General features: G+C 40.2%; 1 protein-coding gene across 2 annotated transcripts; it reads left to right on the top strand.

The window, feature by feature from the left end:
- Window positions 1-54,615: 54,615 nt before the first annotated feature.
- BASP1 (brain abundant membrane attached signal protein 1) lies at window positions 54,616-105,641 on the top strand. Of its 2 annotated transcripts, none has more exons than XM_036400506.2 (2): window positions 54,616-54,800; window positions 104,018-105,641. In XM_036400506.2, exon 2 carries the CDS (start codon window positions 104,027-104,029, stop codon window positions 104,756-104,758), a length of 732 nt encoding a protein of 243 aa, XP_036256399.1. In that variant the 5' UTR covers window positions 54,616-54,800; window positions 104,018-104,026; the 3' UTR covers window positions 104,759-105,641. The 2 variants fall into 2 exon arrangements, with proteins under 2 accessions (XP_036256399.1, XP_036256407.1); XM_036400514.2 differs by lacking the exon at window positions 54,616-54,800 and adding an exon at window positions 54,959-55,065.
- The last annotated feature ends 38,538 nt before the right edge of the window (window positions 105,642-144,179 follow it).

Raw genomic sequence — 144,179 nt, 5'->3', positions numbered from 1 at the left:
AATCTCCAGAGTTCAAAATCCTTTGTCTTTTCCTCGTTTGGATACAATTCCATCTATTTGAAAGATGCCTTTTTATTCTAATAATCTGCTTATTGTTTTGATTAGACATGCTTCCTTCCTTTTCACCCTTATTCAAGCCTTCTTAACAGGTGGTGCACTGCTGGCTTTCCAGTATGCAGTTCTACACTAACCTTCTTTTCCTGCAAAGGTTTACTCCCTTTAGCTTCAATTTTCACACAGTTACCCTTTTGGAAGTTGTATACCTCTGGGGTATTGATAGTGGGGGTGAGATTGATGGTGGGGGTTGAAACCATTCTCTGTAGGGACGCTGAATTTGAATTTAGAACTTGCAAGTGCACCCATTAAACATCACACACTGTCCGAGGAGGGATAGGTTAAGAACTACAGGTCAGGACTTAACTGGGTTTAAAAGGAGTAATTTCTCTTGGTGTCTCAAAGCTGCTTAAAAATCAGCAATGTGATTAAGAACCACTCAAAGATTTTGTAGTAATGAAAGTCAGAGGTACAAAAAACTTTGTAGCAGGCTACATTCAACAATGGGCTTTATTAGCAACATTAGCAGCCTTCAAGTTAAAGAATAATTTATATAACTAAGAGCAGAGTCCTTTTGTCATTTATAAATTATAGATCAGCAATTCCCCTTTTATTAACTATAATATGTTACACATGTTATTTGGTGTATGTCAACCGTACACAGCTTTAATACATTGTTTTAATTAGTTAAAAGACAGGGAGCCCCTAAAAATACACATTAATCAGTGAGAAAGCTGAGACATTAGGCATTCTTTAGCTCATTTTTAAGCTGGTACTTTACTAAATCCCTACAAGCTCTCTAGATCTTTAGACATGCCTGCAGAACATGGTAGTTGAAAACATCAAATTAACTTTTGAAAGAGGCATTTCATGAGATACATTTACTTTTTTTATGAATGACTTTCTCTTTTTAAAGCTGAATCCTCTCAGGAAAACACAGCAATTCCAGTTTATTTCAAACAGATAATGTCTTCTTGTGGTTCAATTCAAGATGTCATTCAGTAAAGAAATTTGGCTCAGATTTGTGTTACAGTATAAGAAATCAGTAGTCCTCTAAAAATACTTGCACTGCTTGCAACATGTGTTATTAATGCTTCTCAATATTGAACAAATGCCTGAGTATCATGAAAGGTGACATAATGTAAGCCAAAATCATGAAGACAGTGTGGGGTGGAAAAGTCATAGTATGCTCTATATAGTAAGTATGATAATGCAAGTTACAGACAATCAGCTTAAACAGTACAGGTAACTATTTCTGACATTATTGGGCGAGAGTTTGATTTCAAAGTCTTAATATTTTCACAGGCAGTAATTTTCAGGCTCTGTTCCAGATCTTATAAAAGACAATTCTAGCAATGCCTATCAACAGAGCTGGATTTTTAGCATCATGGCACAGACCTCTATCATTTGAGGCAACACTAATCACAGTAGGCTGCTCCTTTCTGCTCAGGCAGATTACTGGAGGAGACACAGGTGACTTTTCCTGAGCCTTTTCAGATAGTTGAATCAAATCCCTTCTAGTTCCTCACAGTCCCTACTGCTTAATTTCTTTTATCCTTCTTCCTTGGACTTTCCTGCTACTGTCTGTCCACATCCTCACCACTCCTTGTCCTTTTTTTTACTATCCTCTCTCCCCTCTCTGATCCCTGTTGATACCCCATATGGTCCTCTTTATTCTTGTCCCCCTAATCTTCTCTAATTTACTGAATTTCTATCAACAGAACTATGTCTTTTTCTGTGGTATTGGTCATAGAAACACCTTCAATATTGACGCTGATGCTCAACACCCACTTCTCCTTAGGCAAATATCCCAAGGAAGTTCAGTCTTAATTGCATTTGAAAAATAGAAGCATTTGGTAAAAAAAGGAGCTTATATAAAACCCTAGCTACCAAGCTGTCTGTAGCAGTTAACTGTTTCTTTGACAGTGTCAGAAGAGCCTGTAGTAAACAAGGCCCTCTAAATTTAGCTTGGAATCCAATCATTAAAAATGAAATCTAGGAGCTAACCCTCCCCTTCATTTCCATATCTGCAGCCTGGCTCTTCCTTCACCCACTGATGTCTGTGCAATGCATCGGCTTCTGTGGAGAAAGCAGTAACTTCATACTTTTTTCTGAAAAATTCAAAAGGCAAGGACAAACTGAGGCACCCTGCAGGCACACATTCATTGTATATGCTTCTATTTTCATATAAACCCATTCTCAAACCCCAAGCTAATGAATGGTAATTGGATACATGGATAAGAAACACCAGAATTCATGATTATTACTCTTCATTGAGTGCTGCATGATATTGAACATTGGGTAGTCAAAATTATCATGGACACCCTCTACTCTGTGCAGCATGAATGACCTAGACTAATGCTTCCTTGGGAAAAAATACTTAGAGAACAAACATGTGACCAATCACATTATCACCCCTTGTTAATTTCTTTCACAACCTCTGGCAACCTGAACATTTTAAATTCTTTCCTAGTGACATCTGTATTCATGCATCTAACTCCGATTAAAACCCACAGCAACAACACTACCCTTGTGTAGGGAAGCATCACTGTCAGCCCTGTTCCTGCACTCACCAAAATCCTTTGCCCTTTGGAGCCCCGCTATCAGCTCTTTCCTATTGATCCAATTTGCATGACCAGTTAACAAAGGATATCCCACAGCCACCTGTAAACCCTGCAGCTTCTAGTTTCCAGCTGAAAACTGTCCCTCTCACTCATTATTTCCCTACTCTTTACATACAAACTCCTTATGGCTGTCAAACATCCCATTTCTGTCATTTGGGAGTTGGCTTAAAACTGCAGGGCAAAAAACCCCACAAACAGATGGAAGAGGTTTCCTTGGAGTTATGCATACTCTGTCTATACTCTGCTTAGGCTGAACAGCACAGCCTGCTTAAAGCATCTTACACTACATGGCAAGGAAAATTAACATATTACACTGACCAACATGCTTAATTTAAAAGTTTTAATTGGGTCAGGATTTTAAACTGTCAGGGTTTTTTTTAAGTTGAAGCATATTTTTTGGAGTCACTCCAATTAGTATTTAAGTAAAGTGTTTTCTTCAGCACTTAACATGAATATCAACTGTAAACTAAGACAACTTATTGGAAAAAAAATGCAGATGGTGCAAATCCACAAATTTCACCAATATTTGCAAGATCAAAATAACCATACCAAGGACATGGGAACTGTTCAAAGAAAAAGGGATAATTTATACTGGTTTAAATTCACACTTAACTTCAGATATTGAACTTCTCTGGGTAGCCTTTGCATTTTGAAAGTACTGCAGATAAGAACATCAAAGCTAGCAAACCTGAACAGGAAAAGAAGTTTCATAGACTTGTCTGAGGTACTTGAGAGCAAACTTAATTTAGCATAATATTCAACTGTGCCCCAGATAGAAGCACGTGAAGTATGTTACTGCTCCATTCCCCAACTCTTACAGACATGCCTACATGCCTACTTCATCAGCTATACACCAGAAACTATAGCTCTTTTGTCTTCTATAGGGCTGATTTCTGAAGCTGCTGGGGTCCTAAAAGTAACAAGGATAGGCAAACAAAGGGAAAAGATGTTTTTCCTTTAGGAAAAGGCAGATTCAGTGCTCTAGTTCTGAGCTGAGAGTCTGCTGGGAAAAGGGAAAAGACATGTGGGAGCAACACTTATTACAATACAGTAGCTTTGATTAAGAAGATTTAGTGACATTTCCTATTCTCTGTAAAGGCATGGCACATGCAATCCTAAGTAAACACTCCAAATTGTAAGTGCTACGAATTATGGCTTTTTGGTATGAGTTAAAAGCTCTCCATGACAGATCTACAGCCTGACTCATTATATTTGGAATAATGATTATCCTGTATAAAATACAGCAGCTTTCCTCTTGTGGTATACAACGGAAGACTTTCTCCTGTGATTTACTACCACACTTGTCACTTAAGGATTTACAAAACTGGTTAATGCGACTTTTTGAAAGTACCCCAATTCTTAACTATGCCTGGAATAAAAGTTCCCTTCAATATAGACGCAGGATGCTCTTTAAACACTTAAATACCAACATTTAGCAATTTTTCCATTGCTCTGTTCAAGCAAGGAGAGTATTCACGCAACCTGCCAAGCCACACACTGAAAACACAAAGGGTATTCTTCCTCAGTGACTGACTACCTTTTGCTACTAATTCTGATCCCAGTTCCTGTCAGTGTCCATTCATAAAGCCCATTTCCATATAGGTTTATCATTCCTCAGGCCTAGTCACCATTATTCTGTTACGTTTCACTGTCTTCGGGCTATGTTAGCATTGGAAAGGCCAGAGGTTCTTTCATAGTTATGAGGTACAGATGTGCCTCTGCTTTTGAGTCTGTCCTGTGTTCCTTCTCTGTCCTGAGCTAGTAAGACAGAAATTTATGCTCTTTACATGACCCAGTGTGAAATACACTTTAGGACAACAGTCCTAATTCCCTGTCAGATCTGGAATTACAACAGTTTTCTACTGATGGGAAGATCTGAAGAATACAATCATCTTCCAGCAAACTTTAAATAATTTTTTCCTATAAAGATGGCTATATTTCACTTTTTGGATGTAGATTATTTTCATAAATGTCATCATCTAAACAAGATAAACTGTATCTGCAGAAGCAGAACACATACTGCTGAAGTGCTTTATCTCAGTGAAACAGGGGCAGCTTTGTATTCATGAAAGTGACCATCAGAAAGGGTCCCTTATTATTTAGTCTAACAACTGAAGGAAGCGAACAACCAAGCTATTTTGATTTTTATTTTTAAAGCACCTCTTACACAGATTATGACGGGAGCATTTTGTGAAAGACACTCTCACATCTTTGTTGAAATCAGGTCCAGTCAGGGAAGGAAGCTTTTGCTTCCTTTTGCAGCTGATTAAGAGTCTAGGGCTTAAAGGGCAATTCCAGACAAGGAAGGAGATCTTTATCACTGCCCTTGGAACAGTTCCCACTGTTGTGCTCATTTTCCCCCACTCTTTTAATCACAATTTACAGCTGTAAAACATATCTCAGAGAATGGTACCAGCATATCAGCTGTTCCATGAAGATGCTAGATCATTCAGCATTGTTATGTTTTCAATACTTAGAAATGTTTCTAATAATATTACATGATTTCAATCAGTAAACAGTGCTTAAGAACTACCACAGCTGTTTTCTGAGCAGCTAAAGTAGATCAGCTTGTAAGAAAGCAGCACAGGACAGTCCTCCTCTAAAAAAGTACCATGTGGGCAGAAGCCATCTGGTGACTATTACATGTCACCTTCTTCTCTTAGCGTTGTTCACCTAGGATCCAGTCCATCCAGGAGAGATCTTTTACACTGCAAACCAGGAGAAGAGCTTAGGATCAACTGTAAGTGTTCAGACATAAGACATCTCTTAAAACAATCAATAAAGTCGATGCCAATCTGAACATGTGCCAACCATGTGCTCCCATCATGATCAAAGCAAACCACTAAGGGCTACCTTAGAGGAAACACAGCAGATCAAGGGAGTTTATTCTGGGCTGAATCTGTTGCTGGAGGAGCAGGGCGTAGCTGGTCTACTATGTACACTTTTGGGAACCCACATACACTTCAAGAGAGATGTTAAAATTTGGAGAGGGTATATGAAGTGTCTATCAAAGATAGCCAGGGACATAAATCACATGAGCTTCAAGGAAAACCTGAGGGAGTTGTACTTCTTTGTCTGGCAAAGGAAGGGCTAAAGGGGAATTGAGTAGCAGACTACAACTACACAAAGACATCAGGGTATCACAGAATTACAGAATGGATTAGGTTGGAAAAGATCTCTGAGGTCATTGAATACAACCTATGACCTACACCACCTTATTAATGAGACCATAGCATTAGGTGCCACCTCCATCCTTGCCTTAAACACCTCCAGGGACTCCACCACCTTCCTGGGAAGCCCATCTAATCACACTTTCTGTGAAGAATTGCTTCCTGATGTCCAACCTAAACCTACTCTGGTGCAGCTTAAGACTATGTCCTTCATCCTGTCAGTTGTTGCCTGGGAGAAGATGCCCTTACCTTGCTGCAACCTCCATTGAGGGGGTTGTAGAGAGTTATAAGGTCTCCCCTGAGCATCCTCTTCTCCAGGCTAAATAATCCCTGCTCCTCACAGGACATGTGCTCCAGACTCTTCACCAGCTCTATTGCCCTTCTCTGCTTCAGCACTTTGATGTCCTTCCAAACTGAGGGGCCCAAAACTGGACACAGAACCCAAGATGTGACCTCACAATGCCATAAACAGGGGGATGGTCACTGCTCTGGTCCTGCTGGCCAAACTACTGCTGATGTAGGCCAGGATACTTTTGGCCCTTCTTGGCCAGCTGGGCACAGCTGGATCATGTTCAGCAGCTGTAAACCAGCACCCCCAGATCCTTTTCAATTGGGCAGCTTTCCAGCCATTCCTGTCCCCAGCCTGTATCACTGCACGGGGCTGTTGTGGCCAAAATGTAGGACTTGGCACTTTGCCTTGTTCAACTTCATGCTGTTGGCCTTGGCCCATTGATCCAGCCTGTCCAGGCCCTGTGCAGGGCCTTCCCACCCTCCAGCAGATCAACACTGTGACCCAGCTTAGTGTCGTCCACAAATTTGTTATTATAGGGATAACACAGACTTCTCATGGCAGGAGCAGAGAACCTAATGAGGGGCAAGAAACATGTGTTCTGACTTTGAATTTTCAGATAGGACACTAGGATGAATTTCTTGACAAGCAGGGCAGTGAAACACTGAAAGATGCTAGGCAGAGAGAGGGCAGACTTTTCTGCTTTTCAGTATTCAACTAAGCAAACCCATTGCTCTACTGTTGCTTTAAGTCAATAGTAGCTGGTGATAGATATAATGAACTAGGAATGATGATAATTCTTGTTTTAAGAAGAATGGACTTACTGATATCCAGATGTTGACCCTAACCAATGCTTTAATGATTGTCTATTTCTGCAATAGTAACTGGTAAATGGTGCAACTGAGACTCTGTGAGCTTCCACAGCTCAGGTCTACTTTATTATTCTCTTTATTTCCCTGAAAGAGAAAACGAGTGGTTGAACTGTCTTTATTGATGGGCAAGTTCATGTGGGCAAGTTCAGTCAGGGGTTACAATGTTATGACTTACATCCCAGTCTAGTTCCAGCTTGTCCTTACAAAATAGACAGTTTCAAGTCTTCCATACCTTCTTCTAAGTCTCCCCACAGTATAGTAGTGTGGTATAAATGCTAGTTGGTACCTGTTAAATTGTCTGTGCTATACTTTAAAGCTTAGAAGAAAAGATTCCTTTCCACTATTTTTTGACTTGTACAGTTTGAGAGTGACTGCCATGATTGCCATGCCAGAACATAGGAATTTGAGATTCTTATTGAAGCACTCTGTTTGGCAGAGTTCAAATATTTAAATTTGTTTGTCTTACAGTCACTGACAGGGCCTGCAGTATGACACTTGAGGTCTTACTGATTTGCCACAAATGCTACTGAGGGATTTGTAGCAGTGCTGATGATTCTGGCCATAAACATTTTTGTTGGTCTGTGACACAAAAGAGCATAATTTAGATCAAAAAACATTGGACAGGACTTGTTCTTCACTGAAATTTTTTCTAAGTCACAGAAGCATATGAACAAAACATTCCTGGGAGGATGAGTGTATCTCAGTGTACAAGGAAGAAACAACTCAGGAACAACTGAAGCCCATGTTCAGCCTGCTGCCTGTACCAATGAGGTCCAGAGTCATAACTTTTGGTATTGGGCTACTATGTGAAATTATCAAAGCTAATACAGTGTTATTACCAAAGCTGAAAACTTCTTAATCCTTACCTTTTTTAGAATTCACCTTATTCAAACCTACACGGATGTACTTGTCAACAGTTCACAATATTGCCTAACACCTTCTTAATAACTTCACCTGCCACATCAAAACAGAAGAGCCCACTGCATTGTGGTTTGACAGCATGAAACCAGACATAGAGAATTAAGACCTTGCCACATCTTATTATTGACCATTTTCCCAGAAACACACAAAAATGTAGATGTTACAAAACCAAATTCATCTAGAGACTGACACTCTGAGACTGGCTTCTAGTCCACAATATTGAATTTATGTGAACATCCTAGAGTGCAGTATATGCTTGACTTCTGGTGCAAATAAATTTTCATCCAAGGTTAAAATATTTCTAAATCTTTAACATTTAGAAATGTTCTGAATATAATAGAGCACCAGTGAAAATGAAGCCTACCTCATCTTGTGGAACTCAGTAACTTGCAGTTATTTTCCTTTATTTTCCGAAGTTCCCGACAAGTCATGCTTTCAAATGGAGGATTGGAACCTGTGTTAATGTAAGGTTCTTGTTGGTTCTAGTTTTTGGACGACAGTGCTTATCTCTGCTGGCCATCAGCTAAAACTGTGATCATCAGGTTTGCACTACTGCCAGTTGTAGTGTAGTCAAAAAAACTTCTCTTGGATATCCCCAGAACCAGGCACCAACATCCTGATGTTTGTTCTTCCACCAACCCCTAGTGTATATTGGAGAAAGAAAAAGCTTTATATTATAGAAGGCCCAGGAATCACTGACAGCAGGCCTGGCTAGCTGGGAACGATATGACAATCAAAAACACCAAAGCCTGTCCTTAATATTTCAACAGGTAAAACATTAGTTGTTTAATTGAGGACAGGTGACAGACTCTCAAATTTAAACATTCCTTACAGCAACTTGACAACAGGAGTAATGGGAGCTGGGTAGCAGATATCTGTCTCAGCCACTACTTCAGCTTGTGTTCTGGAGGTGATTTATTTCCCCAGTATAACTCCACATTGACTGAGTTTTTTGTTCTCTTTTGTTCTCCCTCCGAGCACTAACACAAAATTTTGTATGAAATATGTTGCTAATAAGTTATCAGAGGTGATCTAAAGAGTGATTAGCATTTCTTGACATAGCCCCATGAGAAGGTATGTATTAAAGGCTCATCCTCTTCTTCCAGATTACAACTCATTCCAGATTTGACATCACCATTTTTACCTCTCATGACTTCTAGCTGATTTTGTGTTAAAACATAATTTGCCTTCAAGGATAGTAACAGCTCCAAAATCTTTGCCCAGATTCATTAATGCAACTATATGAAATAATAGTATTTAGCATTCACTTTTTAGGTATGAACAGTTGGGGTTTTTTTTCTCTTCAGCATAAGACATGATATGCATGAGTGTGTTATGGCTCTTTTTCTCAATGGCATAAATTCAGCACTTCATTTTATTATGTGCTAATTTTATGTGTTTCTAAAGGCTTCGTATAAAAACCATGTAAATTACAGAAAACTTAAATCACAACTTCCAGCTTGAATCATACATAAGTGAAAGGCAATTGATTAGTTCATGACTGCAGAATTTAATTTGATTTAAGAGCTATGAGACTTCAGATTCTCTTACCAGTATTTATTTCCCTTTTGTTAACTGCCATTAGGGCTACAACACTGCAAAAAACATAATGAAAAAGGAAATAGATGGAAAAAAAGAAAACATCACTATTTACAATGTAAGAAATAGAAAGCTTATACAAAGCACTCTAATGATTCTCAAACTTGGTGCCCAGCCAATTTTAACTTTATTCCTGAGAACTGTATTATTGTCTAAGATTTGGTTTCATTCAAAACCAAAGCTTACATATAATTTCCCCCTCAGTTCAAGAATGCTTGGATCGACACTTAGCCTGGGACTTTAATATAGTGAAAGGTAATTTAGGGGAGCTAAAATGAAAAGAAAAATCTAGGATCGCCTAGGTAAAAATTGCGTAGCACTGAAAGAAAGGAGGGGAGTGGAAAGCGTGCTTGCTTAAGTAATGTTTAGACCATTAAACATTAACTTAATTTTGCAATAGGACTAATATAACTAGCCGTGATGAAGGTACAATTGCAAAATTCAAACAAGTAAGTGATAGATTCATAGGTTCTTTTTATCCCTACTGCAACCAAATAGTTATCCAAAGAGGATATCAAGTGGCTGCTGGAAACCTGGAAGGTGTTTTCTAGGGTTGTTTATACTGGACTGCACAGTGATGAAAACTATTTTTGTTTTAGGATTGTAGGGGAAGCTATCCTGCTGAAGCCAAAATTAGAAATCTTGCATACTTTTGAAAAAGAAGAAAAAGGTTAAGGTAGAATCCTCTGCCCTGACAATTCTGCTGCTATGTGAATTAATATATAAAGTAATTTCTCACAAAATGAAAATAGTTTTGGTGAAAAGAAAAACATTTTACAGTCTTGAAGAGTGTACAATTCACGTCTTTGCTCACATTTTTTTGAAGTAAGTAGTAAGTTTCTGAAAATCCAAACCTTTTTACCCATTATGTATATATTTAAAAGGACACAGTATGATGACTGTAGTTCTCTTGGACAGGACAAGAAACTCCCCTCAGCTGTATTGCTTATTCCTTGCTAGCTCTGATCTTATTCAAGAAGTGAATGGGTATTGCTCACTGGCTTCATTGCTTGTTTCTTTGTTTTCTTGCCTTATGGGAGTAATTATATATATATATATATATATATATATATATATATATATTTTCCTACAGGTGAGCTCATAGTCCTCTCAGCTCTGAGCATTTCTTCCGCGTGAGATTCCTGATATCTAGTAAGGAAACAAAAAAAAGAAATTGTAGTAGTTACCCAAGTAACTTTTGAGTCACTCCTTTTTATGAGACTTACAGGAATTATTGTAGATGTTTTCATCTGTGGTAAATTTGATTGGAATATTTAGAAGACTTGGAGGGTGAATAGGGCCACAATAGGCTGAAGACAATGTAATCACCTGTGGCTTAGTCTCTCAGGGAATTAAACAGGACACTTTCAGGAGGTGAGGAAATAAATTATCATTGTTGAGTTCAACATTCATGGTAGGCTTGAGCTGACAGAATGACAGAAAGAACAGGACGATGCTTTGTGACTTGTCATGTTGTCAATCTTTTGGTTTCATCTACCCACCTTTATCTGATTTCCATAACTTCAGAAAGACTCCTGAAGACGACCCAAAAATTCAGATCTCTCCCTCCCCCAAGGACTTTGAAACATAAAATATTTTCATAAAATAAGCCAAAACCTAAAATTATCTGTTATCAGTAGATAACAGAAGGAGTTGAAAACTATTTGGCCTTATAAAAACATGCATACAATCTAACCAGTGCTTTAAACAACTGATCATGGCTGATATTCTGTGATACTGTTCTAAACCAGAAATTTTTTTCCCACTGATTCAGTTTTGATGTAATTAATATTTTATGGGGGTTTTTTTTCTATACTGAATAGCTTGCATGGAAATATTTCTCATCTTGCTGTTAAAAGTACTGCCTTTTCCTTAGTAGATAAGTTTATCCAGAAGAGTGGAGCTTGCTGTGTGTATGGAGATAATCTTAGAGAAGCAAATGGTGGTCCTTAGTTCAACAGCATAGTTCAAAATAAAGTGAATTGATATAGATTGTAATTACAATATTTTCAGTCTAGATATCTTTTCCCAGAAAATTTCAAACTACTCTGAATTCCAGTTGTCCTCATTTGGCCAAAATAATAGATAACACTTTTTACTGACTATCATGCAGATATGTATGACAGAGACAAAAGGTGTTTGTCTGAAAATAACTTTGTTTGCAAGAAAAGTTGCAGCCTCTTTCTAAAGTTCTATGGTTTTACATTCTCAGATCTCTCAGCCAAATGAACTGCTAGCTAAAGGACTGAACCTAGATGCAGCATTATTTCTGTTGGCCTAGTTTAGTAACTTCATCCTGTTGATCAGCAGCAAGCTCTGGGAAGCAGTAGTTTTTTTGCCCATCATATACTATATGAACAGAGCAGACCTCTAATATGCAAGAATAACAGTATAAAAGGTAATCCTTCTGAGGCCTTGTTAGAAGCTCAGGGAAACTTCACTGGGATATGCCACCAACACATCTCCACCCGACAAAGAATTATTGATTCCCTTCAAACACTTTCATTATAAGCCAAGATGGAGATCCTGGATATTTTCTGGCAACGTGGTGCAGCTAAGCCCAAAGAAAGCCTGGTAATGACTTTAAGGGTATGGCTGTTCTCATGAGTAAGTGATCAGCTGCTCAAGACAGCTCTAGAGAAAGTAAGCATGAGGAGGAGATGTAGATGTAAATGTGTTATGGAAGAAGAGCAGGGCCTGAATATATTTTTCCTCAAAATTTTCACTGAAAGTATTCATAATAAAAAGCTGTACTAGAACTAAGCTAATGATACTGATACAATTCAAAGCACAACATAGACAACAGGAGCCGTGGCATCACCTTAACAGGAAAGGAAATGTACTTAGGTAATACAAAAACCAGTTTGAATTCTCCCTGATGCTTACATTTCTTCACTATTTTCTGCCTAAAATGTTTAAGTTTTTAAACTTTTCCAATTCCCTTTTGGCAAACACCTCATCACATTCTGTGTGGTTGGCTCCAACCAAAGTTTAATACTTTAACATCCATGAAAAGACTGTTCTCATGGTATTTCCTCTCAAGCCAAAAATCACATTTTACTGTAAATCTTGTGAGAAACCCAAATCTTTCAAGACTTCTAACCTAATTAGACTTGGATAAAGTCAACAGACCAGCTTCTAATGATCTTGACTCCCACAGTTTGTCAGCATACTACAGCTACCCCAACCCTACATTTGGGATTTACTTTCTTCACTGGTTTTGCTAAGCACAGAATTTATTGGGGTTTTTTAATACCTAGCTGCAACCACGGCTTCAGAGATTTTTGTGTTCTCTGCCACATCATTATCCAAAATTCATGGCTATGAGCTGAGGTTACATGCTTAGATGCGTGCGCTATCATGGTTATACCACATTAAAGATTACTTTATCCTTAGATAACCTTTTTTTAAAACAGTTGAGTACCTTCTCAATTTGCAGTATGGAGAAATGCTCCAGATTTCAAGAAATAATTCAATTTTTGTGTTTTTAAAACTAATCTTCTGTGTCTCCATAGAAGAATAAAGTTTTAGCTTGTTGGTTGTCTGTTAGCTGGCTGCTAGAGGTTGATCAATTTGTAAGACACAAACCAGCAGAACAAACACTGGTTCTTGTTCTCCACACTCCCATCCTACTAGAAAAGCACATCCACACCTCCTTAGGGCTATTTTAAAAATGTATTGGAATACTTTTTCTCGTAGCAAAAGTCTTTGGAAAACACCACTAAAGGTCAGCCTGAGGCTGCTCTTCCCTGTGAGCTATTTCACAGTTTTATACAAAGTTCCCTTGGCCACATGATTAGTAGATACAGCTGAAATAATCATCTGCAGGAGAACCATTCAATTTGACACAAACTTTCTAAACATGCATTGACTGTCAGATTTTTATTGCTCACTTGATCTAAAGTGCAGTCATAACACCCAAATATGAAATATTTCACTGGCAGTAAAAACATGCCTTTGACCTTTTGGAAAATATCACACCACACACCTGGCTTTTGAAACTCTGAAAGCAGCAGAAATGCTCTAATTAATAATGTCTCTCCCTTATCTTTGCCCAAAAAGTCGATAGGAACAATTTATTCTGTTAAGAAGCCACACCTCAGAATTTTAATACTGAGTTTTGAGTGACAGGGAAAAAAGGAAAAATGCATCTTAACTGGACATGGGAAAAAAGGAAAAATGCATCTTAATTGCACACACCAATACCTCAGCTATTTGCTTGGTCCAGTGACAGTAGAAAGTGTCAAGTATGGGTTGAACAGAGACAGCTTAATCCAGCATGATTTTGTTGGGCCAGGGTGATATATACAACCTTTGGATGTTATTGTTGTGTGCTCATAAATGTATTGGGAAAATCCCATAGTCAAGATAAATATCTAAAAATGAAAGACTTACAAAAAAAAATCTTCAAATGAGGACCTTGTTTATGAAAGAACACAACACAGTGCTTTTAAAAAGTAGCAAAAAAGATCTTAGTGCTGTGAGGCTCACTTTTACATCTTACTGTTATTTTACATTGCTGAAGGGCTGTTATATACAAACCCAGTGCTGTTTAATCTCAAAACATGATCCAAAAATGCCAGGAAGCAGTGAAAGTGGGGCTGCTCCACAAGAGAGGAGAAGATGGTGCCTGTCTCACAGGGTCTGAACACATCAGGCTGATGCTGGGGTCCATTGGCAGCCACAAGCAAAGCAACTGATGAGCCAGCTTAGGGTTCCTCCAGGAGGTGCACTCTGGAGCAAAAAGGGACAAAGACTGAATGGGCACGAGGCTGCAGCACAGGTCTTCCATCCATGAATCAGGGCTGGAGACCAGGACTCCTCTGGCACAGCTCGAAGAAGGTCTGTGTGCCTCAGGAAGGGTTAAGATGAGGTCCTGAGCCATGAGTAGTGTGGCTGTAACCACAGGAGAGGCTGGGCAGGGGCATTCAGGACTTGTAGTGCATTTGAGTCCATAACACTGACCTGATTCTGCCTAAGGATATCTTTTATAAGTCTGAGGGTTTGAGATCTAGTAACCAAAAAGTAAAACTTTTTCTTCCCATTCATTAAAGGCTTTGGAACCTGTTTCTATACATTTATCTCCTTGAATTAACATATACTAGAAGACTGGCTTTCCCGTGTAACCTTAAAGCTGTTCAGTTTGGGCTGTACGTCTCCAAACACTTCCCAACATTTCCCATGCAAATTTCAGCTTAACAGTCAGCTCAGGGTCATTGGCTATTACTTGCCCGACCAAGTTACCCAAAGGAACTGGTGGTCAAACACTAGCATTTATTCAGCACAAAATGGCACTGAAAAATTGGTTACTTTCTTCCCCTTGTCCAGAGCTACAGTAGGTACTCAAAACATTCAATTTACGACATGCTTGGCCTCTCCAGTTTCCATGAATGGAATGAGGTTGAATTCTGTCTCAAACCCAATTTACTGCTACGATGACTAGAGAAATAATGCTTGTCTACCCTTCTCCCATGACTTTCTTCCCACATGATTAAGAAATAGTCCTTGGCTTGTTTGGCTCTGTTCATACCTGTGAAACTTGTATTATTCTCTTGCAGGAATGGTATGGCTGGAGCACACATTCCCAACATGTTAGTAAAGGTATCAGACATTGTGGGATGAACTCACTTCCACTTAGATCAGCAGATGAAAATCAGATGTCTCCCATTCCACTCAACAAGACCAGGTAACAGGGCAAATACAATGTAGAAGTGTCCAGTGAAACTCACTTTTTTTGCTCTTCTTTCTAACAATTGAGTGTGGGCTGGAAAACAGAGCTCATATGCAACTCCCTGATCTTCAAGTCCAATGCATGAGCCATCCTGACCATGAAGGCCAACACAGTATTTCATTTTACTTTTTATTTTTTTCTAATTTGAACTTTATTTCAACATCACCTTTTCACTCCGTGTAAACAGGTCCATCAGCCTTTAGCTCTGTGCAGGTGCTGTGCACAGCATTCCAGTGTGTAACATCTCATCTCCCAGGGATGTACAAAGGGAGGCAGCCCTGCCTTCCCTGAGGCTCAGTAAGGAGTCATCCTGTTAAGCAGAAGTTGCTCTACCTTTGAACTCAAGATGTTTGGCAATTTGTTCCTGACAGTTGCATCCTGAGAGACCTTAGAAGTCTCCAGCTCATGCATTTTCAGACTAAACAGTTTATCATTCTTTAATCTCCATTATTGCAATTATGGTTAGTAGCTATTTTCACAGTCTGTATTAAGATAAATTAAGTCCTACCTACTCTGATGTCATTGAATCACAGAATATTTTGAGTTGGAAGGGACCCATAAGGATTATCCAGTCAAACCCTTAAGTGAATAGGGATTCAACCCAGAACCTTTGCATTATTAGCACAATGCTATAACCAGCTGAGCTTACCTGAGGTTCTTCTGTAAAACCTGCTCACCTGTTTTAGTGCTAGTCTTGCTTGCCAAGAAAAATGTGATATATACCTTGTGCTGTGGATGATGGATAAATGGTAAAAATGAACTAAAATTGCTGTGTTTGGTGAGGTAAGGGCTGCTTGAAGAACTTATGCCATAGGAATTGTTGTTGGCCTCCTTCTCTCCTGTGCCCTCTCTTTCTCTGGAGCAACACATGAAAGACAGGCTGCAGGACAACACAACAGGCTTCCCTGTAGCAGCTAAATTAGCAGGAAAAAAGTGAAGAATCTCTCTTGAGTTGGAAGCGGCAAAGCAGATGGGGAGAAGAAATTCACTCCTCCTCTTCACAACAGGAGAAGAAATTCATTTGTCCATCTCACTTTATCCATTTTGGTGCACCCAAAATCAGTTTTCTTATACATACAATGTCATGCAGAGTCTTTACACCTGGAACAACAGGATCCTTCATAATGATCCCGTTATTTATTATGCAACAAGTGATGCTGTGCCCCGAGGATTTGCTCTGCTTTATTACTTTATTTCATAGGAAAATATTCATCTCCTCTCTGTGGATAAGCAGTGATGGAAATAGGTGTTTAGTATTCCACTTAGCTTCTATTACAGTGGCTAAGAACTCATTTCATGTGAATGCTGGTGCAGTCAGACCAAAAGATAGGTACATAGAAGCAAAGTAAGAAAATGCAAACCAGAACCATCTATAGATATTTTAGCATTTGTTCTCATTTGCATGCTGACTGTTCAGGTATACTGTGAAATTCACAGTCAGTTTAATCACTTCCCTCATTATTTCAGAGGAATTCCTAATTTGTGATATTAATAGTTTATGGGGTATGAGAGAGACAAGACACTTATATTTATCATCACAGTAGTTCAGTGTATCTTCCATTTCAGCTACCTAATCTTGCTTTGAGCAGTGGATTTTTTATTGTGGTGCTCAGGGGCATCATTTTTGATAGATCTGGAAGCTGCAAGAATTCCTCCAAAAGAGTGATTTCAGATTGAAGAAAACATTTTCTTCAACTTGAAAAGGGAATATTTTAATTTTAAGAATTCCCATGTCACTTTTGTTAGATATTTACATCTCTTGGGGCTGTTTTCCCTCAATTATCTGTGTGCTGTAGCTTCAGGAAAGTGGATTAGTGATGACTAATACTGCAGAAGCCACTGTAGGGAGAAAATTTCCTTCTACAACAGGGTAACCCACCTAGCTGACCAAGGGAAACCAGTAGATGCAATCTTTTGGATTTCAGCAAAGTTTTTGATACTCTCTCAGTATCCTTCTGGACCAAATGTCCATAACACAGCTGGATAAATGCCACATCCTGTGATGGGTGGCATCAGCTGGCCTCAGGTCTTCAGTGAGGTTTCACAGGGCTCCAATTTGGGCTCAGTTCTCTTCAATATTTTCAACAACTTAGAAACAAGACTTGAAGGAACACTAAGTAAGTGTGCAATTGACACTTAATTAGGAGGAAATATCAACTCTCTCAGGGGCAGAAAGGCCCTGCAGAGAGACCTTGACAAATTAGAGAGCTGGCAACCACCAGCCATATGAAATTAAAGAGGGGAAAATGATGGATTCTGAAACTGGGATGGGGCAAGCCTTGCTGTGTGTATAGACTGGGAATGAATTGCTAGACAGCAGCACTATGGAAAGGGCCTTGGGTGTCCTGGTCAGTGGCAAGTTGAACATGAGCCTGCAGTGCCCTGGCAGCCAGAAGGGCCAACCCTGTCCTGGGGTGCATCAGGCACAGCATCACAGCTAGGCAAGGGAGGGGATTGTCCTGCTCTGCTCTGAGCTGGGGCAGCCTCACCTCGAGTGCTGGGGGCAGTTTTGGGTGCCACAATATTAAAAAAAAAGACATTAAGCTTTTAGAGAGCATCCAAAGGAGGGCAATAAGAATGGTGAAGGGTCTGGAGGGCAAGCCATATGAGAAGTGGCTGAGGTCATTTGGTCTGTTCTGCCCAGGGAAGAGGAGTCAGAGGGGACACCTCACTGCAGTCTGCAACTTCATCATGAGCGGATGCAGAGGGGCAGGCACTGATCTCTTCTCTATAGTGACCAGTGACAGGAGTCAGGGAAGAAGCATGAAGCTGAGTCAGGGGAGGCTTAGGCTGGATATCAGGAAAAGACATTTCACCCAGAGGATGTTTGGGCACTGGAACAGGCGTGCTGGGGAAGTGTTTACAGCATCAAGCCTGTTTGAGTCCAGGATATGTTTGGACAGCACTTTCAGGCACAACTGTGATTCTTGGGTTGCCAATTCTTGACTCTTGCACAGGGTCAAGAGTTGGACTCAGTGATCCTGAGGGTCCCTTCCAACTCAGCATATTCTGTGATTCCGTGGTTCTATGCAGCACTATAAACTAAAAAGCAATCAAACAAAATTAACCTAGCTGTTCTTTGCTTACACCCCCGAGTAAAAAAGGACATTCCTTGGTGCTGCTTAGGAGTAAGAGAAACCAGACTTGTTTTCCTGAGGTTCCTGTTGAGCCCTCAGTTGCCAGCTCTCAGCCAGCCAGCCCCTTGGGAAGGTAACATCAGACCTGGACATGAACACAGCCCTACTGAGCAAAGAGCAACAGTGAAAACCAGCAACATCCAAATACACATTTCAAAAAAACTGCTGCCTCTGGGCACCCCAGTAAAGCCAAAGTCTTCTCTTAAGCTTTTGTGTGACTATCCCTCTTGCTAAGCTGTATATTATATCCTGTCCTTCAACCATGCTCAACAGTAATTCTTAAACAATTCTCTTCCTACAGGAGGAGGTTTTTGGTGGTGCTACACTTGACCTCTGGGATTTAAGAATGGAAGAGGAAAATCCTCTGCAAATGTGCCATATGAGCTGTGACAGAATTGTTAGTGCTCAGCTGTGCCAAGTAGTGGAGGGAATGGGAATTATAGCTTTGACTCTTCTTCTGTACTTTTATAAACTGATCTAGACTCACACACCCTGCAGGTTTTAACCCTTTTTGGGCACAGGAAACATGTAGTTCATCCCGTTTCAAACATGAATAGCAGAGTGCCCAGTTTTAAGGCTTTGCAGTTGTAGCACAAACATTTCTGCAAACCAGGTCTGGCTGACCAAGCCAAAGCCACGTGTACATCACCAGGGACTTGTGCCCATCCCAAGTTCTTCTTTAGTCACTGCTTGTTCTAAGAGTGTCCACTGAGGTTTCAGCCACAGGCATGACATTAAACTCCTTCAAATACACAGTGAATACAGCTACAGTAGACAATTGGATGTAATTTTAATTAGTTTCTAGTAACTCTCACACACTGACTCTCTCAATGGACTTGTCAACTTTAAAAAATGACGAATTGAATGCTAATTATTACATCCTCAGTAACAAGGAGCTATAAAATAGGTAGTGTTACATGGTACAATATACTGGAGCAGAATCAAATAAAAAAATTAAATATTTCTACATTTTGATCTTTATATAATTAATAATTTATTTTGGCCCTAACCTTTGGGGAATATAATTACAGTCCTATTGGGAATATTTGCCAAGAAATGGTTCCCTATACATATATTCTAAAAAAATGTTACATAATGTGTCTTTTCTTTTTCACATATGTGAAAGTTTGGAGTAGGAATCTATCATGGCTGCAGTACAGGAACATTTGTGATGGGGCCTCCAAGAGCCAGGAACAGAATGTGCACCATGCTGGAAAGAACAAACCAGCGTCTTCAATGTTAATTTCCACTTTTTGCCATTCATAAACTGGGCATGGTACATGGCTAGTTTAGAGAAAAAGGCTGAGAGTTGCAAATACAAACTTCCTTAACCATATTTTTGTAATCTCACACAGATAGTGTGATGTTAAGTCCACTGGCTATGTCAAATTTAAGAGTTAAGTGGCCATCAGATGTTATATTTATTATTAAAGAAAGGCAATTAGGAGCTGGTTGCAGCAGTTTACAGAGAGGTAGCAATCATGGCTGCTTCAGAAAAATAAAGGAAGCCACCCTCAGGGAAGGTAATGATGCAGTATCCTGTTGTCTCTAAACTAATACACAAAGAAATATAGATTCAAATCAAAGAGGAAAGGATGGGGAGCCTGGCACCACTATAAAACTTCTGGACAAAGGTTTGTCTTGTTGTTCAAATTATGTACTTTGTAAACATATCAGAAGTGTATGAAGAAGAAGACGTTATAAGGGGCAAGGACAGGTCTTCTGTAAACCAAGTTTGTTTTCACTGCACTGTATCATCAGTTAATATTCCCAACTAGGGACAATTATAGAAAGAAAAGAAAATAATGTAAACATTAATGCCTCTTACATCTTTGAACTTCAGTTACTTGTTAAGGCTTTCATCAAAGGGAAGAAGTTTATGTAATTTCTTCAGTATCTTTTTGTTCTGAAAACTTGCTATCAGCTGTCCTTTGTTCACTCAGTTTTGATGAAGTAATCCACAAGAAGAACTGAAATATCTATCTGCAATACACAAGACATTCACTAAAAAGGAATAAAACTTGTGTATAAAAGATTCTCTAATTCTTCTCAAGGCTTACACACTTTGAATTTGCCTGATTAAGACAGTCCGTGCAAACTCTGTGCAACAGAAATTTTCTATCAATTTCTCATTTAAAGACAAATACGAGGTACTTCTTAGAGGATCCAAATCTGGGTAGAATCATCATGCAGCCATGTGGAAGTCAGTGGTGAAATGTAACTGCATTTGGAGCTGAGAAGCGGGAAAATAAACTAGGGATTTGGGTTAGGGCATCCGAGCTGCTCTCATACTAATGTGTACCCTGCCTTTAATTTCTGTAGTGAAAAATGACTGACAGTCTCTCCATCTTTAGAAAGTCAGTCTCCAAAGCCTCTGGCAAAGGATTGCCATAAAAGTTTCGTTAGCCTAACAACTCCCAAGCTTCTGCCTTAAAATATGGGTCCATGATTTCAGACTGTGCAGTCTTGTCCTACCCACATGTGGCAGCTCATATCAAACATTTTGCAAAGTTTTTGCACTTAGGGATGATTGGTAACAGTCCCTGCTCCCAGACAGGATCATGTACTTTGGTAATATGTTTCCTTTTAACAGAAGCTGCTACTTACTAACACACAAGTACATCCTTGGGAAGAGAAATGCCCCCTGCTCGTTGGTGTGGGACATCTCCTCATCTTTCAACACATGCAGTTGGCAATGCTTGCTCCTGTAAGCACAGGCAGCTCTTGCCATCCAGTGTGGAAACTCGGCCCGAGAATCAATTTTTTATTTTTTTCTGCACTAAGTTGTAGTGCAAAGTGCAAAGTTTACAGTTCGCTATAACCCCCGTAAAAGCAGATTGAATTGTTTGCAAAATCAATTAAGTGCTGTGTTTGCACAGAGAAAAGAAGGAGCAGTGTTTGAAAAGGGCTTCTCTCTCTTGGCAACGGCAGCATGTGTCAGACACTGGCCAGAAAGAGAGATTTTAATTCCCTGTCTAAGCAAAGAGAAATGGAGGTGAGCCTAGGAGAAAAAAGATAGATGTGAAGGCAGGGCAGAGTGTCTGGCACAGCAGAGCAGCAGGATGGCAGAGCCTGGAGGAGGAAGTCTGCCTGGCTGGAGATGTTGGGCTCTTTTCCAGTTTTTTTTTTCCCCTACTGATTAGGTCCCCACAGAGCAGACAGGTACATTTGGGCTCCTTTCCATGGTCTTCTGCTTTGAAAGAAAATTCTCACTAGTCTTCCTGGTCTGCAACAGTGGGTGGTTGTGGGATGCAAACCAGGGTGCAGGCTGGTTGGAGCCACACAGCATATTTGGCCCTGGCTTCTCCTCCTGCCAAGTTTCTGCAGTCCCACTATACCATGGGAACGGCCTGCATGTAGTCTTTGATTCTGCAGTCCAAACAAAGCACTCTTTATTCATGAGAGAAGGAAAGTGAGCTCATATGAGCCACTGGCTGAGAATGATCATATGGTCTAATGCCTGTAGAGCTCCCATCTCACACAGCTGCTCCTCTGCACCCTGGATATAGGGACCACAGGGGCCAGGCTTCCAAGTGAGAGACACACCACAGCTGTGGTAGCATGTACACCAGGATTCAGTTTTGAAGGCAGAGGGAATGAGCACTAGGTCTTGATTTGGCAAAAGGAGAAATGTGAGAGTTGATCTCCAGGTTGATGTGTTTCTCCAATGGATTTATCCCAGCTCATACATTCAAGGTCAAATGCAGCAGATGATGCTGAATTTGGATTCTGAACTCCCAACACTTGCAATGTTTGCAGCTATTCAGACTTGGTTTTAATTGTAATTCCTCTCCATTTTATGTCATTTTCTGAAAACAACACCTTTGGTAATGTTGGAGAGGCAATAATATTTTAGCTTTTTTTTCCAGTCTATTAGAAAAGTTATGCTAAATTAAAATGTATTGGCCTAAATTAAGACTGATCTTCAGCCACAAATCAACTGAAAGCCTTTCTCACCGATATGCTGAAGGAGCAATTTATTCTATCATGTGCATTCAAGGACACAGCTAAATATCATCCATATATGGCACAGTTCTCAAGATGCAACTTTTAATTGTTTCTTATAATGTTGCCATATAAATGCAGACACATATTTACCAAAAATGGGAAAAATGTTGTCAGAACAAAGGAGACTAAACAGACAAAACTTAAACAAATGCAGTCTTATTTCTAAAAATAGTGTGGTAGTATTGCCACTTTTAAATAAGAAATAGAAAACTCTCTAGTATAGTAAAAAATATTTAGATCATATGGTGTTTTAGTCACGTTCAATAACAAAGAATTAGAATAAAATAGTACCTACCATTTCAATTTTTTTGGTCAAGATATCCAGATGTGCTCTAAAAATAGTAATGAAACAACTGTCACCGTTCCTGAAAGACACAGGACTACCATTGCAGGAAGAATTTTAATTTAAATGTTTTTAACTGGGTGCCCAGCCACAGAAACTTTCAGTTAGCTTCACAGCTGGCACAAATATCCCATCCAAATATCACATCTTACACACTAGCTATATACCCACCCTCTGCATTTCTTAATGTACCGTAACCAAATTTTCTGAACAGCTTCCTTTTCTTTTCTGTGACTGGAAACTTCAGTATATAGTACAGAACATCACATTTTTCAAGGTTATAACCCAAAGCTTTCTCATTATTTCATTTGTGATTTGGGGTGTTAGAATATGACCTAAGTTTGATGTATGTTTTCCTACAGATCAGAGGAGTTGAAAACTTAGCTGTAGAGTGATGGGCTTGGCTGTGCTTCCAACTCATGGGAAAGGGGAGTACATTGAGTGTATCAAATCCCCAGTCTGTAGCCTTTCTTTTGAATCCAAGCCCTGTTGCTGAGGTTCTGGCTTCACTTGCCCACTCAGTTTTGGTACCTGACATCTTTACTCATGCTCTCCTTGTCCAAATTGAACTGACCCCCACTACAGTAAAAAAAAACCCAGCATGATAAGGGGACACTTCAGCAACTGCAGATCCTGTTCCTGCTCTCTTTTTCTGTTGTGTTTCCAAGCAGAGTACCCTGGCAGAATCCACTGCTTCCTCACACATTCTGTAGAGCAATGGGCACTGTTGGAGATCCCAGCTAAGCACCTCCTCTGGCTACTTTGCATTTTTGGTTCTTTAATCCTTCACTCCATCCTTTTAACACAACTTGCATGGGTTCACTTGTGCTTTTTCCTGAGCTTGTTGCCTCTACCTCTCCCTTTTGATGTTTCTCTACCCTCCCCTGTCTTCTGGGGACACTTGTCAGTGCTCATGGGAAAAACAGTAACTCATAGCAGATGTAGGGGAAATACAAGAGCATAGCCATTGTGTAATGACACATCTTCTAAATGCTCTTCCAGCCTCTACCATTTTCTGGCTGAGACTCACTGACAAGAAGACATATTTTTATTTAATATAATTTGATGGAGTTTTTTCCCATTTGCTTGTCCAAAAAGGTGCCTTATCAGAATTAGTTGAATTGTGGCCACACATGAAGTAAAAGAAGCTTTTGCATACATGCAGTGTAAACCCTGTGTGTGCATCATCCAGTTGTGTTTGGCAGTCACCCTATAGATGCTTTCAGATTTTTCAGGAAGATTTTGGACCTGTTTTAGAAAATCACCGCTGTTAATTTCTTCTTGTTTCTGACATTTTCATTGAAAATCACCACTATTAAAGAATTTTTTTTTTCTTGTTTCTGACATTTTCCCTGAAATTTTTAAGATGAATATTCACAGCTTTGTTTCAGTCAGGACCTTAAGAAGCCAGTGGGTAACAATAACAGTGAGGTGATACATTTAGATTGCCTGGAAATTTTTTTATGTTTGGCAGTTTGACCCTAACCATATTAATTCCCAGAACAACCATGGCAGATATTCATTGTTCCAATGCATCAAAGGAGTACAGCAAAGACCTTACCAGTATTAAAGCTTCCATTGCCCACAGTAGGATTCAGTAATCCCGATTGAAAGGTGAAAGTTAGTTATGCATTGGTTACACACCACAGTTAACGTGGTTATGTCCCATTGTTAGGAGTATAAACGAGGCCAAACTTTCTCTGGAGAATAAAGTTCTCATTTATTAAAATAGCTGCAAGGAATGGAGTTCCCAGGATAAGCCCAGGCACCCACACAGCGAGCCAAAAAACAGAACAGTGCGCTACCCCCAGGTGCACTCAGCTCTCCTGAGAAAACAAGTATCCAAAAAGAACAACCCCGACCCAACCGAACTCCCCCCATTTATAGCCCCCTTTGAGTCCAGCATTGGTCCATTTTGGACCCGCATGGTAATTGGTCCATTTCCAGGCTTCTCATTGGCCTTTAACACCGTTCATTCTGGACCAATCGTTTCTGCAGGGCTTTGAATGATTGGTCAGGTCTGTCATCCAATCCCTCTTTGACCTCGCCTTGCCCCACCAGACCACCCTTCCACCAAACCCTGGACCCTTCTCCTAGCACATTGTAATAAGCCGCGCCCCGTAACATAATACAATTAATGTAACATAATTAATACAATATAATTGAACTATATCCTAATTTAACATAACTTGACTTTTACCTATAAGACTATTGATCCACTACCCCTGCAGCACTGAAATCCCCTGGCATGCATTTTTTGCAGCAGTATTCTGACTAATGTGAATTTCAAAATGCATGGCTCTCTTTTCAAACTGTAATCCCACTTATGGGTTTGCACTGAGTCTGAGATAGCATAAAGTGTCATTTTATGTTGCAATATTTCCAGTCAGTAACAATAGTTAATGCTCTAATTGAAATATTTAAGTAATAAGGAGAATTTCCCAAATCAGTGTGCTTTAAGAAAAGCGTAGACACACGATAATTCTGTTTTCAAAACAGGATGCCCAGAAAAGACCTTATAGTCTTTGGTTAGAATATTTGCAAATGTTCACAAAGCCCAATTCACTGGATACTGAAGCATCTGAAATACCACCTGATCAGAAGTGGTGGGATCTTGTGACCTCTGAAAACACATCCTCAATACTTTGTTTTCTAATATTAAACTTGTAATATGAGATTAAATACATCTGCTTTATCCCTCAGTTACTACTTTCTGGTGCCTTGCATCCCCTCTTGGAGCATCACAGGACACCCATGTGGCTCAAGCATAAATGATTTTTATTCTCACTGGGAGAAAGTGACATAACGTAGGAACTATAATCTCCAATTCATATACTCTTTTAGAAAATATTGATTCTGGAGGAATATATATCTACATTACATATGTGTCTGTAATAAGTGTTACAGATAAATACAGGCTCCATTGAATCTCAGACTGGGGTCTGAGGGTCTTTTATTGCCTTTCTATCAGCTTTGTCTTAAGTCTTCCCTCCTGCTTATACTACTGCTCTGAGTTAAAGAAGCACAATGCAGAAGACTTTGCATGCTAGTGTATGATTTTCCTGATACAATCTGTAGAGGATTCCAGCAAGAAACCTATAAATATCTTCATGTTTAGGCTGGCATGCAGGTTCTTCCTAACAGGTTAAAGTCATCTGGATAAACTTCCTTGATGCTTTCACGAAAAGAAATTCCAGGGGAGGTTCAGGAAATTCTTCAGCTGTTGCTGCAGAGCTACTTTATATAACCAACATGTGGCTAAATGACACACTTCAGAGGATCAAGGTTTTTGTAAAGGAAGTTACATCTCAGAAATCTCCTGTAACTTTTGAAGGTGCAGTCTGATTTAGTCTTCCTGGATTTCCAGAGAGCTCTTAAGGAAAGGAGGTGGCCTCTGCATACAAGAGAAGATAACTCCATAGATAATTAAATAGTTAACATACAAGGGCAGGAGAAAAAGGATGGTTTTAGTTACGGAGAGAAACATCAGCAGCACATTATGGTGAAATGTGCTAAGGTTGATGTGATGAGATAGGCTGTTCAGCACAGCCATAAAGAAATCGGAAGGGCACAAGCAGCAAGGTGAGAAAATCCTCCAATTATTTCAGTTTTTAGAGGATAAGGAGAATGAATTGCATGTGGCCCTTATTGGACTGAGTGACTGGAATTTCAAATGAGGGTTGAACTTCAATTTAGTGTAGTGGTAAGCGGTGTTCATGAAAATTCACAGTCACAATTAAAATGTTCTCAACAAACTATTATAACTCACAAGTAAGAATTTACTTATCAGTGTGTGAATACATCAGTAGCATTCAGAAAGCAAGAGTGGTGATGAAAGTTACTAGCAAAGATGTAGAATACAGATTATATCAGTGTGCCTCTGAATACTTCCATGGTAAACTCCCATTATAGATGTAGTGTGCAGTTCTGCACCTTCAATTCAATAAGGATGAAAGAAAATTAGAAGAGGCGTAGTGGAAGCTATCAAAATGTGAAAGATCTTTCCCATTAAGACCATTTTCCATCTTTGGTTTGGAAAAGGGATAACTGGAGTGAGACTCAGTCCTAAAAATCCAGTGCCCTGGAGATGGTGAGGTTATATTGGCTGTTTGACTGTTCTCCCTAGAGAAGAATTGGTCAGCATGCCAGATTAGAAGTAAGGAGACTTCAAATAAAAGGAAAAGGAAGTGTCTCCTCTTCCAATGTAAAGCTAAATGGTTGCAAGAAATCCCTTGCTAAGGGGTGCTGTGGACACTACTGGTGTACATGCATTCAAAAAGCAGCCAAGCATTCCCAGAAGAGTATCCATTGGAGGTCAGCACATCCAATGCAGTATCTGCGGGTGGAAGCCAGCAAACTGCAAATTGCTAAAGGATGAAAAAGTATTCTGGGAATGTGTCAGAACATGAATGCACTGCCACCCTCTTTTCCAGGTGTTTGCTGTTAGTCTGGCCATACCTTTGGTATAACCTTGCAGAGCTGTTACATCATTCTCTGCCCTGGCAGAAACCCAGCTCCTTACAAGTATTTCTCTCAGGATATAACAGAGGTTTATCCCTCTAATTTCTTTGTTTCAGTTTTGTGTCCCAATGCAAAGCAGAACACAAATCACAAAGAAAGCTACTGTTTTGGCTCTTAGTATAAAATAAATAATTTCAAAACTGTTAGCCTTCACTTTTGTGAGTATATGTGAAATGCCAAAAGCTTTGCTGCTTTGCAGTGGCAGTCTCTCATTAGCCACACATTGAGTTTCTCCAGTGTGCAATTCTGCACTGTTTGTATATGCAGTACACAAACTATGCACAGCAGGTATCATGTTCAGCTCTTTCCTAATATGTTTGGATGTGATGCTTCCAATTAGTTACCCTTGCAAACAGAGTAAGGAAATGTGGTAAATATGGCCATGTGGGCTGACTACCTCATAGCTCAAATAAGTCATTGTTCTGTGGGGTCTGGCTGGAAGTTGCTGCCTTGTGAGAAATAGAAATAGTTTATGTATGCTTTTCTAAGGGCAGTCCATTGTGGCTTTTGCAAAGAAATATAATGATAGTTCAAGCGTATTTGTGCGGACTGCTGTGTATTTTGCATATACAGGTTATCTTTAATGGTTGCATAAAATATTCGGTATCACTAATTAATGTCGAATCTGCAGCTGGATTTATTCAAGAATGGTCTAGAGATCATACTAAGAGATTAAGTTCTGAGCTTTTGAGTATCAACAACCTCACCTAAAGGGTTCAGCCAAAACAATCTGTATCAGTCAGAGAGGTCAGCAATGAAAAAAATGAATACTGACAAGGTTGCCCATCATGAAATGTTGTCATCTACCTAAAGAATGTTCTCCTTATCTGGATTCTTGTAACACAATTCTCATACAAACCAGACTGTTTCTCTAGAGGCCTGATGGGCAAGCCCCTGCTCATGAGTAAGCTGTCTCAGCACTGAGATGTTAGAAAAGAGGCACAACAGGCTCTTTCATTTAAACCAGATGGTAGCTCATTTGAAGGTTTCAGTCATAATTTAGACAAATGCAGGTGAACAGAGAACAAATATCTGAGCTTGATCTGATGCAAGCCTCCATGTGACATGTCAGGTACTGGAAACACGTGATCTGCTCTAGTGTGAGTCCTGCAGAGGCTGAGCTGCAGCTCCAGTTGAACTTGCACCTGCTTGGAACTGTGCTAAGCTCTGCTGGTGTCCCAGAGAGCTGCCCTTTGGAACCCTGGGGGGTTGTGCTGGTGCAGTTGTGCTAGATGGTGGCTATGTATAGCATGGAGAAAGTTGACATGGAATCTGGCTTGAGCTACTAAAACCCTAAATATGCCTCACTTTAAAATAAACATCTGATATGAATAACATCTAAATTGAGGGTCTTATCCAAACAGAGTATCAAATGGTGGTCTAATCCTATGGCTATTCTCAATTACTGAAAAGTCAGGATACATCCTTTTCTGGGATGCTATATTGGAAAGTCAAGGATTCCTTTTGTAACCCTTGAGACTAGATAGCTCCAGGCAAAGGAGCTTTAAAATAGCAACTCCAAAACTGCCAAAAGCATACTATTGCTAGCTAGCTTTACTTGACTCTATATAAGCAGTGACGACCTAGCTTGTGGCTTGGCATAATTTTAGAGAACATGGCAGACAATAGAGGAAACTCTGCCAACACTAATATCACATCTCTAAGAACTGTCTAAGCATTATTAGTTCAAATTAATTGTATGGGGTAAATGAAATTTTACCTAATAAGTACCATTTTAATAAAAGAAACACTAAATTAAAAATGACTAGTAGAAGTCATGTTGAATTTTAAGAAGTTCTTGCTGTTAAATTCTCCCTGTCTCTTCAACTGGACTTGATGGGCTCTCCCCAGAGCAAAGCAAAATAGATGTGACTTTGTGGAGAAGGTATGACTCTCACTCATGTTTGCAGAATTTTCACTCCAGACTAAACAGGTGCAGGAGTTCCAATCTCCTTCAGTCAGGCTGTACTAGGTGCCACTCAGATGTGCCAATGCGAAGAAATGTATTTGTTAACCAAGATCTGCTGTTGAGCCGCTTCTGCACGTGTCTCCTTAAGTGGACTTACTTGGGCTGCACTGCATTTTGAAAGGCTTAGCTTGATTTCCCTTTGAATTCTAAGCTCTTTGTGGAAAAGTATCTTGGTGTGGCATATTTGACTTCAGAGGCTTAGTCGCACTCTGTGGTACAATGGCTAAAGGTTTTAAGATTGTATCTTAACAATCAGACAAAATTGAAGCCTTTATGCTCACGAACCTAAAGAAAAAATTTGTGCTACTAACTGGGAGAATGACAAGATTAACAGAATTTAATGAAAAACCAAAACAAAATGAAAACCCAGTGCAAATGCCATTTGAAAGTAGGGATTTAAGTTCATGTTTGTTGTCAAAAGCATGAAACCAGACAGTTCATGCAGTGTGAGCTCTTTTCCTCTACGTTATGAATTCTCTTGCACAAGCAGCTATTTAAAATGCCCAAGGCAGAGAAATAGTCTGATGAAAATGTGAAACTCTGAGGAATTGAATTGATCTCTAAAGATTCTTCTTTGCAGGGATTTAGTATAATGCATGGACTTTTCATTATAAATCTGAGAAGACAAATTTTGCTTCCTTGTCTGTAGCTAATGGCTTCCTGCCAGCACTCATGGTATTTCTGACATATTTAAAATACCAATTATTTGAAGTAATGGTGACCCTCTGCCCTTCTAAAACTTTTAGCTTTGCATGTAGGGAGTGAAGTTGAAAAGCAGATGGTGAAACTAGGAAACTGAATGCTGCTACTTGCCTGAGTATAGTGTCCTCTAACTTTGGAATTATGAATTTTGTGTAGATTCATTTATTTTGTGGATTTTTTTCTTTTCCTTCTATGGAATTTTTTGTCTGTATTTTTGTTTAAAGGAGAAACCTGGAGAGCTGTAAATCAACATAGTCTGTGTTTTCTTGAAACATAAACAACATACAGCATGCTCCGGTTCCTGCTAGAAGTCTCTTAAACTAAGAAGTCATTTGAGTCAATCATTGTAATAGCTTGAGGGAAGTGCATGGCCTGCACAGTCCTTCCGCTTTCCTGCAGAGTCATTTGTCTTTTAAAATTGAGTTTTTGGCACCCAAAACACTTCCAGACAAGTAAACATATTTTCTAGGAAAACACTTATTCAATGTAAATTATCTTTTCATTTGACGGCCTTCAAAATTATATACCTACTTGGTGTCAAGCTTACATTATTTTTATCTTTACTTAAAGACACTGCTCATGTAAATCAACAAGTGAATAAGGACATAGATATGGATTCCATCACATCTAAAAAGGCTTTAGCATTAAGACCTCTCCACAGTTACCTGGCTGAACATCCCTGTGTTTCTGTCTCTGCATCTGGAAACAAATCAGTGCAAGAGGATGTGAGGAGCACAGGGATAAGATCAGCTCAATCCCTTTCTAATGCAGTTGGTTCACTGTGGGTCTCACTGGCAGATCACTTAACTGAAGAACCTGTGGGCAACTGAAAGCCAAAATCCTGGTCTGCAGCCACTTTCTGCACAGACTGTACTCCCTGCCACCCATCTCAGTCAGAGCTGTGAGCTACTCTTCCTTTCTGCTGAACAAGGCAGTTCAACCTTCTGTATTAGGGACAAAACCAACTTTGCCATGTAGAAAAAAGCAGGGAGAGCAAATGGACATAAGCAATTTAAGGAGGAGTACCTCAGCTTTTGGGGAATGCTGCATCCATCCGGACGACATGAACTGTCATCCTCCCTCTCACAGAATTTGTACAAGGAATTCTGTTCATCAGCCTTAACTTTTTATGCACTGGGTCTATCAATACCTACTCTATTAGCCTTAACTAGATAGATTTTCTTGCCTTCTAGTAATGTCCACAAGGTCTTTTTTTATCTTTTTTTTTTTTTAAATGCTTGCCAGTTTCCTTTCAAAAGTCTTAGCTCTAGTTTTTCTTGCCAGTAATACACCTTAAGGCTTTATGCCCAGGAGGAAACATTTTTCTTTTAATATCACATTTACGTGAGTGATAAGTAAATTCGTTAAATGAAGCTAAGTAGTAAAGGACAGGAGCTCTGCAGGATTCATTCCCTTCTTGTTCCCTCTTGGGGTTGCTGAAGCCATATGTATTGACAAGTTGAGTGACTTTTATTGATGGTTTCGGGTGAAACTGATTTTCTGTTGAGCTGTTTCTATCTCAGCCTCATTCCAGTGCAGAATAAATCTGAAGAAAACATAACAAAACCAGGGTCAGGAACAACATCAGAAAATGATCAGTATGTATTCTGACACTTAGCAAAATATATCCAGTTACTCTTTTCACAATTTTGTTTACAAGTCCTGTTACACTGGAGTTCATTTATACATCACATGACAGTGAATAAGTTCTGTAGACTTAAATTCACTAAACAGACTGAATCTACTCTTCTCATTCCTGCCATGGTTTTCAGACTTCAAGTCATGCATGTAGGTCCCACTTTCCAAGTCAAAATTCCATTTGAAGAAGTATTTCAACAGGTCTGGCAAGAACACACTCCAAAGCAATATAGTCTTGTTAGGGTTTTGTTCTATTAGTTTTAGTATTTTGTAGTATCATTGTATTCACTGTTAATACACTCTGGCTCTACTGATAATGAGGAGGACCTATAGGACAAAGCAAGTTCATTTAAAAGTAAACCTCTTTTAAATAGTCAGATGCAAATATAAAGCATATATTTCACTTGCTGGTGCATTCAGATAATTTATTTTTTTCACTTTTCTTGTTTTTATTGAAAAAAGTCTTATGCTTAAATACAAAATAACTCAAAAAGAACTAAGAGAGAACAAATTGCTATCACAGTTACAGAGATTTCATCACTCTATTAATTGTGCTGTGATGTTCTTAGGTTATGGAAAAGTAGGTAAGACTAATACCTATAATCATTATATCACATATCACCACTGTGAGTCAATAATGTTTTGGACTGTATGAGACTAGCAAAACTTACTGCATGCTGTATATGGCTTTCTGCTAAGTGTGTTTTGTTACTTATACATGCAAATTTACCTCTTGCTAAAATAATTTTTTGCAGACCTCATTTTGAAGATGAGACCATTGATCCAACACTATTCCTAAATTCTTAAGTGCTTAGTCTTCCTGGTTAGCCACCTAAATCCTTTTTTAGCTTCCAGTGTAGGACTCAAGTTTTTGGAAGAGACCTTGTCCTGCTACGTTTTGACCACTGCTTTTCCTTACATTGTTGTTTCCAGATATTCATCCACATTAGGATCCAACTGTCTCTGATATGACATTCACTCCCTCATCCAGCAACTTTGGTTTCCTTTGACTCTTTCACAGCCTTTAATTATTGCAGTCTTTAATTATCCATTTCCACTTTATATGCCTGGGAATTAACCTTCTTTACAGCCCTGTCCACTGCTTCTCTAATACAAACTGATCTATTGTCATGACTGAAATATGACTCAGACCTACCAGCCTTACTTCCACTACTGCTCATTAAGTCTGATTCAGTGCCAGATGGCAGTGGATGGGAAAACAAAATTAACTTAGCTTCTGAATGAGTCTGGAAAATAATCATTTGCTCACATATTAAAAATTTTATATTCAAATAAGAATAATAGTGGCCCTCATGTTTTATGATAATGTTTCATATCCTAGAAGTCCCATTTTGATTCTTAGACTAATATGGTTACCTGCTGACTTTAGGGAAAAAAAGGAGAACTGTATTACTGAATTTGACTGAATCTGCTTTGGGCCTTCTGATCTTGAGGGGAAGATGATTTAGAAATAATAGTAGTCTGGCTTAAATTAGTCTTCTTGAAACAAAAACCAATATGTATACCTCAAGTTCCAACTAGCTGAACCGTATGCTTACACATGGAATTAACAGAGCTTGTTGGCAGATTACAAAATAATTTTCTGTAATGATTTTCAGGCATAAAATTGAAAAATGCTCCAAATCCTGCATGTGGGATTGTAGGAGGGACTTAAGGCAAAGGCAGGTGCTGAGCATATATCACTCTGCAGACAGTGTGGTCTCATGGTTTCCTTCTCTGGCTCCTAATACAATATTGGCCACAGTACTGGTACCCTCAGGCTGCAGAACAGATTTGTATCATCAGACCACAAATGACATTTACTCTTTAATATAATCCAGGATCATAGGATAATTCAGGCTGTGAGGATCTCAGGAGATCTGTATTTCCATCTTCTGTTACAAGCAGGGTCATCTATGAGATCACACCAAATTGTATAAGAATTTATTCAGTGTGGTCCTGAAATTCTCCAGGGATGGAGAGAGACATTATATCCTCTGCAGGCAACCAGTTTCAGTGCTTGACTGTCTTCAGAGTAAAAAAAAAAAAAAAAAAAAAAAAAAAAAAAAAAAAAAAATTGGTCATTTTTCCAGTCCTTTTTCAATTTTCCATCCTGAACATTTCTTGTTTCATATTATGCTCATTGCACATGTCCTCTCACACTCTGCTTTGAAGAGACTGGATCCATTTACTTGATTCCCTCATTGCAGGTACAGGTGGGCTACTGCTAGGTCCCCTCAAAGCCATCTCTTCTTCAGGCTGAACAAGCCCTGGACCCTCAGTTTCCCCCACAAGGCAAGACCCTGGGCAGCTTGGTGTCCTCCACTGAACTTACTCCAGTTTGTTAATGTTGTTCTTGTACTGGGAAGCCAAAAGTGGGTGCACTATTTGAGATGTGCTTTAAGGCATGCTGAGAAGAGAAGGATAAACCCTCCCCTCAATGTCCTGGTCATTGACACAGTGCAGGGTGCAGCTGGCTGTCCACTCAGTTTGTGCCAGCAAGGCCCCAGGTCCCTTCTTGCAGAGCTGCTCCCAGTCAGGCAGGCATCACCCTGTCCTTGCACCAGGTTATCTTTCCTGTCCAGGGGCAGCACATGGTAGTAGTCCTTGACAAATTCAGCTGGTTCTTCCTTCCGTTCCTCCAACCTGTCTAGGTCCCTATGGATTACACCCCTAAATTCTACACCCTGAATGTATCAAAGATCGCCCCTAAATTCGGTGTGATTTCCCAGCTGGATGAAAGTGCAGTCAGCCATTGATAAAGCTGTGAAGCAGGACAGGTTGTAGGGAAAGATCCAGAGTACTCCATTTGTTACTGGCTTCCAGATAAAGTATGACCCACTAACCCCTACCCTTATGAGCCTCATGAATAAGTTTTTAGATGGATAGTTGCCCATTCATCCAAACCATAACATTTTAACTTGGATACAAGAATATTATGCAAGACTGTGTTGAAAACCTTGGTGAAGTCAAGATAAATGACATGCATGCCTTTGTCCAGAAATGGAGATCCTGATCACAGCAGGCAATCAGGTGGGTCAGGCCTAATTCACACTTAGAAAATCCATGCTTAATTATCCCTCAGAAACCATTAAAGTGGGACAGATTAGCCTGTAGTTCTTTGGGCTGACCTCTTGTCATTTCCTGTTTTTAAGATACATATGGTTTTTGCCTGTCTTTAGCCATCAAGCATCTCTTCCTGATCTCCAGAGGTACAGCTCTAGATAGTCCTTGAGAGAGAGCTTTGCCAGGTAGTGTCCTTGCCCTGTCTTCCCTTCAGACACTTTGTTTGGATGAACAAAGTTCAGTTGGAACAGAAAGCAGTGTGTTGCTTTGGGTTTCCCTTTTTAGCACAATGGTAAACTTCTATCAAGCAGAGAGGAAACCTAAATTATGCTGCCATTAGCACAGACAGCACAGATGGAATGAAGCCCTTTACTTGTGTGCCTGTATGCACTTATGGGTAAAATGCCAGTGGGTGGCTGTAGAACTGGGGAAAAGTAGGAGATATGAGGCTGAGTTACAAAGCTGCTGCGTACACAAGGTGACAAAATTTCCCATTCTAAACTTACCCTTCTGAAAAGACTTGAGAAATTTTCTTTAGTGACCTCAACAAATTATTAAAAAAACAAAAAGTAAATTTTCCCTCTGTCTATATATGGTCAGAGCATTTGGCAGAGGTTTTTCACACTTGAATCATTCAAAAATAGCTCAACAGATTTTACTCAAATATCCAATGGGCTGAGGTTGAGTGTGGAAAATTGAAGCCAAAAGGAATTTGAATTATGACCAATGGGAGAAGGGTTAGGGAGGCAGGAGAGCAGCTGGATTTCTAACTACATCACAAAGAGCCTCACAGTTACAACTGCTTTCCTATTCTACTTCCACGTGAATGGACACCATATATTTGTATGGGTAACATAGGAAGGAATTTTCAAAGTTGCAAGTGAAAACAGTCTGCAAACATCAAATCATCAGACAGTGTTTGCTTGTGTGTAACCAATCATTTAAGAGTAGAGAAAGGGAAAAAGAAATCGTTTGATGTGGTTGACTTAACAAGTGCATGCAGAATGTTTATATGCAGAAAGTTTATTCATGAGCTGGAGCAAGTGGCATCCTCTAGATAACTGGATTTACCAAGGTCAGCTGAAAAATGGGAGTTGAGGATGTGGCACGGCATGGGTTAGCTGATGCCATACTGAAGTGAAAATTTACCCCACAAAATGCCAGATTGTTTTTTTGAGAAGGAATAACTAAATGGGAGGGACAGCTGACTTGTCTCTGAGTATTTCAGCATAGTCTGAAGCATGCCACTTCAAAATATTCTAGATTCCCTGTGTGAAGAAGGATGGCATGAACTCAGGTAGCCATGCCCAGTGACAGTAAAGCCAGGACCAATGTCCCTGTAAAAGCTGCTGCTCCCTGTTCCTGTGGGGGTTTGTCTCTCTACACCTAGCGGGCAAAACCTGGTCACATTCAAATGATCTCTGATGAGTAAAACCAGCTGCCTTCCCCTTCTGTCTCAGCAAATCTCAGACTTGCCATTGCTTTAAAAAGCTTCTTGGCAGCTGTTTGGGAGAATTTGAAGGACAGCTTGGAAAGCTGAATTTGAGCATTTTCTGGAACAGCAGTGACAGGCAGCCTCAGACAGTGCCTCAGCTAAGAGTGATATGCTCAGGTTTGGGTTTGTGTCCCACAGGCCAGACTGGATTTTCCCATTGAACAAAGTGGGAGTTTTACCACTTCCATGGGAGCCTTTGGGAAGTTCATCTTTTCTGCTAGTACAGACAAAAACCCTCAACACTTTTTATGTAGTGACACAAATGAAAATCATGGAATCACAGAATCACAGAATCACAGAATGATGAGGTTGGAAGAGACCTCTAAGATCATCGAGTCCGACCTATGCCCTAACACCTCAATTAGAGTATAGCACCAAGTGCCATGTCCAGTCTTTTTTTAAACACATCCAGAGATAGTGATTCCACCACCTCCCTGGGAAGAGCATTCCAGTACTTTATTATTCTTTTGGTGAAAAACATCTTCCTAATATCTAACCTATACCTTCCCTGACGTAGCTTGACACTGCATCCTCTGGTTCTGTCCGTTGCTGCCCAGTGGAAGAGACTGATCCCCCCCTGTCTACAACCTCCCTTCAGGAAGTTGTAGAGAGCAATAAAGTCACCTCTAAGCCTCCTCTTCTCCAGGCTAAACAGCCCCAATGATATTACATGATATTATAAACAAAAGCACAAGAACCTACATTCTTAATCCAGTGAGAATACTGTGAGAAGGTGCCATGTGCCAGCATCCAGCTAAACCCAGAGGGCTGCTTTCAGCAATGGGAAGGCAGGAACATCAGTTTACCCAAGTAGTGACTCTGAAGAAAGCAGTGAAAGCAACACAAAAGCCCAGGTCAGAAAAAAAGGCATGAAGTAAAAGGTGTAAATTCTGTCTAAGCTCAGTGAGGTACGATCTAATGCAGTGGTTCAATCTTTAAGTGTGCTTATTCAAAAATATAGATGGCTAATTTTAAATGTGATCCAGGTGAAATTCAAGCTTCCTGTAGACTAGACATTTAAATATATTTATAAAGCAATGCAGTGAATTTTAATTAGTGAAGTTTTATACAAGCTTTTCTATACAAATACACAATAATGAAATGCACATGCACGTAACACAACAAAATTCAAATAACATCCTCTCTTCCAATAAAATTCAAACTTTCAAGCTCAAACAAAACTGAAACATCTATTTCTGTTTTGAAATGAACATTTTATATTTTAAAAAAGGGAAAAAAGCAACAGAGAAGAAAATAAAACTATTCAACTTTCTCCAGAGAAAATATATTTTCAAATGTGCAGACAGGAATCAATGTATATGAATGCCACAACTCATTTCTACTTCTGTGCACTTTGGGCATCATTAAGAAAACAATGTGCTACATACAGAGGACAAAAAAGGTATAATTTCCCATGTTGAAGCCAAGGTGTTCCTGAAAATTTTTTTATTCCCTTTTCACGGTGTCATTTCCAAAAGGAGTTACACCTGCACCTTCTGAGGCTGCATTACTGATGAGAGATCAGAGAAAATGGTTGGACCTACTGGATCCATTCTGGTCCAAGCCGGCTGAATACTTGAGTGCCTGTCAATTGGGAATGGCCATGGCCCAGAAGCAGCTTGAATGCAACATGGTCAGAGCAGCTGAGTGGGCCTCTGTTCCCTCATTCCATAGGCCTTGAGAAAATTCTCAGTTTATTAATGCTAGTATTAATGATAGCATTTTTGAAAGCAATTAATGCTGCATAATGTACATATTTTTTATTGTCTAGGCTGTCAGATCCCATTGTCAGATTTACCAAACTTTAGCAGAACATGAATTTTATAATTTCTCTTCTTATATGTTGACAAGAACTGAAGAGCAATTTGACTGAAGGCCTACCATGTATTTTGTCATTGGGTTTGTGAAAGGTTTGAAGCTATTATGTCAATCTCCCTGCAATGAGCATGGCTTATTACCTTTTGGATTAAGATTTCATGAATGCCAAGCTCCTTACAGCATGTTTTTTCCATTGGAAGGAATTCAGGGCTCTAAAATGTCACTAGCCATCTACAAATAGATCATGCAGGACCTGCATTAACTTGTTGCATTTCATCTTTATTTCACAATTTCATATGAAATGATACTGTCTAAAATTAAGTTTATCACTTCTTTGCTGTCAAGGACAGTACTTGGACATGTTTTACATATAAAATCCAACACCACTTTTCCAAGAGCAAATATTTCCAAAGAAACAGAATTTTCCCAGAGTTAACAGTGACTCATGAGGTCTGAAGCTTTGACTGATGTAAATAAGCAGAGAAGTAATAAATGAGGTTATGTCATCTACATCAGCTGAAGCTGTCCTACTACACAGCCCTGAGAAATTTGCTGAAAGCATACCCATTTTAAGAACTCACTGATGGATCATGGAGTCTACTACTGATATGCTTTTTTATTCTTTCCTTTTTGGATTCACTTGAAAGCTGTAGCATCTGTGGGCCCCAAACAAAAGCCCAAAAGACTGGAGCAGTTATCTGTTAGCTCCTTGTGAATGATCATAAGCCAGACCAGAACACTTTTGAAGAAAACTGCTTTAAAATCATGAGGGTTTCCAAAGCGAAAACAATGACATGTTCTGGACTAAGACTCTTTCCAGAAACTAAACAGTAAGTTACAAAATAGGCCAGTTCTCAAGCATTTTGGAATGACAACAGTTCAAGATTTTTGTGGTGAAAGCATAACCTTTGAAACTGTTATTTCACAAACAAATGGCAAGCTCTGTCCTTCTTCACACAAACACAAGATTTGATTGCCTCTGTAAAAACTGTCCCCAAAGCATTTCCTTTGGCTGGTGTGGAATGCTGACTATTCATTAAATCAGGCACAGAAAGAAAATTTTTTGGCCCTTATGAACTTTTGAAGCTTTGGGGGCTAGCAGCTGCTTATCTTGTGAACAGAATTTCCTGTTAGTATCCTTCTAGCCTATTTGTTCACTGGAAGCCCAACAAATGTCAACAAAAATAACACTCTATGTTCCAATTTTTAAACTCAATTGAGAAATCCCAGATATATATTACACTTCTCAAATAGACCTGTGTACTATTAATGAAAGTACTATTATGACCTTGCTCAGACATTGTTTAGTTCTGGTGGTTGTTAGCTGACTTGAAATTATAAAGATGTTGAGGGGCTGACTATAAACACCATGTTCCTGTAGCATAAAATGTACTTCCAATAGCAATGCCAGCAATCATTTTAGGAAAGACTAAATAATTTTAATTGTTAAAAAATGGCCCTTTTCATGCTGTGAGAGTCTGATTCTTGTTAAATCTGCTATTTCTGTAGAACTAAAGGATAAATGAAATATTCTATTCCTTCAAAAGTTCATTCAAATTGTAAATAGTTGAAATAAGTCTTTCCCCTCTGATCAAAACCAGCCCTAAAGGAATCCTGCTTGATTTTAGGATTGGCAAATGTGCAGAAACATGAAGCTTTCTGATAATGCCATTTCTGGCAATGTCTGCTGCACAGAACGGTGCTGATCTACTGTCTCCAAGGGTATTTGTCACCAGCATTAAATCAGCTGGGTAGATACCCAGTTTCTAATGGAGCAGGACACACAAGTGTAGCAAACAGTGCTGCTAGGCTTATTCCCAGGGTGGCAGTCTGAAAGCTATGCCTGATTTTTCAAAGCAGGGACCAGACCCATGAGAAATAATTTATTTTATTTAAGACACTACTGGAGACATTACTGCAGAAAGCCAAGAGTCTAGGAAGACCACCCACCATCCTGGACTTAAAACTACATTGCCTTGAACTCCTTTGACAGCGGTGGGTGACATTTGCAGCACACAAGTTTGTGGTGCTCTGGGATCCCTTCTAAAAGGCAGGAGCCGATTGGGAAGCCATGAGAATTATGCACTACCGAGTTTCACAGCGTTTGAAGGAAGTGATCCTCCTGCTGGCCTTGCAAGATTTAAAGTATCAAGAGAAACAGCTTTGTGCAAGGAGACAAGGAACTCTGTGAGCAATTGAAGTTACTGTAACAAGTGGAAGTTTGTTTTCCAGATCCCTGTGGCTGATGTCCAGTGTCTACCCCACACACACATGTTGTGCTGCATGTGCACCCAGCAACTGCAAAGCACGTGTGCAGTAAAATCAGAGCATCCAACATCTGCACAGCACATCTGGTCTCGTTTATGACGATGAGATGCTGACTTGCTATGTACATGTGCTTTAAGAGAAACGTTTTTAATGTGCCTTTAATAACTTTTTTGCCTTCTGACTCAATTGTCTGTCTAAAGATGTGCCCAAACATTTTCCTAAACCCAAGGCATTCAGGATGCTCATATCAATACTTTCTGATGTTCTTGGGGTGAAAGTTGACATTAAAAATTTTCCCTAAAGTGGAGCAAAACTGGAGTCCCTCCAGAAATGAACACATGCTAGCTTTTCATGTGAGATTTCTATTGTCACTGTTGGATAAAACTGCCCAATAGGTTCAAAGTCGTGAAGGGATGGGGGAAATAAGTTTAGATTTTGCATTTCTGATTGCAAACATTTTATTTTCTACACCTTCCTTCATATAGAACATCAACAGTGGCACTGTCAACACTGTCCTGTAACCTGGAGTCCAGGAAACTCTTTGTATTGTCAGCAAATAGCAAATGCAGAAAACATGAATTCTCCTAAGATTGAGACAACAAATCCAAAGTAATCTAAAATGCCTTTTTATTGACATTAGTGATTCTTGATACTTCAGGGGGTATCTGCTTATTCACACATATATTTCCATTATATATTTTCTGTTCCTAAGTCCATTGGTAAGGAAATTTTTTTGGCATCAGAAATTCAAGAGGCATACACAAGCCACATACAGTCTTTCTTACAGCTTATTACATGGACTGTGAGTATAATTTTCCTTATTTGTAGCTGAAACACATTTTAAAATAGCTGCTTTATAAATAATCAGGCATATAATGAAATCCACATGAGTACTTCAAGGTGGCTCTGAATTCTCACACAGAAGGTCTACAGACTAAACCTGTACAGTGTTTCCCATGTGAAGGGGGACAGACAGCCTTTCCTAAGGATGCTTTCCTTTTATTGAGTGCATGGTAGTGTTTTGGGTTATGAAGAATTGCTTCATTGTGTTCATTAGCATTTCAAAAGCATTTAGCTTGGCTGGAGCACTATAAAAGATTGCTGTGAACTGTATCGCTATACGTATATAGGCACTACTGAATACAATAGGAAATAGGATATATTTACATTTTTATAGAGTTTCCTGTGTTAAAGGAATGTGCTGACTACTTTGAAGTTGAGAGCAAATTCTCTTTCTTCTCTTCCTCAGCCAGAATGTTCTTATGTGCAGCACAACTGTATTATCACAGTGTAGGCAAAGTCATTGTTATTTTAACCATTCTTGCATTTTCAAGGGTGCAAATGAAGGTGTGGGTAGAAAACTGAATCTGAGTGCTGGGGTTTGTCTGGTGACTAATTTCACACCTTGTCTGTGCTTGTGAGACATGTCACAGGGAAGAACTGTGTTGTCCCCTTTCAGATAACAACTATATCTACCCCTGAGTGCAGAAGGGTAAGAGGGACATGTCCTAGAATTCTATTCACCCCCAAATATGAAGCATTTAACACAGCAGGTTTCACATGACTTGTGAAAGCGAACAGGTAGCTAGCTAGAAACAGGCTTCAAGGTAGCAGGTACTGTATTCCTTCCTTGTACAGCATAAATCCCTGCTGAACAGTAACTGAAAGGCCATGATCAGACAGGAGTAAAGGCATGTCTTGTAGGAAGGATGAGCAGGGGAAAAGAGACACAAGTGAGGGAGAAGAGAGGCTTATTAAGAGTCAGGCTGTCCAGTGTTTCAGCATAAAGCAGGAGGACACACTCACTGAGCCTGTCCCTGTGTCAAGAGCCCAGGAGGAGGGTGCACTGAGTCTGTAAGAACCACCTGACCAAGAACACATAGAAGATGAGGCTTTCTAAGACAATTAGTAAAGGTTTCTTGGTTATACACTCTCATCCTTGTGCTTTTCAAGCCTCTAGATATCAACAACATGGCAACATTCCAGGAAACCCCTAAACGGGGTTGGTGATAATTTCACAATAAAAACATTAGAGGCTCAACCACAGGTTGAGCTATACCAGAACTACTGCTCACAAACTGTGAAGAGCTGGTGGAAAATGCAGTCATGGTTAGCAGCTTGGGCTGCAGTAGCCACAGGATGATTGAGCTCAGGATCTGAAGGAGGGCTGGGAAGGAAAGCAGCAGGGTTAGGATTTTGTATTTCAGGAGAGCAGACTTTGGCTTATTTTTAGGGAATTGCTAGGCAGAGTGCCCTGGGAAGCAGCCATGAAGGGGAAAAATGCCCAGGAAAGCTGGCTAATTTTTAAAGAAAACTTCTTGAGAGCTCAGGAACAAACCATCCTGTTGGACAGGAAGACTGGGAATTCTGGCAGAAGGCCTGTTTGTCTAAGTCAGGAGTTTCTCAATGAAGTAAAACACACACACAAAAAAAGGAGTGCACAAGAAGTGGGAACAAAGAAAGATAATGAAATAAGCGTGCAACAATATTGCTGAGCAATGCATTAGGACAAATGTTATAGAGAAAAAAACAGGATGGCCAAAACAGAAGGTGGGTCTGGAGCTAAAACTGGCCACAGTCAGAAAGGGCAATGTGAGATGTTGCAGGAACATCAGCTGGAAAAGGAAGCTCAGAGAAAAGGTAGGCCAGTAGATGAATGAGGATATGGTCTAGTGATAAATATGGAAATGACTAAAATACTGCAGTAATAAATCTTTTTGTTTCATGGACAAAACCTGTTCCCAGAGCCCTCTGTGTACTAGCATATATTTGGAAAGAGGTGGTGAGTAGGGGGCACAACACATTAGAGGGAACATTCAGTTCATGGGAAGAGGTGGATGCTGATGGAGATGTCTGATGTGATTGTGGTGCCACTGTCCATAGAAAATAATAACAATCAGGAGAGGTAGCTGAGGACTGTGTCCTCTGGACATTTCCAAACTCATGGACAAGCAGGCAATGAAGACTAGTCAACAGTTCCAAAGGGTTAATCCTACTTTACTAGCCAATTACCTTCTCCAACAAAATGACTGACTATGAAGGCAAGGGCAGATTGATGGGGATAATATATCTGACTTTAGGAAAGAATTTAACATCAGCTCCTACTGTAACCCAAATCTCACCTAGCAGCTCAGGAAGTTTGGACTTGACTAGAAGAGAAATTTGGGCTCAAAGACTAGAAATCAATGGCTTGAGGTCTGACTGCTCACTAATCCAGTCCTTCAGAGGGTAACACTACAATCCATATTATCCAGGGTTTCATCCACAGTCTTGATGATGCACACACCTTCCACAAATTAGTGGATGATGCGAAATTAGGGGGTGGCTACTGACACCTCAAGTGGCACAACTTCACAGTTCTTCACAGGTTCACAGTGACCTGAGAAAATAGGACTCAGTAAGAGCAAGTACACCTGGGGCAGAATAACCCAGTGTATCAGTACTAGCAGGGAACTGCCTGGAAGAACAGCAGCCTCAGTGATAAAGATCTGGGATTACAGGCATGTGACAGTGGATGCCAGGCTGAACATGGGACAACTGTGTGCTCCCATCATGAATAAAGGAAGGGGTTAAGGGTTTTCTTAGGGGTGCACAGCTGGCAGATCAAGGGAGGTTACTCCTTCCTTTAATCTGCTGCTTGGGAGACCACAGCTGGACTAACATGTCTGGCTCTGGAACGCACTTCATGAGGGAGGTGGTCTTGCAGAAGGTTACCAAGGTGGCAAGGGATGCAGAACACGTAAGCTGTGAAATAAAATTTAGGGAGCTGGGCTTGTTTAGTTTTTTAAGGAAGAGACAACAGGGTCATTGAACAGCCTATAACTACACAAAGCAAAGGTATGAATATGACTAAGACAGATTTCTTTTTACAGTAGCAAGCACAAAGCAGACAAGAGTAAGGGACACATTGTGTCGCTTGGGAGGTTTAAATAAGACACTAGGAAAACATTATTCACCAAGATGGTAATGCAGCACTGGAAGATGCTATGAAACATGCTGTAGAGTCTCAAACTTAAGAGATTTTCAGGACTTCTCCAGATAAAGCCATGACAGGCCTAATATAGCATTAATGGTTGCCCTGATTTAAGCAGAAAACAGAACTATATAACTCTTCAAAACAGCTCTTGCAACATGCTGTGATGTGCCTCTAGTCTTGAAATCTGGCATTTCGAGGAGTTTATTTTACTACTGGGCTGTGTATCAAGGAAGGATATAAAATTCAGATTATCTGGGAATACTTCTTGGTAAGGAAGTAATTTCAGTTTATGGCCTTTTTCTCCCCCTTTATCTCAAAGCAGATATTTTTTAGAGTTGCTTGTTTGGTGAGAGAAGAGGAAATAGTATATTCAAGCACTTTTTGAAAGGTCTCTGTAATCAATAAAATTGGATTGCACATAAATCCAGAAAGTGATAATTAAGCAATCAAATGGAAAGCAACCTGTAGTCAAACTGCTGACATGTAATTTTTGTTTACAGTATCAACTTTAGTCTACCGCGATAAAATGGTCTGCTTCAGCCTTTGTACCATAACAGTGCAGGAGCTTGTAGTATATTCTTCCCATGATTCCTTACAGGCCAATGACCTTGTAGTGAACTCAACATTCCTGCTATTTACTGAGGTAAATCTTGTTTTATCTTCAGCAGAAGGCTGGAAGTAAAGGCAAACCTTCAGCATCTGTCACTCATCACATGGTATTGGGAATGAGCTGTACCAGCTTCAAGTGCCTTTGCATTTTGTGCTGAAAGCAGCTTTAGAAATGTCAGTGGGTACAGGGAACAGGAGGAGAAGTCAGCCTTCCTTCAAGCTTCCAATTTCTTTGTCTGGTTGGGGTGTCTTGTGCTTTTTGTGACAAAATTGCTCATGGCTGTAAAATAAATTGCTGGCTACAGGCTTGTTCCTCCATGAGAAAGGCTTACTCTGTGACTGGTAATTTTTGCAAATGATTTCAAAATTTCCAAAATGCTTTAGAAAAGGCAAGCAAGTATTTGCTTCTATATACAGAAGAAAGCAGTTGAGAAAGCGACATGGGAAAGCTTATATTTTGTCCCTCTCTATTGAATTTCATCTGTGCTCAGAGGAATTATTAGTTAGGCCATGATATACTTTTTCATAAAAACAGGCTTTTAAAAAATAATATGCAAAGAAAGAAGGCAAGAGGATTTACTTGGTTATGTGACCAACTTTGGCACACAAGGTAAACAGACATTGAGTAGAAGTGGCAGAACAAGAAAACCAGATGTAGATTGTAGACTGAACAAGATTGGAGCTTCAGAATATGCATGTGTCTATGCATTCATTACCCATCACTGCAAATTCACCAAAAATGAAATCCTCAAAAGTAAGCCTGTTACATCTGTCCTGGAAAACCAATATTCTCTCAGAATATGACTGGTCCAAAATGCCATGGGTCAGCTTTTCTTTCTGTGTGCAACCGTAAGGATTTTTATTCTTAGTATTGGCAGCTTCCCTGCCAAAAATTGTGTGTAGGTTAGCATCTTTAACCGATCTGATAACCCCTCCAATACCCTTCTTGTCTTCTGTGAGGCAAAAATCATCTGCCCTAGGTGCAGTTCTGGCAGCAGTACTTCCTCCCTGGTGCATAGTTTCAGAGGTGACTGAGCCAACATCAGAGCCATTAGCTACCAATACACTTGAGGGATGCCGCCCCCACTAAATCCAGCCTTGCTGCCTCTGAGGCTCTTTCACTCCCACTACAGGGGTATCACCCATGCTTATGCTGTTTGTGATCCTCACACCAAGAGCAGCCTAGCAAGCAGCACAGCCTTGCTGCTCTGCTCGCCCTGGTTAGGACCTACAGCACATGGGTGTGCATGAGCGGGAAAAGTGGCCCCACACCACAGTAGGACAGACTGCACGGGTGGAAGACTGAACAGCAAGATGGCTGTGACTTGATTCTCAGTCATTTTGGACTCAATTTTACTTACATTATGAATTCCTGTAGATCCCTTACATTTCCTTTGTATTGGTCAAAAATGGTATAAACCCCTACCTCTGCCAAGGAGCCAAAGTGCTGGTTTGTAAGGGTGGGAAGGGGAGAAAGTGGAGAGGAAGAGTGTAAAGAAGAGCTAAAACATCTCTTAAACTGTAATAATTCATTGTTCACTGGCCACTGTTTTATGCTGTCATTTCCCAGTTCACTTTCTCAATTCAAACAAAGTGAGGGAAGCTGAGCCTGGAAGCCCTCCTGCTAATGCAGTGGCTACCATATGTGGAGCAAAAACTCTTTAATGATTTGAGTAGTAACCTCTGCTTGTTAACAGCTCAGCCTCAAGATTATGGAGCTCACGGAACCCAAAACACATTTACTCAACTGGCATTTACCTCCAGGTGTGGTATTAGCCCTGTTATTCTGACTGATGAATTAAAACACACAAGTTTGCTTAAGACCAAAGAGCAGATGGGCTCAACACAAGCAGAAATCTGTGGACTTGACTAACCAGAAGTAAAACCATACTCCTCTTCACAAAAATCCCATGTTGAGGAGTCTAGACTGTAAGGTCACGCCATGCACCACTCTGCTGGTCACGGCTCTTCTGGAAGGTGTTTGGGAGTTTTGCCATCTCGGAAATGATGGTGCTCCAGGAAGAACATTTGGAAAATACTTGCAGAAAGTTAAAACTTCCCATTCCAACAGGTGGCTTGTCTTCTGAGTTTTGTGTCAGACCTACCAGCAGTGAGGCCTCTTCTAGTGAATTTGATGAGAAAAGATGACGCCTTCCTTGTCCCATTGGAAAGTTATCAGCTTTCTAACTCACTAAATAGTAGCTGGAGGTGCTGTTTGCATGGCCTGAGTGGTTGTTACTGAAATGAACTGATCTTCAGTGAAGGACAGAGTGGCAGTGTGGGGGCAACAGCAGCCGTGCATGTCACCAAGGATGCCACCTAAACAAACAGGAGCTGCTGGGCAAGCAAACAAACAACCCCTAAACAAATAGGAGCTGCTGGGCAAGCAAAAGCAGCATTTGCTTCTGCTACATGAAGTTTTCCAGTTACACTGGTCTACGAACTGCAGCTGATAAAGAAGGCAATGTCTGATACTTCTGTCCTGGGGTACAGTCAGTTATCAGCTTTTGCATCTCCACAGATCCCACTGGTCTTCATCTTTTTCCTTCAGAAGTTTTTCAGTAAAACTTGAACTATTTTGTGTGTGTAAGTAAGTGTTGGATTTATGTACTGTGACAACCTTGATCCTGCCGTATGTCAGGAATCCCCATATGCTCTTTCATTTGTAGCATCCACAAGGTTCACTCAATAAAGGCAAAAGGTACAGCCTGGCTACAGACCCTCTGTCATTCAGCTACAAACAGCTGGTAGTGCACATTACAAGGCTTATTTAAAGCTCAAGTACTTTCACCCATCCTCTCTTATAGCTAAACTTGGCACGTAAAAATGTGAAAATAAAAATATCAGTGTAGTGTAACATTTCAAAGAAGCATTCAGGAAGCAGACAGCCTGTCTTGCTCCAACATGGAGAATCCTGTGGCTGAATGTACAGCCCATGCTCTGAGAATGTACTTGTCTGTGGTATAAAAAACCCAGTCCTCTAGGTGTGGGGTGCATAACTTACCACGTACCTGCTCACACTTGCTTTTGGTAGTCTGGAGCACTGAATCCTTTGTGTGACCATCTACTGCTAACATTTTGACTTCAGATAAATCCCCACAGCTGGCTCTTGACTGGAAGAAGAGGAGTGGTTTTGCACACAGGAGTATTCTCAACAACTCTATGGACATGTTGTTAGTCGAGGAATAAGGGGTTAGAGGCACAAGTACAATCTGACTCTTTTTCTGGAGGAGCCACTTCAATCTCAGCATTTACAAATATTTTTAGCTTTAGCCTCCTCAACTGTCGTTGTTTGACTCTTCACAAGCCATTTGCAGCTTGCTCTTGGCACAAATAGCACAATAAAGAAACAGCTTTAAATCTAGTGCCTCCAGATTGAAGGAATGAAGGGGACTGAGAAAGGTGGCTGTATTCGGTATATGACTAGAGCTGCTGTCATTTATGAAGGTTTAAACTCTTTTCCATGCCCACTTCAGGCAGCTTAGATTCCCAGAACACCTCATTTCCGTCAGTTCCTGATCTAGAGATACCCTTCATTGTGAGAGGGTGGGAAAGGACAGGCAAGGTACACAAAATAAATTTATAAGCAGTAGGAAGACAGTTGAAAGAAAACCAAAAGATCCTATAAATTCATCTCCTACAATGAGTACCCAGGGCTTCCATAGTCAGCTTGCAGGATGGGAGTGGTATCAACAGATGTCAACAGGGGCCACAACAGCTGGCTCCCAGGAACATTTGCCCCATCAGAAAAATTTTTCCGTGTCTGAAAAATTTTTCCATCTTTTCCTTTCTTTCTCTGCTTTGACTCTGGGGTAACACTGGCACTGTTAGGAGAGTTTTAATTATAAGACTGTATTTGCAAAAGTACAGATGTAGGTGATCCTCATGTGACTCAGCTTGAATCCAAAAGCTGAGCTGTGGTACCATTGTCACAAGTGCCTTCACCAAGGAGCAGCATGCCAGGTAAACCAAATGGCTTAAGCTGGAGTTACCTCAAGGAACTGCATGCTGTGCTGTCTTTACACAGCTAATTGAGGTGCCAGCAGGCACCTGTTACAAACTGGATATTGCAGAGCAGCAAGCACAGGGCTAATCCACAAGGGAGGAAGAGCCAGGAGCTGAGAGAGGGGCAAGTTAAGGAGATAAACAAGACCCAGGGTCCATCCAGAAATTTCAGTCAGAAGAAGTAGAAGGTTGGGTCAGAGACAGGGATGGGATCAAGGACAAGAGTGGTGTAGCTGGGACTGGGACTGATGGCTTGGGCTGAGCTGGAATGGGGTACTGAGTCATGGGCAGGGGTGGAGGAAGTCCCAGGGGAGGCTTGGCAGGGGCAGTCAGGGCTAACAGTGACTTTGGGGCCATGGTGCTAGGGTTCACAACCAGAAGTTCTCTCTCAAGGTAGGAATCCAAAAATTTGTGTTTCAGACAGAATAATGTTTTAGTTCAATAAGTAAGGTACGTAAGCACCCTTCATTGTAGAGATCAGAACACCAAGTACTGGAGCAAAGAATTGTTTTTCTTCTCTGAGGGAAGACACTCCGAGGGACACTCTTTTCTGTGCACTCACTTCTCCTGCCTTTTAGGAGGTACATTATAGGTAGCTGTCACATCAGTTTGATCATCCAGTCAGGTGTGCATTTGCTCCTGCATTACTGGCATTCTTGTAGCTGAAAGAAAACAGAATAAAATACTACAAGAGAAGCCAATTCTGATCACTATCAAGATATTGATATGGTCACTCCAGCTGTTAACTGAAAGACATTTTTGTGGCGATTGAAGCCAAACAGTGAATACCTTATTCAGCTATTTCTTCGTTGAAACTTGCCAGTGAAAATGGAGAAAAGAGTCTGAGATCTAACCTATAGATGGTCATGGAGAAGCCTGGCATGAATAAATCATAAGGGAAGCTCATGGTAGTTGAACACATTTGCTTCTTTTGCACATAAGTAACTCTAACTCTTTAGGGTAAGTGGGGTAAGAGAAATAACCCAGATAATTGTACTGTCAGAACAGCAAATATATCCATCTTTGGAAAAACTTGCACGCAGACTTCAGTGGAGCAGAGAAGCCTTTTAAAATCGATGGCTAGTGCAGGACCTCCTGGGAGGCACATATGCTTTATGTTATAGACTGAGCTGAAGCCAGAAATGCTGGGGTAAAGCAGGGTTCACAACCCACATATCCCTACCTGGCTCTAGGCACAAAATGCCACTTATGGTATAAACAGAACCAGTCTAGTAAAACTAGACTCAGATGCACCTACGACCATAGGATTTTGGGTTGTCCAGATTAAAATTGTTATCAGAAGTTTGCATCTGTCTTTATGTCAGGACTTAAATTTGAATTGAGGTGTTCCAGTAGTGATTTATCAAAGCTGTTATTTTGGGGTTTGATCAAAGCTCTTTATTTTATGTGCTTTGCCTGCAAATTTCTGAAATAATACCTTGTGTCTGACTATGCCATTGCAGTCAATTTTTGAAATTTATGTAGCTAGTAGTTATATAGCAGAGGAGATGATATCCACTGCAAATAGAAAATGTTAGATATGTCTTACACCAGCATCTTGCATTTGCCCCAGAATAAATGACTCCATAACCAAGAGAATCAACAGGGAATTAAACTGTAATTACAGTTTAGATATTAATAATAAAATTTACTTTACATGAATAATAATCTTAAGAAACACTTAAAATTTGCATAGCATGGTGAAAGAAAAAAACCCCATTATTACGAAAATGCTTATGGGGTAAACGGGCTTGGGAGAATCACTACATACGGGAAACTGCGGTTTTTCTCTTTGCCTGGATACCGGGAAAAACCAGGATCTGCCAATAAACTGAACAAAATGCTCCCTCTTGTGGTGTAAACTCGGGAATAGGAGAGCGCAGGGCAGCAGCTGGAGGCTGGGGCGGTGGGGCGGCTGTTCCTTCAGCTGCAGCCGGAGCTGGCAGGTTTGGGAAGCCCTCTGAGCTGCGAGAAGCCTGGATTTGCTCCTGTTTTGTTGTGATTGTAAGTGCGAGGAAGGCAGTGTTTCATTTGCAAGCCTGAAAGAGGGGCATAGGTGAGGGTTTTTACTTGTTTTTGGTTTGGTTTTTTTCCCTTGTTTGCTGGTCATCTCTCCCTTCCTATGGAATAAAATGGAAAGCTCCCCTGCTACGCTAGCATAGGTACTCCTTACTGATCCTAGTGTCTTCTGAGGAAAAAGCCCAGAGTGCTCAGACAAAAATGGAATTGCGGGTGACAAGGATACAGGCAAAGAGGTGGAAGGAGATGGGAGGTGGGCTTGTGAGCATTTTGGACCTGTGTTGTGGACATGCTGGGCTAAGAGGCGTGGCTTGTGGCTCTTGTCAGACCTAATATAATCACAGAACAAAGACTTGATTATTAATCAGAAGAACAAACAATAAAAATTAAGGATGAGGAAAGAGTATTTAGGATTGAATTTGTTTCCTTCTGGAAAAGATGGAAATATGACAGCAGGTGACACCCATAAGAGAGACAAGGCTGGGCCTGAAATGTTGAAGCTGGAGGGAAGAGCACTGAGGTACAGTAGTGGCAAGAAGTGACAGGAAGAGCTGGCTAAGAAAAGAGAGGTAGCTTGGGTATTTGTCAAAGCAGAGTAACAGTGTGGATTTCAAAAAAGCACCTGTTAATTACACAAAAGGGCCTAGACTTGCCTTTCCACAACAGATCTGGTTATTCATCTTTTTTGCAGGTGTCTCTGTTCTGCGCTTTTTCTTCCTCCAGATACGGTTTTCATTTCAGAAGAAAAAAGAGAGGATATCTTACACACCCTTAGTTAAGACAAAAGCTGTTTAGAATACCCATTTGCCTAAAAGTATCACTTTTATTAAACAAGACCTTCAGATATGTATCTTACCTGGATGCAGCTGAGTAACTGAAATGAGCTTTTGACAAATTTTGAATTTGGCTGCCCTGAGATACACAATTTAGCATGTAGGTGTATTTAAAAGAATACTAGCTGGTAAACTATGGTTACCAATCTCAGCCCTCCAGTTGCTGAAAACAACAAAATGATCATAACCTCTCACAAACTGATAGTAGCAATGACTATTTCTGTGCCATTTTCAGTTGTACAGGCTTTTCCAAGCAAATGACTCAGAACACACTTTTATTTCTGAGATATATTGCGAACCCTGTGTAACTTGTAATTCAGCTACAGTCTAATAGTGCTCGATTTCATGCAGGTGAGCATTCCTTGCCTAAGCCCATGTTTAAACACAAGCTAAAATAACAGCCTCTTTCTTTCCCTCTAATATTGCTTCACACTAATTGCGTGGTGCTTGGGCAATTTTACAAGACAATCTAGACGGTCGGAATGTCATGGCCTAAAGGGCACGGTTAGGCTTGATCGTCCTGCCCAGCATAACCTGGGGCTCCCTCTGTGCCCTACCCACGGTCCAGGACTGATTTCAGCCCAGCCCAGGCCCCCAGCGCCTCACTGAGCCGCTCTACAGTCGTGCTGCTGCGTTCTGCACGCCTCTGCTTTACTCCATGGCTCGATTTTGGACCCATCTTGCCTCTCACTTCTCGCCAACGCTGCCTCACAAATACTCCTGGCTCAGAAATAAAACCGAGGAGAGGGATTTTCTCCCTTGACCTTGCAGCACGCCACCGCCGGGCAGGCGCCTGCCTCTACAGGGATGCTCCCGGGAAGGAAAGCGGGCGGGCGGACCCCGGCCCCCGCGGGATACGCAGCGGCAGCGCGGGGGCGGGACGCGCCTCTCCTCCCTGGGGAGCAGCTACCTCCTTCTCCGACGTGTCAGGGCGTGTCCCCCACCCTTTCTTCTCTTTCCTCGATTACCCAATTTAACGCTGGCTGCTGCATGCCTCACCCGTGCGGCGCAGCGGCCCCCCCGAGCCCCTTATCGTGAGTGCAGAGATATCGCGACCGGGGGGAAGGGTCCCGCCTGCCCTCCCTCCCTCCCTCCCCCAGCTGCGGCAGGGCGCAACCAGTCCGCACCGCGCCTCGGGAAGGTGGGATGCTGCATCGGGGCAGGTGTGGCGTGGAGAGCTCTGCGCGCCGGCGGCTGCAGAGCGAGGGTTAAACCACCAGGAAAACGCGGAGAAACGTAGCAAAACTAGGAAAATAAAAACCCTAATAAAATAAAAGTGTAAGGAAAAGACTGGCTTGCGAACGCTTTCACTTAAATATAAGGAATTGTCCCTGCCGGTGAACCCGCCGTGTCCATGCTTCTCCTTTCCTCCTGTCCTCCCTTCACGCCCAGGGCTTTTGTGTGACCGCGGGGGGACAACGGGGGCTCCCGCCGCGCTGCCAGGTCATCCCTGAGCCTCTCCTCTGGCGTTTCGGACCGGCTCCCCGCCTCGGCAGCAACTGGGTGGATGCTCGGCACAGCTACAGGTTGCAGGGTGCGGTGTGTGAAACACAAACTCAGATGCATTTTTATTGTCCGATAGTTTTCCCTCGTGGGAATGTCCGGGAAGCGTGACACCGCACATCACACCGCACACCACACGCCCTCAGAAGAACACTCTGGCGGCCGCGCCCTCCCTCTCCATATGCCTGCTCCCCTCTCGATCCATATCCATCGAAAATGCAAACCGGACTTAACCTTATCACGAGCCTACTACGCGTCTCTCACTCGGTCCTTGTCCCCAGATAAATGGGAAACAGCTTCCATTGTTCTCGCTGAAAGATGGTGCTGCCGGCTTTGAAGCCCCGGCGCAGCCGGACCGCGCCCCTTGAGCCAGAGGTTTCCCAAGACGTGCCGCCTCCGCGGTCCGTTCCCACCGGCTCCGCTCCTTCCCGGGCTGCGGGTCCCGGGGCCGGTCACCCGGCGGAGCCAGCGCCCGGCCCGGCCCGGCCCAGCCCAGCCCAGCCCAGCCCAGCCCAGCCCAGCGCAGCCCGGCCCGGCCGCCGCTCGGGGAGCAGAGGGCGCCCCAGCCCCGCGCATCGCTGCCGCCGCCGCCGCCGGGCTCCCGCAGCGCGGAGCGGGCGCGGAGCAACGAGCGGGGCGCACCCGGCCCCCGCCACAGCCAGGCTGTAAAAAGAGGGCGGTGGGAAAGTGCGGGCAGCACCCTCGGTTGTGCTGTGGCGGCCTCAGGGATGCTTTGGAACAGGGGGAGATCTGGAGGGATACCAGTCCTGAAGCCCCAGCGACGTTCAGGCCAGCTCTTCAGCTGCAGGCGCGCCCGGGAGAGATCCATTCTCCTGAGAAAAGTGTTGCTTTCCTCTATTTTGCTGCCTTTTGTGTTTAACCGGCAGACTCTCTCCTTAAGCGTGTCAAGACCATCCAGGCCCGGGAATTTTTAGTCTCCTCCGCCCGTGCCGCCCCTCTCCGCCGTGCAAGCGGCTTTCCCGCTCCCCGAGAGGGCTGCAGGTGTAGGCAGGCGGCCCGGCTCGCCTGCTCCCTCCGCCGCGCAGCATCCCCAGCTCCGCCGGGCACGGCCCGTCCGCCCCACGGTGCGGTTCGGGTGCGGAGGGTCGCGGAGCGCCCCGCACCTCGCCGCGCCGCGCCCGCTCTCCTCGGGGAAGGGAGGTTGGCCGCTCCCTTCCCTTTTTTTTTTTTGAGGGGTGTGGGGGTGTAATGCTGCAAGGTGCGTTCGCGGAGCCGCGGTCCAGCCCCCCCCCCGCAGCCCGCACGGGTGATATTTAAACCTGGGGTCCGTGCGCCCCCTAAGCGCCAGCGCCGCGCAGCGCATCCCCCGCCCGCCAGCGCGGGAAATAAATAAATAAAGCGTGTGGCTTTTGAACTGCCCACAGACTGTCACAGGGAAGGGGGGAGGGAGGGAAAGAGGGAGGGGGAGAGAGTGAGAAATGCAGAGGCAGCAGCCGCGGTAGCGGCGGCAGTGCTCCAGCAGGCACTAGGCACTCCAGTCCCAGCGAGCGAGCGGGCGAGAGCCACAGCGCTCCGAGCGAGGCGAGGGGGCTCTGGGCTGCCCGGGACTCTCTTTGTGACACCCCAGCACACAAACACACCGACAGGGACAGAGGAAAAACACAAAAAGGTAAGACGCGGTTGTCTCACTTATGCCATTTACACAGCAGCCCGCGAGAGCTTTGCCATTTTTATCATTTTCCCCCCTTCCGTTGTGTCTCGATTTGTGGGGAGGGGAGATGTGCGTGTGAATCGGTAAGAGCAGAGAGAGCGGAGCAGCCCGGGAGGCGCCTACCCGGGCACATTTTAGGAATACCGCTGCGAGGAGCTCGATTCCTCGAGAGGGGACCACCTGGGAGCGGGATCGAGGCACACAACGGACCGAAGGCGATTCCGTGAGATTTAAATGCCCGGGAAGGCTCTCCTGGGGAAGGGTGGGGGTAGCGGTGGGTGTGGTGGGAATAATAGTGGTTTATGCCCAATTTCTTTTGGGTGCTTTTAGCCTGTTTCCAAAGGGAGTCTCCTTAATTCATAACAATAATTTAAAATAAAAAGAAAAAAAAAAGAAAAAAAAAAAGGAAAGAAGGAAGATGCCCCAAGCTCTCCATGAAAGGAAGCGCTGGGAGAAGAGCACGCACGGCGCCAGGAAGATGGCAGGGCGGCTGGGCGGGGGGCGGCGGTGCTGCAGGGGGATTGCGGGCTCCGGGAGGCTGGTGGGGCGCTCCGCGGGGTGCGGGGGGCATCGGGGCGGGCGGGGAGCGGGGAGCGGCGCTTGCCCATTGTGGCCGGCGACAAGGCGATTGTCGCTTGCCCATTGTGGCGCGGAAGCGGCGCTGCCTCCGCGGTCACGCGTGCGCGTGGGCGCGCCGGCGGGTTTGAAGCGCTGCTCCCGGCTGGGCGGCACACGCCGGGGCTCGGCTGCCCGAGCAGGGGCCAAGGACCCGCCGTCAAACGCGACAGGGACCGCCGCTGCTGCTGCCCCCCGCGCTACGCCCCGATGCGCCTGGTCTATGAATATTCACCGACTGCCGCCCCCCGCTCCCCACAGGTCCCCATCAACCCTCTGGCGTTCCCCCCACCAAAGAAAGCTGCAACTCCCCTCGACCTTTTTTTTTTCCCTTCCCCTCCCGACCCGCCGTGTCGCCTCTTCCCCACGCACACGCGTGTCTTTGGAACGCGGCTCCCGCAGGGCGCTCTCCCCGCGCCTCAGCTGGGCGTGGCGGCACACGCGGGGAAAGGGAGGCGGACACACGCACACCCCCGGGACACCCCCGGGACACCCCCGCCCTCCTGCCACGCCGGGTGGGCGCCGCGCGGGGGGATGCGGGGGGGATGCGGGGCTACGGGGAGGTGCGGAGTGGAGCGGGGATGCAGGGAGGAGTGGAGGGGGGATGCGGGGCGGCGGGGGGATGCGGATGGAGGAGGGATGCGGATGGAGGAGGGATGCGGATGGAGGAGGGATGCGGGAAGCCCCCGCCGCCCTGCCCGCGCCTTTGTCTGCGCCCGGCGCATGCGCGGAGGCGGCGGCGCGGCCGGGGCCGGCGGCGGAACAAAGGCGGCTCCGCGCCGCTCCCCGACCCCCGGGCGCTGCCCCGGCCGCCCTTGCCAGCCCCGGGGCTCATCGGGGTGACCCAGCGGTACCCCGCACCCTTCCTTCCCCGCGCTGCGCCGGGCTGAGCCGGGCTGAGCTTGGCGTCTGTTGCTGTGCGCGGTGGCGGAGCAGAGCCGTGTCCCCCCTCACCTCACCCACACAAAATTCGGCATTTAGGAAGGGGAAAAGGCCGGCCCGCTGCCCCCCCCCCCCCTCGGGTTCGGTGGGCGGCAGGCGAGCGCCCGCGGGTGCGAGCACCCCCAGAGCTTCCCCGGGGCGGGCTCCAACACCGCCCCCGCTGCTCTCAGCGGCCTTGGGGGGCAGGAGACGGGGCAGGGGTCCCTCTGCAGCGGCCTGGGGTCGCTCGGGGGTCGCTTTGAGCAGAGCGGGCGAGGCGGGCGGCGCGTACGTGCCGCAGAGGCGGCAGCCGCGCGGAGCAGCCCCGCCGCAGGGACGCGCTCCCTGCCCGGCTCCGTCCGTCTGGGAGACACACGCGTGCTCTGCGTGCCCGGGCGGGCGCTCTCCTGGAGCATCTCATCTCCCTCTGCCGAGGGGAAGCAATCTATCAAGAGGAAGATTGTGTGCGTGCGTGTTAGTGCGACATCTTGAGATCTCTTTTGTTCGAATTGTTGCGTCTCGTCATCGGTGCCTGCTCCTTCTTCACCACTCTTCTTTCCCAGCTCTTGTCTAAAATTCGGATATATATCTCTTTCTAGAGTGAGCATGCTTAAACCTGTTTGAAATGTATGATTTTGTAAGCTAATGGCAGTTTCTGAGCAGAAGACAACTGGTGTGTTAGGCTGGAGTTAAAGCTGACAAAAGAATATTGCCAGTGGGCTGCTAAACAGGCGATGGCAGTGGATTTTATTGCTTCCCCTCGAGGGTGATGAACATTCACTAGAAAACATACACCCCAAGGCCCCTTGCATAGCAATTACTTGATATTTCCAGTGTTTCCAATTAAGATCTCTTCTGAAGAAGCCATCAGAGCCCTAAAAAATGTCTAAATGTCTCCTCTCTGCTTGCCAGATGCTTGCCAGGCACCACCTAAACTGGTGGCCAGGCTTCAAACACTGAGGTTTTTTTCCTGTGTAGATGTTCCCCATTAAGCCAGGGAGAGTCTGGAGTGGCAGTGCCATACTGAAGGAAGATGCAGCATCTGCTGCTACTGCTCTCTCCAGGGGAGATACCTTGTCTCACACAATCCTTTTGTATTCAGGGTGTTTCTGAGAATTCTGGGCAACATTTAGGGGTGAAGAAAGAGAAGAAGCAAGAACATGGCCGAAGGTTTTTGCACTTGCTGTCTACTCATTTTCTCCCACAACTTCATTTGGGGGAGAAGCTTTGTTTTGTGATCTCTCTTGCTAGTGGACTGTATGCAGTGGAGATTTTCTTTTTGTCCAGCTGTTTCAGTTTAGCCAGGGAGCACCAACTCTGATCTGTGGACAGAATAAACACAAAATGTTGGGAAATTCGTGGTGGCTCTGTCTATTCTTGTATGCTTCATGTATGGAATAGCTGATTGTGAAATACAGGGAAATTGTACATAGCTGCCAAAATGCAATCATGCAGCAGTTTTTTTCTGTTCATTTCAACCTCTGAATGTATCATATCCAGTTAAAATCAACATTAAAAGGGTGAAAATGGTAAAATCACTGTTCAAGTTATTGCCTGAAGCAATGATAATGGTGAATTTTTTTTCTTAACCCCCCGCCCTCTTCCATACATCATTGCATTTGAGATGCAGCACTCTCTAAAGCAACGTGGTGATATAAGGTTGATTTATTTCAGCAGGAATATTTCACCTTTGGTGCATATCCTTACTCTAAGACTATAGAGTGTGCAACCTCCATAATTTCTGAGCCATATCTAGAGCTGTCTCCGGTCCTCAAGTACTTGTGTTTTGATCTTTCAAAATCAAGTCTGTGGAATAAATTGTATTTTCCAAGTGAAGCTGCTTCTGTTTGTGCTGTGTTCCACTGGTAGCTTGGCCCATGCATTGAACCATGAAGTCCTTCAGCAGAACCTCCTGCGTACCCGACAGCTTCCGTCTGAACAATGGTGAATTCTTCCCTTGTGCCAGCACCCACCCACGGCCCAATGGCACACACTGAGCAGGGTAGGGAAAAAAAAGCTGGTTGCAGGGTAGAAACAGGCCTTCCCATGAAATCTTGGGTGAGTTCTGTGTGGTTACATTTTTAGACACTCAGCTACCATTGAGTTAGTAATTATTTGGAAATCTGCCATAGAAAGCTGATCTTGCACTAATTTACTAATTTTGAAATTTTGAAAGCAAAAATTTTGGAGGGCTTTTGTTTGTTTTTTTTTTTCTTTTTTTTTGGTCCCATCTCTATGAAGAGTATTCTTCAGTTTTTTGTACACGTTTGTGCACAAATCCCAGGTCTTGATTTAGGTGCGTAGGTGCAAGCGTAGTGTCCATGGGTGCAATGTAAATTTAATGGGTAAAATCTAGCTCTTCAAATAAGAAAACTGGATGATCTTCAAATACATAATGAAGAGTACAATAACCAATATTCAAGGCCTTTCCTTTACTCATACAAGGGTTGTAAGGCAAGCCATTTTGAGGTATGCTACAGAAGTATGGAGACTGATTTATAACTAAAGAAAGATACTTAGGAATGACTTGGGTTGCTGCTTCTGTGTCAATCAGGAATGAAAAGAATGAGGTAACAACCAGAAAAATCAAAGAAATTCCTGAAAGCATTATAGACTTGATAATAGAAACCATATGCAGCATAATGGGGGTTTCATGCATTAGTAGGAAATGCTTTCAAGATTAAAAAAATATGCAGGGGGAAGAAGGGGGGAAACCTTATGCAGAATGGAAAGGACTTTAAAGTCTTCCTTGCAATATCTTGTATCTCACAGTTCTCTTCCCTAAAAGTGATGCCACCTAAGCTTTTTACTTCAAGATGGAGAAATGTGATTAATATAAAAATGTATCTACTGGTTTTTTGGTATGAAACTTCATAAGTTTAAAATACAAATAAATTGATAGCAATGTGATTCCTCAAACATGAAAGATTCCTGACTTGCCAGAATCTGAAAAGAAATCTTTGGCTTTCGTCTGCACACCAATAAATGTAAAGAGACACTGATTTGTAACACATGTGGAATGGTCAGGTTTTGCCTGGGAGAAAGATGTGTAGTAATTCTGTCTTAAGTACAGTTAATGGAATTTAACTCTGAGGAAACAGTTTTATTAATAAAAACCTTGTGTCTTAGGATATAAATAATAGTCTGATCTCTTTTGATGTGTTTGGTATTGTCTTCTGCAGCATAGGAACGAAGCAGTCTGTATAGTTGCCTGACTTGTTGTGTGTATACTGCCAAGTACCCCACCAGTGCAATAGTGTTGGGAAAGCCACATGCTTTTTAGTCACATGTTGCATAGTTTAGATTTTAGCCTGGTAAGTGGTGCCACATATGATTATGATCTGCTGATCCAGGGATTTTTTTTTTTACCTTTTAGGATTTTGAATGTCTTTTCAAAAGATTTTATTTTGTGTACACTGGCTTAGCAGTTGTTCAGAGCAGCATGACCTGGCACTTCATGTAAACTATAGGACTGATGGCAGGATCTTCATTTTGAATAGAGACTTACTGTCCTTACAGAGGATACAACACTGAATGTATGATAACACTGGGCCTTAGCTACCAACCTTGATGGATGATGTCACGATGGTGATTGTAATACTACTGATGCCTTGGCATGAAGAGAATATGAATGCACTGTTGAAGCATAATCTTTTCCTTCAGGCAAAAGCCTAGTAGCTATAATGACAGTTTCCCAAGAATTAATTTTAATTATAGAAATCTATGCCATCATGATGTTGTGTGACAAATGGAAGCTAGTTCTGTAAGTGTAGTAAAATCAGGGGGCTGCTGGCTATCTCCTGTTTCAGTAGTCTTTAAATACTCAATGGGATACAGAACATAACCCCTGCAGAGGGACAGAGCCTGGTTATAGTTTTTGAACTTATTTTCTGCTATTACTGTTTCCCTTGTGTGATTGGTTGGTGATGGAGTGGCTCATATTCAAAATTACATCTTGATGTGATTAACTGTTTTAGGATGAAGTAGATGGTCACATAGTGGGATCCTGTAGATGTGCATCTTCTACACAAATTTAAGATGATTGCTGAACTATGGAGAAGAAATGAAGCAAAGACAAAACAAAGAATGGATCAACAATGGTAGAATTGATGCAAGTTTCTCTCATCTTCCTACCTTAGAAAAACACATGCCAAACATGCACAAATCAAGATTTATAAAACAGTGAAAACCCAATTACAAACATAGTCAACATGGAAGAGTTACACCATGAGAAATGCTTTGGTATGTGCTTGTCTGAGATAGTCTGGAGCCAGAGAATTGCTACATCAGCTTCCTGTAATCATCCTTCCTCAAGGCAGTGAAGCGCGTCATTAGCGGAGAACGAAAACAAAAACAAAAACAGGGTAGAGGTGGTATAAAATTAAGAGTCTGGAAAGGACAGGGTGAAACCTGTCACCACTGGATGAGGTGTTCAGATTATTTCTACATTTTCCTTTCATATACAAAATTTCCAGTAACGCAAAGTTGCTGTATTTTGGCCAGTGCTGGTAAGTGCATGATTGACTTTTGCTGCTAACTGTGCAGATCTGGTGGGAGGAGGCAAATTCAGTGAGATCTGAGGTGGTGAAAACAGTCCTTATGGGTTTCTTGCTGTCATCAGAAAAACTTCAGCAAACGGGGAAGATGTGCTAGCTGCTCTAACCAACGTTTCTAACTAGATGTGCTGAGAGAGTGGGGCTCATTTTCCTCCAGCAGCATCACTCAGCTCACCCTGCACCAGTGAATGTATATTCTGCCCTGCAAATAGCTGGTGTCACTGAAGAGAGGGTGAGAGAAGATGTGTGTTGGACCTTGCTTTTCTTTTCAGATCTACAGGCCTTGCAAAGCAAGGGAGACAGATGTTCTCCAGAGGATAAAATTGAAAATCAGGCCAGATTTTCCAGGCTCTTCCATTCCACACTTTGCTTGAGATGTAGGAGAGTACTGTTGGTTTGCAACTTTATTTCACTTGGAGCTTTCACTAGGAGCTTGTGAGGCTTCTGTAGGGGATCTGAGTGCTCAGGATAGCCCCCGAGCCTGTAATTCAAATGCTTAAATTAGCAGAACAAAGCAAATGTGGAGAATGCAGAAACCCTTTCCTTGTTTGCAGTCCACACATACTCTATGTAACTCCAGCAATCATAGCTGAGAGCTTTCTGATAGCCCTAGAATGCTGCATGTAGGATGTGAGAGTTCAAGGAGAGTGACAAGTTGTCCTTGAAGATATCCTTTCTCTGAAGGATCTGGTATTACTCACAGGAGAGAATTTTAGTAAGAGGAATTTATCCATTCTCTGCTTCTGTATGCTGTTCCCTTTTCTCATTTCCTACCCTTGGAGATCTTCATCTGGAAAAAAAAGATCCTCTGGTGAAGAGGTACCAGCAGGAACCTTTTTAGCTGCTTGTAGCTATCTGATGTTCCACCAGTATTGTGCATTTTAATGATTTATTCAGTGCTAGTTTCCTTAGTGATATCTAGGGGAACATTCAGCTTTCTGCATAGTGGCCCATCCTTTCCATCCAGTTGCCTTGAACGGATGACATTGCCTTAATGAATAACAGTTTTAGAGCCAAGCTAAGTAAGAGCTGCCATGTGCACTGAAATATGATAGCTCACTGGGGTGCACTCTTTTCCTCTTCATGTAATAGTGAGTAGAAGCCTCAACAGAGCTCAAGAAAACTAATATTACAGTATATTTTTGTAAGCACTAGAATGATTATTAGGTCACTGGAAGTTCAGCTGTCATCCTCTTCTGTGGATGAGTCAGTGACTGACAGATTCATGAAGAAATTATTGGTGCTGCTAGCAATAGGAATGTGGCACTCCTTATGGTGTCTCATTCCCGACTGAACAGCACACTGTACTGACAATCCACTGGGGCCACAGTGCATGAAAGTGGCCTTCAGTGCCGAGGTACCTTCTGTTACCAAGGGTTCAAACTGGACTGCAAATCACCTACAGGTGTCTTTGCAAACACCTCTTGGAACGTCACTGTTACCAAGACATTATGGAGAAGAGCAAACATATCAGCTAACAGATGACAAATGCTGGAAGCAGGATAAATATTGTGTCTTTAAATACTCGCCATGTGTGTTCTGGGTTGGAGTTGATATATGGAGTATGGCGTTGAGGGAAATGAGCTGGCATTGCATGCTCTCCCACAGCCATTGACCCTGTGAGGAACATCCGAGTGCCTCACCATCTGAAACACAGAGGTGATAGAGAATGAAGGAAAAATTTTCACTGACAGATTTGTGGTTCAGAAAAAAAATATCTCTCCACGAGTTTTCTGTGGAAGAATGACAGTAAATTTACAGATTGAGGATAGAAATATTTATCTCAGCAGCTTTTATTTCGTTTCTACTTAAAAAAACAAGTCATTTGGGACATTTTCTCCTGACTGAAGAAGCTATTTTAAATGTTTCCTGTTAGAAATTGCATTCTAACCTGTTGGGATATACCATATTTTCTCTGTCCATATTTGTAAGCGTATCCCATTAAAAGAAATTTTGTTGTCTTCATACTAATTTTTCATGTAGCTTCTGCTCTGTGCCCTTCCTTGCCATGTTACTATAGCTCATTTATCTGTATTTAAAGGTATTATCATTGTGGCTATGTAGCCATTTCCCTTGTTTATCCTTTCTAGAAGTCCATATTTTCAGCCATGAACTAACTTAGCCTATTTCAGGGAACACCTTGATAATCACACAGTGAGAGGCAGTGTGTGCATAAGCAGACAGGCAGAACACAGGAAGATCTGTGTCATCAGCTTAATTTTGTGCTGGCATTCATATGTAATGAGAGTCCAGAACCACTTCTTGTAAAACTTTAATTTTAATCTCTGTAACTCATGCAACTAGACCCCAATGGTTTGCATGCATATGGCTCCCAAATCTAGATGTTCACTAAAGTGAGATCATATCAACATGAGAACTTGGTCTTAAACAGTTTCATGCAAATCCTGTAACAATGTGGAAAACTTGGAGCTCTGCCAGCTGAAAGCATTCAAAGTTTTAAACTTCTTACCAGCTGAAGAAAGATTAATGTGATTTCCTCTGCTGAGTGAAAAGGGAGAGAATTTTTCCTTTTTACACATTGTTTTAGTTTTAAACAAAAGTGGCTCTTGACTAAATGAAAAAAAAATTCCACCAGCAAACCCAACCCTTCTGTGATAGCTTGAATTGTGTCTTATTTTCAAGAAGAACTAGATTTGTTTGATCCTGTAGACAATTAAATTGCTGCAAGCTCATAATTAGACTGCATTAGTGAGTTGAAAAACTGTCCAGAACACAGTTTTAGGGGAAAGATTTGCCATTATAAAAGACAAAGCTTGTCTGTCAAGCTGTGGCTGTGCTGGGTTGCATATTGCATAAAGGCCAGTAGCTGTCACAGTCATACTGGCCCGGGCTTGTTTTATAGAGAACCATTATTTGGATCCACTTCTAATTGCTCTAGATTTTAATTGTGTCTAAATAAAACACAACATCTATAAATGATGGAGATGACAACGTGATTGCTGTGGACATTGAGTATGATTCCATCAAGGTGAGGACCATGTTTAGGCCAAGTGAATTCATGATGACAGATATATATGTCTTTTATTCTGAAGGACAAGTTTGTAGCTACAGGGTGAAGACACAAAATAGCCTTTGGTCTCTCTGGAGGGTCCCCAAGTAGGGGGCCAGGGAATTGAAGGGTATTGATTTAGATCATCTGCTATAGACTGTGCTCCCAAAAAACCCTCTCAGAGGACATTCTTTGCATTAGAATTACAGCTAGTCATCTCAGTTAATTGACTCCATACACAGAGAAAAAACTTACAGTGTTGATAGAGCTGAAATAATAGATAAATATAAGGCTTATCAACAGCCTGATCTCGGCCCACAAGCCCTTTCAAGTCTTGAATACTAGTACTTGTTTCAAGTATGCAGAAGTTTTGTGCATTGGAACAAAAATCTGGAGTCCTCCCTAGTCCCAAACTTCCTTTTTAACACCCTTGGAATTGACTGGGCTTCCACTACCTGGTCCTCAGCATTTTAAGGTTTTTTTTTTTCTGAGCCTCAAGTTCCTGGCTTGAATCTCTGTCTCTGGAAACCTCACCTTTGAGCAGCCTTAGGGATTCCTCCTGGGAAGGAGGTCCTCTGGTCTTCTTCAAGCAAACAAATAAAATCAGACTGTCCAAGGGAGCCCTCTGGGCTGTCTTGCAAAGAGTGGCTTTGGTGGGACTGCATCCGTGGTTGGAAGTGCCAGTCATCGGCTGCTCACTAGTGATGTTCGTTGACTCCCTGCTCTGGAAAGAAGACCAAAGAGGTGACTTAATTATTACAAATGCCTGTTTTATCCTTATCTTTTATCTAGCCATATGATTCTGGTCCCCTGATCTAGTTAGTTAGGGAGATAGTTAAATATAACTTCATGTATCTAGGCGCATTTAGCTATTTGTGGTTAAATCTGCTCACGGTTCCTAAGAGACTGTATTTCAAAGTTTCAGAGTCACAGCCAGGAATACCTTCATATGAAATAAAAAATACAGAGAGTCTGTCTTAACTAACACAGTAGAATATTTTTTTTATCTTAGCAATGCACCTCACAGCTTACAATCACATTAAAGCCTTTCATGGAAACAAGGAGTCATCTTTCTGTCTTCTGTCACTAAGGACTAGCAGGTAACTGAGTTGAACACAAGAAATGAGATTTCCACTGTTCATGTAGATAACTTTGGACTGCATGAAGAAAATAGTTGCTCTTTGCTCTTTAACAAATGACAGATGATCGGTAAGCTGAGTTAAAATTATTTAAATAAGTTTTAATGGATAAAACCTTGTCTGTGGAATAACTTCTAATAAAGACAGTATGTGGTAGTTGTTGAGAATATATGGTCAGAATTGCCATAAAGAAGATTTTGTTGATGAGAAAGGGAAAACAAGGATAACAGAGGTCCATTCCTTAGTTGTGTTAAGTGTTTAGAACCAGAATAGAATAAATTGCCTTTTAACTATCCTAACATGGACATCGAAGAATTTCCCTTTTTATATAGTGCTTTGAACATTTAAAGATATTACTTGCATGGGTCATATGCCTCATAAAAGAGAGCTACTGTTCAAGTGGATGCACATGTAAACAGTGTGATCAAACAGGACCTATAAAGGGGAGAAATGAACACTTTGGTTTTGTGCAGTGTAAAGAAGCAAATGATTATTTTAAGACTAGGTAAGAAATAACCATTGCGAGATTACTTAAATATGACTCATTCTGCCTTGGGGCAAGGAGAGGAAATATCTTGACTTCTCTTGAGGTATCTTTGTGTCTTGTGGTTTGTGTGATCAGGGACATGAGGAGTCTTTGGAATGAGCTAGTTCTTGAGTGCAGAGAAATTAGTTCAGTTGAAACAAAATCCTTCTCAAGTGTACTGATTTATGGGCAGTGTGTCTGAGCTCTGTTAATATTGAGATCCAAAGATGAACCCTCTGCTGGGACGCTTTACGGACATGGTATATGCTGAAATAAATACACAAATAAGGCTTTTCTAGAGCTGGCAAGAGGCTATTTAGTTTATTGATGATGAAAAGCATAGGTTGTTAAATGGAGATTTCTCATAGTGCTCTTGACAGAATTCTTTAAATGGACTGTAATTTTGAGGCTATTCTTCAAAATGAGGCTGATGTGCAAGAAGGGGAGTAAAGCTTACAAAAATGATTGAGGCTTTTCAGGTCATAAGTTTTACTTAAAGACAGTGATAAGTAATCATATGTCTGTGTTTGAAAATTTTACTCTTCAAGCCCAGAATGAAATTTTGTGACTGCATCTGAGGACAGTTGTGTACTTCTGATTGATATGATACTAGGATATCTTTTGTTGCTTAGTCTATAGGCTGCAGAAACCTTTGCTGGGTTGTTCCACAGATGAGTAGAGAAGGCTATTCACATGTTTTCAACACATGGTGACTGAAACTTAATGGTATAATAACTGTAGCTTGGAAAGTGATATAATTTCTAAAGAAATCCTTGGTGTATTCATAAATGCTTTTGAATAAACATAATATTTAGCTGAAAAAATATCTTTGTGCAGCTCATCTTTTGCATGCAGGTGGGCACCTGCTGTTGAAGTTCCTGGCTCAATACCAGGGGCTATATCCATGCTACTTTGGACTATGTGTTTGAAATCAATCAATCAATCAATCAATCAATCAATCAATCAATCTTTTCCTACCTGAAGGCAGCCTAAGATGTGCTTACTGGAAATAGTGTGCTCTCAAGAAGCACTTGCAGATTTTACCTGTGTTTTTCTGTTTAATGTACCAGATTCTTGGCTAGCTGCCCATGTCTTGGTATTATTAGAGATAAGGGAATGCTCACCTTCGTTTAGCTGCCAATTGTTAGATTATTCAGCAATGTATGGATGTCAAGTTGTGCACAGCAGTGTGTTGGCACTTTTTAAAGTGAACCTCTCCAAGAGGGAGGCATGTTTATGAGCAGAACTAGAGTGGTGGGCTTGATTCTGGTTTTATTCATGTTGATCAGTGAGTATCAGATTTGAATCTAATTGAGTTGCACTAATAAAGTCAGAGCTGTGAGCCATTAGAATTTCACTGTAATTTGGATGGTTGAGTGGGCAGCACTGATTGGGATAGATGTTTATATATATAAAATATAAAATACTTGTGTTTGCAATCATAATACAAAAGCATTTACCAGAATATTAAATCCCAGTGTTCTGTCACCTGTCTGCTTTTCTGCCTGTCTTTCTCCTTCCTTGCTTCCTTTGAGAAACCAGTAGTTGGTTAATTTGAATAGTATCGATGTTGAAGGGGAGTTTTCTACTGCCTGAAGAGGAAGGAGCATTATCTTTTCAATCTGTGCAAGGTAAGTGTATGCAGCAGTGAAGTTTTCATGTTGAGAAGATAGGTCAGAAAACAATATGCCTTAGGTTAGAATTCTTTTTGTTAGAAACAAAATCCCTGGCATTAGGTCTTATTAATATTAATAAGCTCATATAAACTGACACAAAATACTGCAAAATGGAATGGGTTTTTTTCCAGTTCATGGGCCTGTACATGAGAAAGAGCACACCTAGTAATTATGGCAGTGAGGAAAAGGAGTGTGCCCTAGATAAACTGGGTTCTGAAAGTGTGTGCTACAATGCAGTAGCATGTACTACACTAGGTAGGGAGTGTGTAGTAGTGTAGACACAGGCAGTGCCCTCTTCTCTGTGGGAGATGTCTGTGTGGGAGCTATTGAATGAGGGTTGTGGGTTAGGGTGGTTGTGGGGATTTCACTGCTTGTCCTGGGTTTAGTCAGCACCCTGAATCAGAGCTGCCTTCAGCTGTGTTTTGATGGTTAATCTGGTTTTGTTAAAACTGTTCACAAGTAATCCAACCAAGCCTGTTTCATCAGCTGACTTATGGAGCTCTGCCAGGCAAGCATCAGGTAAGCAAGATGAAGGGCTAAAAATGACATGTTGGAGCTTCATAGGCTGATAAATCCTAGAAAGCAGTTTTAGTATTTTAGTATTATGTGCATGCTGATGCTTAAATTCAGAGTTGGTCTGATTTGTCATAGAGAAATATGTCACAGATATCAGTCAAAAATGATTGACACACTTTACAGACACTTTTACAGAAACCTTTTCTACTGAACAGATAGGCCAAGGAAAAAAAACCCATGAATTTTAAAATCAGCACTCAGATTTGTATTTCAGGACTAATGTATGTTTTTGAGACTACTATCTGCAACATCCTCTGCTATGAGGACAAGCTGAGAAAGTTGGGATTGTTCAGGCTGGAGAAGAGGAAGATACAGGGAGAGCTTAGAGCAGCCTTTCTGTACCTGAAGTGGCCTATAAGAAAGCAGGAGAGGGGACTTTTACAAGGAAATGTAGGGATAGGACAAGGGGCAATGGCTTTAAACTAAAAGGGTAGATTTAGATTAGATATTAGGAAGAAATTCTTTGCTGTGAGGGAGGTGAGGCACTGGAACAGGTTGCCCAGAGAAGCTGTGCATGTCCCAGCCCTTGGTCTAGTAGAAGGTGTCCTTGCCCACGGCAGGGGATTTGGAACCAGATCATCTTTAAGGTCTCTTCTGACTCAAACCATTCAGTGATTGTAATGACATTTCTGTTTTCCATTGTATGTAACTAGCCACTTAATAAAGAGTATAGTTCATAAGAGTTTCTAGGTTTAAGACTTAAACCACGCAATATGACACAAAGTCTATGGACTAATTATTGTTAATTAATGTAAGACATATATAACATGGACAGTCAGGATGCAAATCCTTGCTCTTGCTGACTTCTGCTGGGGAATTAGTTTTGTCTCCTATAAAACATATTCAGCAGAATATTATCTTGTTTTGCTTGGGTCAGGCTCAGCCTCTACTGATAGAGCTGTCTGCTCTGTGCTATACAAAGTACCAACTGGCAAGAGAATGTCTCTGGTCTGAGCCCTCACCAAGGTGTTGAAACCTCAGGTTCAAGCCTAAAATTGGCAGGGGAGAATCAAAACATGCTCTTTTATAGAAAAAGTGACCCTCTTTAAGCAAGGGACAGCTAAATTTTTGTCTGTTCGACTGACAGCTTATGTAAAAATGCCGCAAATTCCAGTCTTTTGGGAGACTGTAACAGACTTTTACCATGTAGTTCTAGTATAAAGAAAATGTCTTTGTTTGAATTCATGATTAAATATGTACTCCTTATGCTGTTTTGCAGTATTTTGTTTGTAGGAGTTACTGGGAAGATGTTCAAGTCCCCAACTGCCAATTAAGTGCCTGGTATGAATCTTACCCACAGAGCTGGTGCCATTAGTTTACATTAAAGACACAAACATAATGTGAACATTTAAAATTTACATTACAATGTCTGTGATTTTTTTCTTATTTGAGAACTAGTCCCATCTAGATATTAAATAGGTACTAATGTGTGGTAGATACTTCCACCCCAAGGGTGCAGGTACGACGGCTGCCCTGAACCAGCAGCTCCACGGGGTGGGCTGGCTTCATGCTCTCCCGTGTTTGTTTTGTTTTTCTTCTGGCTGGGCTTCTTTCCTCACAGCTCAGTGAACTGAATCACCTCACACAAGGCTCAGCTAAGAGAGCCAGACCAGCTACAAGGGAACAGGAGCTGGCAGTGGCTGTCCCACTTGACAGCAAACTATTTCATTTGGCTTAGCTGTATCACCTAAATACACCTTCATTCCAATATTGTAAAGATTTTTAATGTTATTAATCTAAGCATGCTTTTCATCTAAACCCACATTTGTAAGATGATTCACCTTATGACTAGAACATGGAAACACCACATTATGAAATTTAAAAAATAATTGTACTTTTAACCCAATTGAGAAGTCTTCCAATAAAATGCCTTTTTTTTTTTTAAATATAGTTATTGAATTACTTCAGTCACAAAGGGCTAAATGTGCCCAAAGACCACTGTATGTCTTGCAAGGGAGTTCCAGTTTGGGAAATCAGAACTGAATTAACTCAGACTGTGACCTTTAATGTCTGTCTGCATCTCTTACATCTATTATTTTGTGACTGACTCAAATATTAAGCTTGCTTTTTTTTTCCTTTCCTTTTTTTTTTTTTTTCTCTTTTTGGTCTTTTAAAGTAATTTCCTGTTAAAGCAAGCAATAACCCTTATGGTTTATCATGCAATCCTTTTGTTTACATCTGAGTGAAGATTGACGTGTAAATCTCAGGTGTGACTAAACTGGTATGGTGAGTAAAGGGATGCCTCTGACCATTCCACACTTTGGTGTCTTGGCCAGCAGCCAGATTGTTCAAGGGATATTGTGATCTTGGCATTGCAATAGAGTTGCTCTAATCGAAGGCTCACTAAATTCTTATTTTATGTTGTCTTTTGATTTGAATAATTAAAATAGCGAGTGGGTTGTTATTATAAAACTCTTATGTTGAACTGGAAACTTGGGTTCAGACTTTCAAGTTGGTAGTGTTTGCTTAATGCTGGTTGGAGGGAGTTTGGGGGGATTTCCATCAGTTTTAATCAAGGAGCCTATATTTTAATTACTAATACATATTTATGATCTCTTCAAAGAAGTTGTGGGGTTTTTGTTTCAGTTTTTTGTTTAATACAAGAGTCACTTATAGTTTGCTTCAAAAGATAGCGGTTATTTTAGCTTGACAGTTTCATCTGTAATTCTTGATTCCCACTACAAAACAGGTCGTTCAGACTACAGGCTGTACTCCTTGATAGAACTAGCTCAGTACAGCAGCCATCAAAACATGTTGCATATAACAAATTGCTACATCAGTGCTGGTTTAAGAAATCCTTTTTATCGTAAACAGGAACTTAGCACTTTTTCTGAAATGTCTTATCCTGTGGAAAGCTGCTCAGCATAATTTATGATTTCTCACTTAGTGTATTTATGAAACAGCTGTAAATCTGCACTTCATTTTGCACAGGGGTTTTGTATTTATGTCTACTGTGTCAGCCATTTGGCTGCAGGAAAACGGTACCACTTGCTCAAGGGAGGGGAAGTTATTCCTGTTAGCAAAAAATGAGACAGTTTGTCAGGACAGCAAGGTAACTGTGCTATTCTTGTGTAAAGCTGTGTTTTATGAGGTGAGCCCAGCAATCATATTGTCTTTTCATGCAGTAACTCATTGGACACTTCCTGCCTACCAAAACTCCGGGAGAAGTCTTTTCTACCATGTCCTGAGGCAAGGCAGTAAAAAGAAAGGGCTATTGATGGGATTTTTGAGAAACAAACTGCAAGTAAATGCATTTTCTGATTTTATCTGGAAGTGGAGAATAGTTGGACCAGCCTCATCCACCAGTTCTACAGCTTTCTGCTTGTTTATATTGCAGCCATAAAAGTGGGAGTCTGTCCATCATGCATTTGGTAGCTTTAGAAATGCAGGAGTTGGCTCTGTTCACAGCAGCACCATAAGCCCACATTCATGAGGAAGCTCTGTGGGAACTAATTTTATCCTTCTGAGAATTTTAACCACCTCCTATAGAATTTCACAGGCATTTTGCCCTACTGCTTCCAGTGACCTGGACACCAGTATGTTATACTTCTCTGTGCCCCATAGTTCTGCCTTCCAGCTGCATGCTTCAGTACCAGTTTCAGTATTGCTTTGTCTGGAGTAAGTGTTCTTGTTCCATTCTTTGAAATTGAACTAAATTGAATTGAATAAAAGCAACATATAAAAAAATCAGTGGTGATCATACCAGCTTTATCTTTCATTATAAAACTTTTTTTTTGCACACACACAGCTTTTCAGAAATGCTTGTAAAATCTAACAGACTCTCTTCAGTCTTAAAAAACGAGTAATCACCAAATGGCAACATGAGGGATGACAGTAATGATGGAGATTCCACTGCCTTACATTCTGCACTTATGCATTGCACACTTCTACATATGTATGGCCCTACAGAGAGTGGATCCATCCTACAAGTGTTAATGGGTCCAGTATCATTCCTTCAGCACAGATAGTCAGTATAAATGCAGATTAAAGCACAGCAGTGTTCCCTCTGTTAAAGGGAGCAGGACACTGACCCCTGTTATCTAGTAGATTCGCTTCTGTAAAGCAAACTCGCACTGAGTGAAAGAATGAACCTTCTATAAACTGTGATGGACACTCAGATAACAACTGTATGGCTAGCATATCATCCCTGATATAAATACTAAAAGCAGTCAAGGGGAAGAGACTGAAAAAAGCAGTTTTTGACTTGAAGTTGTGTTTTCACAAAACTTCCTGACCTGACCACCCCTGGGCAATGCCACGTGGCTTCTTGGTGGGGAAGCTTCCCAGCACTGGGGTGTGAGGAGCAGTGCCTGAGAGCTTACCCAATGGTCCTGCTGGGGAAACTGCACAACTGTGCTGCTGCATCAAAACCTGCTTCCTTCTCCTGCCTGTGAAATTTTTTGCTCATCTACCCTGCTGGTGCTGTTGGGACGGCTCTGTGATGCACCAGTGGTTTTGAGTTCTTTCAAGGTACATGCTAGAGCTTCATGGCAGCACAGAGCTCAGCAATCTGCAGAAACCATGCAAGCAGCCCTGCAAACACACAAAAAGTTAGCCCAGGCTTTGCTTTGGGTTAGCCACATGGCCAGCAGCACCTGGTGTAGCTGGTGTTGAAGCCAGGCAGCGTGCCTCGGCGCTGCAGGCGGTCTTGTGCGAACCTGTGCCTGATGAGGCCTTGGAGCACTCCAGCTCCTCGCCTGCATTAGCATGTCTGATTGAAAAGCTGTTTGCTAAAGAGACTCCAGTAGGTATAAAAGCTGCTGCCTCTGAGAGGAGGAAAGGTGACTTTTTGAGTAGAACTTCTTGAGATAGAAGCTATATGAATTTTGATCTGAAACTCAAGTGCTAGTGCTAATACATAATCACTGCAAAAAATCTAATCGGAATATTACCAGCTCCCTCTGCTCTTTTGTGAGGACAAACCTTTCTTTCTAAATCTCAACAAAGCAAGCTCTTAATGTGGGTCAAATGGAAATCCTGTTTATTAAAAAGTTGCTAAAGACAACTAGATTTTTAATTTCAATGGAAGAGGCTTCTCTGTGACCCTTAAAGGCATGCCAGTGGACTCTTCCAGCACATGCTTCAGTAAACAACAAATGAATCACTGAGGTGCTCTAACAAGGATTGATGTGTCCACCCAATTAGAGGGATATAAAGAGCTCTCCCTTGAAATTCTGGGTTCATTTGGGTCGCTCTGCTATTTCCGCAGTCTAGCGCTGAAGCATTGCTTCAGGGGTATTGTTGGCCTCAACAACTGGCTTGTGTGTGTTGTCCTAGCTAACAAGTACAATTTTTGTACAGATATTTCTCCCATGAAGTACTCTAGCAGAGAAATAAAAAAAAATAATGCTGAAGGTCAGAAACAAATCCCTCACTAGTATCTGTTTAAGCTAAGAGCAAGATCTTCTCCAAATTTAGCCCTGCTATGAGTGTGGTTGATGAGACTGGTTAATCACCTGTTTTCAGGGGCTTGCAATGTCTTAACTTTATATGGGTTTAGTTTTCTTTTTGTCTAAAATATGTGCAGTTTGGGAAGTGAGAGGGTGCAAGTGCATGTTGTATGGTGTGGGTAATGCAACTGGTCAGATGAAGCAATGCATGGAAAATTCATTTAGTATTCCGAGGCCGTTTCCTCTTTCTCTTGGAACAATGTTTCTACTTTCCATTTCAACTGTACATGTAACTTGTACTGCTTCAGAAGTTTCTTACATCATCTTAAAAGAAAGTTAAAAATTAAAACCTTTTTTCACTCTATAAAGAATTCCTATTTCAGATAAAGAGCCCAATTTTTTGCACAGAACAGCACATAAAGTAGCCTAAAGAAGGATATCATGGACATCAAGAATAAAGCAAAGATGAGAGTATGCTTTGTTTTTCAACTGGCTGCTACCTCAACAATTGTGGAGCACTTCAAGACTGCACAGGGTATCTTGCAGGTGCTATTTAAGGATTCACTCTGACAAAATGTGGTGGGAATTTACAATTCCCTTACCATGCTTCTAGGAAAAGCGTATCATGTTATTATATCTGAAGATTGCTACATATTGACACCTGAAATTTCATTTCCTAGATCACAAATGAAACCCCGACTTTTTTGTTGAACTGCCTTGGCTAAGCAACAAATTATTATAGACCATCTGGTTAAGATATTCAAGTAACTGTTAAAGAACATGCTTTAACTCCTACCTTTTTGTTGCTTCTTTTTATCCCTTCATTGTGAATTGGGGATTGTAACTTAGGATGGTTAGCAGGTATTTAAATTCAGTTACAGTGACATGCCTGGGTCTGATGGTATTTTGATGCATCGATTTATCATCTTGCACCAAAGGCCTAGTGCTCTGAAACACATCATTGTTACATAAAAGATTTTGCTCTGTTCTGTAGGTTCTAGAAAAATTGCAAATATGGTGTTGCAGTTCTTGCCAAGTATCTTAAGAAGCAAACTCAAATGCCTAAATGAGAAACCTTGGTGGAGAAAGTCATGTTCATCATTACTCCTAATTACACACTGAAGATAATTAGCTGACCATTTTGAACATGTTTATTATCATAACTCAGATATGACAGCAATAAAAGTTATCTGAAGATTTCTTCGAAGCAAAGTAAAAATGAGAAGTGTGAGTTAGAACAAGTTCTCTAAGTTACTGCCTCTCTTCTTTGTATAGCCAGAATCCTAAATACCAGGTGGTCAGAAGCTGAGCATATTTCAAAGAGTTTTACATGAAAATTAATTTAAGCCAACTTTACTGGAGCCAATAACTTTAAATTTGGCTTTGGGCTGTCTTTTAAGCCCAGAACCTTCCCAGATAATCTTTTGCCAATTCCTGATTTTCATACACAACAAGACTTTATTTTATTAATAGATCATTGTTTGGGAATTGTTTGATCTCTATTTCCACTATTTATGTAATCAAGTCACTGAACTACTGTGAAAATTCAGCAGCAGGCAGTTGTGGTACAGAGTGTATGTGCCTTATGTCACTGGCCTTTGTGTCCATAAACCTAAAAGCTGCTGCCTGGCCAATCCTCTGCTTGAAAAATCTTCCTGTTTGCCAGGTCCTTGAGGACATAAAATAATTGACATATTTTCTTAAAATTGAGGCACACACGCGCGCATGTGTGTGTGTGTGTGCGTGCATGTGTGAGGATTTCCCATCAGAGTGAAAAAAAATAAAAAAAGCAGCACAGTGAAAATATCCTGGAATTACTTCAAAAAATATCCCCCTAAAAGAGTGAGTGAGAGCTCTTTATTTAAAATAACCTTAATAGTATTAAATACTAGAGTGAATGCAAAAACATATGAACCCTGTGCTTGTATTTAATCCATTGCTGTCTGCCAATATGTTTGGTTTTTTGCAGTACTGGAGATTGTTTCACCTCTGTTTCTCCTGGGCAACTGCTTTGGGACTGGACCAGTATAATGGACAATTCTCACTAGCTCGGATAATGGAAAAGAAAAAAACACAGATGAGAAAGGCTTGGTAGAGAGAAGATGGTACAAAACTCCATGGTTTTAACTCCTGTTCAGTACCAGATCCAATCTAGCTGTTTCCGGACCTCATGAATCCTTGCAAGGCAGCAAGAAGGCAAAGCACTTATTCTTGTTCTCTATGGAGTTTGGAACATGGATCAAAATTTGTTTGTATGAATCAAGGGTTGCCTTGATACCTTGAACAGTTTGCTTCCTCTTTTATCTTCTTTCCCCTTGAGACCCTCCACCTCCCATTTTCCAAACCAAAACAAAGTAGGTAAAACTACTCACTCAGGGGCTCTCAGCTAGAACTTCATCTCTTCTTGTCCCTTAACAGGGTGATTTTCCCCTGTCTGGGGCTTCTGTGTTTCTGCTTTGTGGACATTGCCCTTACAATTTATCACAGTTGTCCTATTCCTTATCACAGCAACAGCTTCTTTCAAATGCATTCTTTTATTGTGCTGATCCCTCTGTAGTGAACTATTGGCACAGGCATCTCTGCCATTAAGAATCCCTCTTGTGCCGTTTCCTCAGCCTTCTCCCAAATCCTGCATGTCTTTGGATCTTAGGGCTTTTCTTGCAGTCAGTTCCCATCTAAGTTTTGCTTCTTTTCCTCCCACATGTTGCAAGGTAGTCTCAGGCCCCTGACTGACTATGGGCTTCCCTTTGTGCTCATCTGTTCTTCATCCCCTCTCCCTGTGTTCACTCCTGCCTGGATGCAGATTAGGTGAGAGACTGCCTGGTGCTGCCAAGGCTCACGGGAAATATACTTCCAATAGACATTGCAAAGCTTGCCAAAACCTTGGGCCAGGGCACAGGATAGTTTATTCTGGCAGGCTGCATGGGCACCAGGCTGCCAGCTGGCAGTGATTCTTTTGTGTATTTGCAGCATCTCAAAAAATACCGGTCCTTCCTTTTGGTTTATTTTAAATCCTCTCTTATGAGTCTTAAATGTTATGGGATCAGCTTTTCCATTGTGGGCTATAGGAATGGGTGGAGCCCAGGAGGCACACACTGAGTGCACAGATGCAGCACATCCATGAGCAAGGAGCTCCTTCTGCTCCTTGACCATCAGCCACGTCTTCAGCTGCACTGAGCTGAAATCCTCTCATGGGTTAAGAAATTCTTTGTGATACTTTACACCCCCACAACCTCCCCCAACAAGTGGGAGGTGCAAATGAGTACCTCAAAGCAGAAGTCTCTATATCTGGATTACTTCCTTTGCTGGAGAAAATAATTACTTTTAGCTGGCAACTACAGTCATTTGGATACAGAGAAAATATCTTGTGTGCTTGGTATGTTGGAAGTAGTGAATAATTAAGGTATGTAGAATGGAAAGAACTTACATAATACAGTTTCACAGACCTGTGGGGAGACCTGAATTTGCTCAGCCCTCCTCTGCTGCATGAAGTTCTCTAGTTTTTACCTTGCAAATGCTGATTAAACATAGAAAGTGAATCAGACCAGCCATCTCCTGATAGCTTCTAGATCAGTTTTGATCTTTTCCCAATGTCATTTCTTAGGATGTTTAATGAACAATTTCAGCTATCACTTTTGCATCTTGCCTTTTGGAATATATTCTTATACATGAATGACTTCATCCATATCAGCAACTCTTTTCCTTTCCATTCCTGGAACACCTCATGGCTACCACTGTCAATATGGAGTAATAATGAGTTTTCCTGCATCCACCTCAGACAACTCACTGTAAACACCTTCATTTGCATCCATTTGACTCTTTAAAGATTTTCTGTTCTAATCTGTTGGAGCACACAAAAAGAAGAATATATAAAATGGAGATGTCTGAATAAGGTTCTTTTTTTGTACTGACAACATGGCTGATTCCTTTAAAATAATAATGATTAAATATTGCCTGCATCACTGTTGTACTTTTAAAATTTCACTTTTCTTTATTGAAGACACAAGAAGGCTGAATCAATTAAAATTGCAAACTTTTTTAGAACTATGTCACAACTACTGGGATGGCCTCTGGGATGATCCTCCATACTGCTTCTCTCACTCACAGATTCCTTACCAGAATACTGATTTGTTCTCTTGCTAGTTTTACTGGATGGGTGCAGAGCACCTACTGTTTATACTTGAATTTTCATTTCCACTTATGTAAGCTTCATTTTTGACACACTGATCAGAGGATGACAGTTGTTTGCTTGAGAAGCTGTGAAAATATTTATCAAATAATGCTTTGGCTCTGATGTTTTTGTGTGTAAAGCACCTTTCTCCTACCACAGGTGGATTAGAGCAAGTTACTGCATTTCTTAAAATAAATTCAGGATGGAAGTCGTAGGGTTGACTGTGTTTGTGAGGTGTTACTTTCTTTTTCATTCAGATCATTGTGCTGAGTCTGTTTCTGCAATAGAAGTTCACTGCACTCCTGTGAGAAAGTCCTGCTTAATGCAGGACACACCAGGATGTGTAATTCAGATAGGGCAGGACACCTTCAAACCATGCCAGGAATCAGTGTGTAAAATTTAAGGAATAAATTTCATGAATAACAGAAGAAATGTTGTCCTTGATCTGGCATTTTTATTGTGTACAGTGGAATAAGTACCACAACTGCTTTTAATAATAGGACTGGTGGCTCTCTGAGAGAGTGCCACTTTGAGTTCTCTTGAATTTGGAGGATTTCTTTTGCTAAATTTATTTTATATTGCACAAAACTAGTATCTTGGTAGTGTTGAGTTTTGAAGATACTGAGAGTTTTAAATTTATTCCTTATTGTTAGTCTCCATACTGATATTCTGCCATTGAAATCCAATTTATTGCAGTTATTTCCATCTTTCCTTCGGAAAGAAGTGATAGTCCTGTCTTTTATCATGTTCAGGGCAATCCCACAGTACAATATTTTGCAGCTTTGCTCTTCACTTTTACAAGGTTTGTCACCATATTGAAAAAGTTATGTTCATTTGGAGTTCCTGTCTATCCTCTTGCAGTGGCTGGTGTGCAGCAAGGAACCTTAGCTTTCTCTGGAACTGTGGCTTGCTTTCTGTCATATGGGGATTCTTTGCATCAAATTCTTTTTAAGGCAATGAAGCAAGCCAAATCCAGATGTGGTAGACCCAGTTCCTTAAACTTAAATTGTGTTGGTTTCATAGAATAGACACAGCTGTAAGAAGTCCTGCTCATCCAGATAATTGATTCTTTGAGAATCTGATGTTAAAATTGAGGTGAAAACCTGTTTGTATTTAGGTCTGGAAGCAACAGAATGCCCTCTGAATCCTCTTTTCTCTTTGCTTAGGCTTGTACCAGACATGTTTCATACTACTGTGGTATGCAGGTAGAATCTTAAGTGTTGAAAGAAAATGTTGATGAGCTCCTACTCCTTCCTTTTGGCCTCAGAACTGTTACTTTCAGGGTGGTGGCAAATACTGCTGTGCTTTAGGAAGCCTTTCCTGGTTCTGATTGAAATTCCAGTCATGCCTGAGTGCCTGCTTGCATACAGGTCTTGTGTGGAGCAGGCTATCCCCAGTTCTGCTCTTAATTAGTTCAGAGCCTACAATCATCCTAAATTTGTAGATATTGAGAACTCTGCTAGGGCAACCTGATAGCTGGCCTTAGATGTTTAAATGAGTTTTGCTGCAGTACTTCAAAGGTATTACAAGACCAGGGTTAGCGATGACCTGGTGAATACAAGGTTTTCATTTTGTTAGATTGCCCAAAGCTCATACAGTTTGTCAACAAAACAAAAAAGGGAGATATTATTTGTAAATTCTCTTTACAAAATATAATACACATGAAATATCAAACAGTTTGGCTACCTGTGAAGTGATTGAAAACCCCATAAACTCTTTGCTATGAGTTTTTCTGTCTCTCACTGCATTGCATGAACTCAATCAACTCTACTTTTTTTTTCTTTCCTTCCAGCTAGATGGTATCTATATTCAGCTGTATATTAGAAAACTTGTGAACTTAGGGTAGTTTCACTTCCTGCAGCATTTCTGCCATCCCAGGCTGGTGTGTGGTATGCCGGCGCCTGTTGTGAAACTTTCCTCTTTCAGAAGCTGTGCCCCGGGCTGTGGGAAAGATATGTTGTAATGCTGGGGAGGAGGGAGAAAGCACACCAGCCTCATCTACAAAATGGTCATTTCTCAAAACCTGTGTGGTCATCTTCTCTCCTGAAAATGCTGAAATTTGGGCTGTGTTTGTATTATTTTTTTCACTTATTTTTTTTATAGAAAACTGTTGACTAAAAACACTTGGTGAAGGAATAACTTTGCCTACATGCTACCTGTGCTGTACCTTTTGAGACAGAAAAACTTTTCCTGACATTAACTGTATGTCTCTGAAAGGCTTGGCAATTCTGACCTGACAGAAAGACAGGGTAGGGAAAAAAATGCTCTGCAGTATTTACTTGAGCTTTCCTTCTGTCCACACGAACCAAAATTAGCAACGTCAGTGTTGATGTTGGGTAGTTATGCCACACATGGATTTATGAGCTTGCGTAAACATCTTGTTATTAAAAGTTTAAATATTTACACTGAGAATCTGCTGCCTTATGGACTCTTGTGAGATTATTTCTAAACAGTGAAGATTTTTTTTTCTAATTGAGAATATTCTAAGGTTGACTAACATAAAACTGCTTTAGTGCTCTTCTAATCAACAGTTACAGATTAATTTATGCTAAATCAGGGCTTAAGTGTTGCTTAATCCTTTTAGAGTTCTAGCAAAGACTGACCACTTGACTAAGATTATGTAGCTTAGAGAAAACCCCAGTTTTAAATAGAACATTGAAGCAAAATTAGGTAGAGCTCACGGTGCTGGCTTTTGCTGGTATTTTCACATTGGCATTTTGCAATGCTAAGGCATATTTTTGTATGGGATCCTTAGGAAATCAAGGCTTGTGCTGCCTATTCCTCTTAAGGACCCAATGTAAATCCCCCTAGAAGAGACTCCTTGTTTTTGGTGAGGCTCGAATTGGAGTATTAAAGCAGAAATCATTATACTGGGTTAAAATTTAAACTATTTTCTGTTTAGTTGTACATACATATAACAAAATATGCCCTTGGTTTGCCAAACGTTATCCAGTTGGCAATCACATGGCAAACAACATGCTGAAAATTAAGTCTGTGCTTTAAACAACACCTTCTGTACTTGATGTAATATTTCCCTTTTTATGTTGGGAACTAGCACTGTTAAGTGGAAGCAAATAATTTCTGTGAAAAAGTGCAGAATTTCTGAGTGGAAGTTTATCTTCAAAGTCCTAGTGGGTGGTGGGAGATAAGAAACTACCAAATATACCCAGTGGAAGGATTGGCTTAAGTGACTGTGTGCTGCACTTGAATATTGTGGTACCTGGAGGAGCTGCAGACTGCCAAACATCACCCACTGAGGAAGGCAGAGACAGCTCTCTTTTAGCAAAAAAGCAATGGACTTCAGTCAGTGTGGAGGGGGAAATCATGGGATGAGGCAATTTGTGTCAGGGAGGCATGTTCTAGCACTAGCTGTCTGCAGTGGATCTTTTAATTCTAATATTTTTGGTGAAGTTTTAATTCATTCAAAGAACAAGATAATCCCATTTTTTTCCTCTTTTAGAAGTTTGCAGGGAGGTAAAAGAAGGATTAAGTAATGACTTTGGAATTTTACACTGAACATGGATGTTGGCTCTGTTGCTTTAGCTACATCATCCATCTCAACATACAGTAGCTATGGGGACAGAACTATTGCACCTTGTAAAAGGAATGCAAACATTTCATTGCTGGTTTGCCATTTGTCAGAGTCCTTTCTCAGAAGTCTTAAAATAATTTCTATTCCAGTCTTAGCTCATTCAAGCCTAAAATTCTAACCATGGCATCTCCCCCCTACAGAGTCAGTCTCAATGCAAACAGGTCTCTTTTCTCTGTATTCTTACAAGTCTTTCTATCAAATTTTACTTTTTTGACTGAGCAAGGACACTGAGTAAAATATAGCTGTAGACAACAGGGGAAACCAAAAAAGGCATAGAATGGCATCACAAATAGCTTCACTGCTCAGGACACACCTGCAGTTGGACAGTTCAGTCACAGAATCCCATGGGTATTGCAAGTCCAAATGTTCTGGTACTGCTGGATCTTGAGAAATATGGTGGTAGTGAGCATTTTAAAAATGCTTGATAGAAAAGCTTGTCAAAATAACCAGTAACAGTGAACTTGTTTCAGAAAATGTTGCAATCAGCCGCAAGGAGTTACAATACTGTAATTTAAATATAAATACAAATGAAAGTTGTAACTGTTTAGTGCTTTATTTTCCCTACACAGCATCCTGACATATCCAGCAAAACTCTTGCTCTTTCCTGGCTGAAGAATTAACAATATTAGGTATATCAATATTAGCCTACTTTACCTGAGTGCTCTTAAATGTTGGTGGCCTTGGGAAGGAACAGAAGGAACCATAAATATTGCTCTGTCAGAAAGCTACCAGAAAAGAAACAGGACAGTTAAAGTAAGATACTTATGTTGATGAAATTAATGTTCACAGCATGACTCTGTCAAAACTTGGCTTAGTATATTATAAGCAATTTATCAAAGAGAACTGGTATATTCAAGATAAAGACAGCCACAGTGTCCTGGTTTTTGAGAGCGGAATATAGTTGAGTTTGAACCTCAGGAACTTGATCCAGGCTTAAAATTTTTGGCTTCAAATTAAACCAGGAACATTCTACTTCCTAGGAGATGAACTAAAATAAATCATCCGTGAAGCCTGATTCTGTTTCTTGCTTCTATCTATTCTACTGCAAGTAAGATTTCTTATTAAAATCACCATGGATACATGATCCTTATAATCCTGTGAGTCTTTTTCTGATTGTCTGCTTAGCTGCAGAAATTTAACTAATGCTGTGCCTAAAAGAAATGAGCTGCTGCCCCTCTCCCAAAATCCCAAATCCAAGCAGCTCACTTTTAAATTAGCCACAAACATATTGACTTGGTTTCACCATGGCAGATGCATTTGACAATGCTTCACATCCATCCAAGTGGGATCTGGGCTGTGTGCCCTGTGCTGCATGGCCTTTTGCAGTAACAGAGAAATAAAACATGTGTGGGAAGTTGCTTAGGCATCTTTGGGAAGAGTGGAGTAGCAGTTCAGAAGCAATTGCCCTGACACAGAGCTCTTTCACAGAGGTATGTGCACACTGCAGACAACAAAGTGCCTTTATTCAACAACCAGTATGATTGCTGTGGACCAGCTGGTTATTGCTGGTAATTGGTGAATCAGTATTCTGATTTGTATGTCCCTATGTGAAAATATGAATGTGCAATCTCTGATCTTCTATCCTACTGCTTATATGCATCAATTTGAGTCCCTTAAACTTGGTGACATACAGTGCATTGAGCAACTTGGTGGTCATTGAGAGCGTCGCCTGGCTGCTGGACAAGCAGTGGTCAGGAAGGGAGGGCAAGGATCAAAGGTCCTAATTTTAGTAACTGCAGCAATATTTGTATGTAGCCATTTTGCCATCATCACCTTCTACTGGTATGGCTTTAAATAAAAGGTAGCATGGATGACTTACAGTGTACATGTGGTTTCTGGGCTCTTCCTTAGCAGCAGTGATGTGGTGTCATTATGTGCTTCTCAGAGAAAGAGGCTGAATTAAAAACAACTTCTGTTGCTGTTTAATGTACTACAGCAAATGCTCTGTAGATCTGTAAATCAAGACATTTGTTCTTCATTTTTAGCAATGCCCTTTCCCTGAACTCATTTAATGAGACAGTTGTAAGATGTTTGTATGTTCTCCAGCTGGACTGGGTGCATAATTCTTGAACTCTGTCTCTTACTACATTCTCATTTTAAAGTGTCCTGTGTCAATAGATAGTGGCAGCTATATTCTTAAGGCAGCCTTGTTCCATAGAATACCACTCTGTAAGCAGTGTAGTAGACAGGAAGATGCTTGAGAGTGAGAGAGTTTGGGAATTTCTTTGTTACTGAAGATCTTGACAGCTGTGTTTTATAAAAGTGAAGGGGCACTGTAGGTAAAAGGGGAGGGTAAATTATGGAAGGTACTGTACAGACCAAAATGTGATATACAGCACAAGGTGATAGTGAAGAAGAGAAGACTGTTGCTTATTATCCCTGCTTGTCACAGAAAACATGCACAGAAATAATTTCTAGCATATAAATGAAGTTTATGCAACTAAAGCAATATGAATAATTATAAAAGTAGTTTTAGAGATGTAGATTATTGCCTCTAATTTCATCTATCTCTTAAAAAATTAAAAATACGTTGCTAAGTAACTACTATTTTCTATCTGCTCTAGATTAAACTGGAAGTGAGGATTTTATCAAACCATTTAACAATGTCATGCCCCTTTTCTACTGAATGTTATGGCAAATGTAGAGTGCTCAGGTTCCTGGGTCAGCCCCACATCCCAACCCCCGTGCACTGAACAGCCATTTACCAAGAATGGGTCAGGTAGAGCACTTTTCTCTGTACACTTTGCTTAGGTTTCACTTGATGCCTTGCTGGGCTTGGCCTTGTGCATTCGAGCTGTGCCACTTCCCCAGTGACACCAGGCACTTGGGCAAGCCAGCCCTGTGCCCAGAGAGATGCCAAGCTCCATTGCCAGAGTTGCTACTACTGCTCTGAGGGAGCTTTTGTTCTTTGCTGGTTTGCTGTTTTGTTTTGGTGTGTAGCTAATGCTGTACCTTTCTCATCTAGTCCAGGGCATCATCTTACACCTGTGTACAGCAGCTAGTGTATCTAACTTCCACTTCTGGGTGGGGAGAACTTTTTGTTTGCAAAGATCCCATGGAAAAACGGATGAAAGCTCATCTTGTGTTAGCATATTCTTGCTCTTTTTGAACATGTGAAGGATAGATTTCTTATATATCCTTTTGTCCAGCATTTTAGTCTCTCTTTTGTCCCTCTCCTCCCCTCTCTCCCAGAGTAAAAGTGTGCATTTACTTCTGGCAATTCCAGGTTTTCATGGGACCTTTTGCTACATGCCAATGCAGAGGAAGCAGCAAGATGATAAATGGCATCAGGAAAAGGAAAATGGGGCACATTCTGTGCTGAACATGCACAAGAGAGCCTGAAGCTGAGATGCTCTGTCATGGCAATAGAGAGTGATATGAACCATACTGACCCTGTGTACAAGCTGGTTTGGGTTTTTGAAAAGAAGACATCTTGCCTTCTCTGTGTGGTGCTCCATACTACCTTGCATGCTAAAATAATTTTCTGGATATTTCTGCAGTGAGGAACATGGTAGAAAAACAGAGGAAAGACAGTGAGAAGGAGGCGACTTGCCATTTTCCAATATCCACTTAAAAGCTAAAACACATCCCTTAGAAATGTTCTGAGGGGAAAAGGACACCCTTTTGTCCTTTCTCCTTCTTTTGCAAACTGTTGGATGTAAAAGCAGTTTCACTCTTTAACATTTAGAGATTGACCTCAAAAATAATCAGTGGCATCCTAAAATGACTGTTAATCCTGGGGGCTGCAGAGATGTCTGCCATTTGTCAAATACTTACACAACATTTGAATTATCAGAAAAGCATAGGGACCAGTTTAGTAACCTTCTTCTGGCATTGTTTGCTTAACATTTCCTATTAGACCATGTTCAGTATAGACAATATCATTGGCTAACTTAGTTTTCTGAATTACAATCATAACTCATGCTTCAGTACCTTATGTTCTGGCTAGTAGTCTTAGTTTAAATCTGTGGTTTAACTTTCCTCTGTACCTTTAACTTGCAGATTCTACATAAGAGCTTTCCTTGGTAACCATGCTTGTAATGTCCAGATTAATGCCCTAATGCCTTAATAATTTTGAGATCTAAAACACTGCTGTAGAAAAGAGTTAAAACATAGCCTGGAATGAAAGAACTACTTAACAAATACTCTATCCCCTCTCCATGGAATGCATTAGCTAAGTATATGTTGTTCAGGCTTCTAGGTCTCCTATGCAGTGTGACCTCATGATACCAAATCTAGATGAGATGCAAAGTCCTGTGTGGTAGGATAGTGTATATTTTATTTTCTTTTTGCATTTTAAGTAGAGTTGAAAATTTATGAGGATTTAGGTGAACAGGAAAATTAACCTCCATGAACCTGTACTACCAAATTTATGCTAATATCTGAAAGAGATGTGTCTCCTTAGTGCTACAGAAACCTCCAACAATATCATACCCCAAGAACAAAAAGTATGGCTTGGAGGTGTTCATACAATAATTCTATGGAAGTGTCTTCATGTAGACATCATTGTTTCAGGCTGTGATTGTTTATTCATCCCATAGTGCTTATAAATCTGCACAGAGCCCTGGAGTGCTGGTGGTCTCTCAAACCTTAGGAAGATCAGCAGTGGAGTATATACCCTTTCAGAGCTGCAAGATTTCCATATGAGGTGTTAGAGGGAAAATAAACATTTCAGTGATGCATTCCTCTTTTCTGTGAGCAACCATTTATTCAAAATAAATGCAGAGTGACAGGCTCAATGAAGTCCCCACATCTGAATGGGAATGGAGGGTGGTAACATTTAACATTTACTCTTTTGTTCTTTTTTTTTTCCTCTACTTCCTTTCTAGTACCAAGGGAAGGGGAAAAAAACCACTCTTTTCTCAGATATTATTACCTCTTTAAAAACTCCAGACTTTGTTTCCTGGCAACTTTAATTGCAATCGTGCTCTAATGTCTCTCTTTTTTAATACAAAAAATGGGATCGTGCACAAAGTTGTTCTCCTGTTGCTGTCTTCTCCTGTCTACTTATTAACAGAGCTGTAAAGTGGTTGATCAAATCACATGAGGGATGTCAGACCTTTATATTTTCTTAGACATAAGTCCAAGGTAGAGTTACAGACGGCTAATGGAAACTCAGGCTTTTAATTTCATCCTTCTGTAGTTAAATATTTAATTAATTGTTGAATGTTTTTGCAGCTGAGCACTGAGTCTTTTGTTCCACGTGCTTAATTCCATGTGCTGAGCTTTCATGGGCTCTGTGGTGCATTCTGCTACTTGACATCGTGCTGAGGTGCTAGTCAAGGGGAGGCTGAAAATCTCAGATATTTACAGTGGAGAAATGGTGATGTATCTTGCAAATGTAAAAAAATTTGCTTCCACTAACTTCCTAAACACTGCTGGAAAGTCATTACAGTGGTCTGAGGAGAGGGACTGCTCAGCTGAGAAGAGACTTAATTGCTTTCAATCTGTATAGGCAGGTGGTCATGTGTAGCTGCAATATTCCTTTTCTCTGGCTATTAGCTTGCAGATTCTGATATTCACCCAGGTTTGCCACTGAGACTAATGTTTTCCAGCTGCTGCTTGCTCGTATGAGCATATTTCTGGCAACTGAGCCCTGCATTTGAGTAACTGTAGTTGTCATACAGTTGGGCTGCATATGGAACACTTGATTTAAAAAAAAAAAAATTGCTGAATTTTAGGTTCAACAAAGCCAACTGGCTTCGGAGCCTCTGGTTAAGTATTCTTTGCTCCAGTTTCTAACTTCATTCATAGAACAAGCAAAGAGTCTTTCTTATTGTTTTTTTTTACTGAAAGGGAGTTATACTGGTAAATGCTGGAGATATGATTAAAGATCCCAGTTAAATTCCACCTTCCTTAATATAAAACTAGTTTTTTAATACTCATTTGAGTAGTGAATTACAGACATACACTGCAGATCACTTTTGTTTAGCATTTCTAAGCATTATTTTTGTAGTTGGGTCAAACTGTAAAATTATTGTTAATGATGATGTCATTTTGTAAAGACTGAGTTCTTGCTTTGCAGTATTAATAGTTGTCCTTGAGAAAAAGATCATAAGAAAACTCTCAAGACCCCTCAACTGAATTTTGAAAATGTAACTCAGGCAAATAAAATCTGGAACTTAAAAAGTGTGAGGAAGCCCCCATCTCTTCTGCAATACTGAAATTGCACAGTGATTTATATCTGAATTACCACATTACTCTGAACGAGTTTTAGAACTGTTCTTTTAATCTTTTCTAAGAGAAAATAGTTATTTGCCAGTTGCTAAAAATAAGGATGAGATACAAAAAGAGATGTTCAAAAATATCCAGGAAAAACAATTGAAATGGCCTAATAGGAAGCCAGGCAAAATTCTCATGTTTTCGTTTGTGGATTAATTGAATTCTATAAATAAAATAAATAAAATCCAATGATTGTTATAGTGTTCCAGCTGGAAAATCACTCAAGAGCACCAAAAATAAAAATATCAGTAATGTGCAAATGAGCAAAGAAATTTATATCAGAATGCTCAGTAGCTGGAGAGTTAATGGCATAGATTGTCTTACAGCGATTCACTACATCTAGCTTGTAGATGACAAAATTGTCTCTATTTTATAAGGTTAATTTAATATTTTTAGGGCAATTTTGCATTTTATGTGTAGGTTTGAAATGGCAAAATGCCTGATATATCTTCTTTCTCTACCTGTGCAGACTTTGACAGACTCCCATCTCTGTAGTCCTGGCATACTAGTTACTGTGGACTCACTTCTCTACTTTCCATTTACAATTCTTCTGTCTTCTCTATAGCCCTGTAATTTTGGTTATTAGATTTATTTCAAATGGTGCTGCATATCTTGGCTTCTGAGTATGTACAGTAAACTTGCCAGAACAAAGCATGCTAAGAACACTCACACAAATTTAAAACTAAATTTAAAGGACTCTTATGTTTCTTGAACTTATCTGAATACCAGCGTAACAAGTATGAATGATTGAAATAAATTAACATCCATTTTTAAAATGAATGTTTCACATTCCTTTCCTGCAAGCATGCAGTATTCCCAGGCATAAACATTTAAAATGAATGATGTTGTAAGAAATCATGAGACAAAAATTGCCTTATGGTTTAGGAGTTTTTCAAGACTTTTCTTGCTTAATCCAAGATTAGAAGTGAAATCTAGATTATTTTTGTAATCAGTACTAGAGCTGATGCCTTAATAAAAATCCAGATGCTTTGAGTTTATGATAAAATTATGAGCTGTCAACTTACATATACAAGAGTTAATAGAAACGGAGCAAATTTGAAGCTGAGTGTCATTTGCTTAGGATCCCATATTATTTATTTACTTTAAGCTCTCTTATTTCTCAGGCTAGAATCTCTAATGTTTGTTGGCACACATGAATATTTTCCTGACTGGTCTCTGAAAAATATTATAATGAAAGTAGTTTTCTTTTAGTTTTAAAGGAAAAAAAAAAAGGCTTCTAAATTTTTCTTTCTTCCTTTGTAACTTTTAAACTTTTTACATGGAAATGTGTTTTCAAAAGACTCGTGGTTGTGTAATGTAAATGTTCTGACATAACCTGTAGAAACATAGAAACATTTAGGCTGGAAAAGACCTCTAAGATCATTGAGTCCAACCCTTAACCCAGCACTGCAAAGTTCAGTACTAAGCCACGTCCCTCGGTGCCACATAATCTACTCGTAATGGAAAAAACCAAATCAAAATGTACAAAGATAGCAGTTTACAAATTCAGACTGTGACTCTGAGCCCAGCCTGCAGTCCTTTGTATCTCTTTGTCCCTTGGTGCAGGTGCTAAGAACTGAAAGCTCTGGGGCTGTTCTTCATTCCCTTGACACTGACCAGGTCAAATTTGTACCGCTGATCTTGATTTATTTACCAAAACTTCTGAAATTCCAGAATATAAACTAGTTTGAGTACTGTGATAGAGGGGAATGTACCTAAATTTGCCACCCTTCAAATCCCTAATTTCTGCCATTTCTTTCAGATAATCATCTCCAGCAGTGTTGTGTTGCTGTGTCTATTTGATGCTTATTCACACATTAAAGGAAGACACTTCCGATTTTCATTACTTTCTATGACTATAATAACGTAATTGCTACAGCTCAGATCTGTGGGTAGGAGAGGAAGCTTCTGCAGAATGTGACAAATATAACTCAGAATTTTCAAACTTGTGTAATCTTAAAAAAGGTCTTGGAAAGTTAGTGAACCAATTTTGAACTTCCTCTTGTATCTGTTCAAATTTGAATAATCACTCAGAAAAGGGATGTCATTTTAACAGAGACATGGATCTACTTGATAAAATATAAAATAAATATAGCAGTGACCAGAATGTGTCTAATGCCCAGAAACATAATGAAAGCAGATTAAAAGGGCTTATGGTTGTTTTTCAAAGATTCAAAATTTTCTGTTTAAGAAAAAATGGCTTTGTTTTCTTACATCTGTCTTCAATAAAGCACTAAGATGGCTGCCAAGCAGTAGCTACATCTTCATCCAGCTGGGTACACCTGAGCTTTCTTAGCTTGAGAAAAAATCCTTCTCAGCAAGTCAGCCGTAACTGAGCGAAATGTGCATATTTGGAACTATAAATCAAAATGCCCACGTACAGATGTTCTCAGCCTAGAGGCATGAATGTGAAGTAGCTTGGTTCCAGAAGGATTTTTCAACAATACCTGAAATTGGTCAGAGATGCTTTACAACTGCAGAATTGACATGGTACTGTAAAATCACCGTGAGTGACTTGCTTGTTATGCTGTTCTCATATGTGGTATACAGTGGGAAGCTTCAAAGAGAGCAATTCAGTACAGTGCCAATTTTCAGAAAAACAGCGTTCTCTAACAGAGAATTGGGGTGAAGGAGTCATATGGGATGGGCTTGCTTTTTAAAACAAGGAGAAATATCTCTGAGCCCTTACAGCACCTATTGGCAGCAGGCTTTTCTGAGGATGGAAATGGATATTATCCCATTTTGCAAATGGGGAAGTTGGGCTGCAAATTCGATGGCCTTCCATGCAAAAGCAACTGGGAAAAATTGAGTAGGTTTTGGGTTCTTGCCTCCTCTGACCCCAGGCTGCTGTGGATCCCTGAAAATAGAAGGAGGGAGAGGTAATCTTATGACTTTGTGATATGTTACAGTTTTAGTGCAGTGGTATATGCCTGCTTTGAAAGGGAAGATCTCATCTGTCATTTTTACCATGGTACACTTTTGTACTATGACAGGTCCCATAGGCTTAAACCAAAGAATATTGTCTCATGTTCTACGATGGCTATTTCACCTTCTGAGAATCAGATGCCTCCTGCTGTAAATGAGCACGTTGTGATTTTAGGGAAAATGTGATGGGGTGGTTGTAGTTTTGCATTATTTATCTAAGTTACCGTGAGTAAGGAGAATAAATCCTTCTGTATCTGATTTCTGTTTTGGAATGAAGTGGCTCTTATCAGATTCTGTGAGGAGAAGTTGGTGACAAGCAGAGTTTGAAGTCATTGGCAAGCAACATAAAAGAATCTAAACGTTTAAACTCATATATTCACACGGAGTTGAATTTGAAAAGGAAACTTCTTTTTAATCACCACGTTGCAAAAGCTAGTAAATACTTAAATAGAAGATTTGTCCACTTACAGTGAAGAATTGCTGAGCTGAAAGTGGATAGGGAAATTGAGCATTTCTGTAAAAAAAGATTTTTTTTTGTTTAAGTGTAAATCATAGAATAACTTTACCTGTGGTACTGCTTACCAGATATCTGTGATTAAAAATAAAAGAAATACCGAAGGCAAGAGATAGAGGTAGGTAAGAGACTGAAATGAATATATTTGGGGTTGTAAATATTCTTAAAATAGTTAGGTGTTTCTTGTGACGTATTTCTTAAAACTGGCTCACTTGGCATTTTTTGGGATAGCGTGAGAGCTTTGAAAGTAATATTTCCAAATATGGATAAGAGATTTTAATGTGCTTGAATCATATTTCAAGCCAGCCCCCTTGTTTGGGATGTGTGAATTTAGTGCTCAGCTTGTGCATATGTGGGGGGATTACCCAGAAAACTGCAGCGAGCAGAGCTGTGAACATGATTTCTGCAGAGCTATATGCCTCCTGGCTTCTGACAGCCAACATCTTGAAGTTTATGAAGTGCAGCTCCCTCTCCCCAGTACCCAAGAAAATGAATTGCCAAACTCTGGGAGCCAGAGCTGAGACAGCAGAGCAGAGGCATTAACTCAGTTCACATTTCTTGATGACATCTCACAGGGGAATGCAGGGGCCCTGTCCCACCAGCTGAGCTGCTAGAGCATAAAGGCAAAAATCCCCAAATTTAAGTGTTGGCCAGTCTGACCACTGCTACCTCACCAGCCAGAACTGATTATAAAAAGCCTCTGGAAAAGCCAGTTACTGCTGGGAGCTGTAGCAGCTGTGTTCTGTTAATGGAATTAAAATGAATTTATATCCTCTTACTCCTACACCATGAGCTTCCTGGGGCACACATGGGTTCCATGTATCTGCTAGTATGGGGGACAGAGAAATAGAGCTGCAGTGCTGGTTTGAAACATGGACTACTATTAAAATATATTAGTGCTGAAACAGCTAGCAGAACCTTTTTAGTGGTATTTTCCTTTTTATTTATGGCTCTGTCTTGAAACATGAAAACCAATTTTCCATATTTCTGAAGTCTCCATTGCTTTGATAGATTTCTCTAATTTAAATCCTGAAATAGCTGGGTTATACTTTATATTGATGTCTGCTTAACTTCTTTGGTTAGAATAAATAATTTTTCACATAGCCATGGGCTGAAATCTTCTTAAACTGAAGGAATGACTGTAAGAATTCTCTATAAATAGCATATGGGCATTGGAAAACAAGTTTTTTTCTGGTATATGGTATGAGGTGACCAAAACTACAAAGTGGCCTACATACAGCCTAGATGGAGGTGCATCTAAGAGCTATATCATCAAAGACAATTGATATGGATTCTGAACTGCTAAAATGTAATTGTGCCCATATTAGGTATAACTAAATTAATTGACATAAAATGAAGTTAATGCTCAGGTGAGGAGGTGGAAAAGGACATCCAACTCCACAGCTCTACCTGCAAAGTTATTTTTTGCTTTCATTTAGTGAGTTTAAATTTGATAGCTCTTATGGACAGATTTTCTACTGATACTTAAATGGAAATGTAAACTAAGCTGTTTTATTGAAAGGAGATATGCATCTGATCACCTTTTCTGATTTCTAGTTTTCATTGCTGCTGCAATGATGTTCTTCTTTTTGGGTAGTTGCTAGCTTGGAGTGGTTCTGGCTGAGTAATTATTAAATTGGATTTCTGCCTTTCCTGGTTTGAACATAAATGTCTCAGTGCAATTCATGGATTGCACTAGCTGCTCACTTCATATCTTGCCAAATGGACTTGTTTGCCTCTGGTCTTACACAACCTTCCCTCTAGCAGAGCTGATCAGACATCCCAATATAACCCAAACCAAAACAAGGAAAAAGAAAAGAGAAAGTACTGTCAGTGAAGATTTCAGAAAGAAATTTAGGCAATCAGTCCAAGCCTGGGAGTCTTGAATCCAAGCTGACGTGTAATAGCTTAAAACATGACACGGTACAGCTTACTGCCTGCCATGGCTCTAGTTTGGGATGATTCGAAACACCTTTATGTTTTAAAGTGAATTTTTTTAAAGCTGACCTTTATCTTGTTGGATAAGGAGATAAAACTCTCTAATAGATGTTGGCTTTGTTCTGCAGTTCCCACTGTCGTCTTGCACCGCTGAAATCTAAAAGCAAGCAGTGGTTGTTTCCTCTCAAGCCTCTGGCACACAGAATATGCTGTACTGTATTAGCATCATGTGGCACTGAAGGAGGGTAAAAGGCTGACAGTGCCCATGGATGCATACCTACGGTTCTCCATCTGTGTCAGGAAATACGGCTCTCATTTCTCAGGTTTTGGAGAGTACTGCAAGTCTTAATTAAAGATTGCCTAAGATGTCTTGGTATTTTTAACAGTCATTAAAGGAGTGCAAATGAGTAGTGGTGGAAAAGATGGAGAGAGATGAGACACAAGTGAAAATTAGCTGGTTAATAATCTTTTCTTTCAGTAGTTTTTGAGTACCTGTTCCATGCCATTTTGATAAACTTCCCCCAGTGACTAAAGTGAAACTGGCAAATCAGCTTGAATGTAATATTTTGTTTAAAAAAGGAGGCGGGTGGGGGAAGAAAAAAGTCAAAATGCAGTATTAAACATGCATTCTAAATAAGATCAAAAAGAATGTCTGGAATATGAGATTTTCTTTTGTCTTAATGTATGCTGGTTTAAAAAAAAACCCTGCATATTGTGCTAGTGTGAGAACCAGGAAATGAAAGAGACTGAAGTGAAAAACTTAATATAATAGACAAAGCTGCAGTCTGGTAGAAAATGTATATGGCACAAATGACTGCTTAGGAACAAAAATATAGAAAGTTTTCCACAGTGTTGAGCATTCCATCTTCCATTTTCCTGATTTCTTTTGAGCACGTCTTTACTAGAAGATGTTATTACAACAGATCTGTGAGGAGCTGAGAGCTGATAAGCTGCTGATACTGATAATGTGATCACGAGGAAGAATTTTTCTTAGCAACAGGAGAAATACTTGTAATTCAGCCCAAAGTCTCACAGTTTTAATTATAGGTAGCTTTGATGTTACACAAGGAATGACTTGACTTGAATATGTTGACTTCAGTACAACATTTTTTGTTTAAAATGAAACTTCGTACACAGGACTGAAAGTCAGAAGTTTTTATTCCAAGAAGAAATGCAGCAGCTCTTCAGGGAGTTGGTGTAAAATACCCTGTAAGTGCTGCTGAGGTGGTGAGAAGCCTTTGTGCTGGTTGCTTGCAGGAGGTTAAATTCCAGCAGAAGCAAGATGTGTAACACTATCTAGAGACGTAAGCATGCTCAGCTTTCTAATGCCATGTTAGACGTACCGGTATTTTTGGAATAATGTTTCAATTACTAATTTAACTGTCATTAGCAATTGTGTATTAATTGGAGGGTGAAATTGGTTTTATCCTGTGATTCTTGCATATGTTTTAATTTTTGGGGAATGCTGTTGCTGTGTCAGGACTGAGGTTATCTGGAAGGTGGGCACATCATCAGTGACTGAAGTAGATGTGCTCTTTGGGAGAAAAGAGCTCTCAGTGTTCATTTAAAATCAGCCAACCTCTTCTGATGTCTAAACCCAAAAACGTGATACATCCAGGAGCATCAAGTGGATGTGCAATCATTTCCTTTTGAGGAAAAAGAGAGAAAAGCTATTCCTGCAGCTTACTATAGAGCTAAAACAGATAGAAACAGACAGAGAATATGTTAACTAGATGCTAAATCTTAATATACTTAAAGAGTTATGTCATGGAATAAAGGAGTCAACAATAAATATTTCATTTAAATAGCTATTCTTTTTTGTTTTATTTTCTGGGTGAACTAAATACTGTGTATTTTGGAAGGAAGAGATGCAATGCTCTCATGAGCACCACGATATGCACAGCAGCAACAGGTGCTGCATTAATTCAGTGGCGGCTGGTCTTGGCTCCCTGTTTTCCTCCTTTCAGTGGTGCAATTGTGGAGTTGTATGGTGCAGTCAGAAATGGTGTGTTGCACTCCATGTGCCTCAGATTTAAAGATGAAAAACAAAACTGAGAACTGTATTTGGCTTACAATTGTAAATGGGGTTCCATTCCTTGTGGTAAGGGTGTCGTGCAAACAGAAGAAGGAAATGACATAGTCTAAGGATTGCCATGACCTATCCTACATCTGTTAAAAGTTCTGTTCCCAGGTATAGGATGCTTTCTTACAGCCAGGTTTAAGAAAGGTTTTTTACAGCCATTGCTTTTTTCATCAAGCAGCACCATGAGATGGAAAACAAAAATGAGGAAGAATTTAGCAATGACTTGGAGAATCCATTTTCAAAGCAAAACTCGTAGATACTAGATTTCAAAGCTATTTCTTATAGCATACTGTAATTAATATTCTAAGGACTCTTTCAAGTTTGATTAAAACTGGTTTGACCATTTAAATGGGCATTAAAGTAATAGAGGTGTTTTTGAGTGTGGAATGTTAGACAAAAAAAATGTAATTATAGATCCCCATAAATAACTTTCTCTAGGGAGAGTTCCCTAGTTAAATATCCAAATGCCTTATTCAGAATGTGAATGTGGCTCTCCATGACTATTTTAAGAAATAACAGGTAAATTTACTATTTATACAAACAGTAACCAAGAACTTTTGCTATTGAAGAAAACATGTAAATTAGGATCATATGATAATTTCTTTTTTTATTATAGAAAGCATGAGTTTCAACTCTCTTCATGTTCCCCAGACTGTTTGTTCTTTCTTCAGGAAGAGGCTAGAAAAATATAAGCTGTAGGTGTTAAGCTTGCTTCCCTTTTCCAGTGTGAAATCCCTCCAGGAATGAGGTCTTCCCACCACTGCTCCTCAGTAGACTATAGTGTGGAGGAGGATCATGTTTTCATTGCTTGCTAGCATTTGATTGTTACATTTTTAATGTAGTCTTTGGAGGTATCCAAAGGAGGAACTGTTCCTGGGTCTACAAGCCAAGCATATTTGTGGTGTTGAGATCCGTGGCAGGGATTGCACTGGAGGGACAGAATTCAAGCAAAACATGATTCAAAAGGAAATCATCCCATTATCTAGGCTTTTATCACCCTGTGTGTTTTTGTGATTATACATGGTGGTGGTGTCTTAGGTATTTGAGGGAGGTAAAAAGTGGCTGGCCATAATTGGAATAATATGTGTGGAATCTCACCTCTCCCTCAGTCTTGCATGTCCCGGGACCTAAACAGCTTCAATGATGTGGGTAATAACCACCTCTGAAATTTGCATTATTACCCTCTTAGAAACTTGATTCTAGGATACAGGTTAGAAAACTGGCTAGTACAAAATATTTATTAAACTGGCTGTTGAGGAGACATGCACAAACCCCAAAATGATGTGGCAATTTAGAAAGAAGGAGATGGCGTATGTTTATATGTCTTGGCTTAGTCTTTCAGATTATTTGAATCCTGCAAGCTGTTTCTACAAGAGGTGTTCTTGTAAGGTTAATTTCAATCTTTGCAAAGCAGGTGTTTACAGCAGAGTTTCCTCTTCCAACCATGTGCCTAACAATAGTGTGATTAAGATCTCACTCTGGGGCAGGCTGACTTTTGGCTGCATGTGTGTGCCTGCACGAGCATGTCTGCAAGCTGCTTTTATTATTCAACAAAGAGAACATATGCAGTTGATCTGAATATAGGAGAAATGCTTTGAATTGGTCTTGAATCTGTAAGAAGACTGGTCGGCAGAATGAAGAAGATGAGGCAAATAAATAGACATTGATGGCAGCATTTTTAATTTAAGCAATCAGAGCATCAGATGAACTGAATGTGAAGCTGAGCAATACATCCACTGCACTGCAAAAATAATATATTTTATGCTGCTTCTTTTTTGCTCAGTTTTTAATATGATTTGTTTTTGTTATACACAATGCAAAACAGCCTTGGATTTGCTGCCAGGGATGAAACTGAACATTCTGGAAGTTGTATCTGCACTGCTGGGCAAAGTAGTACTGTGCTGGATCAGTGAAAAAAGCCTACACATGGCAAAACACCGCAATTCTGCTTTGAAAGCAGCAATGAGAAAATAATGAAGAAAACTAACACAAAAATGTGTCAGTAGTGGACAATTCTCTAAGGAGAACAGGGGTGCTGTTATCTCTCTCCCTGTTAGGTGGTCTAACAAAAGACTTTATCTCTGCCTGCAAAGCCCAGCCTTGCCTGGGGTGGGGAAGGAATTTGTGCACAGCAGAGCATTTCTTCCATGCTGCTCATTGACTCAGGAAGGCAAGAATGGCCTGTGTTTTCAGCTTATGTGCTCTGCAAGATGGCTCTGTAGCTGGAGAAGCTACTTGTGCATTGTGGAAATGAGGTGTATTATATTTGGGAACCTGCTCCCACAGAGTGACTGCAGCACACAGGTCAGTACTTCACTCAAGTGCCTCTCATGGAGTGACACAGACTGCATAAGGCAGTGCTGCCACACACTTGTTCCCACAGACCCTCCTACAGCAAAGGGAGTGCTGCTCTCTGACCACAGTCAGGCTGAGCTGTGGATCTTCAGTCACTGCTGTGTACCCAGATTCTCCATCTGTAGGGCCCTCCAAGTCAGGAGGATACAAGTCCAGAGTCTCCAACAGTGCCTTTCAAAGTAATCCATAAAATCTTCATCACTCTTTGATCAAATAATGGACAAATTTTACTTTTATTCAGGAATTCTGCCTAGCTAGCTACCTGTTTTACACACAGAGTGCAATCATGGATTACACGTGTGAAATGCTTGTGGTTTCAGGCTGATGCTCTATGAATTGATAATTCTGGCAATACCTTTACCTCTTATGAAACTGCTGATCATCACCCTTCATCTGTTCTTGGAAAATTTTTTTCCTAATTGATTAATTAATACACACCTCTGACCACACTCACATAAATCTTAGCAGTATCTCAGGTACAATTTTTTCATTTGCTCTCAAAAAAATTGTCATGTGACTGCTAACTTTTCTGATAACTTGCTGTGTTAGTAGCAGTTACGCTTCTCAAATGAAGCAGTTTTTCATGTACAAGTTCTTAAATAGACAGAGATAATTTTATATCAGCCTGCAGTGTGCTTAAATTATTATAACTCTCATGATTGAACTCTAATATCAACAATAATAATTTAAATATATTAATAACAAATGGCTCATATTAAAAATCACGCTTCCCATTTTGGTGTGGTATACATGTCCCTGAGAAATTTTAAGTTATATAAAAAATTTTAGTTCCTTTTTTTAAAAAAAATTGCATTAAATCTATTCTGCTGCTCACCAGAGGAAACTAAAACTGAAATCTGGCTGAGAATTGAGCATTTAAACTTGGTAGTATTACTTCCTAGGATTTCCTTTATTGTCTGAATTTTAAAAGAAAACAGATAGGTCCCAAAATTGGAATTTGCTTCTTTTAAGATTACAGTTAGGATATCAGGTGAGCATAATTTCTGTGTTTTAAGCATTCACTGTTCTTTTACTCTATACCTTTTTTCTAAGTCTTGAGATTCACAAGGCTTTGGAAGAAGAAAAGGAGATGCAGTAGTTACAGGACTGTGCACATGTTGAGGGAGGGATTAAAAATTATCTGTGGTCCATGAAGGAAACAGCACAAGTGACAAGCTGAGATGTTCCCAGTTTGTTGTTGTGTCTCACAGCACAAACCACACAAAATTGTGTGGTGCTAAAGAACAACCAGGTCATATTTTTTTGTGTGCATCTCCTGTCTGAGCACCTTGCTGCTCTGGGGTTCGTGCAGGTGTGCAGGTGATGCTCACAGCCCCACAGGTGCAGATTTCCACCATGTGCTCTGCCTCTCCTGGCACAGCTTTGTGCCAGCCCAGCATCTCCTCAAAAGGGAGAGATGGGCAAGGGTGTGTTTCCTTCTGCCTCCCTCACACCAGCCTGCCTGACTGTGGAAGAGCTGGTTCCCATCACTGCTCTGAAGCATAAGTAACACAGAACAAGACGATAGGGTAGGGTAGGGTAAGGAAGGGAAAAGAAAAGAAAAAAGAAAAGAAAAGAGAAAAGAAAGAAAAGAAAAGAAAAGAAAAGAAAAGAAAAGAAAAGAAAAGAAAAGAAAAGAAAAGAAAAGAAAAGAAAAGAAAAGAAAAGAAAAGAAAAGAAAAGAAAAGAAAAGAAAAGAAAAGAAAAGAAAAGAAAAGAAAAGAAAAGAGAAAAGAAAAGAGAAAAGAAAAAGAAAAGTCACTGATTCTGAGGTTTGAAGAGGCTTGAACCTGAACGACACCTAGCATTTCTGTTCTCTTAATTCCAAGTAAAAACAGATGAAACAAAAGATGAGTGAAGATAATGGAGAAAGAACAGAAAAACATGGCTTTGTTGCTAAAAGGCAAAGATAGCAAGTCTAATTCTGTCTTAGGTTTTGCTAACAGACATTTTCTAACATTAACCTGGCAAACTGATTGACCTGGCAAGGATACACACATACCTTGAGTGTGTGTAAGTGTAATGGGGAGCATGAAATTGTATTGTGTATTTTGAGAAGCAGTAAGTTTTGGTTGTTTTTTCTTTCATAAAAATTTCAGAAAATCTTTTAAAAACAGCATTTGCATGCCCCTTGTTTCTTTCAGTTCCCAAATGTATTCCTTAATTGAAACTTTTTGCCCTTTTTTTTTTAAATGAAGGTGTAGGGTGAATCAATGGGCTACAGAGATGTAATAGTTTCTTCAAGATCTTTCCATTTCTTTTCAGCACCTGGGGACTGGGGCAGTTTCTGGGATCGGTATTTCATTTGATTTGGAGTGTTGAAACTCTGCCTTGCGAGGGATGTGCATTTTTGTCTGCAGGCAGTGTGAGATAACTCATGCCTGGGAACAGGCTTGTGCAGGGGCTACTTTGGCCTGAGCCACCGCACGTGCCTGCCCTGCGCTGGAGGCAGTGGAATTTCAGAAGGCACCTATTGTCTTCCTGAACTGGTTTTTCTGGCAATGGGCTGAACTCCCGACGCTTTGCACGTAGTCAAACAGGAGCTTTGGAAGTTTAGCTTTGGCAATCAGACTGAGGTAACATCAGGTGCAATCTGTGAGTTTGGCCTTTCCTGTTGCCCTGCTTGCAGTGCTGTGAGGGACGGCGACAGCAAACCTGTTCTTATAATAGTCAGACTCTTTAATGGTGTGTGAAAGCCTCTGCTGAAAGAAATGTTTAGGAGTTTATAAGCACATAAAATTAATTGGGCAGACAAACCTTTACTGACTAAAGAGATAGTAAGAGTCTGACTCTAGAGACTTTTTCAATATAGAAGAAAAATTTGAAGTATAAAACTTCCAAATAATAGTTCTTTTTACAAACTGTACAAATGTGTGCTGCCCATGTTCCAGGAACTCATGTCTATGAGTCTTCAGATGGAGAATTTGAAATGTTCCATGAGTTCTTCCTCCTCTTCCATTGTAGTCTTATGGACATTGAATCTTTGAGTCCTAATTATTACAAATATGGAAATTTCAAAGTGCTTAACATTCTCCAGGCGACCTGTACACCTGAAATGTTTTAATCTAAATAATCCACCCCAGAGACTATTTCTACTATACAATAAGAAATAAAACTATGCAAGTTCTCTGGTTCTGTTCCTGCTTCCTGCAGGAGAATGGAAACTTCAGGATGTGCAAAATGTATACCACCTTCTAGAAACTGAAGAAATCCTTGCTCCTGTTGCGAGAAGTAGCTCTTCTACAGTCAGACACAGTGATCTCTGGATTGGTTTCTCTTTCCATAAGAAGAGCAATACAAAGTATATTGACCAGCCTGGGAAGCAGACAAAGTCTATTGTAGCTTCCAGGTGTTATATTTTCCCTCACTATTCTGAAGTGCTGCTCTGCAGAGTTGTTCACCAGAGTTCCCTGAAAATTACTACTAAATTGAAACTTCTTATATAAAATCAGCTTCTGGTCTCTCTCTCTCTAGACCCTTTTCCTTCCATCAGTAAGAAGACACAGCCATCAAATGCTGTGCCATTTTATAGCAATGGTGCTCAGCACCAAAATTCTCAAGGATCTTCATTTGGGACATGCTTGCTGCAGAGAGCATTATGTTCATCTGGCAGATGCTCAAGCTAGCTCAAAACCTGTACCTGTCAGTGGAAGTGCAAATAACTGAAGACCTACTGGGGTTCAGCCTCTAACTGAAAGTTTTCCTATAACTATTGACCACTCTAAATAGTGGTCAATAGTTGTAGGCAAACTTTGGTCCTGGGTCCCTCATTCACATGGTGAATGTAGTGATTAGGGGATTAGGGAGGGGCAGGGGTAAAGGAAGAGACTGAGCAGTGACGCCAGGGCCCCAGTCTCATTGGGACAGAGGGTGCATCCCCTTTATTTTTTTCCATAATTTAGTCCCTTGGTGGGGGGCGGGAAAGATGTCTGAACTCTTTTTAAGTGTTAGCATGTAGGTAATAACACAGAGAGGATTTAACACTGTATGAATTCGCATCTCAATGAATTTTGCACTTTGCTTCACTTGGGAAACATTTCACTGACATCCACTTTGATTTAGTACCAGGTGGGATTATCCCTGCAGCAATATCCAGCACAGTCACGGAGATGTTTAGGTGTTGTGGTTCACATGCTGGTCTTCCTGCAGGTACAGATGGTTGTAATTTTAAAATACTTTTTAAGGCTTGGGTTGTGCCTGCCAAACCTTTAGAGTCTGCACTGGATGGTTCAGAGCTGTGCTTCAGGCTGGGGCAGGGACAAGACCAGAATCTGTTTGAAGATGTGGAGCATGTGGGGCTGTTTCTAAAAAAAGGTTACAGGGAAGCCCAGATGTGTTATCAGAACTCTGGGGACAGGAGGAATGTTTGCAAATCAGATCTGGGGGAAAAGGGACTTTGTAGCATTGCTACCTGGGTGATGACCCCAATGATTGCTCTGCTTTTGCATCATAGCCTGGCACAGCTACTATCACAATGATCTAGGCAGCTTTTTAACAGGGAGATATGAGATTCAGCATCCCAAAGAGTGAATTTATTCTGTTAAAGTAGTTGAAACTCTGCTGGAAGATGACAGTACATTTGTAAGTGTAAATATTTGCTAATACACCATAATGGTAGTCTCTGAGCCTCTTCCGCATCTCCTGCTCAAATACCTTGGGATAGCTGGCTCTGATGCCAATTGAGACACAGAGATTTCACAGTGTACCTCCAAGCAATGACAGTGCATGTTTCTTTTCTAAGTTTGGGAGCACATTTCTTGTATGCATGCTTCTCTACTTTTTAAAGGTTCTTTGCCATAGACATTCTGTATCCAACTATATCCAAGGTCAAAAGATTGTTGTGGAAAGAAATATAAACTGTGGTGTGTTACTACAATCCATGAAATAGCAAAATCTTGAAAAATACAGAGACACAACAAATAAAATTAGGCTCACTGTACCTGGGCTTTGCTGAAAAACAAATAAAGGCTTAATTAGGGATTACAAATTGGGATACACGCTTGGTTTCAATATAAATCTCCAGTCTGACTGACTTGCAGAAGCCCTACCAAAGTATTTGGCTGTAACTGCACATAAACAATAATCAGGGCAATATTTATGGAGTAATCTAGAAGGCTATATGTTTGTCAGATAATGAACTAATGTCCACAGCCTGCCCTAAATACCTAAAAAGCTGATAACTCTGTCACGAAGGTAGAGATTAGATTGCTCAGCTGTGAAAGTTAATCCTTTTATTGCTGTTCCCGTAAAATTTCAGGCAATAAAGCAGTGTTTCAGTAACATCACATTACCATTTTGCAGGGCTGTGTGATAACCTTTCAACAGTATTTGCAAATTGTTACCCTTTTTGAAAGCTGAAGTCAGAAAGATCTCTGCTGACCATAATATCTCAGTTTTGCCCAAGATGTGTGGATATTTGGCTGTTGGGCCTCTGCCTGGGGCTTGCATCTGTGGTAGCAGATAATCTACTGAGAGGCAGCTACTTCTTAGTTGTACATAATATTGCTTTATATTCAGCCTACTGTGAACAATCATGGATTTTTACTGATTTGTATTCACAATTTTAGCAAGTGTGTGAAAAAAATACAGCCTATAATTATATCTACCTGTGCAAAGTGGAAAATTAGAATGATTCATCTCCCTTGGAGAAGTTCTTACATTAAACATTTGTTTGACAGTTCTTTGAAAAAAGTCACCGTCTCCTATTTTCAAATAGTAGAAAACACAGAAATATTTTTCTTTAACTTCCATTAATCATGAATTATTTCCTTTAATACTAGAAGTGTAATTTTTTCTCTATTCATAGAGGTTTTTGTTTTCAATGATGACCTAATAATAATATCTGTGTCTCCTTCTGTTTTCATAGACAAAGTTTGCTTTGAGTACAGTGAAAGATTTTGTGTATTCTTAGTTAAGACTCCCTCATAAAGGCTATATAAATACTGTTATGGCTATACACATGGTCAACTTCTTTTAAGTAACTGAGCAGTTATTGCTTGTCATGCTTGAAAACTGGGAGCAGAGGCTACAAATATGCCCCTCTCTTCTCCCATTTTTTATTGCATCATGTCATGTGCCATGTATAAACTTGTGGTCAGAAGTCCCTGTATTTGTTTCTTGTGTCTTATGGAGTGATCTTGCTGTGCTTCAGGCTCTGTGTCTCCCATCCTGCTGAGTTTGGGAATGCAGGGCTTTGGGCAGGCAATCCCTGTGGAAGCTGCAGGGCTGGGTGGGACTCTGTGCGTAGGAGCTGTTCCTGCTTCTGGGGCAGCTGGATGTGGGTGCCCACATCCCTTTGGGTGAGGGAAGCACATGCTCCCGGCCCCTGGTACCATCAGCTCTCTACAAAGGCCAATATCCAAGGGAAACTGGCCATGAGGGACAGGCTGTGAGGTGTAGGGAGTAGATGCAGTCTCCTGCGTTAGCCTTCTCACCGACTCTAGGCTTCCTTTGATTTCTCCAACTTGAATGAAAAGGTGGTTCAGAGCCTTTGCTAAAGTGATGGTGGACTTTGTGTTAACCAGGGGTGGATGCCATGAATAACAGCTAAATTTAGTTCATTCCCAGCCTGAATATAAATATGTCTTTTTTCTACTTCCACTCTTTCTCAGGCCACAGAGGATTGTGGTTGTATGTTAGTCCTCCATTGTCCTGCTACTTCTTGTTATTCTGACCCCTTCCTCCCCGCTGAACTGTAACCAGGGTTAGAGGTGTTTGCAGGACTGTTTGTAGGGGGTGTGGCAGAAGGGCATTTGCTGACTGAAATTCTGCAGGGCTGAGCAGGACGTAAGCTGAGTGGCAGTGGTGCTCTGCAGCATCAGTACATTCAGCTGGCAACATCTTACCCAACCTTATGTGGTCTTCTTTTCAGGAACCAGAATCAATTTTTCCTTTGCACTCTGTTGATTCTCTCAGTGGTGAATACTGGGCTTTGTGTAATCAATCCCTTTCTCTTTTCTGTTACAGAACTCCAACATGGGAGGCAAACTGAGCAAGAAGAAGAAGGGATACAGTGTCAATGATGAAAAAGCTAAAGACAAAGACAAGAAGGCTGAAGGAGCAGCAACTGAGGAAGAGGAGACTCCAAAGGAGGCTGAGGATGCCCAGAAAACCACAGAGACCACAGAAGTGAAGGAGAACAACAAGGAGGAGAAGGGAGAAAAGGATACTCAGGTCACTGCCAATAAGACGGAAGAAAAAGAAGGGGAGAAGGAGAAAGCAGTGACCCAGGAAGAAACCCAGAAAACAGAACCTGAGAAGTCAGAGGCTGTTGTGGATGCGAAAGTAGAGCCACAGAAGAACACCGAGCAGGCACCCAAGCAAGAGGAGCCGACTGCTGCCTCTGCTCCTGCTGCCAGTAGCGAAGCGCCCAAACCCTCTGAGCCTAGCACCGATGCAAAAGCTTCCCAGCCTTCAGAAGCCACAGCTCCCAGTAAAGCAGATGACAAGAGCAAAGAGGAAGGGGAAGCCAAAAAGACTGAGGCTCCCGCAACGCCTGCAGCCCAAGAAACTAAAAGTGAAGTGGCCCCAGCTTCAGACTCAAAACCTAGCAGCAACGAGGCTGCGCCCTCTTCCAAGGAGCCCGCGGCAACAGCAGCACCTAGTTCCACTGCTAAGGCCTCGGACCCTGCAGCCCCTCCAGAGGAAGCGAAACCTTCTGAAGTTCCAGCCACTAATTCGGATCAAACCATAGCAGTGCAAGATTAAATTGGACAGCCTGTTGAAACAACCACTTAAAACAACCTGTGTCTTTTTTTTATTTTTTCAGCTATACTAACTCGTTTCAGATCTGAAATAGCAAATATGTATTGCCCAGAAAAGAAGGAGAAAAAAAAACAAAAGAGAAAAAGTGAAAAGGATGTCCCATCAAGTTGGGAGGGAGGGAGGGGGGAGAATCCAAATAGTATTTTTGTGGGGAAATATCTAATATACTTTCTGCCAACTTGACACAAGTCCTGGATTAAAATAAGTAAATAAATAAATGGATGTCTGAAAGTACAGCACATCTTTTGTATCTGAACTGCTGTAAATGCACTCCACCAGTGTATCAAAATCTTCTTTTTGTTCTGTAATGGGGTTTGGGAGTGATGCGTTTGATTCTGCCCACTAGGTTTGTGCCAAGGCAATCAGATCTTTATGAAAGCAGTATTTTCTGTGGTTTTTTTTTTTATTTACAGCCTTTCTTATTTTGATATTTTTTTTATGCAGTGGATGAATGCCAACTTTCAGACAAAACCCACTTAGCTGTCCACATATTTCTCAATGCCAATCCTCCAATTCTTCCTCTCCAAATATTTTTTGGGAGTAAAAAGCATTCTCATCCTACTTAGCCTACCTAGATTTCTCATGACGAGTTAATGCATGTCCGTGGTTGGGTGCACCTGTAGTTCTGTTTATTGGTCAGTGGAAATGAAAAAGTCTGCGTTCATTGCAGTTCCAGTTTCTCTTCCATTCTGTGTCACAGACACCAACACACACTCATTGGAAAACAAATGAAAAAACAAAATGTACAATGGATGCATTGAAATTATATGTAATTGTATAAATGGTGCAACAGTAATAAAAGTTAAATAATTTAAAAAATATAAAAGTGTAAAGACTGATTAAATCTTCACTTTCACCCCTTGAGAACTAGGCAAAGGAGGTTCTTACACTTAGAGAAGAAGTATTATGTCTGGGGCTGTTTACCTTTCCTATAAAGAGTCACTCTCCAACAGCCACAAGTGTTCTTAGGTGAGGTTGGAAGAAGTGGCCAATGGACAGCACATCTCATAAATGTTTTATCCCAGTCAAAATAGAAATTTTGCCTGCCTTAACATGTGAAAAATGCTCTCTTGCTATTTTGAAGAGCCACAGGCATGCTGACTGAGTTTTAATTGGGACTAAGACAGTGGATTTGATAAACTGATCTTTTATAATGAGGCAATTAAATTTAATCCTAGTCCTATTAAAGTATTTCTAGTGCTGATACACTTTGTTCTTTTCCTCATTACTATTGCGTAGGGGATAAACTGCTGCAACAACAAGCCAGTCCAAGTCCAGTGTATTTCAAATATGGATGAGCTTGTGTAGCTGAGTAGAGTTTAGCCCAGCACAAACATTTTTCACTACTTTTGCCTACTTGCTTCATTATTATTCAACAGAACAGCTGAGTAATTGCACTTTCTGCTGAGTGGTGTCATTGGTGGATACGGACAATGATTTCAGGGCAGAGCCCGGGATTCACAAAACCAGTTAAAGCAGCATATTTGGCCTGCCTATTAGTAAAGTTTTAGGTAGAGCAAAAGTTCTGAAAGAAGTGGGCAGCAGTAAACAGAAACACAGCTGGTACACATACCAAAGGGATGAGCAGGCTTGTGTTTAGTAAATAAGGAAAATGGTGTTTTAAAATGGTATAAATTATTTCAAATACTTTCTCTCCATGCAGCGAGGATGATTCACTCCACAGACTTGCATAATGCTAATCCTAATTTTTTTTCAGAAATACAAACTTCCCATACCACGCTGGCAATATTGTTATGCAGCTGTGCCCCTGGGAGAAGCTAACTGGAACAGGCAGGAATAGTTCGGTTTGGTTTAGATCAGGTCATTCACCTCCATGAATTCTTGCACCACAACGAAGCTTTTGCATCGTTAATGTGATGCTGAATGCAGTCTCTGCTTTAATTCTTTGAGGTAATTAAAAATACCCCTGTGCTCTACAGCTGTATCCAAACCCAGCAGCCTCTGCAGCTGTGGACAGCAAAGTCTCACCACACGTGCTCTTGTTCTCACAACCTGCTTGCTGATGGCAATTTCATCCCAACAGGGTCAATACTGCAAAGAAAAGTTGTGCCTCACATGGCTGGAAATCAATAGCATATGGTCAAAGAAATATGCATTTGTGTTTGGGAAACTGAGAGTCAGCACAGCCAAAGATCAGTACACTTCAAACTCTTCAGTACTCTCAAGAAATAAAAAAGGAAAATTGTCGAGTGAAGTTTTAAATATTTTTATTAATAGAAAGGCCTGCAAAATTGTTTTTTTGCATAGTTTCTAAATTTCTTAGTGTACAGCTAGTGGTTAAAAGGCATTCTGGCCCAGGCCACTTCTCTAAAATGCTGTTATTCTATACCTACATACACAAGAAAAGAAAGAATCTCTGTTCAAAGAGCTTATGAACTAAACATATATGGTTAATAGAAATGTGATGCATATTGCTTGCCTGAAGAGCCATGAGAAGAGGTGAGAGCCTGGAGGCTTGCTTTCTTCAGTCCAGTGTCTCATCTCCAAGATATATGTTTTTCTGCAATATAATCACTCTTTAATGACAGTAAAAGCATGCTGAAGGTACAGAGCTAACAGGCATGTTAATGCTCCGAGCATAAGCACATTGCAGATAACCTCAAAGGACCCAACCCTTTTGTGAAAGTGTGCCAAAGGAATAGAGAAATTCAACCCTGGGAAAGAACCTTTGCTATTGTTTAGAGCCCCCACAGAGACATGTTTGCAAGGTCTCCCTTGTTTTGCCCTGGAAACTGTCAAGAATTTCTTGCTTTCCTTTCAACAATAGGAAGGTCAGTGCCACTGACTTTGCTCATACTTTTCTTGCACTTGCACTGCAAAGAGAAGCTCAGATGCCTTTAAATGTACAGCAACTTTACCTCTTTCTTTTCTTTTCTTTTCTTTTCTTTTCTTTTCTTTTCTTTTCTTTTCTTTTCTTTTCTTTTCTTTTCTTTTCTTTTCTTTTCTTTTCTTTTCTTTTCTTTTCTTTTCTTTTCTTTTCTTTTCTTTTCTTTTCTTTTCTTTTCTTTTCTTCTCTTTTCTTTTCTTCTCTTCTCTTTTCTTCTCTTCCCTTCCCTTCCCTTCCCTTCCCTTCCCTTCCCTTCCCTTCCCTTCCCTTCCCTTCCCTTCCCTTCCCTTCCCTTCCCTTCCCTTCCCTTCCCTTCCCTTCCCTTCCCTTCCCTTCCCTTCCCTTCCCTTCCCTTCCCTTCCCTTCCCTTCCCTTCCCTTCCCTTCCCTTCCCTTCCCTTCCCTTCCCTTCCCTTCCCTTCCCTTCCCTTCCCTTCCCTTCCCTTCCCTTCCCTTCCCTTCCCTTCCCTTCCCTTCCCTTCCCTTCCCTTCCCTTCCCTTCCCTTCCCTTCCCTTCCCTTCCCTTCCCTTCCCTTCCCTTCCCTTCCCTTCCCTTCCCTTCCCTTCCCTTCTACTATTTATTTTTATGGTGAATTTTGGGGATGGAAAAAACCCTCAAATAATGTTAAATTATTCATAATGAAATGGCTTCCTAGAAGCAATGCCTATCACTTGCCCTGTAGTTGGTTCCATACACTAAACTTCTGTGCCTGTACAGGATAAGATCCCTCCTTGAAGAAACAGTAGAACAAAACATTGCAGGATGTGTTAGTGTCCTATGTGACAGCATTTCCAGGCACAGGTCTGTGTGGCTGCCAGTATCTGAACAGTCAGTGACTTCTGAATTTCTGCTGGCACTTCCTCTGTCCCAGCTCTGAACTAGGAGGTCTGTCTGATCTCTGTCTCACCTGACCATTGCCTTTTCCAGATCACCATGAACTCCAGCTTCATGTAAGTGTACTGATCACTACATGGCATTTCTGTGAATTTATCCTTATTTAACCAAATAGGGGAGTGTCTCAAAGAAATGTCTCAGATTTGTTGCCACTGCTGCAAGAAAGCATTTTCTTACAATACATTTCTTTAGTACATTTTCCGCTATGCTTTCATTGGTTGCTCATAGCACATAATTCATAGTATTTAAAGTTATTTTTCAAGATTTTTGAGATGCTAATCATGTGATTTGCTCTTTTTATTCAGCAATACATATTTTCTTTCTGCATTAAACTCTTGACATTTATCTTGACTGCAATTTAGTTGATTTTCTGCCTCTCATTTCATTATTTATGTATATTAAATTTTTACATCCTGTTTTATATTTAACCTCCCCACCACATTTCATGCAACATGAATGCATATCAGCTGTTAAGTGGTCAGATTTAGAAATCATGGCACTGCAGCCATGGGAAAAACATAGCCAGCAAAAGGAACAGCAATGCACCAGTGGTTTCCTTCACTGCTATGAAAAAGTGTCTTCTCCAGGACTGGCAGAGCTTTGCTTGCTGCATTTATCATGGTGGGGTCAAGATCTGGCTACAGAGTTCGGTAAGCAGAGGGAGTTTTTTGCTTTTTTTTGTTCTTTGTTGGCAAAGAGAGGAAAGGAGTGGATGTTTTGAAACATGGCCACAGGAGTTGGGACACAGAACACATGACACAATCCTTTTGTTTCCTGAAGACAACACTATTGTGTGTTAGCTGGCCACCACAGGGCTACCAAGCCTTTTCAACTTGGATTCTTGTCTCCATTTTAGCATATTTGTTCATCTACACAATAAATATTAATTACAGCTCTTACTCTTATGGCTGTTTAAATGTATTGTCTCTATCTTTAGCTTGTCCTCTTTCCACAATTTAGGTCTGACATCTCTTTGAGCCTCCTATTGCATCAGGAGGCTAACTGAATTTCTTGACGTTTTGGCTTGATCAAGATGATTTTTTTGAGACTGTTCAGTCAGGTGAGATACAGATTTGATGGAGTTACAAGTTTGTTTCACTTACTAAGCAAAAATTCAAAGGCTTTACAGGATATTCCTGCTGAGGTTAGAGTGAAATCTTCTTCCAAGTCCTATCAGTCTGTTTTTTGTAATGTCATCAGGTTGCTGCAAAATGCATAACTTGCTAAACATCACTGCTGGTTCAGCTGACCAGTAATTTTAGATCAACACTTGGTAAAGTTTGACATTCAGTCTCTCTTGAGAATCAAACATATTGTACTGAGCTCAATTCAAGGACAATTCAAGAAAAAGAGCTGTTCACATTAGGAGATAAAAAAGTAATAGAATATTTTTTTTAAACTTTATTCAGTACCATGTTGTTCAGAAACAATGTCTGCCCCTAGTTCTTCCTTTCACTTTGGGAATGAGGCAAATCTCATAGCAGCAAGACTGTAAGTTTCCTAGCCACAAAATTGTCTCTAAAACTTTACAGTTAGTACTTTAAGCCTTAAACTTGAATAGCAGATGTTTTAATCACAGGCTGTGCACACCCCTGAGAAGCAGGGCTACTAGAGGTACCCAGGGTGGCAGGAGGACAGCTGCTAGTCTTTTGTTCTATCTATTCCAGTGGCTCTCATTTAGCACCCATTTTCCCCATCCTTGTTTTATTTGCCTTCTACCAGTGATTGGTTTATTATATCTTAATGAGAACAGTGTGCAGTAATGACAGACCCTACTGATGCTCCACTAATCACATTTTTTCTGGATTTGAATTTTTGCATAGGGTTCTGGCATTACTTGCAGGATTCTCGACTGAGGTGGCAAAAACTTCTGCGTTTACCAAGTAGAATATTAATTGATCTGGTGGAAAGGAGAAGCTGAAAAAAGAATTATGTTATTGGAAATTGGTGCATGCCTGAAAGAGCAAAGCCTTTATTCTACAACTGTCCAGGATTCTGCAATGGCTCACTGTAAGCTAAAAGACCCTATGGAGATTTCAAAAGATATCACATGTCAGTATGCTGAATACATTGTTGGTTTAAGCTCTGCTGCTCTGTCCAATTATCTGAACTTTGTCAGCTGCACTTCATTTTATTTTATTTTTAAATAAAAGACAGCATTCCTAAGCTAGCTTTTTTTTTCAAAAAGCGAACAACAGTATCTCATAGTGACTGCATTGCAAAAGAAAATTTCAATCCCATTAAAACTTGAGTAACATTTCCCAGTAAAAGAAGCTCTAAAACTACCTAGAAATATTTCCCACCATTTTATCTAGAAGAAATTTTGAATAGTTTTCTGATAGCAAGTTTTTCAAGGACATATTAATAAAACCATACTTTTATAATATAACAGTTGACTGATGGTAAACAGACAGTCTAAAGGTGTCTGGCACACATTGCAGGTTAACTAAAGAAAACCTGAAACATTGGAGGGCAGATCATCAGCTGACAAAATTAGTGATTTAGGTCCATTCAACTGTATGAAAATAATTTTATTTCAGTTATTCTATACAGAATAAAAAATAAAGCATGAGCAATAGAATGTCACATTATATTATGTAGAACTGAATGGTCAGATATGAATGAATTAAATTTAACCTTAGTGATAATCTTTTAACAGACAGATTGGGATTTGAATTGAAGAAGTATATGAATAATAATTAGGAAAATAATACAAGTTCTGAAATGACACATTTAAAGGATTTATTTAAGACTTTAGGTAGTCAGTTTTTATGAATGATTCAGAGTGTTTCTGGTAGTCCTAGGGGGCAACATAAAGATTAGCATATTTCTGCATATGTACATAGAAATGAAATGAAGATAAAAATTATTGCTTACAGAGAGAAGAGGTTTATACTTCCTGGTGTTAAATTTAAACTGCTGTGTCATGCTGCTCTTATCTTGGGCCTGAATTTTGCCTTTCACTGTATTTTGGTGTTCTAGCTTAGCTGTATCACACACATGTTGGACCAGACTTTTCACTGCACTGCCACGTTTTCTAGCCATACCTGACCCAATTTTATATCAATTTTTCTTGTTTAATCTGCCAAGACCAAGATGCCTACATTCATGGAGATGTTGACCCATGGAGGTGATGACCCAAACTGTCAGATGAACCTTTAACATTCAGACCACCTCAGTGGTACTGGGTTCCATTGGTGCTCGTCACTTCTGGCTTTGATGTGCCTTTACCAATGGCAGGGACTGGGGAAGATTTCAGAGGGTTTTAATGTGTGTTGTTTCCCGCTCTTCCAAGTGCTCCAAAAGTAAACGTGGCTGATATATTCTAGCACACTGAGCTGAAGGGCATTTCTCTCAGCTGGAAGTTTGAAAACTTGGAAAAAAGCTATTCAGTTCCTTGGTCAAGATGAGGCGAAAATGGAAGAGTTTGAAAGCCTGAGAGCTGGCATAAACATTATAGTGATGTTTAACTTCATAGTAAAGCTAGGTTGACAAAGACACAAGCTGTGTCCTGAGAAGAGCAGCACCTTAGGAATGGGGTCTTTTATACAGTATTGTAGAGGAGGAAGCTGAGTATAAAAATGTAGCTACCACAAAAACAAATATCACTTTTATGCAAAAACAGAACTGGTAATGATGGGAGGAGCATCTAGTTTGGCAGAAAAGCATTTCCACTGTTACAATCATTTTTAGAGAAGAGATCACATTTGAAATGTGTTTAAGGAGATTTTTTTTGTGTGATGTTTATATTCCTGAATTGATTCCTGAACTGATTTTAGATGGCAAATGCCATAAAATATGTTTTGGTGTTGTCCATAAAATTTTTCAGCATCATAAGCAAAACCTTTCTACAGCAGGATACAACAGGAGTGTAAAAAGAAATGGACTGTGATGTCAGTGAAGTTCAAGTTCATCTCTAGCACCCTGAATACATGCAGTGTTTCCAGTAAAGATGAGAGGATGGGATGAAAGCTGTGGCAACAATTCTACACAGTGACCTGAGCCAATATTCAGTGAATTTCCTGTTTTGGTGATGGTGCCATGAGATACTGTCAGATCCAATGGTACTATTAATCAGATCCAATTGCAGTCAATTCTAGTCATAATGCTTCACCATAGATATGGATTTTTGAAGGAAGCAACTTTTATGTGAATGGCAGTTTTCATTGATTTTATACCTTGCTGTCCAGCTTTAAAATCCCAGAATTAGTTTGATGACATTGAAAGTAAGAATCAATCTATCTGTGGCTAGTCAGTGACAGGGTATGTATAGCTAGAGAAGCTGACTCAAAAGACATTACTAGGTCAGATAATCGTTTGGGAAGGAGTCAGTCACCAGGGTATGACAGCAGAAGTTTTCATCAGTGTGAAAGGCAAGGATAATGATTTTTCAGATCAACTCTTTAAATGAATGTGGAGGTAATACACGAGCTGGCAGTCTGGGCTAGACAGCATGGGTTTCAGGTTAGCCACACTGTGTAAGAAGAAAGCAAAGGGATTTTCCTGCATGAGAAAGCACAGAGAAAGTCACACACTGCTCTTAATTTTCCTTTCACTCCAGTTCTCCCATTGATATTTACTTCCTCTTTCCAGCTAACCTTTCCATCAAGGATCTCTTTCTTTTCCCTGGTACATGCTTTAGTTAATAGGTCAGATTTTCCTAAAGTGGCCAAAGCACTCATTTAAAAGGAACATGAGACATATCACATGCCTTCCAGAGAGCTCCTGTGCTTCTGGAATGGTTTCATGTACAGCCTTGTCTTTCGAACCATGTACAAAACAAAAATGTACCAGCCCACCTGGTACCTGAAGCCATCACATGCATCCACATAGATTTTCTTCCCTGTTTTATCACTATGAAGATAGAGGCAGATGTGTAGTGTTTTAGGATTTTTCTTAAAAAACAATGGTCCTATTAACCCAGTGAGGCCATTTTATGAGCAATTCTCTTGTGTGCCACCAGGCCTGGACTGACCATGAGGGTAAGAAAAGCTGCCCATCTTTAGCTCACCAGGGCTTCCTGACTGTCTGCCCTCCAGCTGCTCTTCCTTCCTCCTGGGATGTAGCTGCAACAGTCTCCTGCTGAAGAGACTTGGCTTGGAGGACAGTAAATTATCTGGGAAGGCTGTGGAACCACCTTGAGGGAGCTTAAGGATGGCAAGAAGAACCCTTTGACAGGATTTACATGGATATGGTTGCTTCTCCTTTAGGGCAGGGGAATGGAAAGCCCTAAAAGACTTTGAAAGTCAAAGTCTTTCAAGTTTTCTATGGTTCTGTGATTACCAAATGCTGTCCCAGTTCCTGTTTTCCTTCATCTGAATTAGAGTTAGACTGTATCTGCTCTCATGGAATAATAATTCATTCTACATTGCCTTCAGCAGGACTAAGGGCAGTACAAGGTATTCTTACATGCATTTTTGAAGTGTTGTCTGAGTGCCTGCAATGAAACATTTCTCAATTTTACTTCACTTCCCTCCCCCCCCCGCCCCGCCCCTTACATGGTTTCATTCCAGCCATTCTTTTCTTCACCAGGCCATCAATAGGCAAAACTGTTTACTTTTTTTTCTGTGTACATCAATCACTCCTCAAATGAGAAACAGCAGCATGTGTTTTGGTCACAAGCCTCCTCACACATTCTTCCCTTCATGTCTCAGCCTGCTACAGGCAGGGACAATGTTGCTATTTCAACTGGGCAAAATCATCAGTTGTTATAAATCTCCACGGGGATATGAATATGTCCAGCAGTAGTGAGAATTTTCTAATCTTTGTGTGCTTTATTTAAAGTGCAGTTCACAATGGATCTCTGATGAAAAGTGCCAGTAACCCTGCAAACTCTTAGACTGCTGCCTGTGCAGAACTGGGTGAGGCTTTCTTTTAAGAAGTACTTCTGTTGATTTGGCAGAATTGGACCAGCAAATTGCAGTGATGAACTGGATAAAAATGACCTGGAAAATCCCTGCCTCATGTACAGTGCTGACTGCTGAGCAATCATTGCTGTTCTGTGCTTTTTTCCTTTGTGCTGGCCTGTGCACAGATAAACTAGTACTAAGTTAATTCAGAGCTGGGATAGGCACAGTGGAAACCACAAAATTTTAAATTCCCTCTTTTATCCTGAAGAGAAAATTATTTTCTAAGCCTTTCATTTTTGTTGTGGGGAGGCAGCAACAAGATTAGCAACTGAAGCTAGATCAGACTCTCTTCAGTCCTCGTGCATCTCCACACAGCCACGTTTGGGCACAAGAAGCTGCTCATAAGTGACTCAGCCACGTATGTCAGAGTAATTGGGACCATTTATAACCCAAGAACTAACAATTTTGAGGATTCTTTCAAACTCTTTCTAGTTGAAAACTTCATGGATTCTTCTCCCTCTGAACTTTATCTTGACTTCTGGCATCTATCAACACCAAAGCTTCAGAGCAAAATATCTGCAGAAAGTTCTGGATTTTATATCAAGATCTTTGAAAACCACCACAGATTTCATGCGTCTCTCATGCTTTCCATCTTAGTTTGTCAAAATTCTTCTAAATTTCAGTGAGCTTATGGACCAGACTACACATTCAACTTCTCATTACATTAGTCAGAAAATTATGCTGTTAAAATAATCATTAAAGCTATTAGAAGGGAATTTTTAAAAAAGGAAAAATTTATTCAACAGGCGAACCTGCATGTAGGCAAGATGCATCTTTTCCATAAGAAAAACTGGAATTGCTGAACAATTAGCCATGCCCTTCCACAGAGTTTGCACTGTTTATTCATGGGTGGTTCCCAAAGATTCCTCTCACCTGGTATCTGAAACAGGGGATGGCTTACACTGTTACCGTGTAGGTTTTCTCCACTGTTTTATCACTGTGCAGATACAGGTGGGTGTGAAGTGCTTTCATTCTTGTGTGTCCCTATTTGTAATACTCCCATGAAGTCCCTAATCTTTATTGAACAGCTTTATCTTTTACAAACAAGAAACATGAGTTTCTTACAGAGTGTACAATTGGAATAGTTGTGAGAAGTTACTGAATAACTAAGGGGAGAACCATGTTCCTTGAGCCATTGTATCAAAGCTAAATGTGGTTAATGAAGAGAAGACAGCTCCTTTTTCTCTTCCTGATGTGGTTAACAAAGATCTAAGAGAGATGAAATAACACTGTGGTTTAATTATTTTTCCCCCTCTGGAAAATTTCAATATTTCCAGTTCTCACAATTTTCTTTTAGGGAAGTATTCCAAGCTTCTCCTATGTGTAAAGGATTTAGTATCACAATGATTGCAATGGCTCATAATGCTCATTATCTTCCCTAACTGTTCAGAAGTGGTGCTATTTCTTTTCATCAAATGAATAGAATTATAGAACATGTACTTTGGCATACTCATGGACTACAGGGTATGTTTCATGTGTTGATTTCTCTGTGGAAGAAAAATGGCAATGTGTGTATACCCATTACTTATAGCTGTTGCAGTGGGCCCAGTCATTTTGTACAGTGTAGTATAGCCACATGCTACGGCTGGTAACCCAGACAATCACAGATATCCCCACTCTATCATGACTTTATATTTAATGAGATATTTTTCTACCTTGGGACAAAGACAAAACAATTTTTCAAAACTTTCTCCCCTTGATTTGCTTAGTTTTAAAACAACTGCCTAAGAGTATAATCAGAACAACTCCCAAGAGGTGCTGGAGGCTTGAAGCAGACAGTGGAAAGTTAGAGAGAGAAAATATTTTCATTAATATTGATTTCTTATTGTGCAGAACTTAGCAGCTGCTTTACTAATACATATTATTTTTAGAACATCAGCTCTATTTTTGAGATTTTAGAGCCTGAAGCATTCTGTAGATGTTCTCAAATCTATTTACTCTTAATGAAGAGAAAAATAACACAGAAGGTTAAAAAAATGGTCTCACTCTAAAACAAAGCTTGAAATCAGTCACACGTAATTTGTGCTTCAGCTGCCTAGCAGTAATCCAGCAGGTAAAGAAGCAGTGTTCATTACAAAATGACAGCCTAATTCACTTGGATTTTGCAAAATCAAGCTGAAACCAACATAGCTTTGTCCTGGAGAAGATATCTATGCTTCTCATTACTAACTGCTGTTCTGGAATCAGGCATGCTCTAGTTATTCATGTAGCCCACTTTTCCTCTCACCTCCCTTGCCTCTCAGAGTCCAGGGGACTTGCAGCCAAATATTCTTCTCTGACTAGGCAGTGCCATCTGAGGGGAAAAAAGGTGATGGGGCTGCTCTGCTGTACCATTGGTATAACTGCTGATAAAACAGGGGGAGAAATAATGCTGGTGAGATGCAAAGCTTAAGGGCTTATGATTTCATGTATTTGTAATGACACCAACTCTATTAAATTATCTGAAAGTATAGAGATTTATTAAACCTCTATGTACAAAGCTGTTCCAACTGGGTATTTTGGTAAGCTGCCTTTATGTAGATATCTGTACAACATAAGTTAATGCTCCACTAAGACAGAAAATGTTTCAGATTATCCTGGGACAATGAAGAGTCATTATGTGAATTACAGAAGTATAAATTACTGTCTGTTGGTTTAACTAGTCTGTGAGAGGAGTAAGTCACCAGGGAAGCACAAGGGAAACAGTCAGTGAAAGGATTTAAAAGCACCACCTAAACATAAGAGGTCAGGAAAGCATGAAGGGTGGAGGCTTCCTCTGCTTTCTCCTATTCATTTTCTCTCTTTATTTATAGAATCAGCAGTTTTTGGCATTTCTCTCCTTGCAATAGTTCTATGATCTTCTGCAGGTGGACAGTGCTGACATATTGTAAGTATAGAGTCTCTGTTGTGGACTTTTGCTTTATTCTGTAGCTCTCCTGACCATTGTTTCTTTTAAAGAATCCACCAAGTATGATCTCAAAAATTATCTACACTTTTCCTCTTACATACCAACATCCCACTTTCCCCCTGCTGCAGGGTCTACAGTGGTGATATGATTTATTTGCTTTAAAGGCTTTCTTATTTCTCTCTGGTTTTGGTTTTTTGTTTGTTTGATTGGTTGTTTTTTTAACTACTTTGAAATCTCGACAGGAAGAATTTAACTGCCTTCTCTTTGGGGAACAAGGTCCCTAATTAATCTGTTGTTTTTGTTATTGAGTAAGAGAAGTCACTGCACTTGCTTGTTCCAATAACCTCTCTACTTTATCTGTGTTTATCCTACTAAGTACTGCTTCACATGTTAAAAAAACATAGAAAGAAAAGAGAATTTATTTCCTAATCTTGTTCTGAATGCAAGTGAGGGAATTTTTGCTTTGACTAGTAATGACTGAAGAACAAGGTCCTTGCAGAACAAGGCAATGACTTGTGCAAAACACTGCAAGAATTAATTACACCACCTCTGATTTTAGTGGGGCGGAGGACAAGTTCAAAGTTGTATGAACAGCTGATTTTCCAAGTTGCCATTTTCTCTGATTTTGTCTTCAACTTGGAAGAGTCACTGCTATAAATAACAGGCAGACAGAGAAGGTGGAGGAGGAAAAATGTTTGAAGGAGATGGCTGACAATGATATAAATTTTTCTCTTTACAGGACAAACACACCTTGAATCGTTGCTGTGGTGAAAGGCCAATCAAAAGCCAGCACCGTGACTTCTCAGGCACAGAAAGAGAGTCTTCAATTCCCTTGGAGAAAGTTCAGTCTTTCATCTTTCACATACAGCTTACTGTGTAAATAGTGTAAATACAGTTTCTTTCTTTCTTTCTTTCTTTCTTTCTTTCTTTCTTTCTTTCTTTCTTTCTTTCTTTCTTTCTTTCTTTCTTTCTTTCTTTCTTTCTTTCTTTCTTTCTTTCTTTCTTTCTTTCTTTCTTTCTTTCTTTCTTTCTTTCTTTCTTTCTTTCTTTCTTTCTTTCTTTCTTTCTTTCTTTCTTTCTTTCTTTCTTTCTTTCTTTCTTTCTTTCTTTCTTTCTCAATTTGATATTCAGCGGACTAGTTCTCCAGCTGCATTGGACCAGTACAGCTTATTAGACTTCAGAAATTCATTTGCCTTAAGACTTCTTAAGATTTGAGCCTCAATTTTTATACTTAATGAAGCTACAACAAAATTAACACAGTTGCCAGAAACCAGAGCTCTCCTCTGCTGAATTTAGCTTAGCTTGTCATGCTGTATACAAAGTACATTTGTTTAAATGCAAGGCTATTTTAAAAGGAATTTATTAGTGTTTCTAAGTTGCTTCAAACAGGCAAGCCAAGTGAAAGTGCCATATGTACTCGTACTCACTAATTAACAGAACAGTCATAATACAAATCTCCAAGTCTGAGCTACACCATGATTAACGGTGAGCCCCCTTTTAAGATTAATGTTTGATGCAATGTGCTCTTGGAAGGTTCATTTCTGAAAGCTGAGTTTGGTATTCTGGTACTGGTTGTATACATAACAAAGAAGTATTTTCAATAAAGGATGGTGTTGAAAAGTGAATTTCCATTTTTACTAGTAAGGAGTAGTAGGAGAAGTAAGTGTAGAAGGCTATATCATTTGAAATACTCTAGAAAGTCTCAACAGAAAAAACCAAATTTTTCTTCTATGGAAAACTGGAAAGTTAGAAATTTGGTTTTTCTCTGAACTGAAAATGTTCTATTTTAAAATTTCCAGCAGAATATAAACTTATGAAAGTTGTAATTCTGAAATACAAAAATATTTTGTTAGCTATTTAAACCATTAGAAGATTGTGATTATGTATAATAATGTGAGTTTGCATTCTATGTTTATATATGTATATGGTATTTGTAATGAATATCCTGAATATTTGTATAAAGATACTTATGTAACCTCAAAATTATAAATCTGCAATGACATTTATCAGCCCTAAAATGATATATTAGACCTGAAATAATTTACTTTTATTTTTCCCATAGAATGAAAGGAATGGTTTCAATGCCTCAGTTTTGTCCAGAGTGCATTTAAAGCAGTGGTGAAAAAACTCCTCTGACCTTTCAGGGAGGCCTTAACATTTTTACATTTTTCTGCTGAGAGGAGACAGTGCAAAAAAGCTAAAGAACACATGTCAGAGCAAGCACTGAAGTTTGGCAGAAGTGCTGAACTTCACACACACAATACCTCCCAGGAATCGGCTGGGAGCCCACTGAAGTCAATGGGAATTTTTGACTGGCTGCAATGTGCTTTGGATCTGATCCAAAAAGGCTCTGTTCAGCAAAATACTTAGGTGGATTTTACTTCAGGCATGAGCTTAATGAGACTTTAGCAGGTACTTAAAAGTCATGCACACTTGCAATTTTTTTGAATGCAGGCTCAATTTTTTTTGAATTTATTAAGATCTCTACCATGTGATTTGCTGCAAAGTAGTAGTAAGAGAAATCTTGAAGCAGTGTTCTTTAGTTGTCTAAATACACAGAGAAAACAAAGTTCAAGGGAGATGCTGGGCTACACTTCTCAAAGGAACCACAAAAAAGTCAACTATTTCAGAATGGGAAGTGAGAAAAAGCAGACGTTATAACCATGGGATTTTCCAAGTTTTTAAATATGAGGCCAAATTTGCTCTGTGGTAGGACTGAAAGATCAAAGCAAAGAAGGTATAAATTGGTATATCAATCACTCAGATTAAAGGTTTGATTCATCATGTATCTGCTCCTGAACTGGGAAAAAAATGCGAAACAGCATTTAATAAAAATTTTGGCCTCTGGATTGCAGTCACTTCCATGCCAAAGCCTGCTTCACCCACAGTAGATCTATTTTCAAGTGAGAAATATATTTATAGTTTTTATTTTAAAACTAGGAGTAGGAGAACTGCTTAAATACCTATAGAAATTAAAATTAAGCTAAAAATGCAGCCTTGTGGATTTCAGCAGCTAGGAGCTATTGAAATTAGATTGAAATTTTCAAAGAGAACATTTCCTTTCTGACATTAAAGAAGATATAGACTTGGGCTCTGTGGGGAGAAAAGTAGGTATGAAGTTGGTAATAAGTTGAGAGGGATTAGAACTGAATTCCCAGATCTGGATCTAGGCAGGCTTCAGAATTCAAACCTCATGCTATCGGCTGAAATCTGAAGTCTGACGACACGACACTTGAGTAAGACAGGATTTGAATTCAGTGGTAGAACTGATATTCTGAAGGGATATTTTTTGTTAGTTATTAGCAAGTGTGATCTTTTCATGTCCTCAATAAATTGGGACTCTCAGTATATTTTTTTTTGTGGTTTTAGTTTAGCTCTTTTACAGTGATTTGGTTCTGTGGACCTGTTTTACTGTTCTGATACAGACATGTTTAATACGTAGTGAAAACATGATCACAAATATATACTAGGTTTTCTTGATACCACATTAGAGGGCTCTGTAAGTGTAGTCACCACATTATCATCCTGCTCTTCTAGTAACCAAAATATTTATGCAATTTTATCACAGCATTCAAGATGAATCACTAGCCACCCTCGGGGGATGCTTCCATTAGATCCATTGTCATTTTCTGGAATGACAGTCCTGCAGTGTGAAACCTGAGAAACAATAAACCCCTAATAAGGGTAATCGGAAAGCTCAGCCCTTGCAGGACCACATTCTGAGGTCGGGTGACTCATGTAAAAGCAATCCAGGCAGTCATGAGACAAAGTTTTTGTAGCCACATCAGCTTTCCAGCATTTGCTGCAGTTCCCAAGTCTGACTTGTGCTCATTGTGTTCTTTGTCAGATTTATTAATGCATTGTTCTGGGTTTTAAATTACAGCCCTTAGCAATCATGTTCATACAGATCTGTGGCGGGCAGCAGTGAAGTCTTAGAAGCAGAAATAAGCACACACACAGTCTCTACTCTCTGCAGGATACTGCTTGCTTAAGACAACTCTATTTTAAGATTGAAACTTTCTATGAAGTTATCGAGTTTCTCCCTTCCATTTTCCATTTCACAAGCCTGTACTGCAGCTCTGGCTTATGTCTTCTATCCCCAGGAAGCAACCTGCCAGACCACTGTGAGGATGAGACATTCCTCCAGGCTGGGTTTGCTGCCTTGCTTTCTTTTACCTCAAATAATTTCCAAATCAGGAATCTTAATCAAGTAGATTAAATCAGATTTCATTTAGGAAGAGCGCTGGATTTTAGTTCATACTTGTGAATTTAACCATTGCAGCTTAAGACATGACTGGCTTCACACACTCATATTTCTCTCTGCTCTGTCCTTTGTCCTTTTCTCATGCTTATGGTAGCAAGTGAAGCATGACTGTGTTCCTCTAAATCACAGTCCTATGTTTTTAAATTGTTTAGGCAGTGTTGTGTACAGTATGAGACTGGGAAAGCCTAGGAATGGATTCATAACTCCCCTGTTGTTCCCCTTCTGGGGAAGCACAGTGGTTTACACTGCTGCAGATGAATCACCACTGCTCGATGCTCAGAAACATTTGAATTATACTTATTTAAAGAGTCTGAATAAAACTAAGGATATCAATAGTTCCTCCAGGAAAAAACTAAAACTACTAATAGATAACTGATACAATAAATAATAAATATATAATAAATATCACTAGATCATACACATAAAGGTACACATGGTTAGTGGAAGTTCTGTACCAGATGAAGGGTAAGTGACATGTGGACATTTATACAGAAAACAAAATAATTTGCAGAAGTCTATGGGTGATATAACTGATGGTTTGGACATAAGTAGGGCAGCTACTTCTGTGTTCTTCAAGTACAAGAGAGTATGGAAACCATCATCTCAATGTGAAGTCACTGAAGCCACTGAAACAACTTCTCAGATGTGTCTGGGCTTTACAGAACAACTTCAAATCACCAGGAGACAGATACCAGAAGGTTTCCTACCCAGTGTGAAAGGAGAAAGGAGATTTTTATCTCTGGAAACCACAGAGTGGCAAATTCTGAAAGCACAGCAGTTGCTATTACTAGTTACTAGTGCTTTCTTTACAGAATAAATGAATAGTGGTCAAAGAAAAGCAGGAGAGGAAGCAGCATTCATAGCTCAATGGATGTGCTGTGTTTGTTTCAGAAAATCATTATACTGGACTTCCTCATCCCACAGAAATGTGACTTGGAAACTTTACCAAAGCTCCTAATTGGAGCACTTTTTGGAAATGATGCTTCAACTGGGCACAGCGTATAAAGAAGGAATGAGGAAGCTCTCAATAGCAGCTCTTTAGCTGAGATAGCTTTTACTGGGTTTCAGCAGTTTCACTGGCTCAGAAACATGAGGTACAGGACAGTTTTCCATCTGCTAGAAGCAGACTTTTTGTGATCAAGTAATCTTCATTCCACATGCTAGGTTTAAGGCGCAAGATATGCCACTGTTCCAGGTGGTTGTAACAGTGTGTACTGTATAAAGGTGTACACTTCTGATGTGTTTTTAGTTTATGGACTAGACTGCATCTATTCTTACTTAATCCATCTGTAGATTAAACACATCTCTCAAATATCTGTGAATGGTAGCTTTTAGGACCTAGGATTTGTGCATGAAAACAATATTTGGACCTAGAACGGAGGACTGAAGCCTGGCTTAAGTAACACTTAACTAAACACAAAAATCATAGCATAAGCACAATGTCCAAGACATTCAATATTTCTATGACATCTGAGGCCACTGTTAGCCCTGACTGTCCCTGCCTAGCCTGCCTTAGGGCTTTTCCCATGATTCTGATAGCCTATGACCTCATTTAAGCTCTTTCCTGAGCTGTTTCCCAGGTGTTTATTTTGAATTGTTATGATTTCATGGGATGATCCCTTACTTGCCTCAAGTCACCCACCTGCATTTATCAGATGATCACTAGGCCATTGATGGGACCTCTCTGTTGCAGCCCAGTCCTTCTGAGGTGCCACAGGCTGGTTCCACCTCATCAAGGGCATGGCCAGTAATGGGATTGCCTTTAGGTTTTGGCTTATCCACCATTCTCTGCTCCCAAAAGGTCTCCCTTTTTACTGACCCAAAGCCAGATGGCTTCACAGAGTGTTCTGTGCTCATTGAAACTCTCCTTTAGTGTATTGGATTCGCATGGCCAGGTTTTTGCAGTGGGGGCTACCGGGGTGGTTTCTGTGAGAAGCTGCCAGAAAGTTCCTCAGTGTCTGACAGAGCCAATGCCAGCTGGCTCCAGGATGGACCTGTCCCTAGCCAAGGCCGAGTCAATCAGCCACAGCAGTAGCACCTTGGTGATAGCCATATTCAAGAATGAAAAAACAGGTTATTGTTGTGAAGTAATTGTAGCCAGAGAGGAGTGAGAATATGTAGAGGGACAACTCTGCAGGCACAAGGGTCAGTGCAGAATGAGGGGCAGGAGGTGCTCTGGGCACTGGAGTTGAGATTCCCCTGCAGGCCATGCTGCAGCCCATGGTGAGGCACCTGCAGCACTTAGAGGTCAACAGAGGTGCAGAGATCCACCTACAGCCCCTGGAGAGCACTCATGCTCAAGCAGGGGGATGGATGAGAGGAGGCTGTGATCCTCTAGGAAGCCTGTGCCAGAGCAGGGTCCTGGCAGGGACCTGTGTGGACCCATGGAGCAGGGACCCATGAAGAACCAGTTCGTGAAGAACTGTCTCCTGTTGAAGGTACCCCACACTGGAATGGGGGAAGGACTTCCCTCCCCGAGCAGCAGCAGAAACAACATATGATGAACTGACCCTAACTCCCATTCTCCATCTCCCTTGTGCTGCTGGGGTGGAGGTGGCAGAGCCTGGAAAGGAGGGAGGGGCTGCAGGGAAGGTGTTTTTAAGATTTTTTTATACTTCTTGTTATCCTGCACTGATTTTGATTGGAAATAAATTCAGTTAATTTCCCCAAATGAAGTCTGGTTTGCCCACAGCAATAATGGGTGAGTGATCTCTCCTTCCTCTTATTCCAGCTCATGAGTCTTTGGCTATAGTTTCTCTCCCCTGTCCAGTTGCAGAGGTGGGTGATGGAGTGGCTTTGGTGGGTACCTGGAATCCAGCCAAAGTCAAACAACTATAATGAGTCTTCCACAAAATGAGTGGGCATCATTTTGGTAAGATCATTGCTATGATTATGAATGGAAAAACATAGGTTTTGGTTCTACATGGCTCATTGATACTTGTATCTTTTCAATTCAAGAAGACAACAGAAATTAATGCAGAGTGGGATCCCAAAAACTGATTGTGAATTTAAAACATGTCATTTCTTATTAAACACAGGGTCTGCTTCTACAAAACTATATTTGAGCACCTTTTTCAAGCACAAGATTATCTTTCCTTGTTTTGACCATACTGCACTACCCTTTAAAATCTGAAACCAGCTTAAAAGTATCTCAGTCTTAGAAATTCTGCACTCTGCAACTTTGGAAGACCCTTCCCTGCTCTCAGCTAAGGTTAAAATATAATCAAGAAACAGCTCTTGTGTAAGAAAAGAGACCAAATAACAAAGGTACTTCAAAGGAAGTTTGAAAAATAATAATTCTATAATCTCTCTAGCAACACTCACATGAACACTGGGAAAAACCCTTTAAGATTTTTCTTTCAGCATGCTCAACAACATGGCTAAATATGGGATTGCCAAATTAAATGAAGGAATCTTGATGGCACTTATCTCACAAGGAACAGCTTGAAATTTACAGCACCTGGAGGCTGTTGTTTTCATGCTGTTTTGTAAATGACACCATGGGAAAGTGGTAAGCCCTCTTTTAGAAGTGGAACTGTGGTAACAAACTGTTTGGAGTTAATTTGAAAAAATGTTATCAGCAGTAGGTGACTGGTCAGCCAATGGGGTTTTTTTCATAGTCTTATAACCTGGGATATACCTGTGCTGCAGGTACAACACAAAATTCTCTCCAACAGCTTAATACACTAGGTAGTTCTAGAAATTTAGAGCTGGGGTCAACCTACCAGTAACCCAATTAGAGGGTAACTGTGGTTGCTTTTTTGACAGGTCAGTTACCCAGCCTGGTGCTGCCTTGTTCTGCTTATTACCTGCCCCTAAACTGAATTTAAGTAGAAGAACTGTCTCACAGTAGAATTTAAATTCTATTCTGTCACAATAGTTTTGTGGCTGCAGTCCCTACTGTCCTTGGCCTAAATTTGGCCCCCAAATGTACAAGTGCAACTCTACAGTACATTAGCAGAAATCAATTAAGTCTCTCTCAATTTATGGCAACTGAAAGCTGAATTTGACCAATAAACTCTGCTGACCCTCTAAATGCCTGTATCAAATGTAGTGCTGCTGTTCTAGTTTGAACCAGAAGAGAATTTAGCTATGTATCAGACAATCAATTAAGTGAAGCCTTCAAATAATCAGAGCTAACCTCTTGACAAGCACATGGAAACATGTATCAACACTATTATAATAATAAGGAAAAAGTATAAAAGTAGGTATGAAGCTACATTAGTTTTACATGTACACTATTTGGAAATAGAGAGAAATATCCACATAAACTCACATTCTTCTAAACAGAGAATTTTATCTCCAGGAACTATAATTTGAAAAAGTTCTACATTATGCTGTGTCTGTCTAATGTGATGGCTTTGATATTTTTGATTAATTAAGCCACTTTGAGTGATTTCTGCTGGATGATTAGTATACAACAGAGGAATATTTAGATGTCTCAAATTAGACATAACAGTAGGAATATATAGGGCTGAGAAGGAGTGATAGGGATGGTGTCAAAAACCTTTTCAGGGGCAAATGGCTCAGGATAAGGGGAAAATTGGGGAATACACAAGTCTGCTCAGATTTAAATTAGGAGAATCTGAAGGGAAATGTATAGTCATTAAACGCAATATCAGCATCAGAACCTCCAAATATCTCACACCATCATTCAAAAGCTGTTACTTTACTAAGTAAAGCCCATTGCAATCCTTTCACATTTTTTTCAGCTAGCAGCTTCCATCTTTGACTGAATTGCTAATTGTTTCATAATGAAGCTCACATATTTTCTTACTGAGAGTAAAAGAGGAAGTGTTTTTACTTTGAAGGGTAAGTCACAATAATGCTTTAGTTGATTGAATAGTGTTTCAGGAAGGGGTTGAGAAAGTTTTGAGAGGCTTTTGCTATAGTGCTTCCTGATATTAGATTTATTGTGTTCTTCTGACTGCAGTGATATAATTAGATAGCTCTTTATTATAGTTAGATAGGTCTCTATTATACAGAGATAAAAGCATACCCCAAAATCAATTAAATAAAGCTTTTTGCTTTAGCTGAAGCATTTTGCTAAAGTCAGTACTCTTTTTATACGCTACCTAGAGTTCTGCTTCTCCAAACAGCTGTTTACTATAAAATAATTGGCTCTGAAGGTCCAGAGAATGAGGGTGGTGTAGTACAAAGAGGTTCACTTGTATGGCTTAGTTTCTGGGCAAAGGTCCTGTGGTGGAAGCTAGACATAGAGTATCATTTCTGTAGGGAAAGACTGCCAGCTGAAACTTTGATATCCAGTGATTTACTTTTTTCCTCTTCCCTCCTGCCAGGAATACAGTATCAGCTGATGAAGTGATAATTATATACATAATTAATTCTTCATATTCACCCTTCTTCTATGGACTTTTTATGTATGTGATGAAGTTACAGAGAAAGTTTCCACTTTAGGTGGGGTTTTTTGGGTTTTTTTTTCGTTGTTTTTTAGAAATTATATATAGCATAAAGGTCAGCAGTCATGTGCTAAGTCAGAACAAGGTTCTTCTCTTTTTTTTTCTTCTTTTAACTGAAGTAATATAACAAATCTGACAAGTAGAGGAGGAATATTTTCTTCTAGCATACCCAGTCACATCAGATCGTAAAGCATGTGAAAGAGAAAATTGTTATAAAAATAAGTAAACTGATACTGTGATTATAGCATACATTTCTCAAATAAAACAGCTGGTGAATTTCGTACAATGTGCCTTCCATACTGTGAAATAGCAAAGCAACACATTCCAGCAGTAAGGGCTTTCAGGGTGGTAGTCTGTATAATGTATTCAAAGGATCTCACTGATGATTCAGAAAACCTTGTGTGATCAAGATCTTAATCTCTCCCTTCTGGTTGTATTTTAACAAATTCTAAGAACAAATTACTTACTAACAAGATTTCTTAAAAAAGATTGGGAAGAATATACAGCACACCTGGACACCTAGATATAAAGTCTGGGGGTCCTAGATATAAAGTCTGGGGCATTTGACAGATGGAAGTGGGGGCAATATATTATTTTTTTGAAATAACAACAACAACAACAACAACAACAACAACAACAAATAAAACCAAACAAACAAAACTCAAGAAAAGGAGGTTTAAATTCTCAGTTTCCAGACAAATGAAGTTGTGGAAGTTAGGCATCTGCTTTCCTGAAAGTAGTTCTGCTTGGAACACAGCTCTCATGGCCCTCAGTAGTTATAAAGTACTTTGCACTTCTTCAGATCAGAGCCTGGGCATGGAGAAAATCAGCTGGCAAAAAGACATTCAAAAGACTCTGTGCATTGATCATCTGTAGTGGGAAAAATGTTTGGCTCAGTGGTATATTGAGTGTCACAGAAAATATTCAGTGCTGAAGGATAGGATAATCTAGCTTTTATCTCTCAGCTCTGCAGCTCTTTGCTGCTCGTTTACTTTCTTATCACATTGTCTCACACACCTCCAGCGTCTGTCCTGGTTTTGCATCTCAGTTTCTGCTTTTCTTATTTGCTCTAAAATTGTCTGCTTCTTGTTCCATCACTCTGTTTCCTGGGTCTTTTTAGAGCAACCACTGAATGGTTCTGCCACTGCAGCAGGTCCTATGCCATGGCTGATGCAATTCCAGGGAAAGTCCTGTGTGTCCCTCAGGCTTTTGAGCAGAGAGGATAGAGTTTTATAGGTTTAGCTATTAAACCATTGAGCAGATACCAATGGAAACATTCAGGGTCTATCAACTAGTTTGAGTGGACATTCAGAACAGAAAAGAAACCATTACTGGAGGTGATCCGCGTGAAGCTCCTGCCCTAAAAAATATCCTCAAAAAGCTCTACCGTGGGGGTTCTGCCATATTGTTTAATTTCTGATGGAGTCTCTTATTTACTTTTGAAAAACAAGCATGAGAGATGCTTCAATATAAACAGGTAAAAGTTGGAAGGCATGTAAGTAATTGATTGTAGAAAGGATAGAAAAAATACTTCAGTCCTGGCTTTGCAGAGAGGAAAATCTCCAGATTAATACATATTTATATTTTCAGATTTCCATAATTCTTCTTTTTTCTTTCTTTCTTTTTTCCTCCCTCTGTGTTATTTTAGTACTTGTTGCATGTTAAGAAAACAGAATGGGAGGAATTTCTGCCACCCAGTTCATGTGTGAACAGATGCATATGTGAACATATGCATTTCATATAAAAGTAAATAGATCTGTGTCATGGTATATATATGCACATATCTATAAATTCAATGCAAGCAAGGTAGAGGTGGGATTGGGTTCTGCATTCAACAGCCTTATCAGATTTAAACCCATTTTTATTAGCCATGTGTACAGGCAGCAGTGTTTTTAATGAAGCTAGTGTATCTCTTGCAACAGATTAAAGTCAAATATGATACTCAGGAGTCTCCATCTCTGCTAACAGTTAAGCATTCCAATGTGAAGCAATTTCCAAAACACCATCATATGCAGTAGGCTCCTTCTTTGAAGTCAGCTTAGATGTTTTACTCCTAACTGGACATTAGAACATGAAGAATATTTTGTACTTTAAATATTCTCATCAATATGTTCCCTTTCTGATAGGAAAATAATGCTGGTAAAATTAGAATACTGGATCAGCCTGAAAAGTGCTTAAGTACTTGCTTTTGACAAAGAGAAGAGAAACACCCAAAATGTCCAAATGATTTTCTTGGGGGTTTTTTTTCCATCTCTCTGAAGCAGTTAGAGGACACTGATAAACAGAACAAGAAATTTAATTTTGTTTGTGGTATTTGGTGCAGTTCTGCATAGTCATACTTTCTAGTTTTTCTGGGATGAAGTATTTGCCCAGGAATTCAAAGCAGGCCTCAATTTCATGGCTGTCTGGGATTTGCAAGAACTCTCTTTGAATTAATGGTCATCTTAAAAGCTTATCTCATCTTATCTCCTACTCAGCTTGAGCCAGAAAATTTCACCTGGTGCAAAGTACTATGTCCCAAGATGAAAACCACAATCTTCTCTGCCAAATTTGATTTAAATTAAGTAAAAAAACGGTCTTTATATTAATGCTGACCAGTCATGGTTGTTTCAAGCGTGTTTATGTGTCAACAGCTTTTCACTTCTGCCACATTCCCATTAGAACTTCTGGAAGGTATTTCTGTCTTCTCTAATGAACCTTCAGAAATACTGATTGCTAGAAATACAGATGTCCTCAACTAGTGGGTGAAGTTAAACCACGATTTCATCCAAAATTTATTTGAGAATTTGTTGTGTTTTCTGCCGTACTTGTCCTCCTTGTAAAATTACATCTGTTGGATTATGCTTTCTACGTTAAGTTTTAATATGTGTAACTGCAGGGGAAATTTTGATTTCCAAGTATCTTGGAGTTAATTAACTGTTGTTATCTTTTCCCAGTGGAAAACATTTTTTTAAATTTTTTTTTTCCCAGTGGAGAGGGGTTTTTTTTCAAGTATTTCTAGTGGTCTTCAGCTGCTCAAGCAGACTGCCAAAGTTCTCTGTTTTCTGTTAGCTGAGATTTAATTTTTTGTCCTTCTGAAGTCAGTATTTATTTGCTCTGTAAATGAATAAGTAACGGGGTGGATTGTGCTTGGTTTATTCTCTCCCCCAAAACCTTTGCAGATGGACCATGTGAGCCAGCAGGAACAGAACTCACTTCCATACTAAAAATGAATGAAATTTGCAAATTCTTACTTTTTTCTGAAGTAATTCCCGGAAAATGCTCCTAGAGAGATATAAGGAAAATGTTTTGTCTTGATTTTTTACTACATAATAGAAATATTTGGAGGGAAAGAGTACTTCTTACATTTTCTATCTCTTTTTAATCTCAAACATTCTAAAACTGTTTTGGTCCACCAGCTCCTTTAGAAAACACACGTTGTTTACAATAGTCCTGGCTTAGTTTCCAGATGACACAGCTGGTCTAAAAATATGGAAGTAATTTCTCTGAGCAGAAGAATCATTACTCTGCTAATGTAAGTCACACATATTTGCTACAGGACACAAAGAGGAGTTGAAAACAAACATTTTAATCTACACATGGTAGGAAATTATGAGTATATAGAAAAGAGTTTGAATTTTACATTTTGAGAGCATGAGCTTGCACAATCAATACACCAAGGGCAGCTGGTTGTTGATAGGCAGGTAATAATCCAGATTCTCCAAAGCTCATGTTCTGGTTTCCATCAAGTTCCCACTTGGAAAAAATATGAGAAATTTAAGAGTTTGTTGTGGTACCTTGGGAAGAGTGGGGAAAAAGAAGAGAGAACAGTTCTGTAAGAAATTAAACTCTCATTCACCTTGAACAGTTCTTCCAGCAGCTGGAATCTCAGGTGAAATGTTGTCTCTCTGCTAGTGCTTCCTCCTTCCAAGTAAGAAATGTTTTGTACATTATTACTGTACTTAAAATTAGAATGTGTGGTTTTGTTAGATTTTTTCTGCAGGAACTTCTCTCAAAAGGCCATTAGACCATCAAAAACCACCTAAGGTAAAATAATTTAATATGGGAAGAAGCAATAAATTTTAGAGGCTGTGGATTCCATTTGGGCATATGTTATGAGAATCCTATAAATATTAGTTATCATGAGGACCCCAGCACACATGATTATAAAAGCTTGATCCAGAGAGTAAGAAATCCTGCACAATGCAGTCTGATATCTTAGAAATGTAAATATGTAACGTGAAATCTCTTTCATTTTAACAACAGTAATTTTTATTTGTTTTGCAAATGGCTGTTCCCTGTAAATGTCATCTTCTTTTTTTTGGCTTTTAAAAATTTGCTTAAAGAAAGGGAAAACATGAAATAGATAATTGTTCTTTGGAACTGCTTGAACAAAATCTTGGATCCTTGGATGTTCTCATCCTGCTCTTCTAGATTTTATCCCTCTACTGGAGCTGGAAATGTATGTGTTTAACATAGTGTAGCAGTCATAGGATCATTTAAATTTTGAAAGTGAAAAAAAATTATGTATTATCAATAGAATGTTAAACTGTTTTTAGAGGAGGGTCTATTATAACTGCTGGCTAATTGTCCAAATAGCATATTTAGTAATTTTCCTTTCTTCATTTGTATTAGCTACTTGATAGATTTTGGCAGGGTTTTGATATTCCTAAATCAGTTTTAGAAATTCCAAGAAAGGAACGTGAAACTGAAACTCCGAACTTCTAACCAATGCATATTCAATTTCTAAGAATGAAAAATGGTTTTAATATGTGTAATGCTTGGTCTTTTATCAAAACACCTGTATTTTTACTTCTTGACTTACTTATGAGTTAAAAATATCTATTGGTGAAAGAATATATCTTAGTAGCAGCAATAGCTATGCAGTAAATGCAGACAAAATTATGCAAAGGAGAGTAATCTTAACACTCTTCTTCTAAGAGTACTTTTAAACTCCTGTAGTCATGACAAGAAATAAAATCAGTGTCATTTAATTTAGAGAACACCTGCATCCCTCTTCAGGTATCTGAATTTTCTTTGTGAGTAAGACTTTTTCGACATACTGAGTAGAGAGAATTATTAATTTGAATGAAAGACATGGATTTTAGAAGTCAAAGATTGTAACACTGTAGTGTCACTGTAAACATGAGTCTTTGATTTGCAATGCAGAGACAACGATCACACTCTTTAGAGTGCTACTAATAAAGAGATATCTATATAGAATAGGGAGACCCATTTAAAGCCAGGAAATTTATGGACCATGATGTGGACACATACACTCAAACTAAGTCTATTTCAAAATTAAGTGGTTATGCTGAATGAGCAAAAGGCTTTCTTTCCAGGCTGGATGCACATCTTAAGTCTTCTGGTTTTTGTCATGAAGTACAACTTTTAGCTGATCTCAGGGTTTATTTTCTCATTGATCTTGCCTTTTGTTGACTTTGGTATGTGAAGCACCCAATCAATCATGAGCACCTGTTCAGCTGAGTCATCTGCTCTGAGATGGCACACTGGCTACATGTGTCAGCCCTGATCAAGTCTTTTTTTTGGCAGACTCTTCAGTTAGGCAGAAGTGAGTGAGCTACCTCATCTTATCATTGTTCCTACAGGAGGAAAGGGAAGGTGCTGTGATCACTGAGGTATGCAGGTGAAAGGCAAATTCCATAAATGGCACAGAAGTTGGCTGTAGTCTAGTTGTGTTTAAATGTGATTGTCTGACATTTGTTCTTTGCTGACCCCTGCAGATTGCCTCCAGTTTTGAACCCCTCGACTTCTGATGTTGCACGCCTCCTTGCCATCATATATGGCATATATGGTCATCTAATCTTGAAAGAAAATAATTAAGTTCTTTTTTTGCCAGAAACAATAACTTGACATTTTCCCTTTACCCTTCACATGTGATGTTGATTGGTGTTGCAAAAGTATATTAGATTGTTATGAACTTAAACCAGAATTGCACCAGGCTATAACTGATAACAATTGAGGGCTGAAACAGGTTTGTATCAATTACTGGGAATTCGGACATGAAGGGAACATGCAGTATAGAAAGGTGGGGAAACTCACTTATCCTATCTCTAATTAAATAATGACTACAGGAAAAAAAAATGAAAGCAATGCATTAAATCCAGTTCTATCAGTTTTAGGATTTCTGTGTCAATACCTTGAGTGTTCACGTAGGGATCCAGGGGAATCCAATTTTCTTTAACTGAGGTGATCATAGGGTTGTTTCTATGGTATTTGAATTTGCTCACTTGTGCTTCTTTGAAGCTGTGGAATTGGCTTATCCCTGCTATTTGGACAAATATTGGGCTGTCATGAAGCAATGAAAAGCAAAACGCTGTGACTGTAAACATTTAATTGACATTTTTGTCTCCATTAAAAGCTGTTTTCTCATTACACTAGTCTAAACCTTCAGCATCTTCATGCTTTGCTTCCACTTTTATCATTGAACTGAGAATAAGATTTTCTGACAGATATCTTCTATCCTACTGCATGCATATTTTATTTTTGCTTCCACATTTGGGAAAATTTCAGGAAGTGTTGAGCTGAAAAGGTACAGATTCTTTGTATTAAAATTCTATTACAGAACTACCATGTCCAACTAGATAAAAATTTAAAATCAACCTTGTGCCAACTCCACAGAATACCTGGTGTTCTTCTTGACCCTGGGACCAATTAACACAGCTCACAATGGTGAGTGGTCAGGGTAGTGCCAGATTCTGTGTGTTGAGCTGTTGTGTGGGAATTGTTCACCTCTCTTGTACACTCTGTTTTTAATATTGTTGTTGTTGCTGTTCATTCCTTACCACATTGCTTCTAGTAAATTTTCCCTATCTCCACAAGTGATATTTAACTTTTGCACCACCAATTCTTCTCTCCAGTCCTTTGCAGAGGGAGAGGGAGGAGGAGGAGGAAGTTAATGAGCAGCGCATGGTTTGGAGTGTTCTCAGGGGAACACTAAATTGGGGAAGAACTCTAGATTGGGGAATACCATTCCTAAACCATGACAGTTTAATAGGTATTTTGGGAATAATATCTTCTGTGTGTTGGTACAAAGCCTTTGTTTATTTAGCAAGATGCTGCAAAAAATATCAAGTCTTTTTTTTGAGGACTGGATACTGCTTTGTGCTTGCTTTATCTTGTGCTGGGATATGTTAAATTTATTTTGTCATTTATTGCTTTTGTCTCACATTCTATTCACATCAGACTGGTGGACTGTCTGAAGAATGCTTTTTTTTAGAATACAATAGAACACAATAAAATATTTTAAGTTGTAAGTGATCGATAATGCTCATCTTGTCCGACTGCTTGATCACTTCAGGGCTGATCAAAAGTTAAAGCATATTATTAAGGGCATTGCCCAAAAGCCTCTTCCACACTGACAGGCTTGGGGCATCAATCACCTCTCTAGGAAGTCTGCTCCTGTGGTTGACCACCCTCTCTGTAAAATAAAAATGCTTCCTTATGCCCAGTATAAACCTCCTCTGGCACAGTTTTGAACCTTTCCCATGTGTCCTGTTATTGGATACCAGGGAGAAGAGCTCAGCACCTTCGTCTCCCTCTCCTCAGGAACCTATAGAGAGCAATGAGTTCACCACTGAGCCACCTTCTACTCAAACTACACAAACCCAAAGTCCTTGGCTGCTCCTCAGAAGACATTCCCTCCATCCCTTTCATCAGTTTTGTCATCCTCCTCAAATTGTGGGGCCCATTTTCCATTGTTAGAGTTCTTTGATATTCAGTTTTTGTGTGAAGCTGTTTGAGGGTTTTTTTAAAAAGCTATAAGCTAACAGCTGTCAGCTGCTTTTTGACAAAGGACTTCATTAGCATCAAAAGAGGAGTTGTCCCAGTACAGATCTGACCTCTACCTTGGCATCACTTAAGCTGACCATCACAACCACATGCTAAGCCATGTGCTCCTGCTTTATAGGTTGTCAAGATGGACCTGTAAGGCAGAAGTGTTTCAGGATCGTATCTGTGCACTCCTCAAAGCAGAGTTATTTGTTAATAGGAAAAATGTCATATCTGGAATCTGTAAACACATTTTAAGAAATATCTTATTTTTATACAAGATTAAGTGAAAGTATTCTGTCAAGCCTTTGAAACTTCGTGACTTGTTTGGAAATATATTTTCTGAGAAGTTGTCTGCCAGTAGACCTATTGAGATTACAGTTTACAAGGTATTGTTGGGTTTTTTATTAGTTCACAAATCTGGATCATTTTCTTAATCTTGACTTTCTGAAGATGTTCCTTCTTATTGCAAAAGACTAATGAAAGTGAATTTTGGAAAAACACCTTAAATCCTACTATTCACTTTCCTTACTGTTCTTCTCGTTCATGCTGCAGTCTTGTTTGCCAGTGAAAGCACAAATTTAATACTGGGTTTCCTCATATAGGAGACTTTGCGAATATAAATGTACTGCTTTTCCTTTTTAAGTGATCTACCTTCACTTGCCATCAAATTCATTCTCTTACGGAGCATGTACATTAAACGTGGTCTCTTTCCTTTCCCTGAGAGTTTGCTCTGGTTTTACTTGTTGTCCTTAATCAGGCCATTTGTCCTGTTTTACTCAAGCTCTTCTTGCTCAGTGCAAAATTCCTTTCATAATCATTCTTATAAATTACTATGGCATGAACTCCCCATGAACCCCACAAGTTGCCTCAAGCATTTCAAACAATCAGCTGTGATACATTGGTGCAGTAGGCAGTGAAGAAAAAAAATTGAGGCTTGATCAAATACTACCCTGCTTCATCGAGGCCATTATTTGTTACAGGGAGTTTGTCACAAAGGGGTTGGCCCATGTTTTTTATGGTTATCTCTTGGAATACAATAAAGATGCCGTATGATGTTTTCACTTTAAAGCCAGGAAACACCTGACTTTCTTACTTTTTTCCTTTACTGTTTTTTTCCTTTACTGTGAGGATGACTGAGCAGTTGCACTGTTTTCTCAGAGAGGAGGTAGAGTCTCCATCTTTGAGGTATTACAAAACCACATGACAACCTGCCTGAGCAAGGGGCTGGACCAGGTTGCCTCCAGAGGTCCCTTCCAACCTTGGCCATTCCGTGACCTTGTAATTTTCACTTTTCCACCTTTCATTTGGAAGGAGATAATAAATTTTAATTTGCTTCTTCTTCTGGCTGGCATTGGGAAAATTGGATTTTGCTGATTCTTTATTTTGAGAAAAGGCCAGTCTGTACTCTAAACTAGCTATGAGGTTCCCCCTGAAAAAAAACTGGAATAAATAGGGGCCTCCAGGAGAGTTACCTCATGCAGAGATAGCTGTCTATAACTGTAAGATCAGAGTAAGTAGTTTAGAGAACGTGTGTAACTTCTGTATGCCTACAATTAGGGAAGATGAGTTCCACTGTTGGATTCTGTATGGTCCTTCTCTCTTGCCTATTTTCAGAGTGGCTCTGATTTCTTAGGAGATTTTCTGTTTTCATTAGTGTGGATATTGTGACATGAGAGTATAGGAGAAAAATATTACACTTTTGGCTGGTGTGAAATCATGCTGCTTGGATAGCCAGGGTGAGGTCAGTCTGCAAGTGTCCAACACAACAAATGTAAACATCTTTTCATGTTTGCTCTCAAGGATTTGTTACTAGACTCTATCCCCTTGCCCTGGCAGGTGGTAGAACAGTCCCTTAGCCTTCAATTTTATATTTCTGTGTTATAGAAGCACAGACAGAGTACTGGCTGGCAGAAGATCTCATGCTCTGATTTAGTTGCTATTTATTTTGTGGTGTAAGGCTGCTTTGCATAACTTGGTAAGCACATACCTGTGTTGCATACCATGCATCAAATACCTAACATTGCAGATTGAGTAACAGGCACCAGTCTTTATACAAGATCTGTAGTCACGGGTATTTAAACTTTGCCTAAATAGTTCCCCCTCCTTGAACACACAGCTTGAACTTTTCCCACCTGAGTGGCACATAACGGGCTTTCACTGGTAATGGTAAATAGAACAGGCCTTACAGTGCATCTCCATATAGTTAAAACTGTCCTTCTGCTCCATTCCCACCCCTCATAAATGGAGTTGTGGAGGATTGCAGCTCAACAGTTTGGCTACATCCCTGACTCCTGCTCATTCCTATATGCTTTCTGAGCTTCCAAGTGAAAGGGCAGAATTTATGCACTGTGTAACATGCAGTAGTCATTTTCTTGGTGGCAACTGCAAAATAAATGGCTGTTCTCACTTGGTAACCTGTACTGACTTTATTATGAAGAGTTTTGCTTTAGTGTATCATAAGTTCTTTAATTGTGAGCAATTATTCTTTTAATTATTCTTGTTCTTTTAGTTTTTAATATATGTGTTTGGCTTTCTGATATCTATCATATGCTGCTTTCTGAAATTTTGCTACTTAATGTGTGATATTGAAAGAAATAAAAAGAGATATTAACTTTTCTATTGTCTTAAGAGTGCATACTTGAAAATTTATTGTTTCTAAGCATCTCAGTTCATGTCTTGCCTCAAAAGTACATTCCTTCATTGCATGGATGCAGTAGGGTATTGGCCACATGGAATGTGGTTTTTATTGGTGTGTGTCTCTCAGGAATCATCCCTAATTTAGGTTTAATGTGCAGGGGTAATAACTCTCTTATTTTTGCAAAATGTCTTCCTAACATCTGTACTACCTGAACTTTCACTTTATCTACTTCTAACATGATATTCTATCTTAATTTACTAGGCTGGTAGTATTGTGATTATGTTATCAGAGAGTCAAAAATTTGGTTCTGTTATTTTTTTGTCTCTTTATGTGCACTTCTGAAGAGGTGTTTGTGCCTTTCACACACATTGATGCCCATTGTTCATTCACATTCTCTTCCTTACTCTGTTCTGCTGCCCTGTCTTTGCATCCGGTATTAGTCTGAACTTCACTGTCCATTTATTTTTTGCTCTTTTGCACTTCACTGATATCACATACATGCAAAGATCTCTGAGTCACTGATTTCTTTCTCATTATGGGGGAATTTTTCCTTGTCTGCCATTCTTTGTATAATGACTTGTCAGAATTTTTGAATGTGTTTCCATGTAAAGGGAATTTCATTATCATCTTTTTTTTCCCCCTCAATAACCATAGGTCTTTGGATTTTCTTCATCTCTTCTGCTTTGTATTTGTATGTCTTCTTTGCTGAATTTTCAGTAAATTTTCATGCTTTCTTTTCTCTGCCTTCTTAAATACCTTTTTGACTGCTTTGTTTGTGTTCTCTCTTTGGATGTGAGTTTGTTCACTAGCTGGGCATGTCTTTGGTTCTCTGTAGAGTTAATGGGATCTCTAAGCATTCACATTTGAGTGCCTGGATTTTTGTCCTGTCATTATTCTATCACCAATTAGTTCAGCCTGTACAGTTTGGTAATTGCATGAATCAGTCATCTTTGTGCAGTTTGCCAAAGCTCTGACCCATTGTTCTGCATTGATGGTTCTTGATTTATGCAAAAAGGAGTCTTTCATGTAACAGGAATTTTTAATGAATTAAAATGCCCAGGAGCATTAAGATTTATCCCTGCCTGCTGATGATGTAGTGGGATGTCACCAAAGTATAAGACATCCTTCACCCGTAAAAACCATACCAATCTGCTCCTCTTGTGGTTTTTCTTCTTTCCCTGATTTCTAGAGTAATGAAAAAATCTGTTGTTTTCCTTCTTTGTTTGAGTAGTTCTATGCATTCTCTCTTTAAATGCCTATGTGCTGAAGCACTGGACTACATTGTCCCTCAGCTTCTATTTTTGTTGTCTGTAAGATCGCTTTGAATTTCTGTAATTGTACATAAGCACAAGCAAATATAGTCAAAACAGGTCTACATTCACGTTTTTCTTTTTCTTCCTTCATGTGTAAGGTCTTCAACACTCTCACAAAGCTGAGCATTTTATCTTGAGGAAGATCCCTCCATTGTTCTGACAATGTTACTCTCACCTTTCTGTCCTCTCCATCTCTCCACTCTGAGTCTGGCCTCTAGTCACTTGTTCCTTATCCCCCGGCTGTGTCCTGAATCTCTCACCATTTCATACTGTGGTGTCTTTGCTCCATCAGCTCCATGCCTCAGGCTTATCAAATATGTCTTACCTTTCCCCTTAGCACATCTTTCTGCTGGTTTGCAGGTTTGCTGCTTTTAGCTACCTTTTTGCTCCTCCTCCTGAGACCTCTTCTTGCCACATCCACTTATCTTATATTTTGTTCTTTAGTGCAGGACTCAGAGAGATTCCTGTTCCTTCCTTAGGATCTGGCACATGTGATGAAATTAGTGTGGCAAAGAAGGTATTGCTTTATCCCTTGAAAAAGTAGAACAGCAGTTTTACCTGTTGAACCTATGTAACCTCTACTGTACATATGGAAAATGGGATCATTCCCGCACCACCAGAAGACTTGTAGCACAATCCATTTTTAAATACAAATTTGAAAAGCACATTTTCCTGACACAAAGGCCATTACCTTGTCCTTTCATAGTTTCTGTTCCTAAATGTAAATTTTAAAGAAACAATCACTGCTTTGTTTGGTAATACCACTGCCCAAACCTAAGAGAGGCTACAAATTGAAGCCAGGTTCACTGTGTATGAAATGGAGTGAGAACATGAGAATGTTTTCTGAGCATTGACTCTGACTGAGAAGTTGCAGATAAAAAGGTGCTGCCTAAAGCAGGAAAAGTCTTGAAACTTTGTCCCCTGCACTATTCCTTATGTTCTGTTCCCCTTGAAATCTTCAGCTGCTTTAAGCAAACACTTTACCTCTCAGATAACACCATTATACAGATTACCTAGGTTTTACACTGGTGTGCAGGCTTTACAAGTTCATTCCAGACTTATCCCAAGGTGGTTTGCTCCCCTTGATGAAGAGTTCATTTGATACAGTCAAAGAATAGAATCATAGAATGGTTTGGATTGGAAGGGACCTTTAAGATTGTCCTGTTTCTGCTTCCCTGCTGTGGAAGGATCGTCTTCCTCTATACCAGCCTGCTCAGAGCCCCATCCAATGTGGTCTTGAATATTTCCAGAGTTTGGACATGCACATCTTCAAACTCCTTTCATCAGATGAAATTAATGGGAGATGTTTTGGGAACCATTGCTTTCAACATTCATGAATCCCGTGCTATGTGAAAATAGGTGGCCTACTGCAGATATTCAATGACAAAAGCAACTTCAGTTTGAACTTTGTAGAAGTCTGGAGGATAATGACCTGAATTGGTTTTTTATTATTTTTATTTGATCATTTCTTCCCTTTGGCCCCATTTTACTTTCCTTGAATGTATTTGACAGGGAAAAGGCAGAAGAAACTCTTTGAAGAAAGAAGTTTGTTGCATCAGGCAAAATATGCTGAGGCTGGGTACTGGCCTTTGGTAATGTATAACTGCATCCATGTCCCTGTTTAACCTGTGCCATGGTTTGGGGAGGACCATATTCGGAGGTCTTTTTCTGACCAGCAGTATGGATGAGAGTATATAGCTGTGTGTTGGGAAGTAAAAGACTACCCATTTGAAGGTGAGTCACACTGTGCCACTTGCCATCTCAGTGCTAGAGGCTAAGCTCTGGTCTGAGTTTCTTATATGGGAGAAGTCTAAATAGATCAGCTAACTGACCTGGGCAGGGGTCTGTTCCTCTTGTCAGTCTGTTGGCTTCCACGGAGAAATGAAGTTGGCTTCAAAAGAATTGAAGCTGGACCATTATTTTCTTTAAGCTGTGACATGGATGTGGACATTCTACTTTTATGTTAGTAAACCATAGGCAGTTTGGTGGGCCTTCAGAAACTATGAACAGAAAAGGGCCAAGAGCTGTTCAAACAGTGTGTGTCCTTCTTACATATCTCTTCATGTTTCATTTCCTCTCCCCATACAACCCTCTAGTTTTAACTTGTGTACTATGGGCTTGCATATGTTTGTGACTTTTAATTCTACAAGAGCTTTTAGACTCCATACCTCACTATGTGATAACTTGTACCAGGGAAGTTGCACTTAAGGACAAAACTGAAAAAAGTAAAAAAGCTGATGAATGTATTTAAAGACAGCAAAAATAAAATAAAAATTTCAAATGTATCAGTTTAATGCAGCTGTCCTCTCCTTTTCCCCACCTAACTAATGTTTGAAAGAGGTTCTTGATAAAATACCAGTGCCGACTAACTATTGTTATACTGTTGGTATGTTATCACAGAGTATGTTGTGATAAGCCGTGACAGATATGTTAAGCTGAATTTTTGTGTTGAAAAGTCACAGATAGTTACAAAGCAGTAAGTTTGAATTCCTGATATGTTGCCAGGAATCCCCCGCTGATCAGGCTGGCTGGCATGAGAGGGCATGGCTCTCAGAATCTACTTTCCAATTGTCAGCAAAAACCCACCGTGAGTTTGATAGCAGCACTAGAAGGTCAGGTTTCCATGGCTGGTATCTGTTTTGTCACTTCTGGTCTAGGTCTGTGCTGAAAACCCCTGAACAAAACCTGCGGAATTCGCCAGAGAGCATCTTGTCTTCTCATCCAGGCTCACTGCCTGATTTCTCTGTTCCCGGTCCTGCATTTTCTGTTGGCTCTATGTGCTTCACAAAGCCATTCTGATAACTGCGTCTGTAGATCAACAACATGCTTGGCTCTCTCAGCCTGTCTTTGCTTTGTCACTGCTCACAGACCATCTATCAGGCTTTTTTAATTCAGAACAAAACTGATCTCCAGTGCTCTCAGAACGCTCTGTCTCTCTTCTAAGCACAGGGCTGCCTTCATGTCTCTTCCTGTGCAGGAAACCTGCAGGTATTCAAACTGGAAAAACTGGGACAGCATTTGTAACCAGCACAAAGCATGGATCAGAGATGCCTATCCACTTCCACGTGGGCAGAAAGGAGAATGGAACATGAAGAGCAAATAGTTCTTTGTCACCACATTCAACCAAGCAGAATTGTCCCTTTCATGCCTGATAGATGGAAATTAAAGACTGTAATGATAGTTGTTAAAATTTGAGAGAACACAAGAGTACAGGACTCATACTTACTGAAATCAGGGCTGAAAATAAGAAGGATCAGTATGTAGTTTAACTGAGGAATGATGCAAGTAGAATAGAAGGATGAAACTGGGTGAGTGGTGGTGGGGATGCAGGAAAGAGAAATACTCTAAAGAGCAATAATTCAAAAATAGCTATTTGGCTGAAAATTTGTCTAAATCTATTTGATTTTCTCCAGCTATAATAAGAATCCCATACAGTTGGAGTAAGACTTGTGCAGAAACAGTTTCAACATTTTCCCTGAGGTTTTGCAAGTGATTTCGAAAACTTCCAAAAGAGAGATAGCCTAGAATATTAGGTCAGGTACTAGATACAGACAAGATTTCCAGACTTCTGATATTTAATTTTTTAAGCTTCCAAGATTTTTATAGGTTTTGGGTCAGATCTGTAAGATGGTCTACTACCGAAGACAACCTTTATTTGCTGCTGCCTTTTCCTAAAAAACAATAAGCACTTCAAGCTCTTTTGAAAATCTGTGTATAAATCAATGTGGAAGAAGAGATTGACAAGTGGGGAAGGTCCAGATCTACATACAACATCAGATGTATGTTGTAATTTTTCTTGACAATATGGTCCTTGAGAAGTTTCAGACTTCTCAATCACTCCAGAATGGCTTGTGGCCCACAACAGTAAAATAGTAGAGGAGTCACTGTGTAGCAAGTCATAAACCTTATTGTAATATACTACACACAGATGTACCTCCTGCTCAATGTCCTCTTTAATTTACTGGCTGTTATGTAGGACAAATGTTTCTTGTGCAAAAGATAATTTTAAAACCAAAAGGAGAATTGTTTACTTACAATGGTCTGAAAAAGTACAGGAAGGGCTTATTGTTTTCTAGGAAAAGGCAGCAGCAAATAAAGGTGTCACAGATATAAAAATAAACTAATGCAAGACTGCATACAAAGTAAATAGCCAGAATAAATTCTTTTTTTAGGCATTCATAGTTGAATCATGTCATGCATGTTAGTCCCCTTTTCCTCACTTGGAATCAAAGCAAAAATTCAAGATGTCAAAGTAGAATTACTTTTTGAGATATTAATTCAGGGCCACCCTATGACAATGAATCTGTTTTTGTGTTTTCAGTCTAGATTCTTCTGCCATCTTATTTCTACAACCCAGTACAACTTTCTTCCTTGACACCTAATATAAAGCAAAAAGAGTTAAGTAACTTCTGTAACACCAAAATCCCCAAATGTGTCATTGGTCAGAGGAGTATAAATACAACCAGCTGTGCATGTCACATACATTTTCTGTTCCTGATTCAGGGTGGGAAATCCCAGCAAACTTGCTGGAGTTCTGAGTGGGTGGGTTCTGTACACTGTCGTTGCGCCCTATCTGAAGCCAGGTTTTGCTGGTGGTAAAATTAGGCTAGAATAGTGGCACATAGATATAGGGCAGTACAGAGAAACAAGCTTTGAAAATGTAGTTAATTCCTCTTATGTAGCTGTTCCTGAGAATAAAACCATGCAGACAAAACCTGCTTGTAAGGGATCTAGAGTAGTGGTTTTCAACCTTCTTTGGAGAGCAGTAAAAATCCTGGTATGGTGTGGACCCCTATATCAGAAGATTAACTTTTCTGATAATCTTTAGGCCCCTGCAGACCAGGGATGATGCTTCAGATCACAAAGGGAAGAAATTTCTTAAGCAGAGACATTTGGACATTTATTTTCTGTATTTTTGCAACCTGTTCCACAGAGCATCAATCTGCTGGCCCTTCTCGCATGATCACTCACAAGATAAAAACAAGCCTTCCTGAAATAAGGAGAGGAAATTTGCATGACAGCAATTCTTTCTAAATTTTCATTTTCCTCACAGAATTGACTTTTATTTTCTAGAGAGACAGAGAGTTCTGTAAGTCAAGTAGCTCTCATACATCCTCATTAAATTCTATTCTGCCTCATTATTTTACAGATAAAATTGCCCATTGGCTTCACAGTGTGTTTGTGTCATGGTGTCATGCCATATCTTTACAAACATTAAGAATGTGGATGCAGCAGGAGAGAAGCAGAAGCAGGTCCTGAAAAGTGGATTTCTCTGTGGATTGTGCAGTTGGATGAAAATATGCAGGATGTAAGACCTGCAGCATCGTAGTTGTCAGCTGAGTTTTCTCTGTGATTAAAATGTCTGTCTTGTAGTATGGCAGGGTAAATCCTCAATAACCTCAGCAGCCTTCTAAGGTA

Source organism: Molothrus ater, chromosome 1 (assembly GCF_012460135.2).
Source record: "Molothrus ater isolate BHLD 08-10-18 breed brown headed cowbird chromosome 1, BPBGC_Mater_1.1, whole genome shotgun sequence".
NCBI classification, from domain to species: Eukaryota; Metazoa; Chordata; class Aves; order Passeriformes; family Icteridae; genus Molothrus; species Molothrus ater.
Note: the sequence above shows the minus strand (reverse complement) of the source record. Positions and strands in the feature narration are given on the sequence as shown.

Coding starts and splice junctions, on each gene's coding strand:
- BASP1 (XM_036400506.2), top strand. CDS start 104,027: ATGGGAGGCAAACTGAGCAAGAAGAAGAAGGGATACAGTGTCAATGAT.